Source organism: Gallinula chloropus, assembly GCF_964237585.1.
Source record: "Gallinula chloropus genome assembly, chromosome: 3".
Lineage (NCBI taxonomy): Eukaryota > Metazoa > Chordata > Aves > Gruiformes > Rallidae > Gallinula > Gallinula chloropus.
Window position 1 is genome coordinate 45828400 of NC_140087.1, and position 128958 is coordinate 45957357.

At 44.6% G+C, this 128958-nt stretch overlaps 5 protein-coding genes and 1 pseudogene across 6 annotated transcripts in view; 5 read left to right on the plus strand and 1 right to left on the minus strand.

Annotated features, from left to right (window-relative positions):
* LOC311189410 (protein ELYS-like) overlaps nucleotides 1-5223 on the plus strand; it is a gene marked incomplete at both ends in the record, with an annotated part of 18880 nt that extends 13657 nt beyond the window's left edge. Inside the window, 6 exons of the mRNA XM_084261074.1 lie at nucleotides 555-702; nucleotides 792-942; nucleotides 1433-1670; nucleotides 2564-2758; nucleotides 4021-4168; nucleotides 5039-5223. Of these exons, the coding sequence (XP_084117200.1) occupies nucleotides 555-702; nucleotides 792-942; nucleotides 1433-1670; nucleotides 2564-2758; nucleotides 4021-4168; nucleotides 5039-5223 (1065 nt within the window). The remainder of the gene's footprint in view (nucleotides 1-554; nucleotides 703-791; nucleotides 943-1432; nucleotides 1671-2563; nucleotides 2759-4020; nucleotides 4169-5038) is intronic.
* Nucleotides 5224-10597: 5374 nt separating this feature from the next.
* Nucleotides 10598-26145, plus strand: LOC311189411 (protein ELYS-like; the record flags this gene model as incomplete). Its single annotated transcript, XM_084261075.1, has 27 exons — nucleotides 10598-10718; nucleotides 11023-11276; nucleotides 11782-11962; nucleotides 12516-12723; nucleotides 12852-12968; nucleotides 13927-14011; nucleotides 14569-14719; nucleotides 15528-15660; nucleotides 15751-15932; nucleotides 16356-16417; nucleotides 16854-16982; nucleotides 17512-17602; nucleotides 17695-17784; nucleotides 17947-18087; nucleotides 18630-18734; nucleotides 19470-19563; nucleotides 20192-20315; nucleotides 20416-20472; nucleotides 20866-21012; nucleotides 21630-21817; nucleotides 21942-22086; nucleotides 22165-22296; nucleotides 22953-23100; nucleotides 23189-23339; nucleotides 23827-24064; nucleotides 24958-25152; nucleotides 25918-26145. 27 exons carry the CDS (start codon nucleotides 10598-10600, stop codon nucleotides 26143-26145), a joined length of 3897 nt encoding a protein of 1298 aa, XP_084117201.1.
* A 3469-nt stretch (nucleotides 26146-29614) lies between these two features.
* LOC311189412 (opsin-3-like) lies at nucleotides 29615-40501 on the minus strand (annotated as a pseudogene). The gene is made up of 4 exons: nucleotides 40150-40501; nucleotides 32730-33049; nucleotides 31039-31283; nucleotides 29615-29881 (listed from the first exon to the last, which is right to left on the minus strand). The product of its transcript is annotated as an opsin-3-like (transcript).
* Nucleotides 40502-43870: 3369 nt separating this feature from the next.
* Nucleotides 43871-81972, plus strand: LOC311189413 (WD repeat-containing protein 64-like; the record flags this gene model as incomplete). Its single annotated transcript, XM_084261076.1, has 13 exons — nucleotides 43871-44021; nucleotides 44719-44849; nucleotides 47850-47957; nucleotides 49207-49421; nucleotides 50745-50879; nucleotides 51871-51950; nucleotides 57565-57704; nucleotides 74690-74816; nucleotides 76999-77147; nucleotides 78998-79121; nucleotides 80434-80603; nucleotides 81444-81537; nucleotides 81791-81972. 13 exons carry the CDS (start codon nucleotides 43871-43873, stop codon nucleotides 81970-81972), a joined length of 1806 nt encoding a protein of 601 aa, XP_084117202.1.
* Nucleotides 81973-88087: 6115 nt separating this feature from the next.
* On the plus strand, nucleotides 88088-106981 carry LOC311189414 (protein ELYS-like; the record flags this gene model as incomplete). Its single annotated transcript, XM_084261077.1, has 28 exons — nucleotides 88088-88208; nucleotides 88513-88805; nucleotides 89627-89741; nucleotides 90010-90217; nucleotides 90346-90462; nucleotides 91421-91505; nucleotides 92063-92213; nucleotides 93008-93140; nucleotides 93231-93412; nucleotides 93831-93892; nucleotides 94332-94460; nucleotides 94990-95080; nucleotides 95169-95258; nucleotides 95421-95561; nucleotides 96117-96221; nucleotides 96629-96722; nucleotides 97351-97474; nucleotides 97575-97631; nucleotides 98025-98171; nucleotides 98321-98508; nucleotides 98633-98777; nucleotides 98856-98987; nucleotides 102312-102459; nucleotides 102549-102699; nucleotides 103190-103427; nucleotides 104321-104515; nucleotides 105778-105925; nucleotides 106797-106981. The coding sequence occupies 28 exons, from the start codon at nucleotides 88088-88090 to the stop codon at nucleotides 106979-106981; spliced, it is 3975 nt and encodes a 1324-aa protein (XP_084117203.1).
* A 5368-nt stretch (nucleotides 106982-112349) lies between these two features.
* On the plus strand, nucleotides 112350-127898 carry LOC311189415 (protein ELYS-like; the record flags this gene model as incomplete). Its single annotated transcript, XM_084261078.1, has 27 exons — nucleotides 112350-112470; nucleotides 112772-113025; nucleotides 113529-113709; nucleotides 114260-114467; nucleotides 114596-114712; nucleotides 115643-115727; nucleotides 116285-116435; nucleotides 117230-117362; nucleotides 117453-117634; nucleotides 118053-118114; nucleotides 118554-118682; nucleotides 119212-119302; nucleotides 119395-119484; nucleotides 119647-119787; nucleotides 120343-120447; nucleotides 121183-121276; nucleotides 121905-122028; nucleotides 122129-122185; nucleotides 122580-122726; nucleotides 123337-123524; nucleotides 123667-123811; nucleotides 123890-124021; nucleotides 124679-124826; nucleotides 124916-125066; nucleotides 125553-125790; nucleotides 126794-126876; nucleotides 127790-127898. The coding sequence occupies 27 exons, from the start codon at nucleotides 112350-112352 to the stop codon at nucleotides 127896-127898; spliced, it is 3666 nt and encodes a 1221-aa protein (XP_084117204.1).
* Nucleotides 127899-128958: the final 1060 nt, after the last annotated feature.

Here is a 128958-nt window from a genome sequence, read left to right on the forward strand (position 1 = left end):
GAAATATTCAATTTCTCAAAATAGCCAGCTTCAGATATGTGTTTTGTGAGCCTTCGCTCTGGGCCTGTGATGCACTTCTTGTTGTCCAGAGTCAAAGTTTTTGAGTGAGTCAGACTCAGCAGTGGATTTTGCAGGTTGTAGGTCCCGCATTTGAAACCTTTCAGCCAGCCGGAAGGTGTCTGCAGGTAGCTTTTCCCTTAGTCCTTGCAATATTCACATCAGTTTGTCCAAGAGAATTAGCAATTGCGCTGTGGATTCGGTCATCTCAGGCATGGGTGTTTCAGGAGGAGAAGGGCAGAGCCTGCTCTTTTGTGAGCAGATTGAAAATGGCAGGTGCTGACGAGGGTGTGAGAATTGTTTTCCCTCCGAGTGGCAGGTTCTGTAGCTGCACTAGTCTTGCTGCTCGTTGGCTACAAGAACCAGGAGGAATTGGTGGGTGCTGGTGGGTAGAACTTGCTGCTCTTCAGTCACTACTTAGAAATAGCACAGCTCGTTGTGTGCAGTGGACTTCTTGTAATGAGGTGGCTTTTGGCTGTACACCTTTCCTTCACCAGAATGATCGTGATCCTCACCTGAGAGAGCGAGCAGTCACCCGAAATTCTGTATTAGACCGATGTGGCAAGATCCTTCCCAGAGTGCAGAGGAAGCTGGCTGGAGAGAGAGCTAAGCCTTACCATGTGCCTTCATCCATCATCACAGAAGGTAACTTTAGGAGGGTGAAGGAGTTGTGACACTAACCATCACTCACTTGGATGAGACAGGGCTGATACCCATTCCCTCTTGTTTCACAGTCTCCAGACCAACACCATTATCAACAGTAACAAACAAAGCTAATGCAGGAAATGTGCATACAATGGCAACATTCATCAGTAATGTTTTGTCCAAAATTGAAGAAGTCCGTATCGGAATTGAGCAGAAAGCCCACGTCACACAACGTGATAGGTAAGCAGCCTTCTAAAAATGCTGTGTCTTGAGCTAGATTCTTGGAAAGAGAGGGAGGGGAAAAGGCATTATTGCCGGTAATGCTGGATGAGAGAGGTTTTCTTCTAGCGACGATTCTATTTCTGCAAACACATATTTTTACGTGCTTTCAGAGTTTTAGATAGCTCAAACCAAATGGACTAGATGATATTTCAAGATTCCTTCCAAACCCTAACATGATCTGATTCTGTGGAGCTAAAGCTATGATTACCATCAACCCATTGGTGTAGGGGTTTGGATGGATGTGACTATGCCATCAAGTTGTAATCTTTTACCTCTTCCTGCCCAATTCTGGCTTCATTTTTCCCAGGCTTAGTTAGAAATAGTCAGAATTCTACAGAATGGAAGAAAGGCTGGGAGTTTTCCAAAGCTATGGTGAAATAAATGTGAATTCCAGTATGTTTGGGCTTCAGAGGATTGGAAGTCATTTACACCTTCTTTGTAATTCCAGCCCTGGAACTACCAAACCACCAGTCAGAGCCCATCGTATTCCCGATTCAGAGTTGCCCAATGCGGTCGTTGGGACACCAATTGCACAACGTGGTGGTCGCTGGCACTCAGCATGCAGAGCCTCAACTTCCTTCGTGGCACCCAGGAAACTAAAACCGAAACTGCAACGTTCCACCTCAGCAGTGAATTCTGCCCGAGCAAAAGAGCTGAATTTACTGAAGACTCCACTCGTGGTTAAGGTCTGTACGGCCAAACCCAGGAACAACTGGCCACCCCAAAGGCCTGTGAACTTGGTTTAAGGCAAAACCCCCCCAGTAGGTAACACACAAACTGCTGGGTTCCAAAGGTGGAGCATTTGCAGTCCGCATGTGGTTATTGTATAGGCAATACTTTTGTAGGCAGTACGGTGGGGACGGGTCTGGAAGAGGGGAAGTTAAGTTGTAGTTAAATCCCAGCACGCCCGTTGTCACAGAGCTCCGTGAAATAAGCTTGTTTTTACTGGATAGAACAATGGAAGTCCAATTTGGAACTCTCACCATGCTTAGATATTGAAAGATGCAATTTGTCGCTTTAAATGATCCTGCTTTTAAACCCTTTCCATACTGTGAAATCACCTTCAGCTGAGGAAGGAAGACCTGAATGCTCCTCGCTGAAGCTGGGTGGGGACTTCTACAGCAGGGTCACTTATTTTCATCTGGTGCACAGATGGATCCATTGATTAGTAAAGGAATCGGCTCTGGCTGTTGCTGTGCTGGGTGGTGCTTCGCATGGCAGCGTGCTCAGTCACTGTGTCTGGGGTGCCATGTGAAGCTGTGTGCCTTTTAGAAAAGCAGCATAGATATGGCAAAACTCATTGGGTGGGGAGATACTGTTGCAGACAAGAAGATGCCCTATCTGTGTTCCGTCAGGTAATCAGTTGGAAACATTTTATGTTGGCATTAAGAAAGAGGCAAGGAGAAACGTGAAAAGCCTGGGGTTTGTCCTTCAGGATTTTCTACCTTTGGGAGAAGAGCAGCGTAGAGGCAAAGCTTTGTCCTTGCTGCTGGCACAGACTCTGTAACTTAAACTAACTTAACATGGTTTTAATGAGTCAACTGTGGTTTAAATGGAGTGGTTTTATCTCTGTTCATAGCGAGCTAAAGCCTTGGCCACATCAGCTCCTGGCTTTTCTGGGATCACCCCTCAGTCTATTCTGAGACCCAGCCTCCGCACCACACCCCTAGCGACTCCCTCTGCATCTCCAGGACGATCCATTTGTCCTGTACGGCCAAAGGAATCGAGAATATCTTTCAGGGAAGAGAACTCGAATGCCAGATGGACTGCTGAGGTAAGCAGGGCTGCACTTAGGGATTGTTACAGTTAAAGGCCTTACTGACTCTGATCTGATTGGGATGGTTTTTTTCCCAGTTTGCCAAAAGTCCTTACATTGCGAATAGGAATTGCGCTTCAGACCGGCAGACTTGAATTTGGTCAAAAAAGCCACGGCAGAGCTTCTGTAACGCCTCGTGCCTACAGCAACATACTCACAAGAAATGCCCATGACCTTGGAGGTCTTTACTTGGCGTTGTTAGGAGCTGTGATTCCAAATGAACGTACCGAAACTGGGAGCAGAACAGGGCCATGTGCTAATCTACACATGTGATCTTTCTGTATATGTACTAAGGAATTGTCATCATCTGTTTTTATTATAACGATGACTGCCTCTTATAGAGAGCTTCTGAATTATAACAGGCGGCCCCCGCGCATGTGCGCTCGCTCTCTTTCTGATACATCAGCTTCTTACTAATAGAGCAGGGTGGCCAGCTTAATTTACTTGTTCCATCCAACAAGCATAGTGAGTGCTACAGTTCTCGTGGTAGTGCGTGCCAGCATCAGCAAAAAGAGGTCTTGAGTTATGATTCTGGGTATGCAAAGCCCAGGTTAATCTTACGGTAAGCATAAAGGTTCTGGCCAGTGGGCAAGTTTCTCTTAGGGGTTACCAGCTGTTCTTCATAGTACTCCCTAAAGGTCCTGCATGGTTTTTTTAACTTTCCTGGAAATATTCAATTTCTCAAAATAGCCAGCTTCAGATATGTGTTTTGTGAGCCTTCGCTCTGGGCCTGTGATGCACTTCTTGTTGTCCAGAGTCAAAGTTTTTGAGTGAGTCAGACTCAGCAGTGGATTTTGCAGGTTGTAGGTCCCGCATTTGAAACCTTTCAGCCAGCCGGAAGGTGTCTGCAGGTAGCTTTTCCCTTAGTCCTTGCAATATTCACATCAGTTTGTCCAAGAGAATTAGCAATTGCGCTGTGGATTCGGTCATCTCAGGCATGGGTGTTTCAGGAGGAGAAGGGCAGAGCCTGCTCTTTTGTGAGCAGATTGAAAATGGCAGGTGCTGACGAGGGTGTGAGAATTGTTTTCCCTCCGAGTGGCAGGTTCTGTAGCTGCACTAGTCTTGCTGCTCGTTGGCTACAAGAACCAGGAGGAATTGGTGGGTGCTGGTGGGTAGAACTTGCTGCTCTTCAGTCACTACTTAGAAATAGCACAGCTCGTTGTGTGCAGTGGACTTCTTGTAATGAGGTGGCTTTTGGCTGTACACCTTTCCTTCACCAGAATGATCGTGATCCTCACCTGAGAGAGCGAGCAGTCACCCGAAATTCTGTATTAGACCGATGTGGCAAGATCCTTCCCAGAGTGCAGAGGAAGCTGGCTGGAGAGAGAGCTAAGCCTTACCATGTGCCTTCATCCATCATCACAGAAGGTAACTTTAGGAGGGTGAAGGAAGTGTGCAACTAACCATCACTCACTTGGATGAGACAGGGCTGATACCCATTCCCTCTTGTTTCACAGTCTCCAGACCAACACCATTATCAACAGTAACAAACAAAGCTAATGCAGGAAATGTGCATACAAGGGCAAGATTCACCAGGAACATTCTGTCCATAATTGGAGAAATCTGTATCGGAATTGAGCAGAAAGCCCACGTCACACAACGTGATAGGTAAGCCTCTCCCTAATACTGTTGTGTCTTGAGCTGGATGCTTGGAGAGAGAGGGAGGGGAAAAGGCATTATAGGTAATGTTGGATGAGAGAGGTTTTCTTCTAGCGACGATTCTATTTCTGCGAACACATATTTTTACGTGCTTTCAGAGTTTTAGATAGCTCAAACCAAATGGACTAGAGGATCTTTCAAGGTTCCTTCCAAACCCTAACATGATCTGAATCAATGAAGCTAAAGCTATGATTACCATCAACCCATTGGTGTAGGGGTTTGGATGGATGTGACTATGCCATCAAGTTGTAATCTTTTACCTCTTCCTGCCCAATTCTGGCTTCATTTTTCCCAGGCTTAGTTAGAAATAGTCAGAAATATACAGAATGGAAGAAAGGCTGAGAGTTGTCCAAAGCGTATCTAAACCAAAGGGGTTTTCTGCTATGACAACTCTGTTTCTGCAAACATGTATCTTTACCTGACACTAAATGTGTTTACAGAATTTCACATAGCAGAAACCAGACATGTATGGGAAGAAAGGCTGGGATTTATCCAAACCTATGGTGAAATAAATGTGAATTCCAGTATGTTTGGGCTTCAGAGGATTGGAAGTCATTTACACCTTCCTTGTAATTCCAGCCCTGGAACTACCAAACCACCAGTCAGAGCACATCGTCTTCCCGATTCAGAGTTGCCCAAAGCGGTTGTTGGGACACCAGTTGCACAACGTGGTGGTCGCTGGCACTCAGCATGCAGAGCCTCTACTTCCTTCGTGGCACCCAGCCCACTGCAACCCAATCTGCACCGTTCCACCTCAGCAGTGAATTCTGCCCGAGCAAAAGAGCTGAATTTGCTGAAGACTCCACTCGTGGTTAAGGTCTGTACGGCCAAACCCAGGAACAACTGGCCACCCCAAAGGCCTGTGAACTTGGTTTAAGGCAAAACCCCACAGTAGGTCACACACAAACTGCTGGGTTCCAAAGGTGGAGCATCTGCAGTCTGAGTGTGTTTATTGTATAGGCAGTATTATTGTAGGCAGCACGGTGGGGACGGGTCTGGAAGAGGGGACGTTGTAGTTTAATGACAGCTTGCCTGTAGTCACAGATGCAATTTGTCGCTTAAATGATCCTCCTTTTAAACCCTTTCCATACTGTGAAATCACCTTCAGCTGAGGAAGGAAGACCTGAACGCTCCTTGCTGAAGCTGGGTGGGGACTTCTACAGCAGGGTCACTTATTTTCATCTGGTGCACAGATGGATCCATTGATTAGTAAAGGAATCGGCTCTGGCTGTTGCTGTGCTGGGTGGTGCTTCGCATGGCAGCGTGCTCAGTCACTGTGTCTGGGGTGCCATGTGAAGCTGTGTGCCTTTTAGAAGAGCAGCATAGATATTGCAAAATCATGGGGAGGGGAGATACTATTGGAGACAAGAAGATGCTCTCGGGGTAATCAGTTGGAAACATTTTATGTTGGCATTAAGAAAGAGGCAAGGAGAAACGTGAAAAGTGTTGCCTTTCTTAGGCGTGGCGACCTGGTTCAGGAATGGCAACGGCGCCACACTCTGGCAGCACGGTCCATTCAGCTCACAGACACCAATGTGGTGGACGGCAAATGGCGTTTATTAGCAAGGGGCACAGTGTTTTAAAGCCTAGGGCTACGATGTCACTTCCCTCCTCTTACATCACCGGCTACCTACTACTGGTTACCTGAGGAGAGGGGGGGTCCTACCTTTCCATACAGACTGACATCTTCCGACCGCCAGGCCCTATCTACCAACAGAAAAGCCTGGGGTTTTCTACCCTTGGAAGAAGAGCAGCATTAGAGTCAAAACTAAGGAATTGTCATAATCTGTTTTTATTATAACGATTACTGCCTCTTATAGAGAGCTTCTGAATTATAAAAGGAGGCCCCTCGCACGCTCTCTCTCTCTGATATATCAGCTTCTTACTAATAGAGCAGGGTGGCCAGCTTAATTTACTTGTTCCATCCTACAAGCATAGTGAGTGCTACAGTTCTCTTGGTAGTGCGTGCCAGCATCAGCAAAGAGAGATCTTGAGTTATGATTCCGGGTATGCAAAGCCCAAGTTAATCTTATGGTAAGCATAAAGTTTCTTGCCAGTGGGCAAGTTTCTCTTAGGGGTTACCAGCTGTTCTTCATAGTACTCCCTAAAAGTCCTGCCTGTTTTTTTTTAACTTTCCTGGAAATATTCAATTTCTCAAAACAGCCAGCTTCAGATCTGTGTTTTGCGAGCCTTTGCTCTGGGCCTGTGATGCACTTGTTGTTGTCCAGAGCCAAAGTTTTCCAGTGAGTCAGGCTCAGCAGGTGGCTTTGCAGGTTATAGGTCCCGCATTTGAAACCTTTCGGCCAGCCGGATGGTGTCTGCAGGTGCCTTTTTCATTTTTCTTGGCTAAAAGAACCAGGTGGAATTGGTGGGTGCTGGTGAGTAGAACTTGCTGCTCTTCGGTCACTACTTAGAAATAGCACAGCTCGTTGTGTGCAGTGGACTTCTTGTAATGAGGTGGCTTTTGGCTGTACACCTTTCCTTCACCAGAATGATCGTGATCCTCGCCTGAGAGAGCGAGCAGTCGCCAGAAATTCTCTATTATACCAATGTGGCAAGATCCTTCCCAGAGTGCAGAGGAAGCTGGCTAGAGAGAACACCAAGCCTTACCATGTGCCTTCAGCCGTCATCAGAGAAGGTAATTTTAGAGGTTGAAGGAGGTGTGCAACTAACCATCACTCACTTGGATGAGACAGGGCTGATACCGATCCCTCTTTTTTCACAGTCTCTCTTTTAACTTTATGTTCTTGAAGATGGTGCAGATGAGGCACAAGCTTCAGCAGAACCACCTGAAACATCACCATATAGCGAACAACGGGCTACTCCTAGGAGAGGAAGGAAGCCTCCACCAGTGGAAATCAAATTCATATCTCCTTTTGCAAGTCCAGTGGATGGAACAAAAAGCAAACAGAAAGAAACTGCAGATGCAGCAGAGAGGACTGCGAAAGAACAGAAGACGACTCTCTACTTTCCTTAAGCCAGTTCTGTACACCACTTTTTGTAGTCATCACAATTGTGTGGATTATTTAGAGGAAAAATGTTCATCTAATTTGGAAGAGATAATTTATATAAATTATTGTACGATTTCATAAACAAATTGTTTTCAATTAGTAGATTTCCTTAGTCAATGCAGTTATCTATTTTATATTAAGAATTCATATGTTATATATTATATAAACACAGTTTATTTGAGGAATGTTAAATAAAAAATGTATCCTTCACAATTTGCTTACTGTCTGATATCTTTTTGAGGGAATAGTGGGTTCAATGACCTGTACCGCTCAGAAAATTTAATGTTTGTTTGCTGACCCTCAGAAGCTTTGTAAAGATAGGTTAGAATTCCTGTGACAAGTAACCCTTACAACTTGGTTGAAGCCAAAACCCCCACAGTAGGTAAGACACAAACTGTTGGGTCCCAAATGAGGACCATTTGCAGTCCGTGGGTGCTTATTTTATAGGCAGTATTTTTGGAAGCAACGCGATAGCAGCAAAGAACTTGGCTGCTCAGGGACAGGGTGGGTATATGTTGCTCGGTGCCACATCATCCCTAGGTGGCTCAGGTAGGAAGGGCTTGCTCTGCAGGAGGTCAGACTAACTCCCTCTGCATGGCTCCCTTGCCACCCGTCCTCCTCTCTCATGGGGTCTGCTATTTTCCATGTCTGGTTAAAGCTGTCCAGAAGAGGTGCAGTGTTTGCTGGCTCAGAACGGACAGCGGATGCAGAGCGCACGGGCACGTGCGTGACGAGTGCTCTGGGACAGAAGGGGTCTGATGGTGACTTGGTTAAGAAATCACTCAAGGAACACCTTCCCTGAAGGGCCATACGCTGCTCCCCTCCCAGTTGCCATTGATGAACCTTTTCTTTGCTTCAACGCCGGGATTTGGCTAAACAGAGGTGGTGGGAAGTGAGCTATCTGTGGAGAGCGGTGGTCGCGGGGCGAGGGCTGGGTTTAATGGGGAGACCACAGCTGTTCAGGAGTCCAGCGCCTTTTGTGGCTGGTCTCTTGACCTTTGCATGAAGCCAGCCTGGGGCAGTACAGTTGCTTGATTTCTGCTGTAATAAGTGTATGCTGTGTGCTGTCCTGATGAGGACAGCTCCTTGTTCTCCTACAGCATCAGCTTGTTTTCCTGCAGTGATTTGCCTGGCATTTGCTTTCTGAAGACAGCAGAATGCACTTTGTCAGGCTTCTATTATTTTGTGTCTTCTACCTTTGCTAGTGTGGCGTGGGTTTACTTGTGTGGTGGAGAGAACACTTCAACTGGTAGGAAAGTCTCCGCCAAAGGCTGGGCCAGGTGCCTGTCTTGCAGATGTTTTGGCAGTTCAGCTTGTCAGGTTGCGGTTTGTAAAGGCGTGTTGCAGAATCAGGTACTCTAAAGGCACCCGGATGAGGCTGTGGGCAGCCTGCTCCAGGTGACCCTGCTTGAGCAGTGGGGTGGATCACGTAACCTTGGTGACTGACTGCATTGTGATGCAGTGCGATGGGACACGGTTGCCGTGTCCTGGAACAGTCTGGGTAACTCCTGCATCTCTCCTCGGGGAGGGCTGCGTGTGTGTTGTGCACCGAGACACTTGGCAGCTACTTCTGGCTGTCCAGGTACTGTCAAAAAGAGCACAATTGGCGAACTGTCACGAGGAACTGTTGCAAACTGAGCCACGTTACACAGGTATGGCAACTCTTGAATGAAAGTACAGTTGTGTTGGAGAGTAATCACAGGAGGCAGCTGGGCAAACTGGCCCCAATGTCAACTTCTGATCTGCGTGGACTTTCTCTGTTTTCCTAATCAACGGGAAATCCAAGCTACGTTGTGCATCAGAGGCGGCGCGATCTTAGCTGTTGGGGTTGTTGGGATGGAGAGCTGAAATTCCTTCTTCTTTTTCCTCACCTTCTGCTGTGGATTTGTGCTTCTCGCAGAACTTGCGGAGCACAAGCTCTGCAAGGCAGTTGGGAAGCTGCACTGGAGCAAAATAAGCCTGATTGTAGATTTGTGATAGCGACCGTCTCTCTGTTATGCTGTTGGCTTTTTAGACTGAGACCAATGCTTTGCGTTAAATGTCGGGCTTTTGCCTGAAACATGGGGCAGGATTTCTGCCTGAGTGGGAAAGGAAGGACCCAGTGCTGTGGGCTAAATGGCCGGCTACCTGCCTTGCTAAATCCTCTGTCTGCACGGGTTAAATATGGCAAAGTGGAAATTCATGGAACTTGACTCCTAAGGTGCAGGAAGTGTCTTTCCCATCTGCTTGTCCTCCAGTGCTTGTGGGTTGCTTCCCGATTTTCTGGGGAAAACGCCCCTGAGCCAGTCAGTAGTTTTCTTCTCAGACTCTTGAGTTGTGCTCAGTGCAGGACCCTGACTGTGACGTGCTGTGAGTTCACGCGCTTGTGGCTTTCATGCTGGCAGAAGGTACTGGGATGTATTCGCAGGTAGAGAGCTTGTGGCTTGAAACTGAGTCGATTCCAGTGCCCAGGCTTTAGAGCAGAACCTTTCTTCACCAAAGTAAGGATTCCTAGAGACTGGATGTATTCACAAAAGCTTGCCTTCAGTAACTTTCTGTTGCTCCTAGAGCCTAGTCTTGGACACCAGCTGTGACCTCCTACGTTGTAAGGAAGAGAGGTTATTCGTGCAGGCCTGGGGTGCTTGTAATGTGACAAGAGCAGCAGTATATTTTGTGGAAGAATTTGAGAGTGAAGGTGCTTAAGTGTTGCTTAATGTTCTAATCAAAAGGGGAAAAAGGGAAGGAGCCATCAGCGCTGCATGAAACCTACTAGGCGGCCACTGACAATAAAGAATCAAATAGAAACCAAGGGAAGGGACAAATCATGAGGAAACTCATCCTGTTACTGAGCAGCTTTTCAAAGTAGGATTCTTTCTTTCTCAGGTTTTTTCCTGTTACTTACCTTGTCAGTACGTCTGTGGCATTTTTTGTTGGTGATCTCATAGGAATCAGAAAAGCAAAGGGTTCTCCTTTTGCTCTGCTGGGAGATCAAAGTCTGTCCCAAGTGCCATTGTTTTAGGCTGAGAGCTACAAGTGACATACAGGAGATTTCACACTGCGTGCTGATGCCACTTCTGTCAATCTCCAAGCTAGGTATGGCAGACATGAGTCTATTTTTGCCTTTTTTTGTCTTTATTTACAGTGAAGAATGCAAGAGCTACAGGCTGAGGTAACAACTAGTCTGCTGCAGTTTCCAGAGGTGACACTTCAGGCCCTTGGGCAAGATGGGAAAAGCCCGGATTCTGTGCTGTGCGGGAAGTTTTCTGGAGGTGAGCGTTTTCCTTTAAAGTTGGTCTCCTTACCAAGTTATTCTTGCCTGGAAGGGAGAGGACAACGCTGCTAAGCGCTGCGGCCACACTCCCAGAGTATTTAGTAGGATGCAGAGAGTAATCAGAGAGAGAGCTGCTGCAAGTGGCTGAGCAGGCTAGGCAGCTGACTTTCTAGGTGATCTGACAGTAGAGCTGGGTGCCTCTCTGGACCTCTAGGCTGCTCTTACGGCCAGGTAGACCCTATCTACCGGACTGTCAATGCAGTAATTGAGTTAAGATGGCTTTCTCTTCTCTTCTCTTCCAGGGAGAAATGCGCTAGCCTGGCTGGCACGTGGCCCTCATCTGGAGGTAGTGAACTCTGTCACCGGAGAGCGTCTTTCTGCTTACCGATTCAGTGGAGTAAACCAAGAGCTTCCCACTGTTCGTGTGGTAAGGGAGTTTTCCTGGCAGAAGAGAACTGGGCTGCTGGTTGGCTTGGAAGAAGCAGAAGGAAGCGTTCTCTGCCTGTACGACCTTGGGATATCGAGAGTGGTTAAAGCTGTTTTTATTCCTGGACGGGTACGTACTTTTTCTTTGGAGAAATGAAGGCTTTGTGATGTTAGGAGCTGCATAATCCTGTCAGAAAACTGTCTTCAAAATATCCCAAACCTCCATAGGCATGCTGCCAATGACTCAGACATGTTCCCAAGAGTGTCCCACTTGCAAGCAGGTGCTTTAGAGCAGAACACGATTTTGTCTTGACTCGGGGTAGTGAGTCTTGGAGCTTTAGCTGGCAGAGGAGAGCTGTGGGCTCTCACAAGCGTATAGCTAGTAGACCAATGAGGTCAATGCGGCCAGGACACAAGTCTTACTGGTTGGACTGTTTGCTAGTAAATGGAAGGCACTAACAGGGTTTTGTGCAGGGCTTTTTTGGTTTTTTCCTCTCTCTTTTCCTTGTTGTCATGGGAAGCAAGGGTTTGTTTTTAAATCTTACAGTCCTGTATTTACTTTCTGGCTTTGCTTTTGAATGATTTCTATTGAGCTTTCAAAACAGCAGAAATAGTAATTTGCAGTTTTCCTATAGGTAACTGCTATAGAAGTCATAAGTAATTACGGAGGAGCCAGTGTGAGCACTCAGCACCTACATCAGAGCCTGCGATGTCTCTTTGGAGTGGCAGCAGTGGCTACAGATGCTGGTTACGTCCTTCTGGTTGACCTTTGCTTGGATGATTTATCTGGCAGTCAGAGCGAAGTAGAAGAATCAGGTAAGCTTTCAGTTTTCAAACTGGAATTGAAAACTAAGGCAACTTGTGGCTTTTACCTCAACCCTGAGCATGCCGCTTTGAAGATGCTAGCGTGCAGACATGTGTGACTCCTGATTACAGGCAGCGATTTGACATCCTACAGTCCTGAACAAGCTTCCAAAGCTTCGCAAGCCATGGATTTGGAGGAGTGAAACCTCCAGTTTGTGTCTGTAGCGTTCATACGCTGTTTTGCCTATTGCAACAGTGGCTTCAGGAGTTGCTGTCACTTCAGATGACAGCTTTGTGGCAAGGCCCAAACTCCTGGTTTCCAGAGTCTAAGATCCTCTTTTCTGTGGAGGTTACTCTTCTACCGGTTTTGAAATGTGAATGGGAGCCCCTGTCTGATGGGAGAGTTTGTGGTTCTTTGAATACATGCACGATGGCAATGGCAAAGAGAGTGCTGCCTAAATAGGTATTTGGCCTGGAGCGGTAGAATTGGATTACAGGTGGTGTCACATCAGTGTTTAAAATGCCACCTCCATGGAATCATTTATTGCCTGGTTTGTGTGTGCAGATCTAGAAGTTTTCTTTATTATTCCTGCTGAAGTCCCGGAAAGAAGAGCAATTGCGACCAGGGAACGCAGACATATCTCTTTTCAATTGCAAGCACCTTCAGGACCATCAGTATCAACCCTGTGCTACATAAGCAGAACCAATCAGCTGGTGGTGGGCTTTTCAGATGGCTACCTGTCACTATGGAACATGAAAACTCTGAAGAGGGAGTAAGTAGGCCTTTACGCTCGGCCATGCCTGGGGTAGCACTCTTTTTGATTAAGGAAGCATGTTAATGTAAAGAGAGGTTTTCTTTTTTCATTATTGTTGCTGTTGTTTTTGTTTTTTAAACCTGTAGGCACCACGCTCAACCAGAAGGTGGCCGGATTCCTGTCTATGCTGTTACTTTTCAAGAGCCTGAGAATGATCCTCGCAATCGTTGCTACCTCTGGGCCGTTCAGTCTACACAAGAAAGGTGAATAACAAGTTACCACGAGCCACGGAATGAATTTAATTTTTTGTTCAGTATGTGTTCACCTGCAGTTGATACGTGTATGGTTGTTCTGGTTTTTGTAGCTGCTCAGGAGATTCTCTCGGGCACGAAAGGTACCTGATCTTACAATGAGCTTACAATGCAATCTCAACAGGATTTCACTGTTGGGAAGAGGGAGCTACTAATTCCTGCCTTCTGAATGAAGGCAAAGCAGCAGTGGCTAATCATTTGTGCTTGCATTCTTGAATGATTTCCGTTGTTTCTTGACGACTGCTTCTGACATGTTTGGTATTTGCAGCGTGACACGAAAATACCATTGAGCCCAGCTGAGCTGCAGGTCAGATGTGCCGGGCTGCTGCCCCTGAAGGAGGGAGGTGCCGGCATTGCCGATTCCCTTCTGCCAACTGGAGCAGCCTCTGGAGCCTTTGTGAGCCAGTTCAGCTCACCTGGCAGACAACAGCCACTGTTCAGCAGACAAGTCAATGGTTTCCTGCTGGGCTAAGGAATCAGATCAGAATGTTGCAGGGTGCAGTGGCTTGGCACTTTGGGAGGAAGGGAAGGGGAGGGATGAGATCTCTCTCTCCTTCAGCATCTGGAAACTCCCTAATCAGCTCAGCAGTTTCTATTAGGTTTGACTTGAAAACCTTGTTGACTGAGAACTCTTCCCTTTGAAGAACTACTTCCAACAACTTATAGTTTGTACAGCAACACCAGACTAAAGCTTTCCAATTGTAGGGTTAGCACTTGCCCCCGAAGCTGTCAGCGTTTCCTCCTTTATGTTTTAATGGCTGAATGTGACCAGCCTGTCGTGTTTTGGGAGGTCGTGGTGCTGGTCTTCTCAGCAAAAGTGTGCCATTAAGATGTCTTCAGTCTAGATCTAATGAAATGAGGACTATAAAGCAGCTTTGTAACCAAATTCCGTCACTGATACTTTTTTCAGCGGAGGGGACGTTGTGAGTTTACATCTGTTGCAGCTGGCTTTTTGTGGCAGAAAACGCTTGGCATCCGGACAAGTCATGTATGAGGTAAATGATGCATGTATGAGAGAGGATGAAAGGAGTCGTTTTCTCTATGGGACTATCACCTAAGTTGGCCTGTGCAGTATTTACCCTTAAAACTCAGAGCTGACTGAAAAAAAATAGTAAGTCTTTTGCTGGTGCTTCTTGGGCGTGGCGTTTGTCCACGGTTTTTGAAAGCAAGCCATGGAATTTGATCCTGCAGTGTCATGTGTGGACTGGCTCCTCTTTGCATTGGAATAAAAGTTGGAAATTCAGCAGTTAAAATTAATCTCTGACAGGCTCCTGATACTATTGGTTTTAGTGTTTGTTTATTCTATAATAGAAGTGAGAGTCTCCGCTTAGGCTTCATGTTAGTTTCTCAAAGAGATGGGTTTGATTTTTCTTAGCTGCTGCTCTTGTCTGCTATTTCCAAAGTTACTTGATGAAAGAGAAGGGAGCATGCGTGCTTCACAGACAACTTCAGCATTTTTCTTTGTAGCCAGACATACGTTCTTTCAGATTTAGGAATAATGTCGGATTGGATCTCAAATGCCCTTTCTGCTTGTCGCTTCTTTTTTCCCCAGGGTTTGAAATCCTGCGGCGAATGCTACAGTTTGGATCTCACAGGTGGAATCGTTCCCTTGAGAGGGCAGACCAGGAATACTAAACTACTCAGCTGTCAGACCATTGAAAAATTTAGCCACCCTGATGGCAGTGAGGAAAGCCTTAATGAAGGTTTGTTCATTAGACTAGCTTGCTGGGCTTACTGAAAAGGAGACACTGGATGCCTAGGTTATCTGAGATTCCTCAAGGGAACAAGTGGCTTCCATTTTCATCTCTCTAAAGGCAGTTTAGTTTCAGGAGCTAACAAAAGAGAAATGGCACAGAAGCTCACAACGAGACATCCCTGGAGGTATTTGAGAGGCATGGAGATGTGGTGCTTAGGGACATGGTCCCTAAAAAGAAGTTAATGGTGGACTTGGCAGTGCTAGGTTGATGTTCTTAAAGGTCTTTCCAACCAAAACAAGTCTATGATTCTATTCCAACTGGAGGGAAAATCCATACTGTATATAGTTTCTCACTGGAATCAACGTCCATGTTTTTCTGAAGTGTAGCAAACACAAGGCAGATGACGTTTGCTGCTGAGTCCTGCAACTAATAGTGAAGTGTATGAGGTTCCCTAAATGGTAATAATGAAATCAACAGAAATAGCACCTTGTTCCTTACTCAATTATGGAAAATGAAATGCCACCTACTTTGCTTACGTCCAGCAAATGCATTCTCCCCAGAGAAGAGAGACGACTCCACTTAGTGAGAGAACTGGAGTAGAATGTTACTGAGCGACACAATTGTATACTAGACATGTTTGCATGCTTTCTGAAAGCATCCTAGGATGCTTTGGGTTTTGCTAAACTCTTCCTCATCCCAATCAGTACGTGTTGTGCTTGGTGACAGAACTAAGGTAAAACGGAAAGCGGTGTTTTAAAAATAGCAGACAAATCGTATTTTCCACCAATGAGAATCAACGTCTTGTCTTTTACAGTCATCTCTCCTGAGACCAGTGTCTCAGTCTTCAGCTGGCAAGTGAATACCTATGGTCAGCGAACACCATCGACTTTTTTGTGTGTATTTGACATTAATCGCTGGTATCAGACTGAAATGCCGGATTCACTAAGGTAGGTTTTTCTTTCGTTGTTCTCCATATATCGCTTTGGAAGAATTCACTGAGCTGTCAGCGTTGAGCTTATGCACTGCTTTTCTTTAAGGGCGGAAGAATTCCTTCACGATTGCCCCTACTTTGCACTGTGGTCGCTGGATGCTGTAACGAGGGTGACTTCTCCAAAGCTCATTTTGGATGTTCTGGTAAAGGAGTGGAGTCTCAGTCGGGGAGTTCCTCCATCTCATCCACCACCTGAGCAGTTTTTTCATCCAGGCATCTACAACTTTGGTAGGTATTTCACTGCTTTGAATAGTGCTAAGCTGCCATGGAGGTCAGAGGCCATGGACTGGTTCTCCGATTCATTGTTTGTCACTCCAATACCCAAGGAAAAAGCTCCAGGCCCCTCCCAAGGCCAACTCTGAAACATGTCTTTGAGCTTGCTGTCTGGGTTTTAGTGTTTGTTGCTTTGGTAATGCCGACACTGAAGTGGTGATGGTTATAAAATGAAAGGGCCTTGAACTGAAGCTCACAGCACAGCACCTGGATAGCACTCGAGAGAAATTGTTTTGTATCCCAAACTGCGTCAGTGCTCTGCTGAAGACAACGGGTGCTCAGTTACATCTGTCCAGATACTGCTACGTGCGAGTGTAAAGTGCTCAGAGAGTAACCGTGAGAGTACAGGGGGCTGTCACATGCTCATTGTTTCTGCAGATGGTACGTGCTTGCTGAACTCCGGAGTGGTTCACATGACTTGCACCGGCTTCCAGAAGGAGGTGATCTTTGCTGTACCTCTGTTGCGAGTGTCGGGAGATGTAGCTTTTCCGTGTTCTCTCTTGCCCCACTTTCAGCCTCAGAGACCCTTTATGCTCACCCTGCCCATTCGCAGGCATCATTCCAGTTGCGTCCTGCCAGTTTTAGGTGCGCGGTAATGTTTTAGGGCGACTCTTGGGACTGTAACACTCCTGTTGTCACCCATTGAAGCACGATCGGGGATTGAATGCCTAGAAAGAAATGCAGCATTGCTTTAGGGGAGGGAAAGCCATTACTTCTTTGTTCCTCACCCGTGGAACTGCTGGCATGGCCTGAAGCGAGGGTTTTGATCCCTGATTAACTTGAAGGAGGGGGGCAGAAGGGAGAACAGGAGAAAGTACTGGGCTGTTGGAGAAAAGCAATGCTGTCTTAACCTGTATTTTGTGACTGATGTTTCAGACGTTGCAGTTGCTAAAGAAATCCGGTCCTTCAATAATCAAAGCCATTCCTGAGACCTACAACAGGTGTCTTGTATCTGGCTTGCTGTCTCCGAGACTGTCTGATGTCTCGCCATCCAGTTTGAGTCAGGTGCGTGCGCATCAGGGGATCACAGGGGAGATCCATCCCTCTTGTTTGCCAAGGCTGCAGAGGCTCCGAGAGGTGATGATATGGTCTTCCTCATATTTGCCCTGAAGCATGAGTGTTGCCTTCAGTTAGCAGAAGTAACAGTCGCCTGAGGTCCCAAGTGCCGCATTTGACTGGCAGCAGCCACAGTGGATCTGGGGCTAGGGAACCATCGGCTTATTCCGTGCCACAGAGAGGCCCAAGGCATCGTGCAGTTAGTGCTGGTCGGGTGCAAGAGGAGGCATTGTTCCCTCAGAGGAACCTCCATCCCCGCCGGTTTCCCAAAGCATTAGGTTTGGCATTTAGTACCTGACAAGGGGGGGAGTCTGCCTCAGAGGCAAACTACTGCATCCTCTGAAAGCAGAGCTATACCTCTGGACTAATTGACTTGCGATCTCTGAATGAGTCGGCAGTTAGAGATAAACACTTAGAGTTGAGGGTTCAGATATCAAAATATGTCAGAGTCTCATTTTATTTTGTCTGTTGTGATTAGGAGGAGCAATTTGAAGCGATACTGTCAGCTGCTGTCCGGACAGGCTCTTTAGATTTTCTGACGGGATGCATTAAACATTGGGCATCTGAAGGTAATCCTTGACTTCTGAGGCTGGTTTTATGGTAGACTTTTTAGCTTTGAGTTTGAAGGTGCTGATTCATTTCTTCTTTTGTTTTCTTACAGAGCGGCCAAGTTCTGCTGCCAATTGGCGGTTTGTTCTTGCGTGGACGTGGAACAAAGTGATCTGTACAAAAAATGAGTTGGACCAAATGTGTGAGTACTAATGTGGTCATTCTGCACCTGTAAAATCATTCCTACTGATTGAACTTGCTCAGAAGTCTGCTGGCACCTGTTATTGCACACGGTTCCCGAAGGGAACCTTGAAACTCTGCAATTGCTTTGTACGCTAATGATGGACTATTTCTTCTTGAAAAGGTGCTCCGCTCTTCGATGGTTCTTGCAACTTCATTGACCCACAGACGTTACGGTCTCTTCAGCACTGCCAGTTGCTTTTGACCAACCTTAGCAGAGTCTTAAACTGTTTTCTAACAGAGGCACGAGAGCTTACCGAACAAGGTTTGTAACAGCATCATTCAATCTCTCATACATTCTGTTAAGATTTGGAGTGATGCTTGGGTTGTAATTGTGGAAACAGGAGCTTTGGTTGGTTTTGATGATGAGAAGGCAGTCAGACGCAGCTGGGAGAAGGGGCTTAAATCTGAGAAGTTGTGACTGTCATGTAATATGCACAGAGTTCCGGGACATAGTTTGTTGAGTGGCTGGGGAGGTTACGTTCAGCAAGAAGCTACGCAGGCAGCAGCTGGGTTGAGACGACAGCAAGTGAATGTGGTAGCATTTGCTATAGTAAAAATGTCTGCTATGTGAAAAGCTCTAGTTGCATTTTAACCTCTAGTGAACCTGTTTCTTTGCAGGGGTTGCTTTTTGTTTTGGTGGTGACTGTGTGGGATTCTCTTCAGAGAAGAGAGTCATACCGAGTGAGAATACAAGGAGAAAGATTTCTGCCCTGTTATTTAAATACTTCCTATTGAGTAGGATGAAGGGAATTGTGTAGAAGTGAAGATTTGCAGAAAGAGAAATCATCTTATGCCTTGTTTCAGGTTTTGCCAACTTGAGAAAGAAGCAGTTGGTAACCAGCCTTGTTTCTTTGTATGCGCAAGTGGTTGCCTGGTTCTGTCGATCCAGTCTCCTTCCAGAGGGTTTAGGTAAGCATGAACTGTAATTCATTTGCAACAGGGAGACCATCCGCTCAGCCATGTCTATGGAGACATTCTCAGCTGTGCTTTAGTAGTCGTTTCATCAGTAACAAGTCGTGTTGGTTCCGTGGTCACAGCGTATGCTGGAGTTCTGTTTCTGAAACGGAGCTGTTCCTGTTTTAGCAAGTACGGGGTGTAGAATAATGCAGCCAGTTTCTTTCCTGGGTGCCCTTCTAGAAATACCAACAGTGTTCCTCTGATCTCCAGGAGCTGCTCTTGGCCACAGGTTGAAATCCTTGGGATTTGAAACCAGTAACTAGTAAGGAACAAATACTGGAATGCTCTTTTTTTACAGGAGAAGCATTGCCTGCATGTTTTGAAAATATTGCTTGAGGAAAAAATAAACCTTGGAAATGCTTCCTTTAACTGAGGGATTATGAATTCTATTATCAGCTCAGCTGACATGTTCAAAACCCGCTCCCTTTGAGAACGGGGGTTTTGGGTTTTTTTGATAGTGAACTTCAGGTTACACGACAAGTTCTGAAGGCTACCTCAGCTGTAAACCAAAAACGGCACTTGAGACAGGAAGGACTTGAGTCTAGTGTCAAAGGCAGAAAGAGCCCTGGCTTCGTTCAGAGTCGGAGGCTTCTCGGTGCTGAGCTCATTTCCTGCTATTTTAGTCAAAGTTTTGCTTTAAAAATGTGCTGTTCCCTCTTTAACTTGCTTGGACTTTCTTGCCTGCAGATGACGATGTGCCTTTGGCTCGACCTTTCTACAATTATCCTCTGCTGCAGAGCTACTACACCAGCCATCGACAGCAACTTGAGCGTCTGTCAAGGTAGGCCTTACAGGGAAACTCTGGAAGGCTTCCGCTGCACATCCAGGAGCGGAAGGGAATGGCTGTTGTGTCGACAGTTGTCTCTGCTGTGCTGAATTCATTTGCTGTCAATCCTCCTGGCTTCAGGGATGTGTGTGTTCCTTTGAACACAGAGGTTGCTTTCCTCTGTTAGAATGTTTGTACCTAAGGCCGCTTTGCAGCGTCTCTTGGTGACATCATTGTTTTAAAAAAAGCCCTCTCTCTCCTTGACTAGTGATCTCTGGGAACCATGGTATTGGCCTGAATCCCCTACTCACAAGTACGTCGGTGTTATTTACGCACATGAAGCGGTTGGCAGAGCCAGCACTCGCTGGCTGTTGGATAGAAGTCGGTTCCCAGTGGGAGCTTTCGTCCCTGGCCTGGCTGACTAGCATCCGGGTGATAGGCCTTGGCTGAGGGGGTCTGAGGTTCTTCTTTGGAAATTGTACTGAAAAGGAAATAAGGGCCTAACACAGATTGGGCTATGACGCTGCTGCAATGACAAACAGGCTCAGGCTGTTTCCACTTTCAAGCCCTTGATCTTGAACCATTTCCTCTGTGCAACCTGAGCCATGTACTCTGTGCAACTCCTTGCTGCCTCTTGTTCCAGAGGAAAATGGGATTCTGACTGCTTGATGATTGATGGAATGGTTTCCCAGTTAGGAGACCAGGCTGAGAAGTTGTGGCAGAGAGATGAAGGAGGAACTGGGAAATATCCCCCTGCTAGTTTACACGTGAGCGTCATTTCTCTGAAAACACATCCCTCCCCTCCATACACCAAGGATTAATGAAAGACAGTTTATAAGAAAACTCTTCATTACTTTTTCATGCCAGGCACTGCTGGATCTCTATTTGCTAGAAAGCATTGAAGAAAGCGACAAGCATGCAATTGTATCCTTTCCAGTTACCGGTATGACACCTTCAGTATGTGCACGTAAATGTTCTGTGATGCTGAGATGTTTGGATTGTCCATCTGGCAGCTCCACTGAGCAGAGGGAGGCTGAGTGAGTAACGGGAGTGCTTCAGGGTCTGAAGGTAACCTTTCTGAATGGCTGGCAGAAGCCAATGAGCATTCCTTTCTGGTAACTTATTCGGAAGGTGGTTTTGAGCTCAGGACCTGTCTGTCTGCTGTTTCTAAGAGCTTCAAAAGGCAAGACTGATACCTCAGCAGATTTGTCTTCCTCTCATTCTTGTGTTTGCCTTTCATAGTGCTTTTTCTAACTGTAATGTGACCCATCTTTGGTCCTACAAATTTATGATCCTTAATTAGATGCTCGATGCCAGACAATTTACCTGCTGCTAGACATCATGCATTCCTTTCCGAACCAAACAGATGCTTCAATCAACTCCTTCCAAACAGCCTTTGCCATCCCTTGGGGTCTGGTTAAGCTGATCCAAGGGTTTTGGCTTCTAGACCACAAGGATTATGAAGTAAGTAGATAATGGATTTCTTCAATATACATTGCAGTACAAGGCTGTAATCTCGAAAATGCTGCTAAAAGCTGCTGCTTAGCTAATAAGGGGTGAGAAAACTTTGGGACCCTTTTTGTAATAGTGCTAAAATATACTCAGCACTAAAGGATGGGTTGAAATTTTAACTGTGTTGCCAGGCAGCTGATTGAAAGAAAGACAAAGTCCTCTTTTGTACTGCTTGCTATCTGAGTTTTCAAAGCCACCCCTTTAGGTTGAGCTCAGCAGAGCAGTTGGATGCTGCCTCAGAGCATGTCCTGATGTTAGTGTAAGGCGTGTGTCTGGGAGAACAGGTACCTATTTTGTAAGGTATTTCCATAAAGGGCTCTTTGTAGCCAGAGGTTTGGTTAACCCCCAAGAGTGGGAATGACACCGTTGAAAACACACCCTCAGTTCTGTCTGGCACACTGAACTTCTTCTCTGCAAGCACTTAAGAACTGAGGTGAACCTGTCCTGTATGAAGCATTTCCTTGGTAGCTCACAGAAGTTTGTTTAACCCACATGCACCCTCAGTTAAGAAATTGGGAGCTTTTTGCTTTGTGTGCGCAGTTAATAAGCATGACCTCTATCTTCTACAGAACTCACTGGCCCTGCTCTTTCACCCAGCTACAATGAGACCTGTGTCATGGCAACACTGGAGAGTTCTTCAGTGCCTCATGTGCCAAGGAGAGCACAGGCAAGCCCTCCGATACATGCAGATGATGAAGCCACCCATGTCAAGCAGCGGGGAAGTGAAGCTTTCCCTCAGTGTGTTGCTGTCCAATAGGTAACGAAATAGATCCCACTATTTTGGCATAATATCTTGGGGCAGCTTTTGGGGCATAATGTTAATAATCTTTGTTATCCTTGTAATAGTCTCAAAAGAAAATAATACAAGAAATTAATTGCAGGTGCCTGGTGGAGGCTTGGGGCCTGTTGCATCAACACAGCACCAAGTTAAACATGGAGGAGCTGCTAAAACACACGTACGAAATCTGTCGGGAGCTGGGACTAATGGAAGATTTATTGAAACTACATTTTACAGTCACTCAACAAGTAAGTGTGGACAACAAATCTTTAAAAAGAGAAGAGGTGGAATCCTAGTACAGTTCTGACAGGTGTTATTTCTCACAGGAGCATTTGGAGAAGTTTTTACTGACCGATGCTGATGTTCAGAGTCATGAATTGCTTTTAGCCCACCAACGGCAGCGTGCCAATTCTAACCCTGCAGAACAGCTGAATCAGTCACTGCAGGTTAATCTTGTGGTAAGCATAAAGGTTCTGGCCAGTGGGCAAGTTTCTCTTAGGGGTTACCAGCTGTTCTTCATAGTACTCCCTAAAAGTCCTGCCTGGGCTTTTTTAACTTTCCTGGAAATATTCAATTCCTCAAAATAGCCAGATAAGGTTTGAGAGCTTCTGTTCTGGGCCTGTGATGCACTGCTTGTTGTCCAGAGCCAAAGTTTTCCAGTGAGTCAGACTCAGCAGGTGGTTTTGCAGGTTGTAGGTCCCATATCACATTTGAAACCTTTCAGCCAGCCGGAAGGTGTCTGCAGGTAACTTTTCCCTTAGTCGTTGCAATATTCACTTCAGTTTGACCAAGAGAATTAGCGATTGCGCTGTGGATTCGGTAATCTCAGACATGGGTGTTTCAGGAGGAGAAGGGCAGAGCCTGCTCTTTTGTGAGCAGATTGAAAATGGCAGGTGCTGACGAGGGTGTGAGAATTGTTTTCCCTCCGAGTGGCAGGTTCTGTAGCTGCACTAGTCTTGCTGCTCGTTGGCTACAAGAACCAGGTGGAATTGGTGGGTGCTGGTGGGTAGAACTTGCTGCTCTTTGGTCACTACGTAGAAATAGCACAGCTCGTTGTGTGCACTGGACTTCTTGTAATGAGGTGGCTTTTGGCTGTACACCTTTCCTTCACCAGAATGATCGTGATCCTCGCCTGAGAGAGCGAGCAGTCACCAGAAATTCTGTATTAGACCAATGTGGCAAGATCCTTCCCAGAGTGCAGAGGAAGCTGGCTAGAGAGAGCGGCAAACCTTACCATGTGCCTTCATCTGTCATCACAGAAGGTAATTTTAGGAGGGTGAAGGAAGTGTGCAACTAACCATCACTCACTTGGATGAGACAGGGCTGATACCCCTTCTCTCTTTTTCACAGTCTCCAGACCAACATGGTTATCAACAGCAGCAAAAGAAGGAAATGCAACAAATGTGCATACAAGGGCAACATTCACCAGGAACATTCTGTCCAAAATTGGAGAAGTCTGTATCGGAAATAAGCAGAAAGCCCACGTCACACAACGTGATAGGTAAGAAGCCTCCTAGTAATGTTGTGTCTTGAGCTAGATGCTTGGAAAGAGAGGGAGGGGAAAAGTCCTTATAAGTAATGTTGGAAGAGAGAGGTTTTCTTCTACGGCAATTCTATTTCTGCAAACACATATTTTTACGTGCATTCAGAGTTTTAGATAGCTGCAACCAAATGGACGAGATATTTTTTCAGGGTTCCTTAAAAACCCCTTACATGCTCTGATTCTGTGGATCTAAAGCTATGATTACCATCTACCCATTGGTGTAGGGGTTTGGATGGATGTGACTATGCCATCAAGTTGTGATCTTTTACCTCTTCCTGCCCAGTTTTGGCTTCATTTTTCCCAGGCTTAGTTAGAAATAGTCAGAATTCTACAGAATAGAAAAAAGGCTGGGAGATTTCCAAAGCTATGGTGAAATAAATGGGAATTCCTGTATGTTTGGGCTTCAGAGGACTGAAAGTCATTTACACCTTCCTTGTAATTCCAGCCCTGGAGCTACCAAACCACCAGTCAGAGCACATCGTCTTCCCGATGCAGAGTTGCCCAATGCAGTCGTTGGGACACCAGTTGCACAACGTGGTGGTCGCTGGCACTCAGCATGCAGAGCCTCTACTTCCTTCGTGGCACCCAGTCCACTGCAACCCAACATGCACCGTTCCACCTCGGCAGTGGATTCTACCCAAGCATCAGAGCTGAATTTACTGAAGACTCCACTCGTGGTTAAGGTCTGTACTGCCAAAACCCAGGAACAACTGGCCACCCCAAAGGCCTGTGAACTTGGTTTAAGGCGAAACCCCCCCAGTAGGTAACACACAAACTGCTGGGTTCCAAAGGTGGAGCATTTGCAGTCTGCGTGTCAGTACTGTATAGGCAGTACATTTGGAGACAGTACGGTGGGGACGGGTCTGGAAGAGGGGAAGTTAAGTTGTAGTTAAATCCCAGCACGCCCGTTGTCACAGAGCTCCGTGAAATAAGCTTGTTTTTACTGGATAGAACAAAGGAAGTCCAATTTGGAACTCTCAATATGCTTAGATATTGAAAGATGCAATTTGTCGCTTAAATGATCCTGCTTTTAAACCCTTTCCATACTGTGAAATCACCTTCAGCTGAGGAAGGAAGACCTGAACGCTCCTCGCTGAAGCTGGGTGGGGACTTCTACAGCAGGGTCACTTATTTTCATCTGGTGCACAGATGGATCCATTGATTAGTAAAGGAATCGGCTCTGGCTGTTGCTGTGCTGGGTGGTGCTTCGCATGGCAGCGTGCTCAGTCACTGTGTCTGGGGTGCCATGTGAAGCTGTGTGCCTTTTAGAAGAGCAGCATAGATATGGCAAATCTCATCGGGAGGGGAGATAGTGTTGCAGACAAGAAGATGCCCTATCTGTGTTCCGTCAGGTAATCAGTTGGAAACATTTTATGTTGGCATTAAGAAAGAGGCAAGGAGAAACGTGAAAAGCCTGGGGTTTGTCCTTCAGGATTTTCTACCTTTGGGAGAAGAGCAGCGTAGAGGCAAAGCTTTGTCCTTGCTGCTGGCACAGACTCTGTAACTTAAACTAACTTAACATGGTTTTAATGAGTCAACTGTTGTTTAAATGGAGTGGTTTTATCTCTGTTCATAGCGAGCTAAAGCCTTGGCCACATCAGCTCCTGGCTTTTCTGGGATCACCCCTCAGTCTATTCTGAGACCCAGCCTCCGCACCACACCCCTAGCGACTCCCTCTGCATCTCCAGGACGATCCATTTGTCCTGTACGGCCAAAGAAACCGAGAATATCTTTCAGGGAAGAGAACTCGAATGCCAGATGGACTGCTGAGGTAAGCAGGGCTGCACTTAGGGATTGTTACAGTTAAAGGCCTTACTGACTCTGATCTGATTGGGATGTTTTTTTCCCAGTTTGCCAAAAGTCCTTACATTGCGAATAGGGATTGTGCTTCAGAACGGCAGACTTGAATTTGGTCAAAAAAGCCACGGCAGAGCTTCTGTAACGCCTCGTGCCTACAGCAACATACTCACAAGAAATGCCCATGACCTTGGAGGTCTTTACTTGGAGTTGTTAGGAGCTGTGATTCCAAATGAACGTACCGAAACTGGGAGCAGAACAGGGCCATGTGCTAATCTACACATGTGATCTTTCTGTATATGTACTAAGGAATTGTCATCATCTGCTTTTATTATAACGATGACTGCCTCTTATAGAGAGCGTGCCAGCATCAGCAAAAAGAGGTTTTGAGTTATGATTCTGGGTATGCAAAGCCTCCCTCTACTTGAAGACACAGTAGTGAACCCGATGTGTAGCTTGATACAAATAGTAAAGGCAAGTACATGCAAGACCCACTTCATCTTGCAGAACAACCAGAAACGGAGCACGCGGGTTGCATACACCGAATGCTCTGTTCTCTGACCCTTACATGCATACATTTTGCTCTGTAGTAGGGAATGTGTTGCACAGCTCTAACTACCTTCAGGGGTGATCTGAAAGAGAAAAGCAGCGTTTCAGTGTCCTCTGTTTCATCCAGCTCCGTCGGAAGTTAATCAGCCTGCTAACTAGTAATGCATTAACAGTCGCTTTTTAACTTTAGGTTCTTGAAGATGGTGCAGATGAGGCGCAAGCCACAGCAGAACCACCTGAAACATCACCGTATAGGAAACTACGTGTTAGTCCTAGGAGACGAAGGAAGCGTAATGTAGGAAAAGTAAAAAGCAGCTGCTTTATTTGTTCTGATGGACAAACACTACCTGTCAGGACGCAATTTGTAGCAGTGACTCCAAGAAGAAGATTGAGAAGAGCAAAGGAAGCTGCATCTTAACTCTTGAGAGAGGCTAGTAAGGAAATGCCTGTTGCTGAAGGTAGCAATATTTTTTCCGCTCCTTCCAGAAAGACTGGATGAGGAAAAAGTGCTAGGAAGGGGACACAAAATCTCTTGCCACAAACAGAATCTCTCTCTACTCGGGAAGACACACAGTCAGGTGAGAAAGTGGAACTCCTTGATACTCCAAGGAGAAGAGCAAGAAGAATTCCACATGCTAAACCATGCAAAACGGATACTGGTGAACAAACACCTGCACAGACAAATGAAGAACCAACCACATCCAGGGCTCCAGTAAGGACAGGACGCTGGGGCAGAAAGCGACTATCAATATAGCTTTAATACTTGTCTATGAAGAACTAAAGTAAATAAATGTTATCTCTGTTAAGTGCTTGAAGTGTTAACTGATTTACTTTGATTCTGTTTTGTTGCCACCTTGTTTGTGTTGCCCGGTGTGCAAATATGGCCGCAGATAACTAATAGAATCCTCCATCAGAACTTCCTCCATGCAAGACTAATCTCAGGGTCATCACCAAAATACATTTATTTGCTGTGATGTAATCGGTTCCCTTGTAATGAATCAAAAACATCCGAGTTGTTCATTTCTGGTGTGGGGAAAAACCACAGGCAGAAGGCAAGCCACAGCTGCTTGTGAGTAGTTGCAATCTATTAGCCTACCCCATTGTCTCCCTCACCAAACTTCCACGTTTCCATTCCAGGAATGCTCTTAATTCCAAAGTAGTCAAGATAGGAAGTCTCTTTTACAGACTTGCAGGTAACTGTGCTGCTGTTCCTTCTGGATTAAAGCTGTTCCTAAAATAGAATGCCTTTGCCAGTGCACTGTGCTGCGTGGGTGAGCACTGTGTGTGAGGCAAAGGGAAAATGCCAGTTAGGGTTACCGATGCGCCCGTTGCTTTAAGCCGGTCCTTGGCTGCGTTTCACCCGACCGGGCTCAAGAGCAGGCTTGTCCCACAGCAGTCACCGACCAGTGAGGTGCACCTTGCCGCTGCATTTGGTTAGCACCCAGACAAAAGCTGAACGTAGTAGTGAATGACTGCTGGTATTTGGATGTGATGAGTGTAATTTCAATACACGGAGAGGGAAGGGGGCAGGAAGGAAGAGTGTGGTTTCTGTGGACAGCACAAGCATATTGGACCCCAGGAATCCAGGGCACAGGGAAACCGTGAGCTTTGATCTGGCCTCTTGGCCTTGCAGTGGCTTCCTAAAGTACAAGAAAGGGCACCCTCTTTGCAGCGGGATCCAGCGGCTGCACAGGCCAGGTAAAATTTTATTCAGAGAAGTAGCCACAACCAGTTTTAGCTCAAGTACACCCAGCTGGAGGCTAGCCAGTGCATTTCTCTGCCATTGTGCCCATTCGTGCAAGTGTGAGGCAAATGACTGGCTTTTGTAGCTGTACTGGTTTGAAGCATATCTAGATTTTACCTACAGTTCAGTCACCATGTGTTGCAGTTTTGTGAGGCTGTGCTGCTGAGACGAGATTTTTTAAGCAGCAGTTACAGTTTTCTGCCAGCCTAAACTATGAACAACGAGCAATTCAAGGCCAAAGTTGCGGCCTGAAAGATAGCAAGCGCCTCTGAGAATCACATATAGGAGAAAACAACCCAGAAGCAGCTGCATTTTGCCACTGGAGAAGGGAGTGAGGAGATGTAACAAGCTGTACAGACACCAAGGCTGGAACAGGGCGGGGGAGGAGGCAGCCCAGGTACTGGAGAGAAAGATGCCCCTGCAGCCCGTGGAGAAACCCATGGGAAAGGCCGAGACCCCACCTGCAGCCCGTGGAGGGGCTCCACGCTGGATGGAGCAGGTGGAGGCACAGAGAAGGCGCCGTGACCCTACGCTGGAACAAACCCCTGCCAGCACTTGCAGCCATGGAGAGAAACAGACATGAGAAGGAGATTTGCACTGGAACAGGTTTGCTCGGGGGAGGCTGGTGACCCCACAGAGGACTGGGACTGAGAGACATTGTGATTTATGACTGCCCGCCATAGCAGTGACCCACACCAGGGCAGCTGGTGAATAGATAAAGCCCGGGGGAAAGGATTCACGTTGGAGAAGTTCATGGAGGACTATCTCCTGTGGGTGAGACCCTACGGTGCAGAAGGGGGAGGGTGTGGAGTGAATGCCCCCCCACACCCTCCGGCCAAGAGGGAAACCAACTTGCAAGGGACTGACCAAAGCCCCCATCTCCCAGTCCCTGTCCCCCTGTACTGCGAGCAGGGGGAAGAAGGGAGCATAATCCTGACTAAAGTCTGCTAAGAAGGGAATGGTGGGGGGAAAGTTTTTTAAGATATGGTTACGTTTGTTTTAAGATCTGATCATGCTCTATAAATCGGTTTTTTAACTGTTCTTTGTAGTTGTAGTGTAGTGTAATAATGTAGTTTTTCTCTTCTTCACTTTGTGTTGAGTCTGTTTTGCCCACGTTGATGACAGAGTGATCTCTCCCTGTCCTTATTTGACTCCTGAGCCTCTTAATATATATTTTCTCCCCTGTCCAACTAAGAAGGGGAGTAGTAGACTGACTTCGGTGGACATCTGGCCTCCAGCCAGGGCTAAACCAGAACACCCTGGAACTCCGTATTACTTCCAAGCACGTTTGCAAATGTTGATTCCTGACTTGGAGGGTTGGTGGCGCCATTCCCACCGGACAGCGGTGAATCAGGATTAGTTCTCCAAGGTATTCAGCCAGTACTGACAGGCACCAGTGTCTGGGACAGAATCCCCTGGGCATTTTGTGCCAGTAGCGCTGACAGAGGTGAGCGACCTGTCTGGCCCATTCACTCGGCTCGAAGCAGGAGAATCACTGTGCACGCTGCAGCTTTGGCAAAAGTTACACGGCTCTTCTCTGATGCCTTCACCAAGGGGCCAGAAACGGTTGGTGGTTCACAAAGGATGATTTTCCTAGTCCCATACAGAATGACCAGATGCAAGATAAACATGCACAGAGCAGGGACCACAACAAAAAAATCCTGTTCTCCCTTTGCATGGACGTTTTTCATCGGTGCTTTGGATTTCTTGATTTTCTTCAGTATGTGACTTGGGAGTCCCCCGAGCAAGCCCTGAGAGAAGGGCTTGCTGAGCACACAAGGGAGCTTTCTGGTGGCTTCTACTGTAACCATAGCCCCAGGCATTAATGGCACCACTTCTCCTGCCCGAGCCCTGCAAACCAAGGGACTTCAGCCACCCCAGAAGACTTCTTCTCCAGACCCTTCGCCACCCCGGTTGCACTCCTCCATCCATCCATCCATCAGCAATTGGCATGGATGCAGAGATGTCAGTCCTGCAACCAAAACTGAACTGCCTGCAGAGCTTCAGATGCAGAATCCCTTTGGTATTTCACAGCTCTAGAATGTGGTTTCCTTTGACAGCCCACAGACACCACCACTGAAACCAGTGGCTAACATAAACAGGCTACTGGCTGAAGCCCATCTCATTCTCACAGCTCTTCCATTCATGCCTCCAGTGGCTTTACTTGGATGACATTTGCTGTCCCACTCTGTTTATGGTTGTCATCTACTTGTTGAGTGTCGTCACTGGCGATGACAAAAATGATAGAGGAAGAACTGAACGTCACTTTCTTCTTTGGCCTGTCCCCTGTTGTCTGAGCCATAACTATTGGACGTAGTCGTTTGCCATTCCCTGTTGCTGGTGTCTCTCTCACAGTCCTCTGGAACCTCATCAGGCGAAAGCACAGGAGCTGCAAAAGGCATCGCCGAAACTGCAAGAGATGACATACAATGAAGTGACAGCTTCCTAAGCGCTCCCCATCAGGTGTGATGTGGTGAAGAAGAGAGGAGCAGAGGAAAAGGCTCCCAATAACAAATTTCTACAGCTCTCCACCTTGTTCCAAGTTCCTCTTAGTGCTGTAAGAAACACGGTGGCTTTTTAGTGGGTGCTTTTTCCCTGCACCAGAAAGCTGCACAGGACCACCTCCCCAGCAGAGGGCACTGAAATGCAGTGTAATATATTCCCAGCAGCATGAGCTGTAGCCTATAACCTGCCAGGAAGAAGCCTATGCTCCAAAGGGGCTATTAGTACTGTTCCCATCTTTGGGTATTCATAAAAGTCACACAATTCATCTAGCAGGGGAAGAACAGTCTCAGAAACACTTCATAGGAGTCCACAGAGGGAAGGCAAAAAGGAGAGGAAGGGAATCAAAAGTGATGTTTTCCTCCTTCTACATAAGGCAATTGTTTCCCTCCCTGCTATTTTACTAATATTGAAATATTTTGCTGACATATTTGCTTACCTAAACACAGTCTAAAATCCGAAACAGGCTGTCACTGAGTTTTTTGTGATCATACTTACTTTGTGAGCACACTCTGCTGAGTTGTTTGATCCTTGTGTTGCCGTAATGGAAGAGTCAGAGGCACAGGTTTTTCTTCCTAAAACACAAACGCCAGATACACTGAATTTTGCCTGATGGAGTTCTGCTGTGGTAAAGGGATTGATTCAGATGAGGCTTTCTAGTGATCCATTTCATGGGTAAATTGCCAGAAGCAGACACTTAGATTTTGGCACTCCTTCCCCACCTTTCACGCAAGTATTCATACATGAATTCTGACATTTAAAAATCGGGTATCTGACAGGGCAGTACTTTACACATCATCATCACCCCCCTAGCAGTGTTCAAAGAACAGGCAGATGTGGTGCTTCGGGGGATGGTTTAGTGGTTACCATGGTGTAGGGCGGACTGTTGGACTTGATAATCCTGAAGGTCTTTTCCAAACTTGATGATTCTGTGATCCGATATTTTAATTCTAGTAAATATTTACCATTTATCCTAATTGTTCAAATGTTTAAAAAATAGGCCTGACAGATTAAAGTACATCAGATCTAAAATTACTGAAAGAAGAAAGTCTTTAATGTACCTACCTTTCTACTCATGAAGATATAGATAACTGGATTGTAAGCAGTGCTTGACTTGGCAAAGAAAGATGGCACCACAGATACTGTTGGAGTTACAAGGTTGCTATAGCCGTACGTTACCAGGAGGGGCAGCACTGCATAGGGCATCCAGCATATAAGGAATGTGGAGATCATTAAGAAAAACATTTTAGCCACCTTCTTTTAGAAGTTTGATGACTTGAACTGTCCTGGTAAGCTTCCACACAGCGAAGCTGTAGAAGAAAGAGAAAACATGTAAAAGCTCTGTTTCACTTGAAACTGAAGAGTTCTCAATTTAAAGTAATTTGCCAATTTAGTTTTAGGCTCAGTCACTACACAGTTTATCTTGTGAACCATAATTCCTCAGGAAGCTTACATCATGCTTCCCAGGCTTCTGCTTCTACGAAGTGTAAAAATATGATCTGAAAAGAAGTAGATTAGCAAATCTACTGGAAAGCAAACTATCCAGTGATGTTACAAACCATGCAGCACTTAATCAGTAAAAGCATTTTAGAAAACTAACTTGCCCTCGCCCACTGGTGTAAGCAAGTCCCCTTCGGATTTAGTGGTCCTTTGTCTAACTAGCTAGACAATCCCATAGATTTGTCTTGTGGCACGCAGCTTGAGAAACAAAGCCTCAAGCACTGCCAGGTTAACAGATAACAGGATGGAGCCTTTAGGCCGTGAACCTCCTGGAAACTAAACAAGGTGGCAGCATCCTTGCCGGCCCCCTGCTGGGACAGGCTCCAGGAAAAAGTGTCCTCTATTGTTAAGGTATAGCTGCTGTCTGAGGAGGTTTTAGAAGTTCTATTAGCATGATAAGATAGAGATGCTGCTGTGACAGCAAAACGTTGACCCATCAGATGTAGCCCACGAACACCCTATGTTTGAAAGAAAGCAGCCGTCTGCAGAGCATATAAAAAGGAATGATTCCTTACAATAAATGGACTCGTGCTTGCATCAAGCTGTGTCCCGTCTCTCTCCGTCGCCGCATTGTCTTATCAGCAACGTTAGAGAGAAGAAAATACCATTATTAGATTTCTCTATACTGCTCTGACACTTAGTTTGTTACCCTGCTGGCATTAGGAAACCTCTATTTAAAGCGGAGTAGTAGGCAGCAGGTTCCCAGTGTCATCTGAGCGAGTCATAAAATGCGGAAGAGACAGGACGTGTGCGTGAGCGTTCTTCGTAACCGTTATCGGTTGTGCCAATACTGCTGACCATGACCTTGAATAGACCCAGAATAATTACCCACAGGATATGAAACAAACACTTTCTGACATGAAAAATCTGAACTAAAATGGCTTGCCTTAACACAGAAAACTGGTTTAACAGGACTTCATCTCCACTTGTACAGTTATCTTCTCAAGACTTGCAAAGAGAAAAGGAGGAGTTAGCTAACCAGGAGAACTACAATGTCATCTCTTCCCCCTGTTTCAAGGGAGAATCTGATGTGGATTTGTGAACATGAACAGTTCCGCAACCTGCGTCCCAGTAAAACTACACAACAAATCCATCCTGGGAACTCTGGGTCAATTCTACCCCAGCCTTACATCTAGCGGTCCCTGGTGTGGATGACCATTAAACATTCAAAAGTCTGAAGAGGAAGCAAGACTTGCATCAGCAACTTTCCCTGACACTATTATACTCAGAGAAGTCTTGTATTTGACGTGGCTTACCATTCTTAACGCATAGAGAATATGGCCATAGCAATAGGCCATGACTCCAACAGGTGCTACGAGACTGCTAAGGAAGAAAAGGAGCACAAAGGAGGTATCATTGGGATCTTTCGACCTCCAGTCCACTGAGCAACCCAATCCATGAATTTCCAGGGTATATCTGTTCCAGCCCAGAAGAGGTGCTCCAGTCCAGGCTAATGAATAGAGCCAGATGCATGTTATAGCCCGCCAAGACCAAGAGAAGTCAATCACTTTTCCATGGACTACGCGAATGTAGCGTTCATAGGCAAGAGCAGTGAGAGTCATAATTGAAACAATTCCTGTAAGAAAAAGAAAATAAAATCAATTAAACAGTTCACAACCATTGCCAATGGAATGGAAATCCTCTCAATAACCTGCTAACAAAGGAAGCACTTAACTCAAAATTAGCTGTCTCATGTTACGAATCTAATACAATAAGCTTTTTGGTGAACACCCCACTACTCACTGCTAACTTCAAACGAACTTGAGAACGACTCAGAGCAGGGTGCTGGAATCTGACCCATGGTGTAGGATGTCCAAATAGGACAAGGAGGGGAAAAAAAAAAAAAAAAATAAGGTGGTAATAGTTTTTCCTAAGCATTACTTCATTAAGCCAGAGATTGTGTGGCAAGGGGCTTTTCTTTGTTGGCAGTTGCTGGGGAGGGGTGTGTTTGTTTTGGTGGTATTGGAGGTTGGTGGTTGAGTTGGTTGGTTGGGGTTTTTTATGGGGGGGAGGAAGTACTAGGTTTGTCTTTTTGTTTTTAAAAGAAAAAGTGATAACCAAGTGTGCTAGAAACCTCGGGAGTTCAGAGTCAAGACTGAAGTCAAAGTGAGCTTTGAACAACTGAAAGCATAGAAATGCAACTTTAACGTCAACAAAACGATGAGGAGAATTCCAACTTCTTTCAAGATTTCTTGTAAATCCTTGCATTCCAAGGAACAAGCAGGAAAGCAAAAGGTTACGCTGCTGAAGGGGCCTCACCTAGAAAACGCTGGGTTATACTTTGTGGCCCCTCCTATCTGGCTGCTATCATAAAAATATAGTTTTTACTGCAATTATTTGTCTGCTCTTTTCCTTTTCTCTCCACCTCAACCCCATGACACACTTAAGAAAGTGTTATGGCAGCAATCAGATTATTTCCCACTCCCAGCATTACCCTGCACATACACTATTATAACTTAATGAATTCAATTCTGTCTTGATTAGAATATAAGGATTTCTATTTCAGTGGTCTGACATTTGATGATCAAAAGCCAATCTGCTCTTCACGCTTCTATCAGTCACCTGATATCTGTTAAAATTCATTCAGCAAGCTCATATACACGGCCCCTTAAACAATACAAAAGAGTGTATTTCACAGCACTCTGCAGTTATATAAATACCTGTGTGCAAGTCTGTGTGTATTTTATTTTATTTTTGTAAATGTTTATTTTTTGTATTTATTTTTGTAAGGATCATCTGGCTCAGAGTTCCACAAACAGGTTCAGCAATGTCTAGTATACCAGGGGTGTTTTAAAGCTACTCAGCCTTGAGGCCCCATCTCCACAGAGACAACTCTTGGGGAGCTGTGGAGATAGCTCAAACTGGAGTTATCCTGCAAACCGAGACTAAACAGGGCAGCACTGCGTAATTCAAGGAACCCAAAACCTGTGTTGAGCCTTGAATTCCTTCAACAATATACCCTGAGTCCCAATCAAGCCGCTATTCAGCTGTCTAGCAGAAGATAAAGGCAAACCAGAGGGTCCCTATTTGGCTTCAGTGGGCGCAGACAATGCAAAGGTGTGCAGCAGATAGGGCATAAGATAAAGGGGGGAACACTGCTAATGACAAACATGTCCCCTCTGGCACAGTCCTGCCCACTCTCATGGAGATCAAAGACATAAAAACCCTGGGACTGGGTCTGAGACGGGGGAGCTGCATCAACTCTGCAAGGAGACTCTTCCCCCTTGGCCAGGATGTTGGCTAAGGTAACATACTGGGAGTCTTTCCCTGGAGAGATGGGTAAGTGAATATTTGATATGCTTTAAGCTTGTGATTGACTAATGGACATGTAGTATTTAGTGTGGTAGTGATAAGCACAGTCTTACTTCTAAACTGCACTGGTGCATCTCTCCATTGTATCCGTAAGACTCGCAATAGTGACATATTGAATCTGCATGTGGGTTTTCAATAAATTATTCTCATTTTTTAGTTTGAAACCCTACAGCTGAGTGTCTTTCCATCACAATCTGACCTAGTAAGAAGCACAGACATTTTGTCACACATATATCCAGCTTTCAATTTCTTTGAGTACATTCATATTAGTGCGTTGCATGCACTGATACAGCAGTGAGACGGGTAAAACTACACATTTCACTGCCAAACAGAAAATAAACCTTCTGTCTTCGGAGGTTTCTGCTGTATACCACAGATGTTTCATCTTGATTTGAGAAAAGGTGTCATGGTTCTGCCCCCAGCTGCCAACTGAGCACCGCCCAGCTGCTTGCTCTGGAGGGGGGCAAACCTTGAGGGTTGGGATAAGGATAGTTTACTAGGACAGCAGAGAGAGAAATAACAACAACTGGTGACACACAATGCAGTTTCTCACCAAACTGCACAACTCAGGCCATACAGCTCAGAGGCGTCCTGGAGCTGGACCATTCCCAAAAACTGTGCGTCCTGGAGCTGTGCATTCCTCTCCCCCAACCCCCCCCTTTATGCCAAGCATGATGTAACCGGTATGGAATAGCCCCTTTGGCCAGTTTGGGTCCCCTCCCAGCTTCCTGAGCACTCCCCACCTTCTGGTCTGAAGGGCAATATGAACAACTGAAAAGTCCCTGACTGGTCGGCAGCACCTAAAAACATCAGGGTGTGATCATCCTGACTCCCAAGCACCATTACATCAACTGCTAGAAAGAAAATTCACTCTATCCTGGATGAAACCAGGACAAAAGGATAAGTTTTTAAGGAAGACAAATTAACAACAGGATGCTTAAACACCAGCACCACGGATCTGGGAAGGCAACTAAGAATTACAGTATCTCGACAAACACGTAGCCTCTGTATCAAGGCATTCATCAGCAAACCCCACATTAATTCTTGTGGAGGGTTCTGGAGACACTGCTGTTTAAAAGTAGTTTCAGGTTTGCTGTTCTCCTTATTTCTCCACGACAGAGGAATTCACCTTTTTTGTGTTCACCTTGTAGAAGCTACCTGGCAAGCATGCACCACATCTAAGTAAACATGCTTTTGAAAGGGTGGGTAAGAGCCTTTTAACTTTCAGATGAGGGACTACGAATGAGCTCAGCAGCAGCAGTTCAGTAGCAGCAACCATTTGACCATGACAAGACAAGGTGCTCCTGCACGCTGGAGTTTTGTATTGCTGAACACAGTAACTTATCTCATTGAATTCAGCAATTAGGAGATACAATGTTTTGGGTGACAGCTATGTATCACACCTAATTTTTCAACAAGCTTTAGCCCCTGCAAACAAATCTAGATAGATGAAAATAATTTCTCCTGGACACAATAGGCTTCTAGTCTATTTTATATACACCTCCCCTATAAAACTACAGCGGAATTAAGCACCTCTTCCACATTCAATCCTGCAAGTGATTAATTCATTTCAAATAAATTGCTAAAGCTGAAAGCATGCTGATAGAGCCTCCAGCTGTCTGAAACGCGAGATCCTAAAACTGTCTGCTGAGTAACCACCAAACTGCTTTTAGTGAAATTAAATCAGTGCATAGAACATGTATCGGTAATGCCAGAGGATGGCACAGGGCATCATTCTTCCAGTGTGCAGAGAAGAGCCTTAGACGAAGAAGCTAACAATTATATCCTGATAAATGTTTTGGCTCTGGTTTAAAATAGGTTGTAACTAAAGCCAGGGCCACAGGAGACTCTCAGGCAATTAATCCTTACTTCAGTATTGCTATGGGGGAGGGGGAGCTTGCTTTAAAGTGCATAAATACAATCACCTGTCCTAATTGCACCCCTTCTTTCTCTGCAAACAGTTGAACACACTGCAGCTTTGCACAGGGAAGCGCAGTCTGTACAACTGCTTACAAACTTTCCCATCCTCCAGTTCACGTCACTGGAAGGGAAGATGCACCCAGATCTCAATGTTTACTTGCTATCTCATCAAAATCTAGCTGCTGTGTACCAGTGGCAAACGGTCCAGAAATGTCATAATACTGTCAATTAATGTGACATTGAAAGCTGGCAGGGTTTGGGTTTTGGTTGGTTTGTTGGGGGGCTTTTTACCCTTATAAAACCAGTTTACACTTACGAAAGCCAAAGGTCTCCAATCACACTTTAGTAAAGATAGCCCAGCAGTCACAGAGAGGTACGATTTAATTACATAAAACCTACCCCAGAGTACACCCTGACTATGCAAACTTCCACCAAGAGACTGCCTCAGCTACACAACACAATTTTGGTTCCTTTTCCTTAAGACTGTTCCTGTTATGTTCAATTTTTCCACTGCTTTCCTCCCTTGATTAATTAAACGTATCAGAAAGTGTGTAGAACAACAACTACTGGCAGATGGCTCGGGTGCCATTATTTGTAGCTGAAGCAATTTATGCTTGAGAGGTACATGTTTACACTCACAGCATCCGACCAGCTTACTTCTGAACCGAGCCTGTGTTCCACAACTAAACAAACTCTTGTTTCAGGTTACAGCACATCCATGTCTCTTGACGGAGACATTTGGCCATGTGTATTTGTCAGGTGTCTTCTCCAGCAGTTGCAGCCCAAAACCTATGCTCTCAGTGACAGGCAGTAACCCTCCCATGTAAGAGTTGTATTACTCAACTGGATAAAGGATAAATGCAGATCTCTGCTCCTGGCAGCTTGGTTGACGACCAACCGACCAAAAGAGTTAGAAGCTTTTGCATGAGGAGAGGGTGGCATGCTCAGCAGGACCAGCAGAGGGTTGACTGCACACCCCCATAAAAAGGTGAACCTCGCAGGTTAAACACAGCACTTAACTGAAGTAGCTATCCTGCCCTACTAGGACACACTGCCCGTTAGAAAAAGGAATGCTGGAACTCTGTATAACTAAATTAAATGGGGATTACCATCCAAGACAGACAACCACGGCAGCCAAGTGTTGACTGAGACTCCTCAGTTCCCTGATCTGCATTGTTTCCCCCTCACTAGTACGGCTGGCGCTGCGAGTGGCTTTGTAATGACAGAGAGCAGCTCTTCCCATCGGCTCTCTCATGAGGACATCTTTACCTAAGCACACGTGTCTTCACTTCTGAATCTGGTGAGTAAAAACATCATCTGCACTGTTACTTGTGCAGCCAGGACAGATGTACAGCAGCCGAAGGGAGCAGAGAATATGAAAACAATACTCCTTACAAAAGGAAAGGCTGTTATAGCTTCAAGCCTCAAGATCTGGCTATTATAATTGGATGCTAAGCTAATCATGCCTAGTTACTCTTACTTTCATTATGCCTAGCTAATACTAACCTAATTATGCCTAGCTTTCTATTACTTTACATTGTAGCTGAAGAGAGTAATTCAGGCATTGGACCTTCCTGAACATCAGGTTGTGCGTTGACTCTCTACTTCCATATGACAGACTACACACATACACACGCTTTTCCAATACATGATTAAAACAAATTCTTCCCATTGAAGCACACTGTGGCAGAGGAAAATAATACCACGAGGCACAGGAAGATGAAATTTTGCAAGCCAGCGATGCTAGCTGAACCACTGTAGCTAAGTCCCACGAATTTGCCTCTATTTCCTTAGGAACGCATTTATTCAATACAAGGATGTAGGAAAGCATCAACACTGGACACATTTATAGCAACAAATTATATATCACAACTGAAAAAAGTGAAAAAAATAATCACACGTGATCAAGCACTTTGCTTGCCAGTTTCTCTTTCATTCCTTCTATTTGTTCCACTTTGGAAGATGACAGAGATGATTATAGTCTGGGTTTTTTTATTATCCATACTACACCTCTAATTTTTAGACCGTTTATGCAAAATGCCTTGATCAAAAATAGCAACCATAATGTGTGAGGCATCATGACAGGAACGGACATACACCTCACTTCTCCTGTGCAAGCCTGATGTTTAGCTGCCTAGCAGAACCTAGCTGGCAGATGCTTGAGTTTCCCAAGTATTCCAGAGAGCTGTGCACCACAGAAATCATCCAATACACTAGCTAGACATTGCACAAATGTCTAGATACATCCCGCATCCACCACAGCTTCCGAGACCCGAGATATTTGCTGTACTTCACAACAGCAGTCAAATCGATCAGGGGAATCATGCACCTTCCTCCCAGCAGCCCAACAAAGGCATGCGGCTGCACGCTGTGAAATCCAGATTTCCTCAGGAAAGCTGGAAAGCTCACGGAAGACTTCAGTGCACACAGTGTGTGTGTGTGTGCATGCACAGAGATCTACCTCTGCCAGGAAGGAGGATCTTTAAAATCTGGTTCCTTATTAGCCAAGCACTTCCTTTCACAAGGAACTGTTCTAAAGGTCACATAGGAATTCTGAGGAAGAAAACGGTAACGAGCCTACAGATTTTGGAAGTGGAAGTAGCAGGGCAGCAGTCCTTCTGCGGCACTAAAAATCCCACTTCACGGGAACCGGTGGCTTCCCAAATCCCGACCAGCCTGTGACACTGCTACCGGCTGGAAGACAGCATTTGCACTCCACACAGGGACAGAGAAACCCACGGCCGTGACTGCCACACGCCGGGAGCTTTATCTGCGGGCAGTCGGGACACCGGGGGGCTGCGGCCTCCGGCAGGGCGCCCCTGCCCCGAGGGGCGCGTCCAGGCTGCCGCCTGCCCCACCCAGGCGGGACACTGCCCGCCCGACAGCCCGAGCCGTCCCGTGCTCCTCACCCACACACCGATCGCCGCCCTTCCTCACACAAAGCTCATCCGGGCTGTGCCACAGGCGGGCACCTCCGGGGCCTTTTCGACCAACGCTGCAACTCCCTGGGCAGGAGCCCGAGAAGGATTCGCGGTGAATTTACCGGGAGCTCCGGATCGCTTTTCTCAGCGCCGTCGACTTTCGTGCCAGAACTCTGACGCGCGGCGCCGCCGGGAGAGGGTCCAAGGGATTGAGGGATCCCCAGGGTCGGCTCCTCGCCGGCCCTGCCCCGGGCAACCCCGCCGTGCCCCGGCTCCCACGGCGGGGAACGCGGCTCCCCCGCGAGGGCGCCGCGCACCCCGGCAAAGAGGGAAGGAGGGAACAGGGCGAAGCCGTGAGGGACGCGGCGGTCGCTTCAGGGAGGAGGGGAGCGACGGTTGGAGCGGAGCTACGTGACGGTTGGGGACAGTGCGCGGGGCCCCGGAGAAAGCGGGCAAGGACGGAGAGGGCAGCCGAGAGAAGGGACCCAGCGCCACAGGGAGGGGACGCGGCCCCGTTACCTACCGAAGAGGCTGTTGCTGAAGCCGTCCCAGACGCAGCCGGCGGAGTCCCACACCCAGCGGCTCCTCAGACAGGACAGAAAGGTGAGACTGGCGCCGAACACGGCCATCAGCAGGTCGCTGAGGCTGATGTTGACGAGGAAGAGGTTAGTGGGCGTACGGAGCCGTTTGAACTTGCAGTAGAGCACCAGCACCAGCAAGTTGTTGCACAAGCCCAGCATACCGATGGCGGCGACGAGCAGCGCCAGCAACTCGTAGGTGCCGGCGCTGAAGAGAGGCCGCTCACCCGGCACCTCCCGTCCCGCCGCCGCGGGCTCCGGGCGGCTCGTCGTCCCCGTGCTGTTGCCCGAGGGCATGGCTCGCCGCTCGCAGCCCGCCGCAGCGGGGCTAAACCTCCCGACCAGCTCCGAGCCCCATCGGTGACAGCTAATGCGGGCGGGAGAAGGAGGAGCCCCCTTCGGCCGCCCGCCCACGAGGGGCGCGCCCTCGGGTGGCTTCGCTCTGGGCCGGTCTAAGGTGGGCCCGGCCCCTGGCCCTGCCGCCGCCCCAGTGGTCAAGGCGTTTCTCCCGGCATTATAAAGCCTGCGAGCGCGGTCTGGCCGCCACACGACGCCCGTGGGCGGCCGCACGGCTCCTTCTCAACAAACACCTCACCTCGCCCTCTCAGAAGCTGCGGTGAGCAGCCTGGTCACGGCCAGGACGTGGCTGTCCCCTCCTCTTCAAATCCTCCGCGCGTTTTGGGCTCGGTACGGCTGCCTTCTGCAGCACTTTCACCTGGGGAGCCGCTTTTCAGGCAAGACCTCTGCGCCCTGCTCCGGGAGGAGGTAGAAACCGCTGAACTTAGGCTGCTTCTCCAGATAACCTGCCAATGAAAACTCCTATTATGGCAATAGCTTCTGAGGTGCTTCCCCACAGGGCTCAGAGGTGGCTCCATCCTCACAGAGCAACCAGCAGCATCACAGGCCAGGGGAACTTGTGGTGCGAGTGAACACATTTTTGTCAGCCACGGAGCAGCGATACCAAACCTCACACCTGCTTTTATACCTTTCTTTCCACTGTGTGTTGTGTGGAAAGGGTTCAGCATTGCGCAAGCTGCCTGTGTACAGCTCTAGTTGGTTTTATTCAGGGTGTTGTACTGACCCCCAGCTGTGCTGGGTCTGTCTTCAAACCCAGCCTGTCCTGACTATAGTGCAGTGACTTTTGCTCAGTATGTTATCCACCTTGCCAGACAAAACACCATTCTTCCTTACAGAACAAATCACAGAATCACAAGGTTGCAAAAGACCTTTGAAGATCATCAAGTCCAACCATTCCCATTCAAAGCTAAACCATATCCCTAAGTACATCATCAACCCTTTTTTTGAACACATCCCTGGGCAGCCTGTTCCAGGCCCTCACAACTCTTTCAGTAAAATTTTTTTTTCTAATATCCAATCTAAAGCTGCCCTGGCACAGCTTCATGCCATTTCCCCTTGTTCTATCTTCTGTCACCTGGCTGAGGAGACCATCGCCCACCTCTCTAGAACCTCCCTTCAAGTAGTTGTAGGTGGTGATAAGGTCTCCCCTCAGCCTCCTTTTCTCCAGGCTAAACATCCCCAGCTCCCTCAGCCGTTCCTCATAGGATTTGCCCTCCAGCCCCGTCACCAGCCTGGTTGCCCTTCTCTGGACTCGCTCCAGGACCTCAATGTCCTTCTTATGGTGGGGAGCCCAGAACTGCACAGAGTACTCAAGGTGTGGCCTCACCAATGCCGAGTACAGGGGCACAATTACTTCCCTAGACCTACTGGCCACACTGTTTTTGATACAAGCCAAGATGCCATTGGCCTTCTTGGCTGCCCGGGCACACTGCTGGCTCATATTCAGCCTGCAGTCACCCAACTACCCCAGGTCCTTCTCTTCCTGACAGCTCTCCAGCCAACCTCCCCCAGGCCTGTAGAGCTGCATGGGGTTGTTATGTCCCATGTGCAGCACTCTACACTTGGCTGTGTTAAACTTCATCCCGTTGGTCTCAGCCCATCTGTCCAGTCTGTTCAGATCCCTCTGAAGAGCCTCCCTACCCTCAGGCAGATCAACACTTCCTCCTAGTTTAGTGTCATCTGCAAACTTACTGAGGGAGCATTCAATCCCTTCATCAAGGTCATTGATAAAGATGTTGAACAAGACTGGACCCAGGACTGAGCCCTGGGGGACGCCACTCGTGACCAGCCTCCAGCTGGATTTTGTTCCATTCACCACCACCCTTTGGGCCCGGCCATCCAGCCAGTTTTTAACCCAGCTGAGCGTCCACCTGTCAAGGCCAGTGGCAGCCAGTTTCTCAGTCAGAATGCTGTGAGAAACCGTGTCAAAGGCTTTACTGAAGTCCAGGTAGACCACATCCACAGCCTTACCCTGGTCCATTAAGCAGGTCACCTTGTCATAGAAGGTGATCAGGTTAGTTTGACAGGATCTAACTTTTGTAAACCCATGTTGACTAGGTCTGATCCCCTGGCCGTCATGGTTGTTTGCTTTACTAGCTGACTCACATGTGTGCTGATGTGTGACAGCCTCCTTAGGGGCCCAAGTGAAACTTTCCATTTGGATCTATTCTTGGTTTAGATGGTAGACAAAAAAAAAATAAACATGTATGAGTACCTTCACACACAACAACAACATTTTCCTGGAGAATTTCTGCAGGAACTAGCAAAAATGCATTCTCAATCTGTCCCTCCCCTTTCCAGGAATCGGAGTGGCTTTTCTCTGCCAACCTCTCCTCATTCTAATCAAGAGAATGCAAATTAATGACTTCACCACCTGGAAGATCTGTGTGCAAACGCAAATGCATGCTTGATGAAGAACAACTAATGCCACGAACAGCTTTGTTCACCTTCAGTTACAGCTCAGGTATATGTATTATGCTGAGAATATTCATGTAAAGGTGCCATGGACTTGGGAACAGGGTGATAACCTGGAAAGGTACCAGACTTTAGCGTCAGCACCGGGTAGTGATACAAACAGAACCAGAGGTATCGCAGCCATGAAATGGGGACATTAGCAGTAGTTTAAAGGAACTAATTCAGGGCTGGGGTGTTGTTCCTGTGTTAACGCGCTTTCAGCTAGAGGGAAAAGAAATTCCCTTTTCCCCTTCTCCAGTAAGACACCCAAGGGTTCCACTATTCCCTAAAGAATTGAAGATGTGGTGGAAGAGAAAGACAATGCAGATAGAAGGCAAGGACTAGTGCTCTTACAGGGCAAACGTTCTGCCCGATCTCAAGACAGTGGGGAGCATCTCAAACAATTTTGGCTAGTCAGTGAGTGCTCTGGGTGCCAATTTCAAAAGAAAGAGGTAGCTGTGATTCTCCTTTCTGAATGGCCCCACCCTGCACGCACCTAAGGCGGCACTGGGAACAAAGACCAAAAACGTCTTTGTGGTACCTTGGTACAGGAGTATTCTGACTTCAAGGTCTCAACTGAAATCTCATGTGCCAGGTTACTTGTGATCCTGAGTCGTGACCTGGAGCCTCTCGGTGAGTAGGGTTCTGTGGCAGCACGAGTTCACCGGTATGATTGCCAGCTTGAGATGCCAAGCCAGAGTCCCCTCTTTTTGCTTACGTAGCGCTTGGTGCAGCTGTCATGCAGCTGCATCGCACAGGAACTCGTGTGGGAGATAAAACCGAAGGGGCAAACCCAGGCTTGGATCAGGCTGTAAGAAGAGCTCCCCCTCTTACCTTGTTCTCTATTAATAAAGGATGTCTGAAACAGAGGGCTGCCATGAGGAAAGTGGCTCTGCTCTCCAAGTGCCCGGTTTCAAGAATGCTTTGAAGCAGTTCAAGATACTAGTGGAAAAAACTGTGACACAGCAGAGAAAGAAGAGATCAGGATTGCACATTGAAGGTGATGGTACGAGAGACTTTTTCTGATGGAATGGTGTAATGTTCATTTTGAGAGAGGTTGTCATAGAGATGAGAATATAAGAAAGACTTCAAATTAACATTCCAACCGTGGCTTCCTGATTGCGACAGGAAACAGGCAGGCTGTGCTGTGAGAGTGCTGTTCTCCTTCAAATAGGACCTTTTGTTACATTATAATGCTATGGTGATCACTCAAAAAATATAATTGGTGGAGTTGCATATGTATAGTGGCACAGTGCAATGTATCTAGTGATCTTTGAAAGCATAAACAAAATGAATTATGTAAATCCTGCTGCTTAATTGTAAATAATCAGGGCAAAGTTTTGCTTTTCTCAATGCAAGTGGCTATTGTTGCATGAATGGCTAAACTTTATCCTAGGATGCCCTTCAGACTGACAACCCAGAATTGTGGTATGAAATAAAGGAAGAAATAAGAGGTGAGATTTTTCTCACCTATTCTTATACCTGTTTCTTATCATGTATTGCAAATCAAAAAAGAATTTTGAAAAGACTGAACATTAAGACTGATTTTTTTTTCTCAAGATACTGTAGTGAATACAATGTGCCGAGCTGGAATTGGTATACTATTGCTATTGAAGGAGAAATAAAACAGGAGGTAGGGGGGTAAGGAAGGAAGCTGCACCTTGCCAGTTTTTAATTCTGTGGATAATGCTTTTCCCATACAGATGAGATAGACTATGATAAGTTCTGTAAAACCACACAGACGCTTTTTGGTCCAGAAGTCAAGGATTATAATGTTAAGGCTTTTTTCAGGAAGATTAGCAACAATCTTGACACAAGGACAGAATGGTGTGAAGTAAGGATTTCTAAAAGTCTATTAAATACAAACAACTAATTTGAATCTTTAAAGATGAGAGTATTAAGGTGTTGATAATGTGTTTTCATGAGCTCCATACCTTTCAAAATCATCTGTTTCACCAGTGACAGGCTTCCATCATATTCTATGTAAATCAGGAGTGAATGTAATTGTTTAAAATGTGACTTGGAGAGATTTGTTAACCTTGGTTGCTGTGATTGAAATCCCATGTTTTCTTACCTATCTGCAGCTATTGGATATTGATAAGGCCATAAATAGTCATTTGTAGACCATTAGGTTTTATATTTGTGGGCTAAGCATTGCTTTCTGCAGCAAATGTCGCCCTAATATATGCTTCAACCTTTATGTTGCTCTACATTATTTTTCTTTATCTACTTTAGAAAATAAGAGTTACCCTTCTCTGGATCTCAGATGTGGATGCTGCCTTGATCAGTAAAGATGACCTGTAGGAGTAGGAAGCCTTAAGGAAAATTCTCAGTGCATAGTTTAGTTAATGCTACTGTAAATCAAGACAAATCTGATAAGTGTTTGTATATTAAACTCTTGCATAACAATAGTACCCTGGGCTGCATCAGAAGAAGCATGGCCAGCACGTTGAGAGGTGATTCTTCCCCTCTACTCTGCCCTACAAAGACCCAACCTGAAGTATGGTTTCTAACTCTGGAGCCCTCAGCACAAGGATATAGATTTCTTGAAGTGGGTCTATGAGGATGATGAGAGGGCTGGAGCACCTCTCCTACACAGACAGGCTGAGAGACTTGGGCTTCTCCAGGCTGAAGAAGTGAAGGCTCTGAAGGGAGACCTCATAGCAGCCTTCCAGTACCTGAAGGGGACCTACAGGAAAGCTGGGGAAGGGGTGTTTGAAATGCTGTGTAAGGATAGATTGAGGGGCAATGGTTTTAAAACAGATCAAGGTAGGTTTAGATTGGTGATGTGGCAGTGATGTGGCAGTGATGTGGCTTTTTGCTTTTTCAGATGAGAATTCTTGCAACCACCAGTGTTGAAATAAGTTAATATTTCTCCTCTGTTAAGTGATTTGAATTAAAAATTGGCAGGTACTAAAGTGAGTAATTGGAAACCAATAGAAAGTAGAGATGGCTAGCAATACATTCTTAACATCAGTTATTTTAATAATCTGTGTTATTCCACTGCTATTTCCAACCTTTAGACTTCTGCATAATTTGGCACAGGGTGCCATATGTCACACAGATTCAACTTATTCCTTTCAGTTACAGGAAAACATTGGGTAACTTGATTTCTCTCCTGTGATAGAAAGAAGCCTCAGATAAATGCTGGTTCTTCTACTAAATTGTTCTGTACCAGGTAGGACCTGAAGGACCAGGTTTTCCTGCTCATTCCTCCTTAATTGTTATCAGACATCTGACTTCTCTCTTCCAAGATCATCCTGTTAACTGAGTTGTTTCTCCCAACTAGATGAGAAATACTGGGCTAAGTCCCCTCTCAAGGCATCTCCTGATTGACTTGGAAAGATTTAATTACCAGGACAGCATATATGGGGAATAGAACTTTTAATGAGAGGGGGTCATTACATCTGTAAACTAGCACTAGTTGTGTGCTTGGATTACTATGGATCACCATTCATATGCACTTGGATCACTATTTAGTTGTTTCAAAGTAATACCTGGGTTGCATTTCTAGGCACATAAATGAAATAAACTTTTCGACATCAGTGTTTTAAATCTTTTTATCAGGGTTTGTTTTTAAAATTCAACTAAAACACAAAAAACAAAGGGATGTCTATCCCTTTGATTTTATCTATAAGTGGTCAAGTGCAAAGATACTTTTTACTACTTGCTTTTGATTTTCCTTTTGCCTTTCTTCCACCTCATTACCTGTGATAGTCTGCAAAACTCTTGCAAGATGCAGCTCTGTTACTTTGACTGAATCATCACAAACCAGCACTACAAAATAGTTTAATTACAAATGCAAAACCAACTTTTCCATACTACTTAGTCAATACTATCTGACACTATTGTAAGGACTCCAAAAAACCACAGATAATAAGGTCTTCTGTTAGAATTCCCAAGCAATCCATAAGGCCCTTCTGGGATGGACATTTTCCACACGTTCATTGTAGAAAGCAGCACAAGAAAGCCTTGTAAATGTATTATTGCCCATGGGCCTTCAGGAAGCAGAGATGCTATCTCCTGTGATAAAGTGTTGCCATAATTCTGTCAGGATTTTGGAGCCTTTACACTGAGAGCAAAATCAATATTTTGTACAGCAATGGAAATAAAAGTAAAGTATCAGCAGCTGCTTCCAGTCTTGTGCTTTTTGTTTAACTCACTCAGTGGATGTAAACTGTATGTTTGGCAACATTGGTCTGTCTGTTAGCTGATTACAAGTACTTCCAGGGGAACTGGCCCTTAGAAGTTATAGGGAGATATAGCTTATTTGAAGAACTGCCAAAAATGTGTTGATTAAGTCTATTAAAAGTTTTTTTGCCATTTTAACTTAAGAAAAGATGCCACAGTCAGTGTTATTTTACAGTTCTTCTGAATTATTAAAATAATGCATAGTTGTGCTGTTGCAGACTTAATGATACATGAACTTAATACAGAAGGTAAATATAAAAGCCTATGCAATAAAGTGTGAAATAGTATTGCTGAAATAAGGTATTTCCATTTCAATCCCACCTCATTTGAAAGGTCCACTACAATTTTTTTTGAAGAAAAATGTTTAAATGAGAAAATAATGTTTAAAAAAACCCCAAATAATTTCTGGGCAGTGTAGTAGTGAATTTGAGCTCCCAATCTTACACTTTCAAGAGAAATTATTCTACACTGATGTGTAGAATTGCATGTATTCTTTAAAGATGGTTTTGTACTTTATACAGGCAGTTGTGTTGCAAATATTTGTAAATATTTTATCTACTTATTGGGACAATTAACTATTTAAGACAAGGTGATACATTTACAGAGAAAATCCTTCTTTAGCTACCTTTTTTATTTTCATTAGGATAGTGCTTGGATCAATGGATGCGATTTCCTACCTCATCTGAAATGTGTCGTGGCTGTAACTGAAAGCACAGTCGTTGTCTGGGACTACAAATCAACAGGGAGAGAGGTACTATATTGGATCAGGCAAATGTTAAAAAAGGAAGCCTGAGAAAATTAGTGTTTGTTTTCAATGCATGTTCACATTCCTTTTGTCTAATAGGATAGAGGTATGAACTTTTCTTTGTAGGATCTCTGTGAAACCATGGAATGCTAAAAAAAGAATACCCTTTCCACACCAAATGGGATTATTAGGCTCTCTTGAAAACTTGGAAGAAAGAGGAAAATTTTGGACACTTTTGCAAGCAAACCCCACCCCTCCAATTATTTTCTAAGTATATCTAATGCATATATGCACATATATAGCTAATGTGTGTGTGCATATGTATATCTGAGAATGTATCAAGGGACAAGTCCCTCTGGATGACATCTTGTCCCTCTGGTGTGTTGATTGCATCACTCAGCTTGGTGTCATCTGCAAACTTGCTGAGGGTGCACTTGATCCCACTGTATATGTCGTTGATAAAGATATTAAACAACACCTGTCCCAGTACGGATCCTTGAGGGACACCACTTGTCACTCCTCTCCATCTGGACACTGAGCCATCCATCAAGCCTTTGGATTTTTTTCTCAACATAAAAAGGCCTCTCCCCAAGCTCATAGAGATGAATAGAAGTCTTTCCGTCCATCCAACTGGACTTCATGGAGTCAGGCAGTGAAACCAATAAACTGTGTAATGCAGACAACCCAAAATCCCATTTCCAGGCTTTCTCAGTCTAGCAAAATACCACAATGGCTTACAGGTGCATTCCATCCCACTATCTCCATTTCTGAAAATTCAAACACCTGTCAATAGAAGTACACTTGGTGCCCCCAGGTTGTATTACTAATTAAGACTGATATAATTTCTGTCTGTGTCTTATTGTGGCATTTTGTGGTTTGAATAATTCTTTAATTTGGCCATTTTCTATTGCCTTATAGATAGAATCTTGTTTTTTAACGGGAAAACATATGTAGTCTTAGAAAATATACTGTCCCATTTAGTGTGGAGAGCTCCTCCCTAAAATTTGTAATTAATATTTCCTCACTGAAATGGAAAAAAACCTACCTATGAAATAAAGCCTCACTGAAATTCTTATGGTTTTCATTTAACTTCACCTGGTGATGGCCTTCCATGACTCTCCAGTATCAGGAAACAGCTATTGCAGGGGGAGCTTGAAAAAACAATCTCAAGAATTGAATGCTGATGCAAGTATATAAGTTTAGTAAGTGCTCAGTCAACTTATTTATCTAAAAAACGATCTACCATATTTCACAGAGTAATTACTTTATCATCAAACCAATGGAGAATAGTCTGCTCTGTGTTTGCACGGTGACTTTGTCAGAAGACCTGGCTCAGGATAATATCCTAATGGGAGATGATAAGGGTTATGTTTATCTGCTTACTGTGACCAATGATGACTTCAGACTGAAACGATGTAAAGGCAAAAAAGAGTCACAACTTCAAGTCCTGGACTCCAAAACTTTTAACATGTAAGTTGTTTATTATCAGTATGGCAAATTTGTTTGTTTTCTCTGGCCTAAATGGAGGGTTAGGTTTTGTGTGTAATTTATCCCACCTAACAAAGAGAGTTTTGTCAAAGTGCAGTAAGCATTTCACACTGCAACATGCACTTGGTTGTCACGTGAAGGAAATGTTAACATTTTCAGTAGGAGTTCTCACAGATGATTTTACAACAGAGATGCTGCAGGGTAAGATTTCAGGGAAGAATTCACAGTTGCTGTTACTCAGCTTGATGTGGGCACAGCTTTATTTGCCCAATTAGATGGAATCATAATCACTACTAGAGAAGTGCATGATTCAAGCCTAACTAACTCTGCTGGCTTTTGAGCAGGATGTTAAATGCTGGCATTCTTTTGTATAATCTCTCTGACAAGATCCCTATCCACCTATGGACATATTATCATAGTAATCTCGACAGTGGAATCAAGTGTACCCTCAGCAGGTTTGCTGATGACACCAAGCTGTGTGGTGCAGTCAACCACAGGCTGTGCAAATCTCATGAAGTTCAAGAAGGCCAAGTCCAAGGTCTTGCACATGGGTTGGGGCAGTGCCAAGCACAAATGCAGGTTGGACAGAATGGATTGAGGGTAACCCTGAGAAGGGTTTGGGGGTGTTGGTGGGTGAGAAGTTTGATATGCTCTGCAGTGTCTGCTTGTACCCCAGTAAGGATGAAACTTCCCAGCAGCTTGAGGGAGGTGATTCTTCTCCTCTGCTCTGGTGAGACCCCACATGGAGTACTGTGTCCAGCTCTGCACAACCCTCATCCCACTCCCCCACCCACCCCCCCCCCAACAAAAGAAGGACATGAAGTTATTGGAAGATGAAGTTATTATGAAGATGATCCTAGAGCTGGAGCACCTCTCCTATGAAGACAGGCTGAGAGAGTTGTGCTTGTTCAGCCTGGAGAAGAGAAGACTCTGGGGAGACCTGATTGTAGCCTTTAAGTACATTAAGGGATCTTATAAGTAAGAGTGGGACAGAGATTTTACAAGTGGATGTAGTGACAAGATGAGGTAATGGCCTTAAGCTGGAGGCAGGTAGATTTAAATTAGATAGAAGGAAGAAATTCTTCCCTGTGAGTGTGGTGAGCACTGGCACAGGCTGCCCCAAGAAGCTCTGGCTGCCCCCTGCCTGGCAGTTCTCAAGGCCAAGTTGGATGGGTCTTTGGGTAATGTGGTCAAGTGGTGGGTGTCCCTGCCCATGGCAGGGGGGATGGATCTAGGTGGTCTTTGAGGTCCCTTCAAACCCAAAGCAGTCAGTGACTCTAAGAATACCTCAATTTGTATTTCCAGTGTTAAACGCAAGCTACATGATGACTGGGTTGTGAAAGTTAAGTATATTTCTGACCTAAATTGTTTTGGATCCTGCTCTTCAGACAGCATTCACTCATTTGTTTTGGATAATGTAAAGCGACTGGAGGACAACTTGTAAGTATGTGACATCTGAAGAAGCACTCATTTTGCTGTACAACTCTGCATGAGATTGGTGCCTTGCAAGATTCTAGAAGTAATGGTAGTACAAACAAAAATACAAGTACTTAAATACTTGAACATGTTTTGATGTTTAGCTTTTGATGTAGGAGAGAACTGTCCATATATGTTCTTTCCTCACAATCCTTAAAAATAGTCTTGTCTGCTTCAACTTCTCAGCAGGCAAATTTCAGTTAGAAAATGGATTGCTTTGTTCCATGTATAGCATGTATCCATTCATTTAAAATCTATATCCACAAAATACATATTCAGCTAAGCTTCATTTACAGTTTCAGCTTCGTAAGTTCATTACATAAGCTTAAACCAAGAAAGCAATTTATTCTGAGGGCTGTGAAATGCATTGACTATGCAGAAGGAAAGGGATTGTGGCTTCCTTACATGTACTGTATCATGTGTATGGCCTGTCAGTGCTATAGCTTATTCCAAGCCTTACTAGTCCACGATTTTAGAATGGTTTATAACTGAGTTAACACATTTTACAAACACAATTTGATGTGAAAAGGATCTATAAATAACATATAGATAGATCTTTTCACAGAATCACAAGGTTGGAAGAGACCTTTGAAGATCATCAAGTCCAACCATTCCCATCCTAAGCTAAACCATATCCCTAAGTACCTCATCAACCCTTTTTTTGAAGACATCTAGGGATGGTGACTCAACCACATCCCTGGGCAGCCTGTTCCAGGCCCTGACAACTCTTTCAGTAAAAATTTTTTCTAATATCCATTTCTTGAATAAAAAGGGTACCCTGTTCACATTTTATTGATGCTAGTATCTAAGTCACTGTTATAATCAGTTTGCTTTTAGCAAGGGGCTGTAAACATTATGCAAATAGCTATTCTATATGCTACAGAAAATTGGAATGACTGTATGTGTATTCTTCTAATGTTTCTTATCTGATCAACTGTTTTATTAATGATTTCAGACCTGTAAAGGAATTTTCTGTACCTAGAGGGGTCAATGCCTTCACGTACTGTAGAAGAGCAAAAGTCATTGTCACTGGGGGTAAGTATTGGAGTTTTTTCCAAGAGATTGTTCTGTTGTGAAATTTTTTCTCAGAGATCAAATGACTGATTTAATATCTTAAGAATTTAAATAATAGCTACTGTCTTAAATTATATGAAATAGAGGCCTTACTTTTAATTGTTGAGTGTCTCACTGAAAAGATCTTGGCCCTGACAAGCATCTCTCCAGGGGTCAGTCTGGATTTGACTCAAGTATCATGTTATTTATATAATAAAATAGGACAAACAGCATGTTGAACCACTCTAAAGCACTTTTCCAAGTGACAGTGGCTACTGTCATAGCTGGATTATACAAACTACTCCTTGCAGTATCAGCAGGGCTCCCATCCTTCCCTATAACTCTTTGGTCTTCCTTTCCTGCCTTAATCACAGTGGCCCAGCTTAATACATCTTTGCTGCTCTTCCTTCTCAACATGTTTCCCCAAAGCTTTACTTTTCATCCTTTCTCCCAAAACAGCCTGCAGAAATAGCACATTGACATCTACTTCTTCCCTGTTATTCAATGATTTTATGAGTCTTTCTGTTGCAGTGGTCATATTTTGTGCTGCAGAAATGTGACTGGAGTATGACAGCAGTTGTCTGTGTGTTTTGTCTGCCAGGGTGGTGCCCTGCGGTGACATCAATGCTGCCTTATCTCCAGGTCTTAACATGAGAGTCTGGCTAAAAACTTTGTTAAAAATTGTTTTGAACAATGTATCATGTGGCAATTCTTACGTCTATGTTTAATAACATTAAGAAAATAGATATGGCCAAGGCTCTTCTGTGCAGCCTTGATAATATGCAAGAGAGTAAAATAAATTGGAGGGGGGGAAAAAGACCTAGACATGGAAAATAATGCAATTCAGGTTGAACTGTAGCAGTTTGCTAGAGGGAAAACTGTGACAGATATCAAAATAAATATCAGACAGTTCTATTGATTTTTCTAGTTACAAGATTGAAAGGGAAAGCAATAGGGCTATAGGCAAGTTATTAGTGATCATTCTGAAGTTCAGTCTTGGGTGAGATTTTATTTACATTGATTACCTTGCCACAAAAAGTCCTCTGCAGACATTTACTGACAACATGAAGTAGGGAGGCCCTATAAAATGTGGTTAGTATTTCCTGCAGGTAGAACTGGGGGATTTTACTGCAGTAATAAAACTAGGGTGAAGTACCTGAATAGGGCAAGGCGATTACATGGCAACTAGTAAAAGTTTGTTACATGTTGGAAATTCTTCTTATAGCAGGAGAAAAATCTGTATCACCTTCCTAAGGAAATAAGAATAGCTATGGTAGGCCAGACCAAAGGTTTGCCTAGCCCCCTATTCCCTCACTGACTGTGGCCAAGCAATAAACACCTATGGCAAAGAACAGGAATATGGAAATTATGCAGCAATACTTGCCCTAGGTACATGTGCTAATGAAATATCTCTTCTGTAGGTAGCAAAGCATTAATGCCTCTTAATCTGACACTAGTAAAACCTCATGTTGTACTAGAATTCGTTGTGTGGTTGATGTGAGCCATGTTTGAGAGATTAGATGAATATGGAAAAAAAGTTTGGGGAAAAGTATCCCAAGAGATGAAGAAGTGTATTCCTTGTATCATAGCAAAATAACAATTAACAAGGAATAACATTGGTATCCTTAAAAGCCATCAGGTGTACAATTCTTAAAGGGAAAAATAAGAGCAGTGATGTTCTGTAAGAGTCTTCTGAATACTGGCAGCTGCAGAAAGAAATATCCTCCTCAGTTTAAAAGGGAGTTTGACATTTTTGAAAAGGACTGATTGCATATTTGTCCGTGATGGTTGGAGAGCACACTTGGAATGCAGGACTTCCTATCCTGTCTAAACAGCTACATAATCAAAATATTTTAGGAGATGAGCTTTTATCATTTAATATCACTGCTTTTTTTAATTTGTCTTGACTGTCACTGCACAAAAATACACAAAGTATGGCAACATGATAAAAGTTTAATAATATTGTGTTCAAGGCGTCTGCAGTGATAATTGTGAAAAAAAGTACAGGAACTGTACTTCTAATAATCTTCTAATTTATGCTTGGGTCGTAACGTTTGCGTCGGGTTGATTTGGGTTGCTTGTTCCTGTCTTGCTTGTTCATTCACTGGCCTTCATCTTGATATTAAAAAGCATCCTCCTGCCACACCCTCATTCTCAGTGCTTAGTCCTGATGCTTCCCTTGAACACAAAAGGAAATTATTCCTGAGATGGATTACCAAGAGTCATAGAAGAGAGTGGGAATGCATGGCCAAAGATAATGACAGGGTGGGATCATCCTTCTCAGTTTCGCTGTGACATTTGTATCAGTCAGGGGCTACTGTGAAGCTGCACCCCAAATTAAGAATTCAGTGTTTGAGAGATCCATCTACTAAATTCTTCAAAAGTTAAGCTTTAGAGTTCAGTGCTTTATTAATAAAATACACTGCTCACATTGGCAAAGCAATCTGACTAGAGCACACTGTTTGCCTCTGTACCTTAAAAGCCATCTCTCTCCTTTGTCTGGCTGAGAAATGCACGTTGATGTTAGGGCTAATGAGAGAAACGGTTTCAAATGATCATAGGCTAGACCTGTTGATTAGAAAGCCTGCAATTTTACCTGTAATACGCCCTAAAAATCAAAGACCAGAGCAGTTAATTCAAGGATCATAACACAGACATTTCTTGGTGACATGTGCAAGCATTTGTTAAAAACCCCTATGTTTATATGTTACATTCAGCAATTAAAAGGAAAAAAAATCCCCAAAAGCTACAGCTTTTAATTGCAGGTTAGCTTCTAAAGTACTCAGGGATAAATCTGCTAAGCATTTTACTAAGCCCCAGTGTATTGTTACTTAGCCAGGCCTATAGCACAAATGGTGCGTAAAATACCACTAAGAACTTAGTGTTAAAAATAATATTTCAACGCCCCCGCTCTTCCATATTTTACTTGTATGTGAATATGGTTGTGAGTTTGCCAGTCCTGGGACACAACCTAATTTTGTTTTCCATATATTTGACATTTGTAATAATGAGTAAGAAAGATACAAGCAAACCTGGTACAGAGTTGACTTTTCATGCTGAAAGCTAGACAACTTAAATAAAAGCTTGATGGCAGCCTAAAATATGACGCCTATAGTAATTTAGAAAAACTTTCCTGTGTAGAATTTTGCACTGATATTATATTGAATGGTAAAGTGATAGGATTTTCCTCTTATTCTCTATCCATTTCAATTCTAACTATGTTTTAATCATCACCTCAGGGAACAGCGACAGTTAAAATCAAATTGTGTATGTATATAAAAGCTGGAGACAATGAGTTTTAAATCATATGATACATCAACTTCTAACTCTATTTATTTCTTCAAATCCAGCTATTGTTCTCCTGTGAGCAATAAAGTAGAAGAAAAAAGAAAAGCTATTATTGATTTCTAAATCCAGCAGTAGCATCTTAACACTGATAAAAGGAAGCCCTCTGTGCTTGCTCAGTATCCTTTGTGTATTCCTGGAACAAGTGAAGTAACTGGTGGGTTTTGTCTGATTTTTCTATTTACTGGCACTATACATAGGTATTGACACTTTCAGGACTCCCAGGAATCCTTGTTATAGAAACCGTATTCCAGGTCTACACTAATACTAGCTCTCACAAGCATAAGCATAAGACTCTTCTATGATGCAGTCTATATTTATGAATATATGAAGACAGATAAGGCAGCACACACACACACAAAAAAAGAGATATTGGTCAATATGATGAACCTGTGAATTCATGTTGATTAAACAGATGTCTAGCAGTTCTGAAGAGGTTTTGCAGACGTTGTTAGCCCAAGATTGTTTCAAAGGCAGGCTTGAAGGAATGACAAGTTATTTTAAAGAATAAGGGGTCCTGTGTGTGAACAGTAACGTAGAGAGAAACCAGGAGTTATATTTTCTAGTTTATCATTGGATGCCAAGATATGCTTAGCTTTCATTTTCCATTCAAATATACTATTGTTCTCAAGGGGGTTTCAACACCACTGGAAAGGAGACATCCCAGCAGACCTGTAATACCACACAAATTGCAAAGCTGTGAGAGTGAGTGAGACAGTCTGACAAAGGACCACATGTTCAAAGAATGCTTTGGAATCCATAACATCTAGCTAGAATAGAGCTGTTGTCATAAAAAAAAACCCTTTAAAAAAACCCCAAATGTTATCACATGCTTTCATAATTATTTGTCTTTGAATGGAGAACACTGAGCTGAGCCTGTTACGATTCAAATCACATCTATAGTCTCTTTAAGCTACTTCCTGCCGTGCTTAAATAGTTTTGCTTGAAAGAGCTGCTGAGAATAAACTGGTTCCCATTGAAGTTCCTGCTGGTCAGCTACTTAGCCACGTCTCCCCTTTCCTGTGCAGGCTCTGTCTGTACACTGTGCACGTACCGCTCTTCGCAGGGTTGCCTTCTCAGTTACACTTGTGAAATGATCCGGCATAAACCAAAATGACTTTCTGTTGTAGCTACTTTAAGAGAAGATCATTTCTCCACTGAGCCTCCCTCATTTAGAGAGGGGCTACATAAACAGTGAAATCAATTTAACTGGGAGAACAGTAATACTTAACGGAGGAAAGGTAGGTGGGGTGCTCCAAGATGAATCACATCTTGCTGTATCAAGAAGCAAAAGAGTAGACCTCTCTAGAGAGAGACTGACCAATGACAGTGGGCTGAGCAAGCTTATGGACCATCCCTGGAGAGCAGACTGCAAGTGCTGACCTTGGACTCTTCTCTTTGTCAACAAAAATCAGTTGAGCTTCACCATCTTGGAGTTCTGTGGCTATTCTTTCAGAGCATGTACTTCCTAGCCTGTGTGTTGGTTTTGCTTTCTGCACTTCACTTTAAGCTGAGAGAAAATCAAAACTCAAAGTGAAGTCTGGAGAAAATAGGGCTGTTTCTTTTATTGTGTGTCAAAATAGAGTGTTCAGCTAATTGCATAAAATTCATACAGTGGCAATATTTGGCAGGAATTGAAAGTTAAAATACAAATAAATTAATGTAAAATTTAAACTGGACTCATGTTTTCTTGAAACTCATATTAAAAATATGAAATATTGCAGAGCATTAGGTACAGTTGTGTTTGTAAACCCGGGAGTATACTGATACATTTTTAATATCTCTGTGTTTTGTTTCATTTGTTCAAGTCACAAATTCAGTCATCAGCAGTTACTGTTTCCTATCTGCCCTCAACTTTCATGTCTGTTCCCCTTCTTCTGCATGCCCATCCTCTTCCATAGAGTTGGTTAGTCCTTCATTTCCTGGCTAATTAGACACATATATAATTTTGATGTTTTTGTCAATTAGATCTTTGAAGGAAAAAATGTCTGAGACCCCAGTCTATTTCTGCTCCTATGGGACTAGCACATGTAGTCACATCCACTGCCCCAAACCTTCTGCTAGCAAAGTAAAAAGGCTTTGAAAAGCAAATCAATTATGTGGTTTTAATACAAGTTTGGGGATAAGTTGGAATCCAACTGTCAGAATGAAAAACTGGGGTACTAATTATTTGTAGTAATGATTTGTAATACCAGTGACTGTGCAGTCTGTGTGTGTGTGTGTGAATATAAAGAAATATTTTTAATTCCAGGTCACGACAAACTGCTTCGTCTGTGGCATCCTGCTATTAATAGTAGGCCAACAGGGCAGCTATCAGGACACCAACATAGCATTGTGGAAATTGTGACAAATGAAAAGGATCAACATGTCATCAGCCTTTCCTCTGCAAAGGTAAAAGGCTTTTCTTAACTTTATGGAAATCAGTGCTTTAAAAGTGCAAGTAGGAAGCTGGTTTTGAGCCAGTACATCTGATAATACCTAGTCCTAATCTTATTCCTTATCAGTTCATTTATTTTCATAAAAATGTGGAGGGTATTGAATTACCAAATTGTTTTATGCTGAGAAGCAAGACTAGAATGGGACTATTGGACGTATTTTGACAAAAGCATACTTCCAATGCTAGATATTAACGTTCTAGTAATTTCCATATTACTGGGATAACTGCTAGAATTATAACATAACCAGGCAGCGTCCCTGTAGTTTTCCCAGGAGACCCGATCCTTCTTGAACTTCCTGTTCAGTTCCTTCTTGCCTTAAAGTTTCACCAGCAGGTCCCAACTCAGCCATGCTGGTCTCTTCTCTTCTTTTGCTGATTTCTAACACCTGGAAGTTTGCTTTCCTAAATTTCATGGTCCTGATTGTGCTTTTTGCCTGACACATACCCCTTAGGACTCTGAACTCCACCAGTGTGTGTGTCCCTGGAGCTGAGGCTGCCTCCAGTCTTGACATCCCTGATGAGCTCACTTGCAGTAGTGACTAGGGAATTTCCTAGGGAACTTTTAAGGTTACATTAAATACATACTTTTTTTTTTCCACCCAAAAAAGCAAAGACCAATTTTCTTTCTGATCTGCTTAGCATAGGGAAATCAAAATAGCTTCTCTATTTTGTTTTCATCTTTCAGTGACTGTTATATAGGAGGCTGCTGAAGCAAAGTAAGGAGATCTTCTATATCTTTAGTGAAAATAACAGAGAGAGATCAATGATCTCGTGGAAGGACTGTAACCAAGGGAAACAAAATCTCTCCATATTCAGCAGATTTTGCATTAGTTTGACAGAATACCAGAACTAGGGAAAATCTGAGGAAAATTGAAATTAATACATTTTCTGGACATTCCCAACATTACATTTAACCTAAAACATGCCAGAAATACACATTAAAATAAAAGCTTTCTCATTGTGCCATTTTTCAGCTAAAAATCCATTTTTCAGTCTGAAGAGTAATGGATGAGTTAAGTGTTTCAAAGATACTGTAAACATTACATCTCTTTTACAAGAGTGCTAGGGGATTTTACAAGAGTACTACTAGTTGATGATACTAGCTTTAGTTCCATACTGTAGAGCATTCATGTATGCCAGAGCTAAGACAGAAATGTAAAAATGAACCAGTCCTACCCCATGATTTCACAGCACTAGTGCAAAAAAAAAAAAGCAAAAACCAAGAGAATCCCCAAAACAAACTAAACAAACAAAAAACCCCACAAAAACCAACCAAAGCCAAAAACTTAGGGAATTCGTATTACAGTGGAGGAACTAGTTTACAAGATTATTAGCTCTAACAGTCTCAACATCCCACAGCATGGAAAGCCCAGGAGAAGGGGAGGGAGGCATCAGTGTGTTAAGTGTCAAAAGAAGTATCTTATGCAACACAACGGTCTCAATAAAAACCAAATGTCTCTGTGAAGAGAACAGTAAGATCGTGCGGGCCTGAAACCAAAACCTAAAACTCCATAAAGGAAACAGGTTGTCTTTGTTTCCTCAAGTACAAGTCTTCTTCAGAACCAGTAAGTCCCTTGTGGCTGCATGCCAGATTAAAAGCCATATTGAAGTTATCCAAGGAGTTTAGGAAAGCAGACATAAACTATTTTGTGTGATGCTTATTTTTAAAACCTTCTCTTTAACCATATGTCAAAAATTTCAAATAGAAATGAGTGAAACAATTTTACTACACACAAGGTTTAGTATTATGGACTAGACCAGTGACATAAATGCAAGAGTACGTTGTTGCCTTTCTGTTGTAAGGCTTCTTAAGCATATGTTTTATCTGCACTGTCTACAAGCAATTGGTTTGATCCCTGCAAGCATTTCAGGTGTTTTCTGAGGCTGCAATTTTTGCTTCTGAGGTCTGTGTTTTGTTTTAGTCCCATGAGATAGTCCTTTTATTATGAAATATGAGTACATAACAGTTTAACATTTTTGATCTGTGAAAACGTGCAAGATTTAAAAAGACAAACAAACAAAAAAATACCTCAAGAAAACCCGGTCTGATTACCTGGAAGTCAAGTTGTTGAATATGCCAAGGATCAATTAGAGCTACATGTTGCTTGTTTTATTCAAGTTACTTTTAAGATGTTTGTGCTTTATTTCATAGGACTGTTCTGCTGCCTTTTTATCTGTTTCTGGAAGGTCTGACTGGATTTCAGTCGACCTCTTTTGACACTGCTCAAGTCTGTTCACATACCTTTGTGAGCTAGGCAGATGATTCCCAAAGTACAGATTACTCAGCAGGTCACTTGTGTCTATAGCAAAGTGCCACGTGTGTGTGGTAGGAGAAGGAGGAAAAGGGTAGAGCAGAGCTCTGAAAGGGTTGGGGGCTATAACAGCAGTTTATACAGCCCTTAGTAAATGCAGATCTCCCATATAAAGAGGCTTACTGTCTCAGAGAGCCTACTTAAAAAAATAGAAAAACCACCTGTGTAAATAGAAGAATAATCTCTGTTTGCAATAGAGATTGCAACTAAATCAATTCAACTAAAGGGTATGAATGCTGGAAGTCTCTAATTCTGTAAATTAGTAATAGTGATCTCTTAAGGTTTAAAACTACTGCAGAATCTGCATGAGTTTCCTTCAGCAGAGTGTAGTTTAGCCGTGATTCATTATGACAAATGTGCAATCCACCTCCTGAACGAACTTGAAAATTTGACTGGCAGTTGTTCTAACACAGGCCTTGGTACGCTGCGTGTTCTTAGTACTTTGCTGAAAAGTAAAATGCAAGTACTATGTGGATTATTTTCTTTAAATCAGATTCTTATGCACGACAGTCTTTGTTGTGACAGTTTCAGGCTGTGTCCTAACTGAATTGCAAGAAGTCCAAGCAGCGCTCTCACCCTGGTGCAAAACTTGGCTGTACCCCCACCTAGCATGAACATAAGGGCCAATATGCTGACCATTCTCTTGCACCCTACATCCCAGCACACTCATCTCCACAGAAGGGAACCTAGGCATGAAAAAAGCAGAGATTCTCAGCACTTTTTGTCCATGTTCTCCTTCAGATTAGCAGGGAGTGAGGACCCTGGGACGAACTGCAGCACAGTAAGTGTACTGTACAGTTGAAAGACAATGGTAACATTTACATGTACCATTGTGGCACTTGACCTGAGTACTCTGGTGAAGGTTATAGAATTTGTGCTCTCAGCACCGCCTGTGATAAAACAAATAAAACCCCCTATCTGTGGCTTGTGCATTTGAAATCAGTCTTGTTTCTGTCAGTCCACCTGTATATAGGGTCATCTTAAAGAAAATAGCAATTATTTAGCTAGTACTGCAAACTACTAAGTAGAAGAATCATAAATACAGCTCTACTATAATAGAATTAATCTGGATGATCTTGATAGAGGTGTCTTCAATAAACAACAAAGAAGATCACTTTGGCCCTCCTTCATTCTTAATCAAAGTGGTGTTATGCAATCGAGTGGATAGACAGCTGGAGGTAAGTCCAGATCTTTCTACAATCTCTTCTAAAAGGAGAGGTGGTACCAGAATCTGAACTTTATATGTTTTTGTTCACAAGGAGAAATTTTATCACTGCCACTGCTTAATTAAGCAAGAGTTCTCACATCTTTCTAGAATCATGCGATGACACAAACCAGGCATCACTCACATACATCCAGTGAAAGAAAAATAACAGTTTTTCCTTATTCTCCACCAGATCAGTTCTGCTTGTCAGCATGGGAGACATGTTTTTTCTGAGCAGAGCTTTCATCTTGCAGCATGTTGGGTGGGGTTTTTTTTGTGGTGGATCTCAATAGATCTGAAGAAAAAACACACTCACTGGGGTGTCAAAAATAAATACCATATTTGGTGACAGACAACCTCCAAACACTGCACTGAAATCTGGGATTCAAGTGAATTGTTTTGAGGAGACTTCTTTATTTACACTCGAGTATTTTGGCCAGCATGCAATACAGATTGCTGGAAAGCACTGAAGAAACTCTCTGTGATATCCAATTTAACTAAAACCAAATTACCCTGAGCCAGTAATAACAAAACAAACTTCTTATCTTGACAGCAGTCAAGAAAGAATTTGAAATTTGAACTCAAATGATGGTTCCATTTAAGAAAAAAAGAAAGATTCCTTAAACTAGTCCAGTACATGAGCATTTCTTGAGATTATTAGTAAACTGCTGTAAGGCAGCTATTAAAAATTATTTGTACATCAATTTATTTTATCACAAAATGTTGGGGAATGGCTCGCAGAACGGGGCCATTCGGATTATATGCAGCTGGTGGGCCAACAGAATGACACTCGCCTGGAGGGAACTACTGCGAATGGCCTTGACATGCCTAGGCCAAACTAGGCCTCCGGCACAGCTGGTGGGGGGGGGGAGGCTCGGCAAGGTCGCCGCGTCCTTGAAGGGGGAAAACAACCGAGGCATAGCCGGCTGGAACCAGTAGAAGGGGAATTCCACCTCGAACAAGAAACAACAAGTGGGCGTGTTATGCAAATGCGACCTTTTCGGGCTTAACCTATAGGCAGGCTGTATTTGAGATGTATCCCGTGCTGGAACATATATAAAGCTACGAGCTGCGCAATAAAGTTGGCACCCTGTTATGATTCATATTGGATTGCTGGTGTCGGTTTTATTTTCCTTCTCGTCAAGTGGCGCCCGAACAGGGACCCCGATTTTTTTCTAGCAGGGGTCAACCTTGGAAAGACCAGAAGGCAGTTACCGGTGCGACGGGAGCCGGTGTCGGCGACTCCTCCGGGAAGAGGCACTACGAGCCTGGGAGGACGGCATGGAGCCGGGACCTGCGGGTTAGGAGCGCTCCGTCGTAGGAGTAGGGGACGCGCGGAAAATACGGCTGGCCAGCATGGATAAAGAGGTAGCGTTTTCCCTACTTCAAAGCTTTTTAGAAAAGCGAAAAGTTAATTTTATTCTTAAACATCTGTCCGGTTTGTGTGCCTATGGTTGTACAAAGGGATTTTTCAAGTCAGGGGATGATTATTTTGATTGGAACCGGTGGAGGGAATTTGGCAATGAACTTCGGAACGATGTTATAGATGGAAAAAAGGAAGCCAAAGCTCTCCAGGTCCCCTGGCGAGAGACTATTAATGCGATCGCCAAATATAAAGAGGAGAGAGCCCTGGCTCTTTCGGTGTCAGCGAAACTTGATGTAACACGAGGGGTGGCTTCTCAGGTGGAAAATCACCAAGCGCAGGCTTTTAATTTGTTAGCTTCAGGACCGCCTGCTGTCGGCCTGCCAGTGAAAGTCGCTAAGACCCCGGCAGAAGCGGAACAGCGAACGCAGGAGGCTGTTGCCGCGCTATCACCCTCTAAACAAGAGTCCGACGTTGCCTGCGTAGCGGAGTTTCTTCTCCCTTACCCTCCGCGCCACCTTTGTCAGTGGCTTTGAACCCTTTTCTACAAGATATTGCGGTCCAGACTTATGCGCTGCCCTCTCGGAGGGGCTCTGTTTCAACACTGAATCCTTTTGTAGAAGGTTACGGTCGGGCGGGGACTCCCCTCAATTGTTCCAATAGTAGCTCTAGTGATTTAGATAGCGATGTAGATTCTGTGAAAGAGTTGTCTGATTTGTTTGAAAAGTTGTTGAAGATTTGTCAAAAGAGAGGGGGGAAACCAGAGCCGGTTTTTGCGAAGCAGCCTAAGAGAAAAAGCAAATTGCGGATTAAGGGCAAAGCTGCAGATCGGGAAATACGGGAGGAGAGAGAGCTGAAACTCCCTCGTCCTCGCTGCCAACCATGGCCAAAAATAGCAAAGCAAGCCATGGAAGCGGGTGACGTTGCAACAGCAAATGAACTTTTAAAAGCCATGCCTGTAATATATAAGCAGCAAGGGGAGGGGGATGATGTATATACCGCGGGTGAGCACGACCCGTTTGATTGGAAGTTGTTAGTACAACTGAGGGACACCGTGCGTCAGACGGGTTTACATAGTGAGCCTAGTAAACAGATGCTTCAGTATATTTTTTCTGCGAGTGGTGGTATTTTACAGGAAGATATTAAACAGGTGATAAGAGTGATACTTACCCCGTCGCAAGCCATGCAGTATGAAAGCCACCTTCAGCGGCTCTGTAACACTGCCGCTACTTTGCCCAGGGCAGAGGGAGATCCGTTAGCGGGGGTGACGGCAGCACAGTTGATAGGGACTGGTACTTATTTTGGGGTGCAGGCTCAGCTAGGGCTTCCTCCAGCCGTTTTACAGGAGGCTATGCGATTGGCACAGATAGCCCTAAGCGAAGTTAAAGCTGGTAGCGTAACTCCATCGTATTTGTCGGTAAAGCAAAAGCCGAACGAATCATATGCCAGCTTTTTGGACAGATTGCACCAAGCTTTAGACCAGTCAGATCACCCTGAGCATGTAAAGACTACTCTTGGTGAGAAATTGGCTTTTGAGAATGCGAACGCACGGACTAGGGATGTTTTGGTCACCCTCCCTCCTCATGCCTCTGTACAGGACATGCTAGAAAGGGCTTTGCGTTTAGAAAGTGCGGGCGCGTTAATGGCAGAAAGGCGTTCCCCTTGATAGCCCCAGAGCCGCCGCTTGAGCAGGCAGCCGCCAAGGTGTTAAAGGAGATATCTGAAAAACAAAGCCGCATTGTGGAACAACAAGCTAAAGTACTAGATAACGTGATGGCAGCCTTGACGCCACTAGTCCAACGCAAAGAAATAAGAGGGCGACAAAAAAAGATAAGGTGTTTTCGATGCGGACAACAGGGGCACTTTCGAGATCACTGCAGGGCAGCGGCTGTATTTTGTGACCACTGTAATTCTCGCTCCCACGCCACTGTAACTTGTCGGCGTCAGGGAAACTGGAAGCAGAGCGCGTCTGGTCCCCGCGCGCAGACACAAGTAGCGGCACCAGTCAAACGCAGCCCGCCACCCGAGGCAGCCTCGGCTTGGACTTGGCAACAGCAGTAAACTGTGTTTTGATAGATTCGCGACCTGTTGCCATTGAATCTACTACCCGGGGGCCCATACTAATTAATGGCAAAGCTGTTGGCGGTGTACTTGTTGGTCGCTCGTCATCTGCTGTAAAGGGACTAATAGTTATCCCGGGAGTGATTGACTATGTGGGAATCATTAAAATTATGGTACAGACTCAGTTCCCACCAATACAAATTCCTGCAGGGAGTCGTATAGCACAGATTGTTCCCCTTCCACAACTCGCCGAAGGAATGACACCACGCCTTACGAACGAAAGGGGGGCTGGTGGCTTTGGTTCCACAGGACCTGCCGCAATGCTTACTCTATCTATGGGCGTACGGCCAGAGGCTACCGTGACGTTATCGAATGGAGCTGATAGTTTTCAGCTCATTATGCTCTTAGATACGGGAGCTGATATTACAATTGTGTCCACCCTGTGCTGGCCTAGAGACTGGCAGACGCTTCCCAGCGTGAGAGGGGTAGAAGGAGTTGGTGGAGCAGCTGCAGTGCGACAATCACCGGCGCCTATTCATATTCAACTAGACAATCGACATGCTAACATCCCCATTACGGTAATGCCTCTGCCCCAAGGCGTGAGGGGACTGCTCGGTCGCGACGCTTTGAGACAATTTGATGTGCGACTTAAAAATGGCCTCGGATTTTTGCTGATGGCCACTGTTCGGTACAATTTCCCGCTGCAGCTCCAGTGGGTCAGTGACACCCCCATCTGGATAGAGCAGCGGCCGTTAACAAAGGAGAAGCTGCAGCAAGCACATAACCTTGTACGGGGAGCAGTTGGCTGCAGGACATTTAAAGCCATCAACTAGTCCCTGGATTGTTTGGAACCAAGACGGTCAATGGCAACAACACATACTTAAGGGAGAGCCTACTGACTCTTTACAAACGTTAGAGTTGCTTGCAGTGGTGTGGGCTACCTTTAGATGGTTCACAATGCCTCTCAATATAGTAACTGATTCTCTCTATGTAGCAGGGATTGTGCGCCGCATAGAGACTGCCTTTATTCGTGACATCAAAAACCTACGGCTTTTTGAACTCTTGAGAAAGTCTGATAATGGTCCAGCTTATGCTGGGGAAAAAATAAGACGTTTTATGCAAAGATGGGGTATTCACCATGTCAGAGGCATCCCCAATTCTCCAACGGGTCAGGGCATTGTAGAAAGGGCACACCAAACTTTCAAACAGTATTTGTTCAAGTATTCTCAAATAGCAGATGTTCAGGAGAAACTTGCTATGACATTATTCACCCTAAATCATTTGTGTATTTTTGGCGAGAGTGATTCCCCACCAATAGTTCTACATGCCCCAAAGGGGCGGCAGGACAAAAGAGTTCCAATGTTTGTACACTATTGGGACCTAAAGACTGGACAATGGCAGGGCCTGGCTGAGGTTCAATATCTTGGACGGGGTCATATGTGTGTGCTTGCACCTACAGGATCACTATGGGTACCAGCGAGATGGACCCGCCCTGTGGCCAGCCAGCAAGTTCGTCCTGACCGTGACATTGTTAGAGATCTGTCTCCTAACGACGCAGACGCGGGCCATCCACAGGGTGGACGACAGAACCAATATGTGGGTGACTTGGGCTAATCAGACTGGCAACTTAGATTTTTGTCTGAGTATGCAGTCAACTACTAGCCCTTTTAAAACGTGCCTCGTGGGTATACCCGGTTTTGAAGAGGCTGCCTTTGCTGCCTACGCCACTAATAACTGTCACTCTTCTTCCACCGTAGCTAGTTGTACTGCCACATTAATCCGCTCCCTTAACACCACCTTACCCTGGGATCCACAAGAACTAGAATTGCTGGGTGCTAAAGCGGTGGGGTCAACGTCCAAAGGTCACACTCAGACGTGTGTCACATTTGGTGATAGGTTTAGTGGCAGGAACGGTTTTGAAACCTTTATTGGTGACACTCAGCCTCATGCGCGGGTCAACAAAGGGTGGAACGAATCAGGCTGGACGGAAGTGTTGCCAGGGCCCAACTTCAGACCATGGAATTACACATTTTTGTGGCACCAATGAGACCACTCTTGACGGTTATAATGTCTCTCGCCCCTTAGGTGCTTATGGGGCAGCTGATCTATATAGCCCACTGTCATCAACAATTGGACCATTATTGTGGAACAATAACACCCCAAAAGCTCTTCCCCCAAATGTGTTTTTAATCTGTGGGGATAGAGCCTGGCAGGGCATCCCAAAAAACGCATATGGTGGGCCGTGTTACCTAGGAAAACTTATCCTTTTTGCCCCTCATCAAAGGGACTGGCTAAACCTGACTAAGATAGCACGTCCTGTTAAACGAGGCGTGCCTTTAGATAACTCCTGTCGTGATGATGTTCAATTGTGGTCTATGATGGCCAACACTTTTGCTACAGCCTTTTTTCCGGGTTTGGCTGCAGCTCAAGCCCTCAAACAGTTGGAGTGGTTGGCATGCTGGTCGATTAAGCAAGCCAATGTTACCACGGATGTTTTGTCACAATTGCTGCACGATCAAGACAGCTTGTGTCATGCTTTATTGCAGGATTGTGCTGCCATTGATTTCTTGTTATTAGCACATGGTCATGGGTGTGAGGACATTGAAGGGATGTGTTGTTTTAATCTTTCTGACCATAGTGCATCTCTTCACAAGAAATTGGCTTGGCTGGAGTCTCACACTCAAAAAGTTGTTAAAAATGTGAATCCCTTTGATGATTGGCTACAGTCAGCTTTTGGTGGACTCTCTCCTTGGTTATTTAACTTGCTGAGAGAAGGTTTACGCTTTATAGGTATAGTATTGTTGGTGTTAATTCTTTTGCGCGTTGCTTATGCCTGCATTATGAAAAGTGTTAAGCGAATGGCACAAACTAACATTCTGTTAGCCCAAAAACAAAAAGGGGAAATTGTTGGGGAATGGCTCGCAGAACGGGGCCATTCGGATTATATGCAGCTGGTGGGCCAACTCGCCTGGAGGGAACTACTGCGAATGGCCTTGACATGCCTAGGCCAAACTAGGCCTCCGGCACAGCTGGGGGGGGTGGAGGCTCGGCAAGGTCGCCGCGTCCTTGAAGGGGGAAAACAACCGAGGCATAGCCGGCTGGAACCAGTAGAAGGGGAATTCCACCTCGAACAAGAAACAACAAGTGGGCGTGTTATGCAAATGCGACCTTTTCGGGCTTAACCTATAGGCAGGCTGTATTTGAGATGTATCCAGTGCTGGAACATATATAAAGTTGGCACCCTGTTATGATTCATATTGGATTGCTGGTGTCCGTTTTATTTTCCTTCTCGTCAACAAAAGTTAAATTTACTTTCTTGGTTTATAAAATAAGAATACCTACAATTTAAGCAGAGACATAGATTTGTAAAAAATTTCTATATGACCTTTAGTCATATGAATTAGTATTTCCATAGTAGTGACACTGAGGAAGAAAGGAAGGCATAGGCAGGGATTGTCATAATTCGGTGCTGCTGGATTTGCTTCAGAATGTAACATTCCTGGAAATAAATCTGTTTCTGATCTTCCAGGTTGTGAAGACCTTAAAAGTAACAGTGTGAATTGGTGCAATTAGTGTGGCAGTCCACAGCCATGTCTTTTCCTTCAGCTCCTCAGTTAAGTGAATTTACTAAGAGATCTGAAATATTGATGTGAATTCCTTGTTCCTAATCATAGGAACATGTTCCAAACCTTGTGTTGAGATGTCCTGCAAACACAAGTTATGCTGTGTGCTGAATTACATACCACAGACCAACAGGAACCACGTTCCTCACAACTACACTATCGTTTGTTTGCCCATTCTTATTCTTGTACCTGAAGCCTGAAGTATTTATTACTACCTTTTTTTCACGTTACAGAACTCTGTGAAGGCATTCAGGAAGCACTGAGGAAAATACAAGCAGGCACAGGGGCAGGGGCAATTAAACCTGTAGCTGTGGCAGGAAGTGGGTCATTACCTAAAAGATGATGCTGCACTCATAACTCTCTGTAGAAACAAGATTAAGGCCAATGGCAGAGACCAGACTGCACAGCCCTTGTACTGAAAGGCTGGAAGGTACTGCAGCCCTTGTACTGAAAGACATGAAGCAGTGACAACCACACTCTCTCACTTAGTGCCTAGTGGGGATTCACAGCTAGAACAGTGGAGGCTACAGCTTCACATCTTGCCTACTTGAGTTGTCAGTGAAGTTGGTGAGAGAAAATTTGCTGCACCAGTTGTTCTGTTGATTTTACTAGAATGCCTCTAGCGGTGGCTTTGGTCAAAAGTACCAACACCTAAGTGAGTCAGGTGAACAAAGTTTGAGCCTACAGGCATAAAACCAAGCTGTTTTGTTTGATGACCTGTAGTGCTAGGGTAGCAAGTATATTCCCAGCCTTTATACAGCTCTATGGTATCACTTGAAAACAGAAACCTTTTTTTTTAATCGGTGAAAGGAAGTTTTTTGGTCTTTTTACTTTTAAAAGTAATATTATTTTTGGCAGCTAATACCAAAAGAGCAATGCACACGTTTAGGCATGGCAGGAGAGTAGTGCAATAAAGAAGATGATTTCTTCTTGCATCTCCCCTCTGGGGCATGGCAGAATTTCATTGCATATGTAATTTCTTCAAAATCTGATGCAGCTAATTTCATGCAAGCACATGAATCACAAGGTTGGAAAAGACCTTTGAAGGTCATCAAGTCCAGCCAATGCCATCCTAAGCTAAACTGTATCCCTAAGTACCTCATCTACCCTTTTTTTAAACACATCCCTAGGCAGCCTGTTCCAGGCACTGACAACTCTTTCAGTAAAAAATTTTTTTCTAATGTCCAATACATACAGTTCTGAGCTGAAATTTCCCAATACTAAATTAAATCTGTTATATAGGTTAGTTTCATTCTCATAGAACCCAAAGGCAGATTTTTAGCATTTCAGGGGGAATCAAAGGGAAGTAAGATATGGGGAGAGAAGGGGGGGAGTGTTGTTTTGTTTTGTTGTTTTTTTTTTTAACTTTTGCTAATTTACTCAAACCTTAATCTTATCAGTCTCCAGTCCTCTCTCTCCAGACATGCTTTATGGCAAACAAGCTGTGTGATATCCCAGTGGGAAGTCCTAAATGTCTTTTGCCTGTCTGGAACTGAGCAGGTGATGGTATCAGTGCCTGTTTAGGTTAGTGTGGATGTTTTCCTAATTGATTTTGAAAGAACATGACATTTTTTTAAGGGTATATTTATAATACAGTCATTAGTTTTCCCAGAAAAGTAGAGCAGCTGAGCTGGAAGCACAATGTTTAATTTATGTCAAACCATTGCTAATCACAGCTGTTACTGAAATGTACTGTATATCAACAATATTGAATTTAATTGAGATAATTTGAAAAAGAGGCATTTGGGAAATCTTCTCCAGTCATCCTTCACTGAAATTATGTGGTCACATCTATAGCAGATACATTTTTTCTATGCTGCTTTGAAATTCAAACTTAATCCTCCCTTGCTGCTATGTTTTGATTCTCTTTGGTTTATTTGCTTCTCCCAGATACTAAGATTTTTCTTCTCGTATACTGTATAATCCTTCAAGAGCATTGAATAATCTTCTTCGAACTTTTCATGTAACTTACCCAATTTTCTGTGATTTCCTGTCCCATTTTCCAATATTCAAATTACTTTATTGCTTAGGTAGTCTGTGGAAAAACCCTATAAAATTAGCCTACAGAAGAGAAGACTCAAGAGGGAGCTCATCTCTGTATGTAACTACTAGAAGGGAGGGTATAAGAAGATGGAGCCAGGCTGTTCTCAATGCTGCCCTTTACAGGACAAGATAAAAAACTGAAACACAAGATATTTTGTCTGAACATCAGGAAACACTTGAGGGAATAGCAAGTCTAAGCACTGGCACAGGGTGCCCCATAGGGGTTGTGAAGTCTCCCTCCGTGGAGATAGTCAAAAGCCATCTGGACATGGTCCTGGGCTCTAGGTGGCCCCGCTCGAACAGAGGGGTGACACAAGATGACCTCCAGAGACCCCTTCTCACCTCAACCGTTCTATGATTCTGTGAAAAAAGCAAAAGGGATTTTAATTAATTTAAAATGTAATTTTTTGACTCATACCTACATTTTCCTCCTCTAGTTTTTACACTTAAGACAGTGTATAGCATACATGCTTGCTTGCAATCAGCATGCAGCTGAACTGTTTCAGGAACATAGAGTCCTATCTGCAGTTGCATCTTTTCAAAAGGATGGGTTTCTCAGTATATCTGAGAATGCGCAATTTTCCTTCAGGAATGGATTGTCCTCGTGTATTCTCAGCATATGTGAAGGAAATGATCCATTAGATGTTCTGTTTCTGGGCAAGTATTTGCTGGCTAAAGTATGAAATAATCTGTATTTGCTGCACTTGGAAATAGAACAAGATCTATGTTCAGCCTGTGCTGATTTCTATAGTTCTACTGGAAAACTGAGATCTAGGGTTTAAGCGATATTAAAAATAAATTTCCAGACCTGTAGTTTTCTGGTTGTTTATTTTCCTATGGGGAAAATAAATAAATAAAAAAAGATATTCAAAAGGTTAATGAGTTGTTGTATATCTGAAAATTACTTTAAACTCTATCTCTGAGGTGAGAACATCATTCTAAGACTGGCTGGGTTTTGAGCTCTTTGGTTCAGGCTTCCATGGGTAGTCACCTCTGTCCTACACCTGTTTCTGACTCACACACCATCTAAATGTCCACTGAACCTGTTCTCCAGAAGTGTTGAGGGTTATTTCGTTTTTGCAGTAGGTGTCAGTTAGGTCTAGTGCCAGCACACTGAGCACACAGCACACAGACAGACATACAGAACCTTTAAACACACTCAGTCGTTGCATAGCACCCAGTAAATATCCCACAGGTACGTTACTATACGATTAGACCCGCTATTGACTATAACTCAGTTTGATTTCTTTCCAGCATTCCTCCATGTTTGGGAAAAGGACATTAACCTTATATGTTACCAGGTTAATGATACTATTTGAGGAAGTGATTTGAAACATTCATCATTTTGAACTTCACTGAATTAGCTGGCATCAGTTATAGCACCATCTGCTGCACCACGTTGCATTAATGTGCTTAGAACTAAATCCTCCTTGCCTTAGCCTTACGAGTAATCCCAATGACATCAATTTGTTCCTAAGTCTTCTAATAACTACAGGGAGTTGTGGGACTTTGCAGGATCAACTTCAGGGATCATAGGACAGAAGATGGCATTCTCTGCAGATCACTTACTGTGAAGAACTGCACTTTGATCTCTGCTACGTGCCTGGGAACTTTTGTCTTTGAGGACTCAGATGTTCTTTATGAATTTGTATTTTTTTTTACTTAGACCACGAATGCTTCAGTGACCCCCTGAAACAGAAAATAGGGGAGAGAGAAAATCAGCTTTAATTGTTGCTTACTCTTCCCGTCTATGCCCACAGCAAATGCTGTGGTTAGTGCAACTTCTCTCTGCTGCAAGAGGGATTTTCCTGTAAAAGTTGTTTTTTATAAGTTCTTTCGAAGATACCCAGCATGACCATTCTCTAGAACTGAGGAAAGCAGTCTTTTTCAAAACCCAAATTTGAAGGGATTATCTTTTGATGGGAGGAGTGGGATAAGGGGGTTGTCAGCAAGTCCTGGACTTTAGTTCTTTTCTATCTCAGTTAATTACAGCCAGAAAGGGGCAGAAGAGGACGCACTTCTTCCACAGTCAATAACAATCCATCAGGAGATAAGTGTTCCCAAGACTGAACTTTACTGTACCAAGAGCATGTAAAATATTTATTTACCGATTCTGTCTTGCCTTATTTCCTATCTTCTTTCTGTCTCCCTCTGTTGTTCCCATTTTAGTTGCTAAGATGAATCTTTTGCTCTTTGTGTGTGTATTAAGAAAAACAGAAGAGAGGGGTGTTGCTGGTTTTACGTGCTTGTAAAACACAGCTTTTAGACGAGATGGAAAATGCAATTTAGGCTGTTTTCTAGTTGTTTCCAAAAAGAATTGAAGCTCCTTCTCTCCACACTCCTTCCTAAAGTGGATTTTTTTGCTTGAATATAGTCTGTATTCTGTGGTTTCAGAAGACACAGTCTAGAAAAGTTTTACCATAAAGAATATGTTTTCAAAGGGCTTCAGGGGGTTTCCTGGCATTTGTCAGGCTGCTGTGGGAAGTTCTTCAATAAATAAGCAGAATGGTAAAATTACTATTAACAAAATGTTCCTAAGGCAACTGTCCCTAGTCACCTCCTAATGTCCAAATAAACATGCCCTTCATTGCCCCTCTTTGTGCATGAGTTCATGCCCAGCCATGTGTGTTGATGCAGATGAACAGCAGTGACACCACATCTTGCGGCCACGCTGGTAATGCCTTGTGTGGGAGTTACTCGTGTGGAAGAGTGCTTTATGTAATCTCCCTGCCCTTGGGCTGGGAAAGGAGGAAGAGATTTATGAATGCTGTGATGTGTCTGCGTTTTTGATGTCACTTTAAGTGACTGCATTTTTTTAATGTGGTACTGGCATTAGTAGCTGGACAAGCAGCAAGAAATAGTACAAGAGGCTCTTACGCATATTCACTTGGGCTGTAAAATCATCTCTCTTTATTGCTATGATGAAATAAGCTGTCAAATTTATGTTTCAGGTGTTGAACAATTTAACTTGAATAGTCCATGAGATTATTGGAATTGCCTCTCTTTGGTTGTGTTTTGTATAATTTTACTAACTTTGTAGCAGATCTGAATGGTGTTTCTGGAAAAGTAATTATATCTGTTTAATGACTTATTCCTTTTACCTGACTAGAGTAGCTCCATACATACCTACTTCTGATTAATCTTCAGTTCTTAAGGCTGTTTTTGCATGCTGTAATTGTGACTGTGTCAGAATTGAGCTTGGAGATCTACCTGCAGCACTGCCCTAACTTTCTTGAATTCATCACCAATTCTTCTATTTTTGTTGGTCTACTGTCAGCTGGATGAACAGGTTCATCATTTTCTATTCAACTGGATTTCCTTTCTCAAGCCTTCTCACTCTCTGTTTCTCCCTATATGCTTAGAAATTGCATATCTGAATAAACTCCTGAAATGTAATCAGAATCAACATATGTTTTTGTGTTAAAATCCCAATTAAAAATGCAGCCCCACCTTTAATAACAGAATTGAATGAATACAATAACTTCCACAAGTACCTATATAAAATTCACCATATTTTTGGCAGCTGGATAATTGAAGGCAGATCTTATGACAGAATAACTTTTGAGGGCATAGCAAGATTATCTCTCTCAGAAATTCACCACAATAAAAGCCATGGGATCTGAAAAATGAAATCATTATTTCTAGCAGAATTAAGAGTATTTTTCATGGATAACAGTAAGTTAAACCCAGTTTTTAATCAGCTAGGATCAATAAGTTCTGCTAACATATAATTATTGATTTAATAAGTCTAGACTTCAAGGAAGTGCCTTGTTTTCAGTTGAAACTGAAAGTGAGAACAAACATATCTAATATATTTAGTGTTCCTTATAGGATAGTACCCTGACTGTGATCAGGAGCATTCAGTTATGGGGAGCACAAGGACTGTACATGCATAAAACTGCATCTGCTGTCAGTCAAAGATTTCCAAGATTCCTTTATCCAGAACACACTAAAATTTTCCTTTGTACTGTGGCATGCCATTTGATTTCCAGGTTCAAATAGAAGCTTTTATACTATTGGTGTTTACCTGTACATGACTGAAAGTATGACACAATGGAGTCAACTTGTCATAAAGTAGAACCAGTTCTCAGGAGACTGGGTTCTACTGTGGATTTGTCAGCTCAAGATCACAAAACATCTTTTCTGTGCCTTTTATCCTCAGAAAAACGTGTATAAAGATACCTTTGATATTCGTCTTGCTTATTTTGAGATGTACCACATTAAACAATGTGTTTGCTATTGAAGGCTGTAATATTACTGTTATAGAAACAAAAAGGACTTGCAAACCTAGTCGTAATAGAGGAATAAATATTTTTCCCCCTCTCTCTCCTAGATTTTTAGAGTGTGGGATATACAGACCCTTTCATTGCTGCAGGTCTTCCATGACAGTCAAGGGAGTCCTCAAGAGCTGGGGACTTTTGCCATGGTATTTGACAACAATCACGGCACACTTATCACTGGTATGTTACAGCAGTTGATGCATGAGAGCATCCCCCTTCGACTAGGATGTGATTTCGTTTATGATTGTATAGAACTGAAATTGAATACAAGAACAAGGTATATGAGATATACCAGTACTGGGAGATAAGAATATTTGCACGTTAAGACAATTTTGAAGTCTTTTTTCTAAACATGCTGCTAATCTCACTATAGAAATGTGTATGAAAGCATGCAGCATGGGAATTAACATCAGGAAGCAGAGAAAATGAGAAAAGCTCCCCTGAAAGCGAGGTGAACCTTATTAGGAAACAATAAACTACATATATTGTTCTGTAGCTTTCTCATTTCTTGAAAGCTACTAAGCCACTAATCTTCCCCCAAGTAATTGCTCTAGCACCTTACTCCCATTTGGAGATCAAAGCAGCAAAATAGAGGCTCTGCAGAACCCTCACAAGTGTATTCAAACTCCTTATTTAACTCAGTAGCTACAAAAAGGCCCACAGTCTGTGATGTCAACAGATGCACTGTCCAATTGACAAGGAATGAAATACTGTGCGAACTCATCCCAAGGTTTCTGGGCTCTGTTTCCTGACTCTGTAGCAGGGAATCTCCAAGGGACTAGAGCTTCACAGGTGTCAGTAAGGATGCCAGCTTTCTGTATCTCAGGCAGAGACTCCAGAAGCTGGTAGAGTTTGTCTGCCCCAGAGACACAGTCACTGAAAAACAAAACAAAACAAGAGAAAAGAGCTTTGAACCTGTCCTGGGACTATAGAGGCCTGAGACATACCAGGCAAATAAGGTCGTTGTCTTTGGAGACAACTTTTTCAGTTTCCAAAGGCTCAAAGATTCCAAAGCTTGTCAAACCTGTGAAGATGAATGTGAAACATTTTGTTTTCAGTGACCTGGTATTTTCTGTTGAGTCTGTGTGCCAATAGACCTGTTTAGAAGCTTAAATATATACATCAGACCAGAGTCCAGTGCTTACCAAGCATTTGGTAAGCACTGCAAGCTTAAGAAACTTCAGCTTCTAGGTGTTATTTTAAAAATGCCCAGAATATTAATCAGTCTAGTTTTTAAAAAAATATAATCACTACAGGATATAGATGCTATCTTGAGTTCAAATTTAACTTGGTGAGATTTTCAAGGCGGAGTAATGTAAGCATTTTACATGGTTAAATCTTCGACAAAATGAGGTGTCTTTGCCCTTAAAAACAATGAATGGGGCAGTGACTAAATATCTGTAAAAGTGGTCTCAAACTCTGTTAGTGATTCCATTAAAAGGCTAAGTTAAGGTCTTCTTGCCCACAAAGAGGACAAGAGACCAATATTATCTGTGGATGAATTGATTCTCATTGCTATGCACCTGACTTTGCAGAGGACATTTTCAGTTATTAGCTCATTAACATCCATAAATCGTGGCTCACCTTCATGCTTCATTTGTATGTTGCCACAGCTTTCCTTCTGTACCTTTTTCCAAGCTGTTGGCCTCTATGCCTGGATTTACGCCAGGTGTTAGGCAGTTCTGTCCCTTGCTGAATGCTCACTGCTGACTTGTGGTCCTCTGCTGGTAGAACTATAGTAATACTGGAACAGAAATAAGGCTGCACGTGTAGTTTGCCTTCTGATCCTGTGTTATAAAAACTTTGTGCTTTCCTTAGTCTTGTCTGCCCCATCTGCTTCTCTGTCTTTGCAATCCTTCTGATCCAAGAGCACTGGAAAGTGTCTGAAAAACACTGTTCAGGCATTCAGACCTGAGTGCTCCATAAAGGAAGGTGCTGGAAAGACCTCATCATTGCCTGCAGATAGGATTGCTTTTCTCTAAGAAAGCAGAGACCAGAATTTATTTTAGTGATATATCTGCCAATTAGAGTTCTATTCATTTGTGTTCATTTCATTCTGTGCCAGTCCAATCAGGGACTAGAAGATTTATGGCTTCTAATGATCTGGAATCAGGGTATCAATCCCATCAAAGGTGGACGAGTGGTTCTTTAAGGCAAGGAAATATGTAGCCACTGTTTAACTGCTTCTTTGTGGGGAGCATGTGTGAATGCTCTCTGGCTTAGAGAACAGACTTCTTCAAGAAACAGGCAGCATTCCTTATCCTCTTCAGAAGAACTCAAAGGAACCCTATGGTTTACATAGGTGAAGTGACTGGTACTATACACAAAACAGATATATTCTCACTCCTGTCACCCAATGCAGGTTCATCTGTTATTGATATTTATCCCCTGACTCAAGTAATACAAGATGCGAGGCAGGTGCCACAGACACATGAGAAAAGCATCAATGTTCTGCTTTACAACAGGGCTCTTCACCAAATTCTCAATATCTGCTCTGAGTCAATACTAAAGGTGAGTGTAAGTTGTCACCATTTAAACAGTAGAAGTCTCAGGTCTTCTGATTGCAAAAAAGTCACAGGGTAATCAGAGAAGTGATTAGTGTTTATTACTCAAAGTGGTGTTTTTGAGGATATGTTTGTGCTCAGATTTTAGCTGTGATGAATAAGCTACTTGGGTTCAGCAGAATTACTTTGATTAGAAGACTACTTCCCTGACCTGCACTAACATAATTGCAATGCAAGCAGCAGGCAGAATTGACAAGGCTCTGACTGTATTGGGTTTAGTTGAAATGTTATTTCCTTTACCTGTTCCTGCAGTACATTCTTGCAATTACAGCAATAGTTGTGAAACTTCATTGGCTAGTTAGTAGCTGCAAAGGAAAATTTTAACTGTAACCAATCAAAAATTCATACAAGCACAAGTACACATATCTCATGAGCAGCTCTTTAAAGTTTAGGAACTGCACGAGTCCCCGTCACTTTAGTAGAATGTAAACTTGTACTTTAGACATTCTGTGGATCAGTATAAAACATGAAAAAAGTCACTTTGTAAAAACAGGACTGTGTAAAGGATGCTGCTTTCAAATAAAAAAAAAAATCCTTCACTAGAAGTGAAAACTTTCACTGGCACATGCAGTGTGCCTCAACTGTAAGACCTGTCTTTTTATCCTGCTGGTTTGCTGCTTATTCGTTTGTCTGATCTGCTTCTCTTTGGCTAGTGGTTCTGGATCCAATTTACTGACTTGCCAAAGATCAATTTTTCATCATTTCCTAGAACACATTGTTCTGAGTCTTAGGAATTTCAAGTCATACAGTGAGGGGCAATTGCTGAATATAATAGCCAGTTAGCAAAAAACCTAAAGTGATGGAGATCACTTTGATTCCTTTTAATCACAGCTCCTTTTGTGTTGAAACATTAATGAAAAGATTACACCTGCCTATTAACTTTGCATAGGCTTGCAATTGAACTATTAGAAATAGTTCAGAAAATAGTGTCATAAACCCCTTAGATGAATAAAATAAATCATTACTGGTGTAATTAACAGTGTGACAATGATCATCAGAGGTACCAAAGACCTGCAGTTTTAATTATCTGTTGTTGGGGTTAGATGACAAGATGTACAGGGATAGGGAGCCTCTCTTACTGGGCCAGCTGGTGATGCGTCCCATTCTTGTGGGGAAAGGCTTGTTTGGGCAAACATTTGTTAACTTTATACACTCAGTAAAGATGTTATTTCTCACTTCCTTAGAGCATGGTGGCTACAACACCATTAGAAGTACAAGATAGTTTCAGGCATGTGGTACTGCAGCAAATCAGATCTAGACAGTGCATATGACATGAGTGGCTACTTCATAAATCCAGTTAATTCTGAGCTATTCTGCTACAGCCACCAAACATGGGTCTGGTACTTCATTGCAAGACATTGCTTAAATGCTCAAAAGAATTAGATAATGATCTAATATAGCTGTTCCTACATTTTTGGACCAAATGTTTATGAAAAGCCTCATTTTTATATCCAGCATAGAAATTATAGCTCTAACCATTCTTTCTAGCTAGATTTCCTTGCTTTTGCACTGTAAAAACTCATTATATTTAACAACATTCTCCCTGACTTAACAAGGGCCTTTGTCATAGCATACTAAATAGAGCTTCCCATTGCCAGAATGGCGTCTCTGAGCAGAGGGACATTTTCAGGGATATTACACTAGTATTTCAGAAGAAGAATGTGGTAGCGTGAGAATCTACTTCATGCGATGTGAAAATCTGCTCCTGGAAGTATTTGTCTTTCTCCAATTACACTAGAACACATTGTGATGAGTTTTAGAGGATGCAGTACAAATAATTACCATCTTTTTTTTCAGGTCTGGGACCTGGAAACAGGATATCAAATATATCAGATTGAAGATGCACATGGGCTGAATACTGAAGTGGTCTGTGCAGCCATTGAAATAAATGGGGTTTATCTTGCTACTGGGGCATGTGATGGTAAAACAATTAAATAATTACTACATTTTACTATATTTATTTAAAATAGCATGTGAAATGAGGAAACAGAATTCTTTGCCTTGACTGTCTCAGTGACATGAATTTTGACTTTCTTTGATGATGGGAGAACATAAAGAAAGGGATGCACAGCTGTCAGTCTGGGGAAAAAAAAGTGGCAGGAGGAGGGTTGTCTTGGTTGGGTTTTATTTGATAGCTGATTCATAAAAATGTGATTTTTGGTTGGTTGGGCTCTTGTATTTTGCTACCCTGCTTCTCTCTAGAAGATTATCGTCAAAGATCTTGGTCTAAAAATATGTTTCCTCATAGGACTTGAGACCGAGGTCTGTATATCACACTGTAACTAAATGCCTGCAGATGGAGAATGATTTTTCAATTTTACTGTATCTAAGCTAAATTATAGTGTTTTCAGGCACTGAACACTAGAAAAGATTGTACACACATACACATACATATACATGTTTCCTGAATTTTTCATAGGTGCTATTTTAGGGTGCAACAGTTTTAGGTAATGATGAGAGATCTCTCCAATACACAAGTGATGCACTGAATTCTGCAGCAAACTTTAGTGATTCTCTAACCTGCTTACATGGCTGAATAATTCTTCTCACATTCAAATGTTCAAGACTACACACCTGAAGTGTTAAAATATGTGAAATACATAAAAGCTGTCTCACATGAAGAGGAGGTGGCCTTTTGGAGACATCATGCTGGCTAATGTTTCTTGTTTATACCTGGGAGCAGAGACTGTACCCTTTATAAATCTTAAGAGCATGACAGAAGGTGAATGCTATCAAGTCGTACGAAAGAGAAGTCATACACAGTAACTGCTTCACTTAAGATAATGCTCTAGGTCCTTCTTCCCTCTAGATCTGTGGGACAAGCCCAGCAACCAGGCCACTCTGCTCCTTGCTGTAGCTCACAACCTGAAGTCTTCTACCATCAGAGCTCATCACTCTGCTTGCTCTCCAATGGCGTTAGTCCAGAAACAGAAGTAAGATAGGAAGGTGTCTTTTATCCTGGGCTGCAGCATAAAATAGACATGGAAAAAAGATGTAAAAATGGTGGGGCTAATGGTGAAGGTGTTTTCTGTTAAGTTTTGTGTCCCTAAGGTTGCTTTCCTAAGACACACATATGCTATGACAGCATTTGAAAGACCAGTGATTTAGATCTCAATATTCATTTTGATTTTCTATTTTCTTCTCCTTTCCCTGTTTGATCCAGTTCAAGTTTCTGACTTTGGTTATTGCTAGAAATTAATTCCCTTTTTTATATCATTCTTATTTATGTGTAGGAACAGTGAAAATTTGGGAGTTTGAAAGTGGGCAGGAAGTTAAAGCCTTGCCTTTGGCCCAGCACAGAAAAGATGAGTGTCGTCTGCTGGAAATGGTTTATCTGAAGGCTACTGAAGGTCAACATGAACTTCTTGTTTTGGAGCAGAGTGGGAAGATGAAAATCATTCAGGTTTTCAAAATATATTTCTTTTTTTTTCTCATTTCCTTTGCTAGCTCCTACTTTTAGAGGTAAAATAGGACTTTTTCATGAATGAGTAGATAAACTTTTAGAAACTGTCAAAGAAAAGTCCTTTTCCTGCATGTCATCAAATCGGCTTTCTGCCTTTTTGTCTAAGCATTAATTAGCCTACTGCTGGTTTTCACCATTCTGATCATTGCATTCCTTGCATTTGCTTTCCTCAAGGAATCAGTAGTTATAGATCCTTTATGGTGAAAGCTTTAAGATATTGCTGTTGTGATTATAAACAATATTTACCAGTTTCTACTTCACCAGCACCTGAGAGTGATTGGACTATGATCTCCAGGAGCTGCTCTTGGCCACAGGTTGAAATCCTTGGGATTTGAAACCAGTAACTAGTAAGGAACAAATACTGGAATGCTCTTTTTTTACAGGAGAAGCATTGCCTGCATGTTTTGAACATAGTATATATTGCTTGAGGAAAAAATAAACCTTGGAAATGCTTCCTTTAACTGAGGGATTATGAATTCTATTATCAGCTCAGCTGACATGTTCAAAACCCGCTCCCTTTGAGAATGCGGGTTTGGGTTTTTTTTTGATAGTGAACATCAGGTTACATGACAAGTTCTGAAGGCTACCTCAGCTGTAAACCAAAAATGGCACTTCAGACAGGAAGGTCTTGAGTCTTGTGTCAAAGGCAGAAAGAGCCCTGGCTTCGTTCAGAGTCGGAGGCTTCTCGGTGCTGAGCTCATTTGCTGCTATTTTAGTCAACGTTTTGCTTTAAAAATGTGCTGTTCCCTCTTTAACTTGCTTGGACTTTCTTGCCTGCAGATGACGATGTGCCTTTGGCTCGACCTTTCTACAATTATCCTCTGCTGCAGAGCTACTACACCGGCCATCGACAGCAACTTGAGCGTCTGTCAAGGTAGGCCTTACAGGGAAACTCTGGAAGGCTTCCGCTGCACATCCAGGAGCGGAAGGGAATGGCTGTTGTGTCGACAGTTGTCTCTGCTGTGCTGAATTCATTTGCTGTCAATCCTCCTGGCTTCAGGGATGTGTGTGTTCCTTTGAACACAGAGGTTGCTTTCCTCTGTTAGAATGTTTGTACCTAAGGCCGCTTTGCAGCGTCTCTTGGTGACATCATTGTTTTAAAAAAAGCCCTCTCTCTCCTTGACTAGTGATCTCTGGGAACCATGGTATTGGCCTGAATCCCCTACTCACAAGTACGTCGGTGTTATTTACGCACATGAAGCGGTTGGCAGAGCCAGCACTCGCTGGCTGTTGGATAGAAGTCGGTTCCCAGTGGGAGCTTTCGTCCCTGGCCTGGCTGACTAGCATCCGGGTGATAGGCCTTGGATGAGGGGGTCTGAGGTTCTTCTTTGGAAATTGTACTGAAAAGGAAATAAGGGCCTAACACAGATTGGGCTATGACGCTGCTGCAATGACAAACAGGCTCAGGCTGTTTCCACTTTCAAGCCCTTGATCTTGAACCATTTCCTCTGTGCAACCTGAGCCATGTACTCTGTGCAACTCCTTGCTGCCTCTTGTTCCAGAGGAAAATGGGATTCTGACTGCTTGATGATTGATGGAATGGTTTCCCAGTTAGGAGACCAGGCTGAGAAGTTGTGGCAGAGAGATGAAGGAGGAACTGGGAAATATCCCCCTGCTAGTTTACACGTGAGCGTCATTTCTCTGAAAACACACCCCTCCCCTCTATACACCAAGGATTAATGAAAGACAGTTTATAAGAAAACTCTTCATTACTTTTTCATGCCAGGCACTGCTGGATCTCTATTTGCTAGAAAGCATTGAAGAAAGCGACAAGCATGCAATTGTATCCTTTCCAGTTACTGGTATGACACCTTCAGTATGTGCACGTAAATGTTCTGTGATGCTGAGATGTTTGGATTGTCCATCTGGCAGCTCCACTGAGCAGAGGGAGGCTGAGTGAGTAACGGGAGTGCTTCAGGGTCTGAAGGTAACCTTTCTGAATGGCTGGCAGAAGCCAATGAGCATTCCTTTCTGGTAACTTATTCGGACCACAGTTTTGAGCTCAGGACCTGTCTGTCTGCTGTTTCTAAGAGCTTCAAAAGGCAAGACTGATACCTCAGCAGATTTGTCTTCCTCCCATTCTTGTGTTTGCCTTTCATAGTGCTTTTTCTAACTGTAATGTGACCCATCTTTGGTCCTACAAATTTATGATCCTTAATTAGATGCTCGATGCCAGACAATTTACCTGCTGCTAGACATCATGCATTCCTTTCCGAACCAAACAGATGCTTCAATCAACTTCTTCCAAACAGCCTTTGCCATCCCTTGGGGTCTGGTTAAGCCGATCCAAGGGTTTTGGCTTCTAGACCACAAGGATTATGAAGTAAGTAGATAATGGATTTCTTCAATATACATTGCAGTACAAGGCTGTAATCTCGAAAATGCTGCTAAAAGCTGCTGCTTAGCTAATAAGGGGTGAGAAAATTTTGGGACTTTTTTTGTAATAGTGCTAAAATATACTCAGCACTAAAGGATGGGATGAAATTTTAACTGCGTTGAGAGACAGCTGATTGAAAGAAAGACAAAATCAACTTTAGTACTGCTTGATATCTGAGTTTTCAAAGCCAGCCCTTTAGGTTGTGCTCAGCAGAGCAGTGGTTTGGGTATTTCCAGTATTAAAACCGTGATCGCAGTGGTGAGGTTTGAGACACAAGACTGCATGAGACACTTTTCAACCAAATTCCTGTGGTTCCAATGCAGAAGCTCGTTCTTTGCCTGTCCTGATGTTAGTGTAAGGCGTGTGTCTGGGAGAACAGGTACCTATTTTGTAAGGTATTTCCATAAAGGGCTGTTTGTAGCCAGAGGTTTGGTTAACCCCCAAGAGAGGGAATGACACCGTCGAAAACACACCCTCAGTTCCGTCTGGCACACTGAAGTGCTTCTTTGCAAGCACTTAAGAACTGAGGTGAACCTGTCCTGTATGAAGCATTTCCTTGGTAGCTCACAGAAGTTTGTTTAACCCACATTCGCCCTTAGTTAAGAAATTAGGAGCTTTTTGCTCTCTGTGTGCCAATGTGTGAGCATCTTGAAAACTTTCATCCAGCCGTGCCAATTATATCCCCGCACTCCATCTGAATCAGTCACTGCGGTTAATCTTGTGGTAAGCATAAAGGTTCTGGCCAGTGGGCAAGTTTCTGTCTAGGGGTTACAACTCATTCTTCCTAGTACTCACTAAAAGTCCTGCCTGGGTTTTTTAACTTTCCTGGAAATACTAGGAATATTTGATTTCTCAAAATACCCAGATTAGTGTTTTGTGAGCTTCTGTTCTGGGCCTGTGATGCACTTCTTGTTGTTCAGAGCCAAAGTTTTCCAGTGAGTCAGACTCAGCAGGTGGTTTTGATGGTTGTAGGTACCACATTTGAAACCTTTCAGCCAGCCGGAAGGTGTCTGCAGGTAGCTTTTCCCTTAGTCGTTGCAATATTCTCATCAGTTTGTCCAAGAGAATTAGCAATTGCGCTGTGGATTCGGTCATCTCAGGCATGGGTGTTACAGGAGGAGAAGGGCAGAGCCTGCTCTTTTGCGAGCAGATTGAAAAAAGAAGAAAGGCTTGTACTTGTCCAAAGCTATGGTGAAATAAATGTGAATTCCAGTATGTTTGGGCTTCAGGGGAATGAAAGTCATTTACACCTACCTTGTAATTCCAGCCCTGGAGCTACCGAACCACCAGTCAGAGCCCATCATCTTCCCGATGCAGAGCTGCCCAATGTGGTTGTTGGGACACCATTCTCAAAACGTGGACTAAAATCTTCCACATACAGTAGATGTCCAGTCTGAGTATTTCAAAACGTTGCTGCTTCTGCTATGTGTGTTGCAGTGTAAGCATGGCTGTGCATGTGTATATACATGTGTATGGACTTTCTTTGTTTGCTGAGTGTTCTGTTTGCACTTAGTGTTCTCTCTAATGTTGACATGTTACTGAACATGTCAACTTTGGGACACCAACACAGTGAAGAATTCAAAGCGGTCCCAGCATTGAAATGTAGATGAATTTTCTTCTGACATGAGAATTCCCTCACCTGTGCAACTTAAAACTGGATCCCTCTGGCCTCAGAGGAAGGACTTTCGAAATTCAGTCAGAAATGTGAGGAAATAATTGAAAAGAAAATGCGTGTAAATTGTCCATGGGCCTGATACATCACCCCTGCAGTGAGGGGTCACCCGTATTTTTGTTTGTTGAATGTTTTTGTTACATCTCACCCCAGATTTCTGAAACACAGCATCACTGTTTTTATCAATCGATGGATTTTGAATTCTGTGTCTCAACAGATTTGGTGGTTTGCCATGTTCCTTCATGTCCTGTAGCACGGGGTGGTCACTGGCAGTCAGCATGCAGAGCCTCAACTTCCTTCGTGGCACCCAGCCCACTGCAACCCAATCTGCACCGTTCCACCTCAGCAGTGAATTTTCCTCAAGCATCAGAGCTGAATTTACTGAAGACTCCACTCCTGGTTAAGGTCTGTAGTGCCAAAACCCAGGAACAACTGGCCACCCCAAAGGCCTGTGAACTTGGTTTAAGGCAAAAACCCCCCAGTAGGTAACACGCAAGCTGCTGGGTTCCAAAGGTGGAGCATTTGCAGTCTGCGTGTGGTTATTGTATAGGCAGTCCTTTTGGAGGCAGCACAGTGGGGACAAGTCTGGAAGAGGGGAAATTAAGTTGTACTTTAATCACAGCACGCCCGTTGTCATGGAACTTCAGTTCATTTGTAAAAATAATCCTCTCTCCAAATTAGGAGACAATTGCTTGATACAATCAATAGCTTTTTTAATAGGCCCTTAAGAAGTATCTTCTAGTTAGAAGAAGCCAAGGAAGACTGAAGCTTTCCCTTCCAATTCAGTACGCTGCAAGTAGCAGCAAAGAACATGGCTGATCAGAGACACAGTGGGTTTATGTCGCTCGGTGCCATATCATCCTTTGGAGGCTCAGGTAGGAAAGGCTTGCTCTGCAGAAGGTCAGACTAACTCCCTCTGCATGGCTCCCTTGCCACCCGTCCTCCTCTCTCATGGGGTCTGCTATTTTCCAAGTCTGGTTAAAGCTGTCCAGAGGAGGTGCAGTGTTTGCTGGCTCAGAACGGACAGCGGATGCAGAGCGCATGGGAATGTGCGTGACGAGTGCTCTGGGACAGAAGGGGTCTGATGGTGACTTGGTTAATAAATCACTCAAGGAACACCTTCCCTGAAGGGCCATATGCTGCTCCCCTCCCAGTTGCCATTGATGAACCTTTTCTTTGCTTCAACGCGGGGATTTGGCTAAACAGAGGTGGTGGGAAGTGAGCTATCTGTGGAGAGCGGTGGTCGCGGGGCGAGGGCTGGGTTTAATGGGGAGACCACGGCTGTTCAGGAGTCCAGCGCCTTTTGTGGCTGGTCTCTTGACCTTTGCATGAAGCCAGCCTGGGGCGGTACAGTTGCTTGATTTCTGCTGTAATAAGTGTATGCTGTGTGCTGTCCTGATGAGGACAGCTCCTTGTTCTCCTACAGCATCAGCTTGTTTTCCTGCAGTGATTTGCCTGGCATTTGCTTTCTGAAGACAGCAGAATGCACTTTGTCAGGCTTCTATTATTTTGTGTCTTCTACCTTTGCTAGTGTGGCGTGGGTTTACTTGTGTGGTGGAGAGAACACTTCAACTGGTAGGAAAGTCTCCGCCAAAGGCTGGGCCAGGTGCCTGTCTTGCAGATGTTTTGGCAGTTCAGCTTGTCAGGTTGCGGTTTGTAAAGGCATGTTTCAGAATCAGGTACTCTAAAGGCACCCGTATGTGGCTGTGGGCAGCCTGCTCCAGGTGACCCTGCTTGAGCAGTGGGGTGGATCAGGTAACCTTGGTGACTGACTGCATTGTGATGCAGTGCGATGGGACACGGTTGCCGTGTCCTGGAACAGTCTGGGTAACTCCTGCATCTCTCCTCGGGGAGGGCTGCGTGTGTGTTGTGCACCGAGACACTTGGCAGCTACTTCTGGCTGTCCAGGTACTGTCAAAAAGAGCACAATTGGCGAACTGTCACGAGGAACTGTTGCAAGCTGAGCCACGTTACACAGGTATGGCAACTCTTGAATGAAAGTACAGTTGTGTTGGAGAGTAATCACAGGAGGCAGCTGGGCAAACTGGCCCCAATGTCAACTTCTGATCTGCGTGGGCTTTCTCTGTTTTCCTAATCAACGGGAAATCCAAGCTACGTTGTGCATCAGAGGCGGCGCGATCTTAGCTGTTGGGGTTGTTGGGATGGAGAGCTGAAATTCCTTCTTCTTTTTCCTCACCTTCTGCTGTGGATTTGTGCTTCTCGCAGAACTTGCGGAGCACAAGCTCTGCAAGGCAGTTGGGAAGCTGCACTGGAGCATTGTAGATTTGTGATAGCAACCGTCTCTCTGTTATGCTGTTGGCTTTTTAGACTGAGACCGAGGCTTTGCATTCAATGTCGGGCTTTTGCCTGAAACATGGGGCAGGATTTCTGCCTGAGTGGGAAAGGAAGGACCCAGTGCTGTGGGCTAAATGGCTGGCTACCTGACTTGCTAAATCCTCTGTCTGCACGGGTTAAATATGGCAAAGTGGAAATTCATGGAACTTGACTCCTAAGGTGCAGGAAGTGTCTTTCCCATCTGCTTGTCCTCCAGTGCTTGTGGGTTGCTTCCCGATTTTCTGGGGAAAACGCCCCTGAGCCAGTCAGTAGTTTTCTTCTCAGACTCTTGAGTTGTGCTCAGTGCAGGACCCTGACTGTGACGTGCTGTGAGTTCACGCGCTTGTGGCTTTTGTGCTGGCAGAAGGTACTGGGATGCATTCGCAGGTAGAGAGCTTGTGGCTTGAAACTGAGTCGATTCCAGTGCCCAGGCTTTAGAGCATAACCTTTCTTCACCACAAGAGCCTAGTCTTGGACACCAGCTGTGACCTCCTACGTTGTAAGGAAGAGAGGTTATTCGTGCAGGCCTGGGGTGCTTGTAATGTTGCAAGAGCAGCAGTACGTTTTGTGGAAGAATTTGAGAGTGAAGGAGCTTAAGTGTTGCTTAATGTTCTAAACAAACGGGCAAAAAGGGAAGGAGCCATCAGCGCTGCATGAAACCTACTAGGCGGCCACTGACAATGAAGAATCAAATGGAAACCAAGGGAAGGGACAAATCATGAGGAAACTCATCCTGTTACTGAGCAGCTTTTCAAATTAGGATTCCTTCTTTCTCAGGTTTTTTCCTGTTACTTACCTTGTCAGTACGTCTGTGGCATTTTTTGTTGGTGATCTCATAGGAATCAGAAAAGCAAAGGATTCTCCTTTTGCTCTGCTGGGAGATCAAAGTCTGTCCCAAGTGCCATTGTTTTAGGCTGAGAGCTACAAGTGACATACAGGAGATTTCACACTGCGTGCTGATGCCACTTCTGTCAATCTCCAAGCTAGGTATGGCAGACATGAGTCTATTTTTGCCTTTTTTGTCTTTATTTACAGTGCAGAATGCAAGAGCTACAGGCTGAGGTAACAACCAGTCTGCTGCAGTTTCCAGAGGTGACACTTCAGGCCCTTGGGCAAGATGGGAAAAGCCCGGATTCTGTGCTGTGCGGGAAGTTTTCTGGAGGTGAGCGTTTTCCTTTAAAGTTGGTCTCCTTACCAAGTTATTCTTGCCTGGAAGGGAGAGGACAACGCTGCTAAGCGCTGCGGCCACACTCCCAGAGTATTTAGTAGGATGCAGAGAGTGATCAGAGAGAGAGCTGCTGCAAGTGGCTGAGCAGGCTAGGCAGCTGACTTTCTAGGTGATCTGACAGTAGAGCTGGGTGCCTCTCTGGATCTCTAGGCTTCTTTTACTGCCAGGTAGTCCCTATCTACCGGACTGTCAATGCAGTAATTGAGTTAAGATGGCTTTCTCTTCTCTTCTCTTCCAGGGAGAAACGTGCTAGCCTGGCTGGCACGTGGCCCTCATCTGGAGGTAGTGAACTCTGTCACCGGAGAGCGTCTTTCTGCTTACCGATTCAGTGGAGTAAACCAAGAGCTTCCCACTGTTCGTGTGGTAAGGGAGTTTTCCTGGCAGAAGAGAACTGGGCTGCTGGTTGGCTTGGAAGAAGCAGAAGGAAGCGTTCTCTGCCTGTACGACCTTGGGATATCGAGAGTGGTTAAAGCTGTTGTTATTCCTGGACGGGTACGTACTTTTTCTTTGGAGACACGAAGGCTTTGTGATGTTAGGAGCTGCGTAATCCTGTCAGAAAACTGTCTTCAAAATATCCCAAACCTCCATAGGCATGCTGCCAATGACTCAGACATGTTCCCAAGAGTGTCCCACTTGCAAGCAGGTGCTTTAGAGCAGAACACGATTTTGTCTTGACTCGGGGTAGTGAGTCTTGGAGCTTTAGCTGGCAGAGGAGAGCTGTGGGCTGTCACAAGTGTATAGCCAATAAGGAAATTCCATTTTTGAAAAATAGCAAAGATTTGTTAAGTTTAATAGATTTGTTAAGTCTAATTAAGCTGGAAATTGGAAAAGGGAAATATAAGATGGGTTATGTTGCATATCGAATCTGTACCTAGAGCAGTGAGTTGAAATCAAATGGAGTGTTAGCTATGGGGTTTCTTCAGAAGATTCCTTTACCACCACAAAGTGGTTCAGGAGAAAATATGAAGACACCTTTGGGGGAAGCTTGGCTGTTGTGTGACGGAGGTTATGAATTCTGGAAGAAAGCCAAAGCTGATGTGAATTTTTGCCCTGCATGCTCTCGATTGAAAACGCATTTGGACTGTTGCTTTCATTTTGCTTCCTGTCTTTTTGGTGAGTAGATCAGTGAGGTCAGTGTGGACAGGACACAAGTCTTACTGGTTGGACTGTTTGCTAGTAAATGGAAGGCACTATCAGGGTTTTGTACAGGGCTTTTGTGTTTTTTTCCTCTCTCTTTTCCTTGTTGTCATGCGAAGCAAGGCATTGTTTTTAAATCTTACAGTCTTGTATTTGCTTTCTTGATTCCTATATGCTAATTCTGGCTTCCTTTTCAAATGATTTCTATTCGTCAGAGCCTGCGATGTCTCTTTGGAGTGGCAGCAGTGGCTACAGATGTTGGTTACATCCTTCCGGCTGACCTTTGTTTGGATGATTTATCTGGCAGTAAGAGTGAAGTAGAAGCATCAGGTAAGCTTTCAGTTTTCAAACTGGAATTGAAAAATAAGGCAACTTGTGGCTTTTACCTCAACCCTGAGCATGCTATGTGAATGGGAGCCCCTGTCTGATGGGAGAGTTTGTGGTTCTTTGAATACATGCACGATGGCAATGGCAAAGAGAGTGCTGCCTAAATAGGTATTTGGCCTGGAGCGGTAGAATTGGATTACAGGTGGTGTCACATCAGTGTTTAAAATGCCACCTCCATGGAATCATTTATTGCCTGGTTTTGTGTGTGCAGATCTAGAAGTTTTCTTTACTATTCCTGCTGAAGTCCCACAAAGAAGAGCAATTGCGACCAGGGAACGCAGACATCTCTCTTTTCAATTGCAAGCACCTTCTGGACCATCAGTATCAACCCTGTGCTACATAAGCAGAACCAATCAGCTGGTGGTGGGCTTTTCAGATGGCTACCTGTCACTATGGAACATGAAAACTCTGAAGAGGGAGTAAGTAGGCCTTTATGCTCGGCCATGCCTGGGGTGGCACTCTTTTTGCTTAAGGAAGCATATTAATGTATAGAGAGCTTTTCTTATTTCATTGTTGTTGCTGTTGTTTTTGTTTTTTAAACCTGTAGGCACCACACTCAACCAGAAGGTGGCCGGATTCCTGTCTATGCTGTTACTTTTCAAGAGCCTGAGAATGATCCTCGCAATCGTTGCTACCTCTGGGCCGTTCAGTCTACACAAGAAAGGTGAATAAGAACTTACCATGAGCCACTGAATGAATTTAATTTTTTGTTCAGTATGTGTTCACCTGCAGTTGATACGTGTCTGGTTGTTCTGGTTTTTGTAGCTGCGCAGGAGATTCTCTCAGGTACGGAAGGTACCTGATCTTACAATGAGCTTACAATGCAATCTCAACAGGATTTCACTGTTGGGAAGAGGGAGCTACTAATTCCTGCCTTCTGAATGAAGGCAAAGCAGCAGTGGCTAATCATTTGTGCTTGCATTCTTGAATGATTTCCGTTGTTTCTTGACGACTGCTTCTGACATGTTTGGTATTTGCAGCGTGACACGAAAATACCATTGAGCCCAGCTGAGCTGCAGGTCAGATGTGCCGGGCTGCTGCCCCTGAAGGAGGGAGGTGCCGGCATTGCCCATTCCCTTCTGCCAACTGGAGCAGCCTCTGGAGCCTTTGTGAGCCAGTTCAGCTCACCTGGCAGACAACAGCCACTGTTCAGCAGACAAGTCAATGGTTTCCTGCTGGGCTAAGGAATCAGATCAGAATGTTGCAGGGTGCAGTGGCTTGGCACTTTGGGAGGAAGGGAAAGGAAGGGATGAGATCTCTCTCTCCTTCAGCATCTGGAAACTCCCTAATCAGCTCAGCAGTTTCTATTAGGTTTGACTTGAAAACCTTGTTGACTGAGAACTCTTCCCTTTGAAGAACTACTTCCAACAACTTATAGTTTGTACAGCAACACCAGACTAAAGCTTTCCAATTGTAGGGTGAGCACTTGCCCCCGAAGCTGTCAGAGTTTCCTCCTTTATGTTTTAATGGCTGAATGTGACCAGCCTGTCGTGTTTTTGGAGGTCGTGGTGCTGGTCTTCTCAGCAAAAGTGTGCCATTAAGATGTCTTCAGTCTAGATCTAATGAAATGAGGACTATAAAGCAGCTTTGTAACCAAATTCCATCACTGATTCTTTTTTCAGTGGAGGGGACGTTGTGAGTTTACATCTGTTGCAGCTGGCTTTTGATGGCAGAAAACGCTTGGCATCCGGACAAGTCATGTATGAGGTAAATGATGCATGTATGAGAGAGGATGAAAGGAGTCGTTTTCTCTATGGGACTATCACCTAAGTTGGCCTGTGCAGTATTTACCCTTAAAATTCAGAGCTGACTGAAAAAAAATAGTAAGTCTTTTGCTGGTGCTTCTTGGGCGTGGCGTTTGTCCACGGTTTTTGAAAGCAAGCCATGGAATTTGATCCTGCAGTGTCATGTGTGGACTGGCTCCTCTTCGCATTGGAATAAAAGTTGGAAATTCAGCAGTTAAAATTAATCTCTGACAGGCTCCTGATACTATTGGTTTTAGTGTTTGTTTATTCTATAATAGAAGTGAGAGTCTCCGCTTAGGCTTCATGTTAGTTTCTCAAAGAGATGGGTTTGATTTTTCTTAGCTGCTGCTCTTGTCTGTTATTTCCAAAGTTACTTGATGAAAGAGAAGGGAGCATGCGTGCTTCACAGACAACTTCAGCATTTTTCTTTGTAGCCAGACATACGTTCTTTCAGATTTAGGAATAATGTCTGGTTGGATCTCAAATGCCCTTTCTGCTTGTCGCTTCTTTTTTCCCCAGGGTTTGAAATCCTGCGGCGAATGCTACAGTTTGGATCTCACAGGTGGAATCGTTCCCTTGAGAGGGCAGACCAGGAATACTAAACTACTCAGCTGTCAGACCATTGAAAAATTTAGCCACCCTGATGGCAGTGAGGAAAGCCTTAATGAAGGTTTGTTCATTAGACTAGCTTGCTGGGCTTACTGAAAAGGAGACACTGGATGCCTAGGTTATCTGAGATTCCTCAAGGGAACAAGTGGCTTCCATTTTAATCTCTCTAAAGGCAGTTTAGTTTCAGGAGCTAACAAAAGAGAAATGGCACAGAAGCTCACAATGAGACATCCCTGGAGGTATTTGAGAGGCATGGAGATGTGGTGCTTAGGGACATGGTCCCTAAAAAGAAGTTAATGGTGGACTTGATGATCTTAAAGGTCTTTCCAACCAAAACAAGTCTATGATTCTATTCCAACTGGAGGGAAAATCCATACTGTATATAGTTTCTCACTGGAATCAACATCCATGTTTTTCTGAAGTGTAGCAAACACAAGGCAGATGATGTTTGCTGCTGAGTCCTGCAACTAATAGTGAAGTGTATGAGGTTCCCTAAATGGTAATAATGAAATCAACAGAAATAGCACCTTGTTCCTTACTCAGTTATGGAAAATGAAATGCCACCTACTTTGCTTACGTCCAGCAAATGCATTCTCCCCAGAGAAGAGAGACGGCTCCACTTAGTGAGAGAACTGGAGTAGAATGTTACTGAGCGACACAAGTGTATACTAGACATGTTTGCATGCTTTCTGAAAGCATCCTAGGATGCTTTGGGTTTTGCTAAACTCTTCCTCATCCCAATCAGTACGTGTTGTGCTTGGTGACAGAACTAAGGTAAAACGGAAAGCGGTGTTTTAAAAATAGCAGACAAATCGTATTTTCCACCAATGAGAATCAATGTCTTGTCTTTTACAGTCATCTCTCCTGAGACCAGTGTCTCAGTCTTCAGCTGGCAAGTGAATACCTATGGTCAGGGAACACCATCGACTTTTTTGTGTGTATTTCACATTAATCGCTGGTATCAGACTGAAATGCCGGATTCACTAAGGTAGGTTTTTCTTTCGTTGTTCTCCATATATCGCTTTGGAAGAATTCACTGAGCTGTCAGCGTTGAGCTTATGCACTGCTTTTCTTTAAGGGCGGAAGAATTCCTTCACGATTGCCCCTACTTTGCACTGTGGTCGCTGGATGCTGTAACGAGGGTGACTTCTCCAAAGCTCATTTTGGATGTTCTGGTACAGGAGCGGAGTCTCAGTCGGGGAGTTCCTCCATCTCATCCACCACCTGAGCAGTTTTTTCATCCAGGCATCTACAACTTTGGTAGGTATTTCACTGCTTTGAATAGTGCTAAGCTGCCATGGAGGTCAGAGGCCATGGACTGGTTCTCGGATTCATTGTTTGTCACTCCAATACCCAAGGAAGAAGCTCCAGGCCCCTCCCAAGGCCACCTCTGAAACATATCTGAGAGCCTGCTGTCTGGGTTTTGGTGTTTGTTGCTTTGGTAATGCCGACACTGAAGTGGTGATGGTTATAAAATGAAAGGGCCTTGAACTGAAGCTCACAGCACCTGGATAGCACTCGAGAGAAATTGTTTTGTATCCCAAACTGCGTCAGTGCTCTGCTGAAGACAACGGGTGCTCAGTTACATCTGTCCAGATACTGCTACGTGCGAGTGTAAAGTGCTCAGAGAGTAACCGTGAGAGTACAGGGGCCTGTCACATGCTCATTGTTTCTGCAGATGGTACGTGCTTGCTGAACTCCGGAGTGGTTCACATGACTTGCACCGGCTTCCAGAAGGAGGTGATCTTTGCTGTACCTTTATTGCGAGTGTCGGGAGATGTAGCTTTTCCATGTTCTCTCTTGCCCCACTTTCAGCCTCAGAGACCCTTTATGCTCACCCTGCCCATTTGCAGGCATCATTCCGGTTGCGTCCTGCCAGTTTTAGGTGCGCGGTAATGTTTTAGGGCGACTCTTGGGACTGTAACACTCCTGTTGTCACCCGTTGAAGCACGATCGGGGATTGAATGCCTAGAAAGAAATGCAGCATTGCTTTAGGGGAGGGAAAGCCATTACTTCTTTGTTCCTCACCCGTGGAACTGCTGGCATGGCCTGAAGCGAGGGTTTTGATCCCTGATTAACTTGAAGGAGGGGGGCAGAAGGGAGAACAGGAGAAAGTACTGGGCATTTGGGGAAGAAAAGCAATGCTGTCTTAACCCGTATTTTGTGACTGATGTTTCAGGCGTTGCAGTTGCTAAAGAAATCCGGTCCTTCAATAATCAAAGCCATTCCTGAGACCTACAACAGGTGTCTTGTATCTGGCTTGCTCTCTCCGAGACTGTCTGATGTCCCGCCATCCAGTTTGAGTCAGGTGCGTGCGTATCAGGGGATCACAGGGGAGATCCATCCCTCTTGTTTGCCAGGGCTGCAGAGGCTTCGAGAGATGATGATATGGTCTTCCTCATATTTGCCCTGAAGCACGAGTGTTGCCTTCAGTTAGCAGAAGTAACAGTCGCCTGAGGTCCCAAGTGCCGCATTTGACTGGCAGCAGCCCCAGCGGATCTGGGGCTAGGGAGCCATCGGCTAATTCTGTGCCACAGAGAGGCCCAAGGCATTGTGCAGTTAGTGCTGGTCGGGTGCAAGAGGAGGCATCAGTCCCTCAGAGCAACCTCCATCCCCGCCTGTTTCCCAAAGCATTAGGTTTGGCATTTAGTACCTGACAAGGGGGGGAGTCTGCCTCAGAGGCAAACTACTGCATCCTCTGAAAGCAGAGCTATACTTCTGGACTAATTGACTTGTGATCTCTGAATGAATCGGCAGTTAGAGATAAACACTTAGAGTTGAGGGTTCAGATATCAAAATATATCGGAGTCTCATTTTATTTTGTCTGTTGTGATTAGGAGGAGCAATTTGAAGCGATACTGTCAGCTGCTGTCCGGACAGGCTCTTTAGATTTTCTGACGGGATGCATTAAACATTGGGCATCTGAAGGTAATCCTTGACTTCTGAGGCTGGTTTTATGGTAGACTTTTTAGCTTTGAGTTTGAAGGTGCTGATTCATTTCTTCGTTTTCTTACAGAGCGGCCAAGTTCTGCTGCCAATTGGCGGTTTGTTCTTGCGTGGACGTGGAACAAAGTGATCTGTACAAAAAATGAGTTGGACCAAATGTGTGAGTACTAATGTGGTCATTCTGCACCTGTAAAATCATTCCTACTGATTGAACTTGCTCAGAAGTCTGCTGGCACCTGTTATTGCACACGGTTCCCGAAGGGAACCTTGAAACTCTGCAATTGCTTTGTACGCTAATGATGGACTATTTCTTCTTGAAAAGGTGCTCCGCTCTTCGATGGTTCTTGCAACTTCATTGACCCACAGACGTTACGGTCTCTTCAGCACTGCCAGTTGCTTTTGACCAACCTTAGCAGAGTCTTAAACTGTTTTCTAACAGAGGCACGAGAGCTTACCGAACAAGGTTTGTAACAGCATCATTCAATCTCTCATACATTCTGTTAAGATTTGGAGTGATGCTTGGGTTGTAATTGTGGAAACAGGAGCTTTGGTTGGTTTTGATGATGGGAAGGCAGTCAGACGCAGCTGGGAGAAGGGGCTTAAATCTGAGAAGTTGTGACTGTCACGTAATATGCACGGAGTTCTGGGACATAGTTTGTTGTGGGGATCGTGCAAGTGGCTGGGGAGGTTACGTTCAGCAAGAAGCTACACAGGCAGCAGCTGGGTTGAGATGACAGCAAGTGAATGTGGTAGCATTTGCTATAGTAAAAATGTCTGCTATGTGAAAAGCTCTAGTTGCATTTTAACCTCTAGTGAACCTGTTTCTTTGCAGGGGTTGCTTTTTGTTTTGGTGGTGACTGTGTGGGATTCTCTTCAGAGAAGAGAGTCATACCGAGTGAGAATACAAGGAGAAAGATTTCTGCCCTGTTATTTAAATACTTCCTATTGAGTAGGATGAAGGGAATTGTGTAGAAGTGAAGATTTGCAGAAAGAGAAATCATCTTATGCCTTGTTTCAGGTTTTGCCAACTTGAGAAAGAAGCAGTTGGTAACCAGCCTTGTTTCTTTGTATGCGCAAGTGGTTGCCTGGTTCTGTCGATCCAGTCTCCTTCCAGAGGGTTTAGGTAAGCATGAACTGTAATTCATTTGCAACAGGGAGACCATCCGCTCAGCCATGTCTATGGAGACATTCTCAGCTGTGCTTTAGTAGTCGTTTCATCAGTAACAAGTCGTGTTTGTTTCGTGGCCGCAGCGTATGCTGGAGTTCTGTTTCTGAAACGGAGCTGTTCCTGTTTTATCAAGTATGGGGGGTAGAATAATGCAGCTACCTCAGCTCTAAACCAAAAATGGCACTTGAGACAGGAAGGTCTTGAGTCTTGTGTCATACTGGCACAAAGGCAGAAAGAGCCTTGGCTTCGTTCAGAGTCGGAGGCTTCTCGGTGCTGAGCTCATTTCCTGCTATTTTAGTCAACGTGTTGCTTTAAAAATGTGCTGTTCCTTCTTTAATTTGCTTGGACTTTCTTGCCTGCAGATGACGATGTGCCTTTGGCTCGACCTTTCTACAATTATCCTCTGCTGCAGAGCTACTACACCGGCCATCGACAGCAACTTGAGCGTCTGTCAAGGTAGGCCTTACAGGGAAACTCTGGAAGGCTTCCGCTGCACATCCAGGAGCGGAAGGGAATGGCTGTTGTGTCGACAGTTGTCTCTGCTGTGCTGAATTCATTTGCTGTCAATCCTCCTGGCTTCAGGGATGTGTGTGTTCCTTTGAACACAGAGGTTGCTTTCCTCTGTTAGAATGTTTGTACCTAAGGCCGCTTTGCAGCGTCTCTTGGTGACATCATTGTTTTAAAAAAAGCCCTCTCTCTCCTTGACTAGTGATCTCTGGGAACCATGGTATTGGCCTGAATCCCCTACTCACAAGTACGTTGGTGTTATTTACGCACATGAAGCGGTTGGCAGAGCCAGCACTCGCTGGCTGTTGGATAGAAGTCGGTTCCCAGTGGGAGCTTTCGTCCCTGGCCTGGCTGACTAGCATCCGGGTGATAGGCCTTGGCTGAGGGGGTCTGAGGTTCTTCTTTGGAAATTGTACTGAAAAGGAAATAAGGGCCTAACACAGATTGGGCTATGACGCTGCTGCAATGACAAACAGGCTCAGGCTGTTTCCACTTTCAAGCCCTTGATCTTGAACCATTTCCTCTGTGCAACCTGAGCCATGTACTCTGTGCAACTCCTTGCTGCCTCTTGTTCCAGAGGAAAATGGGATTCTGACTGCTTGATGATTGATGGAATGGTTTCCCAGTTAGGAGACCAGGCTGAGAAGTTGTGGCAGAGAGATGAAGGAGGAACTGGGAAATATCCCCCTGCTAGTTTACACGTGAGCGTCATTTCTCTGAAAACACACCCCTCCCCTCCATACACCAAGGATTAATGAAAGACAGTTTATAAGAAAACTCTTCATTACTTTTTCATGCCAGGCACTGCTGGATCTCTATTTGCTAGAAAGCATTGAAGAAAGCGACAAGCATGCAATTGTATCCTTTCCAGTTACCGGTATGACACCTTCAGTATGTGCACGTAAATGTTCTGTGATGCTGAGATGTTTGGATTGTCCATCTGGCAGCTCCACTGAGCAGAGGGAGGCTGAGTGAGTAACGGGAGTGCTTCAGGGTCTGAAGGTAACCTTTCTGAATGGCTGGCAGAAGCCAATGAGCATTCCTTTCTGGTAACTTATTCGGACCACAGTTTTGAGCTCAGGACCTGTCTGTCTGCTGTTTCTAAGAGCTTCAAAAGGCAAGACTGATACCTCAGCAGATTTGTCTTCCTCTCATTCTTGTGTTTGCCTTTCATAGTGCTTTTTCTAACTGTAATGTGACCCATCTTTGGTCCTACAAACTTATGATCCTTAATTAGATGCTCGATGCCAGACAATTTACCTGCTGCTAGACATCATGCATTCCTTTCCGAACCAAACAGATGCTTCAATCAGTTCTTTCCGAACAGCCTTTGCCATCCCTTGGGGTCTGGTTAAGATGATCCAAGGGTTTTGGCTTCTGGACCACAAGGATTATGAAGTAAGTATCTCACAGTTTTCTTTGGTGTTCATTGCAAATTCTATTACTCACAGAAGTTTGTTTAACCCACATGCGCCCTCAGTTAAGAAACTGGGAGATTTTTTGGTTTTTGTGTGCAGCTTAATAACCATGACCTCTATCTTCTACAGAACTCACTGGCCCTGCTCTTTCACCCAGCTACAATGAGACCTGTGTCATGGCAACACTGGAGAGTTCTTCAGTGCCTCATGTGCCAAGGAGAGCACAGGCAAGCCCTCCGATACATGCAGATGATGAAGCCACCCATGTCAAGCAGCGGTGAAGTGAAGCTTTCCCTCAGTGTGTTGCTGTCCAATAGGTAACGAAATAGATCCCACTATTTTGGCATAATATCTTGGGGCAGCTTTTGGGGCATAATGTTAATAATCTTTGTTATCCTTGTAATAGTCTTAAAAGAAAATAATACAAGAAATTAATTGCAGGTGCCTGGTGGAGGCTTGGGGCCTGTTGCATCAACACAGCACCAAGTTAAACATGGAGGAGCTGCTAAAACACACGTACAAAATCTGTCGGGAGCTGGGACTAATGGAAGATTTATTGAAACTACATTTTACAGTCACGGAACAAGTAAGTGTGGACAACAGGTCTTTAAAAAGAGAAGAGGTGGAATCCTAGTACAGTTCTGACAGGTGTTATTTCTCACAGGAGCATTTGGAGAAGTTTTTACTGACCAATGCTGATGTTCAGAGTCATGAATTGCTTTTAGCCCACCAACGGCAGCGTGCCAATTCTAACCCCGCAGAACAGCTGAATCAGTCACTGCAGGATCCTTCATCTGTCATCACAGAAGGTAATTTTAGGAGGGTGAAGGAGTTGTGACACTAACCATCACTCTCTTGGATGAGACAGGGCTGATACCCATTCCCTCTTGTTTCACAGTCTCCAGACCAACGCCATTATCAACAGTAACAAACAAAGCTAATGCAGGAAATGTGCATACAATGGCAACATACATCAGTAATGTTTTGTCCAAAATTGAAGAAGTCCGTATTGGAATTGAGCAGAAAGCCCACGTCACACAACGTGATAGGTAAGAAGCCTTCTAAAAATGTTGTGTCTTGAGCTAGATTCTTGGAAAGAGAGGGAGGGGAAAAGGCATTATAAGTAATGTTGGATGAGAGAGGTTTTCTTCTAGGACACTTCTATTTCTGCAAACACATATTTTTACGTGCTTTCAGAGTTTTAGATAGCTGAAACCAAATGGACTAGAGGATCTTTCAAGGTTCCTTCCAAACCCTAACATTCTCTGATTCTGTGGAGCTAAAGCTATGATTACCATCAACCCATTGGTGTAGGGGTTTGGATGGATGTGACTATGCCATCAAGTTGTAATCTTTTACCTCTTCCTGCCCAATTCTGGCTTCATTTTTCCCAGGCTTAGTTAGAAATAGTCAGAATTCTACAGAATGGAAGAAAGGCTGGGAGTTTTCCAAAGCTATGGTGAAATAAATGTGAATTCCAGTATGTTTGGGCTTCAGAGGATTGGAAGTCATTTACACCTTCTTTGTAATTCCAGCCCTGGAACTACCAAACCACCAGTCAGAGCCCATCGTATTCCCGATTCAGAGTTGCCCAATGCGGTTGTTGGGACACCAATTGCACAACGTGGTGGTCGCTGGCACTCAGCATGCAGAGCCTCAACTTCCTTCGTGGCACCCAGGAAACTAAAACCGAAACTGCAACGTTCCACCTCAGCAGTGAATTCTGCCCGAGCAAAAGAGCTGAATTTACTGAAGACTCCACTCGTGGTTAAGGTCTGTACGGCCAAACCCAGGAACAACTGGCCACCCCAAAGGCCTGTGAACTTGGTTTAAGGCAAAACCCCCCCAGTAGGTAACACACAAACTGCTGGGTTCCAAAGGTGGAGCATTTGCAGTCTGCGTGTGGTTATTGTATAGGCAGTATTTTTATAGGCAGTATGGTGGGGACGGGTCTGGAAGAGGGGAAGTTAAGTTGTAGTTAAATCCCAGCACGGCTGTTGTCACAGAGCTCCGTGAAATAAGCTTGTTTTTACTGGATAGAACAAAGGAAGTCCAATTTGGAACTCTCAATATGCTTAGATATTGAAAGATGCAATTTGTCGCTTAAATGATCCTCCTTTTAAACCCTTTCCATACTGTGAAATCACCTTCAGCTGAGGAAGGAAGACCTGAACGCTCCTCGCTGAAGCTGGGTGGGGACTTCTACAGCAGGGTCACTTATTTTCATCTGGTGCACAGATGGATCCATTGATTAGTAAAGGAATCGGCTCTGGCTGTTGCTGTGCTGGGTGGTGCTTCGCAGGGCAGCGTGCTCAGTCACTGTGTCTGGGGTGCCATGTGAAGCTGTGTGCCTTTTAGAAGAGCAGCATAGATATGGCAAAACTCATCGGGAGGGGAGATAGTGTTGCAGACAAGAAGATGCCCTATCTGTGTTCCGTCAGGTAATCAGTTGGAAACATTTTATGTTGGCATTAAGAAAGAGGCAAGGAGAAACGTGAAAAGCCTGGGGTTTGTCCTTCAGGATTTTCTACCTTTGGGAGAAGAGCAGCGTAGAGGCAAAGCTTTGTCCTTGCTGCTGGCACAGACTCTGTAACTTAAACTAACTTAACATGGTTTTAATGAGTCAACTGTGGTTTAAATGGAGTGGTTTTATCTCTGTTCATAGCGAGCTAAAGCCTTGGCCACATCAGCTCCTGGCTTTTCTGGGATCACCCCTCAGTCTATTCTGAGACCCAGCCTCCGCACCAAACCCCTAGCGTCTCCCTCTGCATCTCCAGGACGATCCATTTGTCCTGTACGGCCAAAGGAATCGAGAATATCTTTCAGGGAAGAGAACTCGAATGCCAGATGGACTGCTGAGGTAAGCAGGGCTGCACTTAGGGATTGTTACAGTTAAAGGCCTTACTGACTCTGATCTGATTGGGATGGTTTTTTTCCCAGTTTGCCAAAAGTCCTTACATTGCGAATAGGAATTGCGCTTCAGACCGGCAGACTTGAATTTGGTCAAAAAAGCCACGGCAGAGCTTCTGTAACGCCTCGTGCCTACAGCACCATACTCACAAGAAATGCCCATGACCTTGGAGGTCTTTACTTGGCGTTGTTAGGAGCTGTGATTCCAAATGAACGTACCGAAACTGGGAGCAGAACAGGGCCATGTGCTAATCTACACATGTGATCTTTCTGTATATGTACTAAGGAATTGTCATCATCTGTTTTTATTATAACGATGACTGCCTCTTATAGAGAGCTTCTGAATTATAACAGGCGGCCCCCGCGAATGTGCGCTCGCTCTTTCTGATACATCAGCTTCTTACTAATAGAGCAGGGTGGCCAGCTTAATTTACTTGTTCCATCCAACAAGCATAGTGAGTGCTACAGTTCTCGTGGTAGTGCGTGCCAGCATCAGCAAAAAGAGGTCTTGAGTTATGATTCTGGGTATGCAAAGCCCAGGTTAATCTTACGGTAAGCATAAAGGTTCTGGCCAGTGGGCAAGTTTCTCTTAGGGGTTACCAGCTGTTCTTCATAGTACTCCCTAAAGGTCCTGCATGGTTTTTTTAACTTTCCTGGAAATATTCAATTTCTCAAAATAGCCAGCTTCAGATCTCTGTTTTGTGAGCCTTCGCTCTGGGCCTGTGATGCACTGCTTGTTGTCCAGAGTCAAAGTTTTTGAGTGAGTCAGACTCAGCAGTGGATTTTGCAGGTTGTAGGTCCCGCATTTGAAACCTTTCAGCCAGCCGGAAGGTGTCTGCAGGTAGCTTTTCCCTTAGTCCTTGCAATATTCACATCAGTTTGTCCAAGAGAATTAGCAATTGCGCTGTGGATTCGGTCATCTCAGGCATGGGTGTTTCAGGAGGAGAAGGGCAGAGCCTGCTCTTTTGTGAGCAGATTGAAAATGGCAGGTGCTGACGAGGGTGTGAGAATTGTTTTCCCTCCGAGTGGCAGGTTCTGTAGCTGCACTAGTCTTGCTGCTCGTTGGCTACAAGAACCAGGTGGAATTGGTGGGTGCTGGTGGGTAGAACTTGCTGCTCTTCAGTCACTACTTAGAAATAGCACAGCTCGTTGTGTGCAGTGGACTTCTTGTAATGAGGTGGCTTTTGGCTGTACACCTTTCCTTCACCAGAATGATCGTGATCCTCACCTGAGAGAGCGAGCAGTCACCCGAAATTCTGTATTAGACCGATGTGGCAAGATCCTTCCCAGAGTGCAGAGGAAGCTGGCTGGAGAGAGAGCTAAGCCTTACCATGTGCCTTCATCCATCATCACAGAAGGTAACTTTAGGAGGGTGAAGGAAGTGTGCAACTAACCATCACTCACTTGGATGAGACAGGGCTGATACCCATTCCCTCTTGTTTCACAGTCTCCAGACCAACACCATTATCAACAGTAACAAACAAAGCTAATGCAGGAAATGTGCATACAATGGCAACATTCATCAGTAATGTTTTGTCCAAAATTGAAGAAGTCCGTATCGGAATTGAGCAGAAAGCCCACGTCACACAACGTGATAGGTAAGCAGCCTTCTAAAAATGCTGTGTCTTGAGCTAGATTCTTGGAAAGAGAGGGAGGGGAAAAGGCATTATTGCCAGTAATGTTGGATGAGAGAGGTTTTCTTCTAGCGACGATTCTATTTCTGCGAACACATATTTTTACGTGCTTTCAGAGTTTTAGATAGCTCAAACCAAATGGACTAGATGATATTTCAAGATTCCTTCCAAACCCTAACATGATCTGATTCTGTGGAGCTAAAGCTATGATTACCATCAACCCATTGGTGTAGGGGTTTGGATGGATGTGACTATGCCATCAAGTTGTAATCTTTTACCTCTTCCTGCCCAATTCTGGCTTCATTTTTCCCAGGCTTAGTTAGAAATAGTCAGAATTCTACAGAATGGAAGAAAGGCTGGGAGTTTTCCAAAGCTATGGTGAAATAAATGTGAATTCCAGTATGTTTGGGCTTCAGAGGATTGGAAGTCATTTACACCTTCCTTGTAATTCCAGCCCTGGAACTACCAAACCACCAGTCAGAGCCCATCGTATTCCCGATTCAGAGTTGCCCAATGCGGTTGTTGGGACACCAATTGCACAACGTGGTGGTCGCTGGCACTCAGCATGCAGAGCCTCAACTTCCTTCGTGGCACCCAGGAAACTAAAACCGAAACTGCAACGTTCCACCTCAGCAGTGAATTCTGCCCGAGCAAAAGAGCTGAATTTACTGAAGACTCCACTCGTGGTTAAGGTCTGTACGGCCAAACCCAGGAACAACTGGCCACCCCAAAGGCCTGTGAACTTGGTTTAAGGCAAAACCCCCCCAGTAGGTAACACACAATCTGCTGTGTTCCAAAGGTGGAGCATTTGCAGTCCGCATGTGGTTATTGTATAGGCAATACTTTTGTAGGCAGTACGGTGGGGACGGGTCTGGAAGAGGGGAAGTTAAGTTGTAGTTAAATCCCAGCACGCCCGTTGTCACAGAGCTCCGTGAAATAAGCTTGTTTTTACTGGATAGAACAATGGAAGTCCAATTTGGAACTCTCACCATGCTTAGATATTGAAAGATGCAATTTGTCGCTTTAAATGATCCTCCTTTTAAACCCTTTCCATACTGTGAAATCACCTTCAGCTGAGGAAGGAAGACCTGAACGCTCCTCGCTGAAGCTGGGTGGGGACTTCTACAGCAGGGTCACTTATTTTCATCTGGTGCACAGATGGATCCATTGATTAGTAAAGGAATCGGCTCTGGCTGTTGCTGTGCTGGGTGGTGCTTCGCATGGCAGCGTGCTCAGTCACTGTGTCTGGGGTGCCATGTGAAGCTGTGTGACTTTTAGAAAAGCAGCATAGATATGGCAAAACTCATTGGGTGGGAAGATACTGTTGCAGACAAGAAGATGCCCTATCTGTGTTCCGTCAGGTAATCAGTTGGAAACATTTTATGTTGGCATTAAGAAAGAGGCAAGGAGAAACGTGAAAAGCCTGGGGTTTGTCCTTCAGGATTTTCTACCTTTGGGAGAAGAGCAGCGTAGAGGCAAAGCTTTGTCCTTGCTGCTGGCACAGACTCTGTAACTTAAACTAACTTAACATGGTTTTAATGAGTCAACTGTGGTTTAAATGGAGTGGTTTTATCTCTGTTCATAGCGAGCTAAAGCCTTGGCCACATCAGCTCCTGGCTTTTCTGGGATCACCCCTCAGTCTATTCTGAGACCCAGCCTCCGCACCACACCCCTAGCGACTCCCTATGCATCTCCAGGACGATCCATTTGTCCTGTACGGCCAAAGGAATCGAGAATATCTTTCAGGGAAGAGAACTCGAATGCCAGATGGACTGCTGAGGTAAGCAGGGCTGCACTTAGGGATTGTTACAGTTAAAGGCCTTACTGACTCTGATCTGATTGGGATGGTTTTTTTCCCAGTTTGCCAAAAGTCCTTACATTGCGAATAGGAATTGCGCTTCAGACCGGCAGACTTGAATTTGGTCAAAAAAGCCACGGCAGAGCTTCTGTAACGCCTCGTGCCTACAGCAACATACTCACAAGAAATGCCCATGACCTTGGAGGTCTTTACTTGGCGTTGTTAGGAGCTGTGATTCCAAATGAACGTACCGAAACTGGGAGCAGAACAGGGCCATGTGCTAATCTACACATGCGATCTTTCTGTATATGTACTAAGGAATTGTCATCATCTGCTTTTATTATAACGATGACTGCCTCTTATAGAGAGCTTCTGAATTATAACAGGCGGCCCCCGCGCATGTGCGCTCGCTCTCTTTCTGATACATCAGCTTCTTACTAATAGAGCAGGGTGGGCAGCTTAATTTACTTGTTCCATCCAACAAGCATAGTGAGTGCTACAGTTCTCGTGGTAGTGCGTGCCAGCATCAGCAAAAAGAGGTCTTGAGTTATGATTCTGGGTATGCAAAGCCCAGGTTAATCTTACGGTAAGCATAAAGGTTCTGGCCAGTGGGCAAGTTTCTCTTAGGGGTTACCAGCTGTTCTTCATAGTACTCCCTAAAGGTCCTGCATGGTTTTTTTAACTTTCCTGGAAATATTCAATTTCTCAAAATAGCCAGCTTCAGATCTCTGTTTTGTGAGCCTTCGCTCTGGGCCTGTGATGCACTGCTTGTTGTCCAGAGTCAAAGTTTTTGAGTGAGTCAGACTCAGCAGTGGATTTTGCAGGTTGTAGGTCCCGCATTTGAAACCTTTCAGCCAGCCGGAAGGTGTCTGCAGGTAGCTTTTCCCTTAGTCCTTGCAATATTCACATCAGTTTGTCCAAGAGAATTAGCAATTGCGCTGTGGATTCGGTCATCTCAGGCATGGGTGTTTCAGGAGGAGAAGGGCAGAGCCTGCTCTTTTGTGAGCAGATTGAAAATGGCAGGTGCTGACGAGGGTGTGAGAATTGTTTTCCCTCCGAGTGGCAGGTTCTGTAGCTGCACTAGTCTTGCTGCTCGTTGGCTACAAGAACCAGGTGGAATTGGTGGGTGCTGGTGGGTAGAACTTGCTGCTCTTCAGTCACTACTTAGAAATAGCACAGCTCGTTGTGTGCAGTGGACTTCTTGTAATGAGGTGGCTTTTGGCTGTACACCTTTCCTTCACCAGAATGATCGTGATCCTCACCTGAGAGAGCGAGCAGTCACCCGAAATTCTGTATTAGACCGATGTGGCAAGATCCTTCCCAGAGTGCAGAGGAAGCTGGCTGGAGAGAGAGCTAAGCCTTACCATGTGCCTTCATCCATCATCACAGAAGGTAACTTTAGGAGGGTGAAGGAAGTGTGCAACTAACCATCACTCACTTGGATGAGACAGGGCTGATACCCATTCCCTCTTGTTTCACAGTCTCCAGACCAACACCATTATCAACAGTAACAAACAAAGCTAATGCAGGAAATGTGCATACAAGGGCAAGATTCACCAGGAACATTCTGTCCATAATTGGAGAAATCTGTATCGGAATTGAGCAGAAAGCCCACGTCACACAACGTGATAGGTAAGCCTCTCCCTAATACTGTTGTGTCTTGAGCTGGATGCTTGGAGAGAGAGGGAGGGGAAAAGGCATTATAGGTATATGTTGGATGAGAGAGGTTTTCTTCTAGCGACGATTCTATTTCTGCGAACACATATTTTTACGTGCTTTCAGAGTTTTAGATAGCTCAAACCAAATGGACTAGAGGATCTTTCAAGGTTCCTTCCAAACCCTAACATGATCTGAATCAATGAAGCTAAAGCTATGATTACCATCAACCCATTGGTGTAGGGGTTTGGATGGATGTGACTATGCCATCAAGTTGTAATCTTTTACCTCTTCCTGCCCAATTCTGGCTTCATTTTTCCCAGGCTTAGTTAGAAATAGTCAGAAATATACAGAATGGAAGAAAGGCTGAGAGTTGTCCAAAGCGTATCTAAACCAAAGGGGTTTTCTGCTATGACAACTCTGTTTCTGCAAACATGTATCTTTACCTGACACTAAATGTGTTTACAGAATTTCACATAGCAGAAACCAGACATGTATGGGAAGAAAGGCTGGGATTTATCCAAACCTATGGTGAAATAAATGTGAATTCCAGTATGTTTGGGCTTCAGAGGATTGGAAGTCATTTACACCTTCCTTGTAATTCCAGCCCTGGAACTACCAAACCACCAGTCAGAGCACATCGTCTTCCCGATTCAGAGTTGCCCAATGCGGTTGTTGGGACACCAATTGCACAACGTGGTGGTCGCTGGCACTCAGCATGCAGAGCCTCTACTTCCTTCGTGGCACCCAGCCCCCTGCAACCCAATCTGCACCGTTCCACCTCAGCAGTGAATTCTGCCCGAGCATCAGAGCTGAATTTGCTGAAGACTCCACTCGTGGTTAAGGTCTGTACGGCCAAACCCAGGAACAACTGGCCACCCCAAAGGCCTGTGAACTTGGTTTAAGGCAAAACCCCACAGTAGGTCACACACAAACTGCTGGGTTCCAAAGGTGGAGCATCTGCAGTCTGAGTGTGTTTATTGTATAGGCAGTATTATTGTAGGCAGCACGGTGGGGATGGGTCTGGAAGAGGGGACGTTGTAGTTTAATGACAGCTTGCCTGTAGTCACAGATGCAATTTGTCACTTAAATGATCCTCCTTTTAAACCCTTTCCATACTGTGAAATCACCTTCAGCTGAGGAAGGAAGACCTGAACGCTCCTTGCTGAAGCTGGGTGGGGACTTCTACAGCAGGGTCACTTATTTTCATCTGGTGCACAGATGGATCCATTGATTAGTAAAGGAATCGGCTCTGGCTGTTGCTGTGCTGGGTGGTGCTTCGCAGGGCAGCGTGCTCAGTCACTGTGTCTGGGGTGCCATGTGAAGCTGTGTGCCTTTTAGAAGAGCAGCATAGATATTGCAAAATCATGGGGAGGGGAGATACTATTGGAGACAAGAAGATGCTCTCGGGGTAATCAGTTGGAAACATTTTATGTTGGCATTAAGAAAGAGGCAAGGAGAAACGTGAAAAGTGTTGCCTTTCTTAGGCGTGGCGACCTGGTTCAGGAACGGCAACGGCGCCACATTCTGGCAGCACGGTCCATTCAGCTCACAGACACCAATGTGGTGGACGGCAAATGGCGTTTATTAGCAAGGGGCACAGTGTTTTAAAGCCTAGGGCTACGATGTCACTTCCCTCCTCTTACATCACCGGCTACCTACTACTGGTTACCTGAGGAGAGGGGGGGTCCTACCTTTCCATACAGACTGACATCTTCCGACCGCCAGGCCCTATCTACCAACAGAAAAGCCTGGGGTTTTCTACCCTTGGAAGAAGAGCAGCATTAGAGTCAAAACTAAGGAATTGTCATCATCTGTTTTTATTATAACGATTACTGCCTCTTATAGAGAGCTTCTGAATTATAAATGAGGCCCCTCGCACGCTCTCTCTCTCTCTGATATATCAGCTTCTTACTAATAGAGCAGGGTGGCCAGCTTAATTTACTTGTTCCATCCTACAAGCATAGTGAGTGCTACAGTTCTCTTGGTAGTGCGTGCCAACATCAGCAAAGAGAGATCTTGAGTTATGATTCCGGGTATGCAAAGCCCAAGTTAATCTTATGGTAAGCATAAAGTTTCTTGCCAGTGGGCAAGTTTCTCTTAGGGGTTACCAGCTGTTCTTCATAGTACTCCCTAAAAGTCCTGCCTGTTTTTTTTTAACTTTCCTGGAAATATTCAATTTCTCAAAACAGCCAGCTTCAGATCTGTGTTTTGCGAGATTTTGCTCTGGGCCTGTGATGCACTTGTTGTTGTCCAGAGCCAAAGTTTTCCAGTGAGTCAGGCTCAGCAGGTGGCTTTGCAGGTTATAGGTCCCGCATTTGAAACCTTTCGGCCAGCCGGATGGTGTCTGCAGGTGCCTTTTTCATTTTTCTTGGCTAAAAGAACCAGGTGGAATTGGTGGGTGCTGGTGGGTAGAACTTGCTGCTCTTCGGTCACTACTTAGAAATAGCACAGCTCATTGTGTGCAGTGGACTTCTTGTAATGAGGTGGCTTTTGGCTGTACACCTTTCCTTCACCAGAATGATCGTGATCCTCGCCTGAGAGAGCGAGCAGTCGCCAGAAATTCTCTATTATACCAATGTGGCAAGATCCTTCCCAGAGTGCAGAGGAAGCTGGCTAGAGAGAACACCAAGCCTTACCATGTGCCTTCAGCCGTCATCAGAGAAGGTAATTTTAGAGGTTGAAGGAGTTGTGACACTAACCATCACTCACTTGGATGAGACAGGGCTGATACCGATCCCTCTTTTTTCACAGTCTCTCTTTTAACTTTATGTTCTTGAAGATGGTGCAGATGAGGCACAAGCTTCAGCAGAACCACCTGAAACATCACCATATAGCGAACAACGGGCTACTCCTAGGAGAGGAAGGAAGCCTCCACCAGTGGAAATCAAATTCATATCTCCTTTTGCAAGTCCAGTGGATGGAACAAAAAGCAAACAGAAAGAAACTGCAGATGCAGCAGCGAGGACTGCGAAAGAAGAGAAGACGACTCTCTACTTTCCTTAAGCCAGTTCTGTACACCACTTTTTGTAGTCATCACAATTGTGTGGATTATTTAGAGGAAAAATGTTCATCTAATTTGGAAGAGATAATTTATATAAATTATTGTACGATTTCATAAACAAATTGTTTTCAATTAGTAGATTTCCTTAGTCAATGCAGTTATCTATTTTATATTAAGAATTCATATGTTATATATTATATAAACACAGTTTATTTGAGGAATGTTAAATAAAAAATGTATCCTTCACAATTTGCTTACTGTCTGATATTTTTTTGAGAGAATAATGGGTTCAATGACCTGTACCGCTCAGAAAATTTAATGTTTGTTTGCTGACCCTCAGAAGCTTTGTAAAGATAGGTTAGAATTCCTGTGACAAGTAACCCTTACAACTTGGTTGAAGCCAAAACCCCCACAGTAGGTAAGACACAAACTGTTGGGTCCCAAATGAGGACCATTTGCAGTCCGTGGGTGCTTATTGTATAGGCAGTCCTTTTGGAAGCAACGCGATAGCAGCAAAGAACTTGGCTACTCAGGGACAGGGTGGGTATATGTTGCTCGGTGCCATATCATCCCTTGGAGGCTCAGGTAGGAAGGGCTTGCTCTGCAGGAGGTCAGACTAACTCCCTCTGCATGGCTCCCTTGCCACCCGTCCTCCTCTCTCATGGGGTCTGCTATTTTCCATGTCTGGTTAACGCTGTCCAGAAGAGGTGCAGTGTTTGCTGGCTCAGAACGGACAGCGGATGCAGAGCGCACGGGCACATGCGTGATGAGTGCTCTGGGACAGAAGGGGTCTGATGGTGACTTGGTTAAGAAATCGCTCAAGGAACACCTTCCCTGAAGGGCCATACGCTGCTTTCCTCCCAGTTGCCATTGATGAACCTTTGCTTCAACGCGGGGATTTGGCTAAACAGAGGTGGTGGGAAGTGAGCTATCTGTGGAGAGCGGTGATCGCGGGGCGAGGGCTGGGTTTAATGGGGAGACCACGGCTGTTCAGGAGTCCAGCGCCTTTTGTGGCTGGTCTCTTGACCTTTGCATGAAGCCAGCCTGGGGCGGTACAGTTGCTTGATTTCTGCTGTAATAAGTGTATGCTGTGTGCTGTCCTGATGAGGACAGCTCCTTGTTCTCCTACAGCATCAGCTTGTTTTCCTGCAGTGATTTGCCTGGCATTTGCTTTCTGAAGACAGCAGAATGCACTTTGTCAGGCTTCTATTATTTTGTGTCTTCTACCTTTGCTAGTGTGGCGTGGGTTTACTTGTGTGGTGGAGAGAACACTTCAACTGGTAGGAAAGTCTCCGCCAAAGGCTGGGCCAGGTGCCTGTCTTGCAGATGTTTTGGCAGTTCAGCTTGTCAGGTTGCGGTTTGTAAAGGCGTGTTGCAGAATCAGGTACTCTAAAGGCACCCAGACGTGGCTGTGGGCAGCCTGCTCCAGGTGACCCTGCTTGAGCAGTGGGGTGGATCAGGTAACCTTGGTGACTGACTGCATTGTGATGCAGTGCGATGGGACACGGTTGCCGTGTCCTGGAACAGTCTGGGTAACTCCTGCATCTCTCCTCGGGGAGGGCTGCGTGTGTGTTGTGCACCGAGACACTTGGCAGCTACTTCTGGCTGTCCAGGTACTGTCAAAAAGAGCACAATTGGCGAACTGTCACGAGGAACTGTTGCAAACTGAGCCACGTTACACAGGTATGGCAACTCTTGAATGGAAGTACAGTTGTGTTGGAGAGTAATCAGAGGAGGCAGCTGGGCAAACTGGCCCCAATGTCACTTCTGTTCTGCGTGGGTTTCCTCTGTTTTCCTAATCAACGGGAAATCAAAGCTACGTTGTGCATCAGAGGCGGCGCGATCTTAGCTGTTGGGGTTGTTGGGATGGAGAGCTGAAATTCCTTCTTCTTTTTCCTCACCTTCTGCTGTGGATTTGTGCTTCTCGCAGAACTTGCGGAGCACAAGCTCTGCAAGGCAGTTGGGAAGCTGCACTGGAGCAAAATAAGCCTGATTGTAGATTTGTGATAGCGACCGTCTCTCTGTTATGCTGTTGGCTTTTTAGACTGAGACCGAGGCTTTGCATTCAATGTCGGGCTTTTGCCTGAAACATGGGGCAGGATTTCTGCCTGAGTGGGAAAGGAAGGACCCAGTGCTGTGGGCTAAATGGCCGGCTACCTGCCTTGCTAAATCCTCTGTCTGCACGGGTTAAATATGGCAAAGTGGAAATTCATGGAACTTGACTCCTAAGGTGCAGGAAGTGTCTTTCCCATCTGCTTGTCCTCCAGTGCTTGTGGGTTGCTTCCCGATTTTCTGGGGAAAACGCCCCTGAGCCAGTCAGCAGTTTTCTTCTCAGACTCTTGAGTTGTGCTCAGTGCAGGACGCTGACTGTGACGTGCTGTGAGTTCACGCGCTTGTGGCTTTCGTGCTGGCAGAAGGTACTGGGATGTATTCGCAGGTAGAGAGCTTGTGGCTTGAAACTGAGTCGATTCCAGTGCCCAGGCTTTAGAGCAGAACCGTTCTTCACCAAAGTAAGGATTCCTAGAAACTGGATGTATTCACAAAAGCTTGCCTTCAGTAACTTTCTGTTGCTCCTAGAGCCTAGTCTTGGACACCAGCTGTGACCTCCTACGTTGTAAGGAAGAGAGGTTATTCGTGCAGGCCTGGGGTGCTTGTAATGTGACAAGAGCAGCAGTACGTTTTGTGGAAGAATTTGAGAGTGAAGGAGCTTAAGTGTTGCTTAATGTTCTAAACAAACGGGCAAAAAGGGAAGGAGCCATCAGCGCTGCATGAAACCTACTAGGCGGCCACTGACAATAAAGAATCAAATAGAAACCAAGGGAAGGGACAAATCATAAGGAAACTCATCCTGTTACTGAGCAGCTTTTCAAAGTAGGATTCTTTCTTTCTGAGGTTTTTTCCTGTTACTTACCTTGTCAGTACCTCTGTGGCATTTTTTGTTGGTGATCTCATAGGAATCAGAAAAGCAAAGGATTCTCCTTTTGCTCTGCTGGGAGATCAAAGTCTGTGCCAAGTGCCATTGTTTTAGGCCGAGAGCTACAAGTGACATACAGGAGATTTCACACTGCGTGCTGATGGCACTTCTGTCAATCTCCAAGCTAGGTATGGCAGCCATGAGTCTATTTTTGCCTTTTTTGTCTTTATTAACAGTCAAGAATGCAAGAGCTACAGGCTGAGGTAACAACCAGTCTGCTGCAGTTTCCAGAGGTGACACTTCAGGCCCTTGGGCAAGATGGGAAAAGCCCGGATTCTGTGCTGTGCGGGAAGTTTTCTGGAGGTGAGCGTTTTCCTTTAAAGTTGGTCTCCTTACCAAGTTATTCTTGCCTGGAAGGGAGAGGACAACGCTGCTAAGCGCTGCAGCCACACTCCCAGAGTAGTAGTAGGATGCAGAGTAATCAGAGAGAGAGCTGCTGCAAGTGACTGAGCAGGCTAGGCAGCTGACTTTCTAGGTGATCTGACATTAGAGCTGGGTGCCTCTCTTGAAATCTAGGCTTCTTTTACTGCCAGGTAGACCCTATCTACCGGACTGTCAATGCAGTAATTGAGTTAAGATGGCTTTCTCTTCTCTTCTCTTCCAGGGAGAAACGTGCTAGCCTGGCTGGCACGTGGCCCTCATCTGGAGGTAGTGAACTCTGTCACCGGAGAGCGTCTTTCTGCTTACCGATTCAGTGGAGTAAACCAAGAGCTTCCCACTGTTCGTGTGGTAAGGGAGTTTTCCTGGCAGAAGAGAACTGGGCTGCTGGTTGGCTTGGAAGAAGCAGAAGGAAGCGTTCTCTGCCTGTACGACCTTGGGATATCGAGAGTGGTTAAAGCTGTTGTTATTCCTGGACGGGTACGTACTTTTTCTTTGGAGACACGAAGGCTTTGTGATGTTAGGAGCTGCGTAATCCTGTCAGAAAACTGTCTTCAAAATATCCCAAACCTCCATAGGCATGCTGCCAATGACTCAGACATGTTCCCAAGAGTGTCCCACTTGCAAGCAGGTGCTTTAGAGCAGAACACGATTTTGTCTTGACTCGGGGTAGTGAGTCTTGGAGCTTTAGCTGGCAGAGGAGAGCTGTGGGCTGTCACAAGCGTATAGCTAGTAGATCAGTGAGGTCAATGTGGACAGGGCACAAGTCTTACTGGTTGGACTGTTTGCTAGTAAATGGAAGGCACTAACAGGGTTTTGTGCAGGGCTTTTTTGATTTTTTCCTCTCTTTTCCTTGTTGTCATGGGAAGCATGGGTTTGTTTTTAAATCTTACAGTCTTGTATTTACTTTCTGGCTTCGCTTTCAAATGATTTCTATTGAGCTTTCCAAACAGCAGAAATAGTAATTTGCAGTTTTCCTATAGGTAACTGCTATAGAAGTCATAAGTAATTACGGAGGAGCCAGTGTGAGCACTCAGCACCTACATCAGAGCCTGCGATGTCTCTTTGGAGTGGCAGCAGTGGCTACAGATGCTGGTTACGTCCTTCTGGTTGACCTTTGCTTGGATGATTTATCTGGCAGTCAGAGCGAAGTAGAAGCATCAGGTAAGCTTTCAGTTTTCAAACTGGAATTGAAAAATAAGGCAACTTGTGGCTTTTACCTCAACCCTGAGCATGCCGCTTTGAAGATGCTAGCGTGCAGACATGTGTGACTCCTGATTACAGGCAGCGATTTGACATCCTACAGTCCTGAACAGGCTTCCAAAGCCTTTTCACAAGCTGTGGATTTGGAGGAGTGAAACCTCCAGTTTGTGTCTGTAGCGTTTATATGGTGTTTTGCCTGTTGCAACAGTGGCTTCAGGAGTTGCTGTCACTTCAGATGACAGCTTTGTGGCAGGGCCCAAACTCCTGGTTTCCAGAGTCCTCTTTTCTGTGGAGGTTATACTTCTACCGGTTTTGAAATGTGAATGGGAGCCCCTGTCCGATGGGAGAGTTTGTGGTTCTTTGAATACATGCACGATGGCAATGGCAAAGAGAGTGCTGCCTAAATAGGTATTTGGCCTGGAGCGGTAGAATTGGATTCCAGGTGCTTTCACATCAGTGTTTAAAATGCCACCTCCATGGAATCATTTATTGCCTGGTTTTGTGTGTGCAGATCTAGAAGTTTTCTTTATTATTCCTGCTGAAGTCCCGGAAAGAAGAGCAATTGCGACCAGGGAACGCAGACATATCTCTTTTCAATTGCAAGCACCTTCAGGACCATCAGTATCAACCCTGTGCTACATAAGCAGAACCAATCAGCTGGTGGTGGGCTTTTCAGATGGCTACCTGTCACTATGGAACATGAAAACTCTGAAGAGGGAGTAAGTAGGCCTTTACGCTCGGCCATGCCTGGGGTAGCACTCTTTTTGATTAAGGAAGCATGTTAATGTAAAGAGAGGTTTTCTTTTTTCATTGTTGTTGCTGTTCTTTTTGTTTTTTAAACATGTAGGCACCACACTCAACCAGAAGGTGGCCGGATTCCTGTCTATGCTGTTACTTTTCAAGAGCCTGAGAATGATCCTCGCAATCGTTGCTACCTCTGGGCCGTTCAGTCTACACAAGAAAGGTGAATAACAACTTACCACAAGCCACTGAATGAATTTAATTTTTTGTTCAGTATGTGTTCACCTGCAGTTGATACATGTCTGGTTGTTCTGGTTTTTGTAGCTGCGCAGGAGATTCTCTCGGGTACGGAAGGTACCTGATCTTACAATGAGCTTACAATGCAATTTCAACAGGATTTCACTGTTGGGAAGAGGGAGCTACTAATTCCTGCCTTCTGAATGAAGGCAAAGCAGCAGTGGCTAATCATTTGTGCTTGCATTCTTGAATGATTTCCGTTGTTTCTTGACGACTGCTTCTGACATGTTTGGTATTTGCAGCGTGACACGAAAATACCATTGAGCCCAGCTGAGCTGCAGGTCAGATGTGCCGGGCTGCTGCCCCTGAAGGAGGGAGGTGCCGGCATTGCCGATTCCCTTCTGCCAACTGGAGCAGCCTCTGGAGCCTTTGTGAGCCACTGTTCAGCAGACAAGTCAGTGGTTTCCTGCTGGGCTAAGGAATCAGATCAGAATGTTGCAGGGTGCAGTGGCTTGGCACTTTGGGAGGAAGGGAAGGGAAGGGATGAGATCTCTCTCTCCTTCAGCATCTGGAAACTCCCTAATCAGCTCAGCAGTTCCTATTAAGTTTGACTTGAAAACCTTGTTGACTGAGAACTCTTCCCTTTGAAGAACTACTTCCAACAACTTTTAGTTTGTACAGCAACACCAGACTAAAGCTTTCCAATTGTAGGGTTAGCACTTGCCCCCGAAGCTGTCAGCGTTTCCTCCTTTATGTTTTAATGGCTGAATGTGACCAGCCTGTCGTGTTTTTGGAGGTCGTGGTGCTGGTCTTCTCAGCAAAAGTGTGCCATTAAGATGTCTTCAGTCTAGATCTAATGAAATGAGGACTATAAAGCAGCTTTGTAACCATATTCCATCACTGATACTTTTTTCAGCGGAGGGGACGTTGTGAGTTTACATCTGTTGCAGCTGGCTTTTGGTGGCAGAAAACGCTTGGCATCCGGACAAGTCATGTATGAGGTAAATGATGCATGTATGAGAGAGGATGAAAGGAGTCGTTTTCTCTATGGGACTATCACCTAAGTTGGCCTGTGCAGTATTTACCCTTAAAATTCAGAGCTGACTGAAAAAAAATAGTAAGTCTTTTGCTGGTGCTTCTTGGGCGTGGCGTTTGTCCACGGTTTTTGAAAGCAAGCCATGGAATTTGATCCTGCAGTGTCATGTGTGGACTGGCTCCTCTTTGCATTGGAATAAAAGTTGGAAATTCAGCAGTTAAAATTAATCTCTGACAGGCTCCTGATACTATTGGTTTTAGTGTTTGTTTATTCTATAATAAAAGTGAGAGTCTCCGCTTAGGCTTCATGTTAGTTTCTCAAAGAGATGGGTTTGATTTTTCTTAGCTGCTGCTCTTGTCTGTTATTTCCAAAGTTACTTGATGAAAGAGAAGGGAGCATGCGTGCTTCACAGACAACTTCAGCATTTTTCTTTGTAGCCAGACATACGTTCTTTCAGATTTAGGAATAATGTCTGATTGGATCTCAAATGCCCTTTCTGCTTGTCGCTTCTTTTTTCCCCAGGGTTTGAAATCCTGCGGCGAATGCTACAGTTTGGATCTCACAGGTGGAATCGTTCCCTTGAGAGGGCAGACCAGGAATACTAAACTACTCAGCTGTCAGACCATTGAAAAATTTAGCCACTCTGATGGCAGTGAGGAAAGCCTTAATGAAGGTTTGTTCATTAGACTAGCTTGCTGGGCTTACTGAAAAGGAAACACTGGATGCCGAGGTTATCTGAGATTCCTCAAGGGAACAAGTGGCTTCCATTTTAATCTCTCTAAAGGCAGTTTAGTTTCAGGAGCTAACAAAAGAGAAATGGCACAGAAGCTCACAACGAGACATCCCTGGAGGTATTTGAGAGGCATGGAGATGTGGTGCTTAGGGACATGGTCCCTAAAAAGAAGTTAATGGTGGACTTGATGATCTTAAAGGTCTTTCCAACTAAAACAAGTCTATGATTCTATTCCAACTGGAGGGAAAATCCATACTGTATATAGTTTCTCACTGGAATCAACGTCCATGTTTTTCTGAAGTGTAGCAAACACAAGGCAGATGACGTTTGCTGCTGAGTCCTGCAACTAATAGTGAAGTGTATGAGGTTCCCTAAATGGTAATAATGAAATCAACAGAAATAGCACCTTGTTCCTTACTCAGTTATGGAAAATGAAATGCCACCTACTTTGCTTACGTCCAGCAAATGCATTCTCCCCAGAGAAGAGAGACGGCTCCACTTAGTGAGAGAACTGGAGTAGAATGTTACTGAGCAACACAAGTGTATACTAGACATGTTTGCATGCTTTCTGAAAGCATCCTAGGATGCTTTGGGTTTTGCTAAACTCTTCCTCATCCCAATCAGTACGTGTTGTGCTTGGTGACAGAACTAAGGTAAAACGGAAAGCGGTGTTTTAAAAATAGCAGACAAATCGTATTTTCCACCAATGAGAATCAACGTCTTGTCTTTTACAGTCATCTCTCCTGAGACCAGTGTCTCAGTCTTCAGCTGGCAAGTGAATACCTATGGTCAGCGAACACCATCGACTTTTTTGTGTGTATTTGACATTAATCGCTGGTATCAGACTGAAATGCCGGATTCACTAAGGTAGGTTTTTCTTTCGTTGTTCTCCATATATCGCTTTGGAAGAATTCACTGAGCTGTCAGCGTTGAGCTTATGCACTGCTTTTCTTTAAGGGTGGAAGAATTCCTTCACGATTGCCCCTACTTTGCACTGTGGTCGCTGGATGCTGTAACGAGGGTGACTTCTCCAAAGCTCATTTTGGATGTTCTGGTACAGGAGCGGAGTCTCAGTCGGGGAGTTCCTCCATCTCATCCACCACCTGAGCAGTTTTTTCATCCAGGCATCTACAACTTTGGTAGGTATTTCACTGCTTTGAATAGTGCTAAGCTGCCATGGAGGTCAGAGGCCATGGACTGGTTCTCCGATTCATTGTTTGTCACTCCAATACCCAAGGAAGAAGCTCCAGGCCCCTCCCAAGGCCACCTCTGAAACATATCTGAGAGCCTGCTGTCTGGGTTTTGGTGTTTGTTGCTTTGGTAATGCCGACACTGAAGTGGTGATGGTTATAAAATGAAAGGGCCTTGAACTGAAGCTCACAGCACCTGGATAGCACTCGAGAGAAATTGTTTTGTATCCCAAACTGCGTCAGTGCTCTGCTGAAGACAACGGGTGCTCAGTTACATCTGTCCAGATACTGCTACGTGCGAGTGTAAAGTGCTCAGAGAGTAACCGTGAGAGTACAGGGGCCTGTCACATGCTCATTGTTTCTGCAGATGGTACGTGCTTGCTGAACTCCGGAGTGGTTCACATGACTTGCACCGGCTTCCAGAAGGAGGTGATCTTTGCTGTACCTTTATTGCGAGTGTCGGGAGATGTAGCTTTTCCATGTTCTCTCTTGCCCCACTTTCAGCCTCAGAGACCCTTTATGCTCACCCTGCCCATTTGCGGGCATCATTCCGGTTGCGTCCTGCCAGTTTTAGGTGTGCGGTAATGTTTTAGGGCGACTCTTGGGACTGTAACACTCCTGTTGTCACCTGCTGAAGCACGATCGGGGATTGAATGCCTAGAAAGAAATGCAGCATTGCTTTAGGGGAGGGAAAGCCATTACTTCTTTATTCGTCACCCGTGGAACTGCTGGCATGGCCTGGAGTGAGGGTTTTGATCCCTGATTAACTTGAAGGAGGGGGGCAGAAGGGAGAACAGGAGAAAGTACTGGGCATTTGGGGAAGAAAAGCAATGCTGTCTTAACCCGTATTTTGTGACTGATGTTTCAGACGTTGCAGTTGCTAAAGAAATCCGGTCCTTCAATAATCAAAGCCATTCCTGAGACCTACAACAGGTGTCTTGTATCTGGCTTGCTCTCTCCGAGACTGTCTGATGTCCCGCCATCCAGTTTGAGTCAGGTGCGTGCGCATCAGGGGATCACAGGGGAGATCCATCCCTCTTGTTTGCCAGGGCTGCAGAGGCTCCGAGAGGTGATGATATGGTCTTCCTCATATTTGCCCTGAAGCACGAGTGTTGCCTTCAGTTAGCAGAAGTAACAGTCGCCTGAGGTCCCAAGTGCCGCATTTGACTGGCAGCAGCCCCAGCGGATCTGGGGCTAGGGAGCCATCGGCTAATTCTGTGCCACAGAGAGGCCCAAGGCATCGTGCAGTTAGTGCTGGTCGGGTGCAAGAGGAGGCATTGTTCCCTCAGAGGAACCTCCATCCCCGCCTGTTTCCCAAAGCATTAGGTTTGGCATTTAGTACCTGACAAGGGGGGGAGTCTGCCTCAGAGGCAAACTACTGCATCCTCTGAAAGCAGAGCTATACCTCTGGACTAATTGACTTGCGATCTCTGAATGAGTCGGCAGTTAGAGATAAACACTTAGAGTTGAGGGTTCAGATATCAAAATATGTCGGAGTCTCATTTTATTTTGTCTGTTGTGATTAGGAGGAGCAATTTGAAGCGATACTGTCAGCTGCTGTCCGGACAGGCTCTTTAGATTTTCTGACGGGATGCATTAAACATTGGGCATCTGAAGGTAATCCTTGACTTCTGAGGCTGGTTTTATGGTAGACTTTTTAGCTTTGAGTTTGAAGGTGCTGATTCATTTCTTCTTTTGTTTTCTTACAGAGCGGCCAAGTTCTGCTGCCAATTGGCGGTTTGTTCTTGCGTGGACGTGGAACAAAGTGATCTGTACAAAAAATGAGTTGGACCAAATGTGTGAGTACTAATGTGGTCATTCTGCACCTGTAAAATCATTCCTACTGATTGAACTTGCTCAGAAGTCTGCTGGCACCTGTTATTGCACACGGTTCCCGAAGGGAACCTTGAAACTCTGCAATTGCTTTGTACGCTAATGATGGACTATTTCTTCTTGAAAAGGTGCTCCGCTCTTCGATGGTTCTTGCAACTTCATTGACCCACAGACGTTACGGTCTCTTCAGCACTGCCAGTTGCTTTTGACCAACCTTAGCAGAGTCTTAAACTGTTTTCTAACAGAGGCACGAGAGCTTACCGAACAAGGTTTGTAACAGCATCATTCAATCTCTCATACATTCTGTTAAGATTTGGAGTGATGCTTGGGTTGTAATTGTGGAAACAGGAGCTTTGGTTGGTTTTGATGATGGAAAGGCAGTCAGACGCAGCTGGGAGAAGGGGCTTAAATCTGAGAAGTTGTGACTGTCACGTAATATGCACAGAGTTCCGGGACATAGTTTGTTGTGGGGATCGTGCAAGTCGCTGGGGAGGTTACGTTCAGCAAGAAGCTACGCAGGCAGCAGCTGGGTGGAGACGACAGCAAGTGAATGTGGTAGCATTTGCTATAGTAAAAATGTCTGCTATGTGAAAAGCTCTAGTTGCATTTTAACCTCTAGTGAACCTGTTTCTTTGCAGGGGTTGCTTTTTGTTTTGGTGGTGACTGTGTGGGATTCTCTTCAGAGAAGAGAGTCATACCGAGTGAGAATACAAGGAGAAAGATTTCTGCCCTGTTATTTAGATACTTCCTATTGAGTAGGATGAAGGGAATTGTGTAGAAGTGAAGATTTGCAGAAAGAGAAATCATCTTATGCCTTGTTTCAGGTTTTGCCAACTTGAGAAAGAAGCAGTTGGTAACCAGCCTTGTTTCTTTGTATGCGCAAGTGGTTGCCTGGTTCTGTCGATCCAGTCTCCTTCCAGAGGGTTTAGGTAAGCATGAACTGTAATTCATTTGCAACAGGGAGACCATCCGCTCAGCCATGTCTATGGAGACATTCTCAGCTGTGCTTTAGTAGTCGTTTCATCAGTAACAAGTCGTGTTGGTTCCGTGGTCACAGCGTATGCTGGAGTTCTGTTTCTGAAACGGAGCTGTTCCTGTTTTAGCAAGTACGGGGTGTAGAATAATGCAGCCAGTTTCTTTCCTGGGTGCCCTTCTAGAAATACCAACAGTGTTCCTCTGATCTCCAGGAGCTGCTCTTGGCCACAGGTTGAAATCCTTGGGATTTGAAACCAGTAACTAGTAAGGAACAAATACTGGAATGCTCTTTTTTTACAGGAGAAGCATTGCCTGCATGTTTTGAAAATATTGCTTGAGGAAAAAATAAACCTTGGAAATGCTTCCTTTAACTGAGGGATTATGAATTCTATTATCAGCTCAGCTGACATGTTCAAAACCCGCTCCCTTTGAGAACGGGGGTTTTGGGTTTTTTTGATAGTGAACTTCAGGTTACATGACAAGTTCTGAAGGCTACCTCAGCTGTAAACCAAAAACGGCACTTGAGACAGGAAGGACTTGAGTCTAGTGTCAAAGGCAGAAAGAGCCCTGGCTTCGTTCAGAGTCGGAGGCTTCTCGGTGCTGAGCTCATTTCCTGCTATTTTAGTCAAAGTTTTGCTTTAAAAATGTGCTGTTCCCTCTTTAACTTGCTTGGACTTTCTTGCCTGCAGATGACGATGTGCCTTTGGCTCGACCTTTCTACAATTATCCTCTGCTGCAGAGCTACTACACCGGCCATCGACAGCAACTTGAGCGTCTGTCAAGGTAGGCCTTACAGGGAAACTCTGGAAGGCTTCCGCTGCACATCCAGGAGCGGAAGGGAATGGCTGTTGTGTCGACAGTTGTCTCTGCTGTGCTGAATTCATTTGCTGTCAATCCTCCTGGCTTCAGGGATGTGTGTGTTCCTTTGAACACAGAGGTTGCTTTCCTCTGTTAGAATGTTTGTACCTAAGGCCGCTTTGCAGCGTCTCTTGGTGACATCATTGTTTTAAAAAAAGCCCTCTCTCTCCTTGACTAGTGATCTCTGGGAACCATGGTATTGGCCTGAATCCCCTACTCACAAGTACGTCGGTGTTATTTACGCACATGAAGCGGTTGGCAGAGCCAGCACTCGCTGGCTGTTGGATAGAAGTCGGTTCCCAGTGGGAGCTTTCGTCCCTGGCCTGGCTGACTAGCATCCGGGTGATAGGCCTTGGCTGAGGGGGTCTGAGGTTCTTCTTTGGAAATTGTACTGAAAAGGAAATAAGGGCCTAACACAGATTGGGCTATGACGCTGCTGCAATGACAAACAGGCTCAGGCTGTTTCCACTTTCAAGCCCTTGATCTTGAACCATTTCCTCTGTGCAACCTGAGCCATGTACTCTATGCAACTCCTTGCTGCCTCTTGTTCCAGAGGAAAATGGGATTCTGACTGCTTGATGATTGATGGAATGGTTTCCCAGTTAGGAGACCAGGCTGAGAAGTTGTGGCAGAGAGATGAAGGAGGAACTGGGAAATATCCCCCTGCTAGTTTACACGTGAGCGTCATTTCTCTGAAAACACATCCCTCCCCTCCATACACCAAGGATTAATGAAAGACAGTTTATAAGAAAACTCTTCATTACTTTTTCATGCCAGGCACTGCTGGATCTCTATTTGCTAGAAAGCATTGAAGAAAGCGACAAGCATGCAATTGTATCCTTTCCAGTTACCGGTATGACACCTTCAGTATGTGCACGTAAATGTTCTGTGATGCTGAGATGTTTGGATTGTCCATCTGGCAGCTCCACTGAGCAGAGGGAGGCTGAGTGAGTAACGGGAGTGCTTCAGGGTCTGAAGGTAACCTTTCTGAATGGCTGGCAGAAGCCAATGAGCATTCCTTTCTGGTAACTTATTCGGAAGGTGGTTTTGAGCTCAGGACCTGTCTGTCTGCTGTTTCTAAGAGCTTCAAAAGGCAAGACTGATACCTCAGCAGATTTGTCTTCCTCCCATTCTTGTGTTTGCCGTTCACGATGTTTTTTCTAACTGTAATGTGACCCATCTTTGGTCCTACAAAACTTATGATCCTTAATTAGATGCTCGATGCCAGACAATTTACCTGCTGCTAGACATCATGCATTCCTTTCCGAACCAAACAGATGCTTCAATCAGTTCTTTCCGAACAGCCTTTGCCATCCCTTGGGGTCTGGTTAAGATGATCCAAGGGTTTTGGCTTCTAGACCACAAGGATTATGAAGTAAGTAGATAATGGATTTCTTCAATATACATTGCTGTAATCTCGAAAATGCTGCTAAAAGCTGCTGCTTAGCTAATAAGGGGTGAGAAAACTTTGGGACCCTTTTTGTAATAGTGCTAAAATATGCTCAGCACTAAAGGATGTGTTGAAATTTTAACTGTGTTGCCAGGCAGACGATTGAAAGAAAGACAAAGTCCTCTTTTGTACTGCTTGATATCTGAGTTTTCAAAGCCACCCCTTTAGGTTGAGCTCAGCAGAGCAGTTGGATGTTGCCTCAGAGCAGCCTGTCCTGATGTTAGTGTAAGGCGTGTGTCTGGGAGAACAGGTACCTATTTTGTAAGGTATTTCCATAAAGGGCTGTTTGTAGCCAGAGGTTTGGTTAACCCCCAAGAGTGGGAATGACACTGTTGAAAACACACCCTCAGTTCTGTCTGGCACACTGAACTTCTTCTCTGCAAGCACTTAAGAACTGAGGTGAACCTGTCCTGTATGAAGCATTTCCTTGGTAGCTCACAGAAGTTTGTTTAACCCACATTCACCCTCAGTTAAGAAATTGGGAGCTTTTTGCTTTGTGTGCGCAGTTAATAACCATGACCTCTATCTTCTACAGAACTCACTGGCCCTGCTCTTTCACCCAGCTACAATGAGACCTGTGTCATGGCAACACTGGAGAGTTCTTCAGTGCCTCATGTGCCAAGGAGAGCACAGGCAAGCCCTCCGATACATGCAGATGATGAAGCCACCCATGTCAAGCAGCGGGGAAGTGAAGCTTTCCCTCAGTGTGTTGCTGTCCAATAGGTAACGAAATAGATCCCACCATTTTGGCCTTCAACTAGTGTTGGGCATAATATCTTGTGGCAGCTTTGGGGGCATAATGTTAATAATCTTTGTTATCCTTGTAATAGTCTCAAAAGAAAATAATACAAGAAATTAATTGCAGGTGCCTGGTGGAGGCTTGGGGCCTGTTGCATCAACACAGCACCAAGTTAAACATGGAGGAGCTGCTAAAACACACGTACGAAATCTGTCGGGAGCTGGGACTAATGGAAGATTTATTGAAACTACATTTTACAGTCACGGAACAAGTAAGTGTGGACAACAGGTCTTTAAAAAGAGAAGAGGTGGAATCCTAGTACAGTTCTGACAGGTGTTATTTCTCACAGGAGCATTTCGAGAAGTTTTTACTGACCGATGCTGATGTTCAGAGTCATGAATTGCTTTTAGCCCACCAACGGCAGCGTGCCAATTCTAACCCCGCAGAACAGCTGAATCAGTCACTGCAGGTTAATCTTGTGGTAAGCATAAAGGTTCTGGCCAGTGGGCAACTTTCTGTTAGGGGTTACAACTCATTCTTCCTAGTACTCACTAAAAGTCCTGCCTGGGCTTTTTTAACTTTCCTGGAAATATTCAATTCCTCAAAATAGCCAGTTTAAGATTTGAGAGCTTCTGTTCTGGGCCTGTGATGCACTGCTTGTTGTCCAGAGCCAAAGTTTTCCAGTGAGTCAGACTCAGCAGGTGGTTTTGCAGGTTGTAGGTCCCATATCACATTTGAAACCTTTCAGCCAGCCGGAAGATGTCTGCAGGTAGCTTTTCCCTTAGTCGTTGCAATATTCACTTCAGTTTGACCAAGAGAATTAGCAATTGCGCTGTGGATTCGGTCATCTCAGACATGGGTGTTACAGGAGGAGAAGGGCAGAGCCTGCTCTTTTGTGAGCAGATTGAAAATGGCAGGTGCTGACGAGGGTGTGAGAATTGTTTTCCCTCCGAGTGGCAGGTTCTGTAGCTGCACTAGTCTTGCTGCTCATTGGCTACAAGAACCAGGTGGAATTGGTGGGTGCTGGTGGGTAGAACTTGCTGCTCTTTGGTCACTACTTAGAAATAGCACAGCTCGTTGTGTGCAGTGGACTTCTTGTAATGAGGTGGCTTTTGGCTGTACACCTTTCCTTCACCAGAATGATCGTGATCCTCGCCTGAGAGAGCGAGCAGTCACCAGAAATTCTGTATTAGACCGATGTGGCAAGATCTTTCCCAGAGTGCAGAGGAAGCTGGCTAGAGAGAGCGGCAAACCTTACCATGTCCCTTCATCTGTCATCACAGCAGGTAATTTTAGGAGGGTGAAGGAGTTGTGACACTAACCATCACTCACTTGGATGAGACAGGGCTGATACCCATTCCCTCTTGTTTCACAGTCTCCAGACCAACACCATTATCAACAGTAACAAACAAAGCTAATGCAGGAAATGTGCATACAAGGGCAACATTCATCAGTAATGTTTTGTCCAAAATTGAAGAAGTCCGTATCGGAATTGAGCAGAAAGCCCACGTCACACAACGTGATAGGTAAGCAGCCTTCTAAAAATGTTGTGTCTTGAACTAGAGGCTTGGAAAGAGAGGGAGGGGAAAAGTCATTATAAGTAATGTTGGAAGAGAGAGGTTTTCTTCTACGGCAATTCTATTTCTGCAAACACATATTTTTACGTGCATTCAGAGTTTTAGATAGCTGAAACCAAATGGACTAGATGATATTTCAAGGTTCCTTCCAAACCCTAACATTCTCTGATTCTGTGGAGCTAAAGCTATTATTACCATCAACCCTTTAGTGTAGGGGTTTGGATGGATGTGACTATGCCATCAAGTTGTAATCTTTTACCTGTTCCTGCCCAATTCTGGCTTCATTTTTCCCAGGCTTAGTTAGAAATAGTCAGAATTCTACAGAATGGAAGAAAGGCTGGGAGTTTTTCAAAGCTATGGTGAAATAAATGTGAATTCCAGTATGTTTGGGCTTCAGAGGATTGGAAGTCATTTACACCTTCCTTGTAATTCCAGCCCTGGAGCTACCAAACCACCAGTCAGAGCACATCGTCTTCCCAATGCAGAGTTGCCCAATGCAGTCGTTGGGACACCAGTTGCACAACATGGTGGTCACTGGCACTCAGCATGCAGAGCCTCAACTTCTTTCGTGGCACCCAGCCCACTGCAACCCAACATGCACCGTTCCACCTCAGCAGTGAATTCTGCCCGAGCAAAAGAGCTGAATTTACTGAAGACTCCACTCGTGGTTAAGGTCTGTACTGCCAAACCCAGGAACAACTGGCCACCCCAAAGGTCTGTGAACTTGGTTTCAGGCAAACCCCCCCCAGTAGGTAACACACAAACTGCTGGGTTCCAAAGGTGGAGCATTTCAGTCCGCATGTGGTTATTGTATAGGCAATACTTTTGTAGGCAGTACGGTGGGGACGGGTCTGGAAGAGGGGAAGTTAAGTTGTAGTTAAATCACAGCACGCCCGTTGTCACAGAGCTCCGTGAAATAAGCTTGTTTTTACTGGATAGAACAAAGGAAGTCCAATTTGGAACTCTCACCATGCTTAGATATTGAAAGATGCAATTTGTCACTTAAATGATCCTGCTTGTAAACCCTTTCCATACTGTGAAATCACCTTCAGCTGAGGAAGGAAGACCTGAACGCTCCTCGCTGAAGCTGGGTGGGGACTTCTACAGCAGGGTCACTTATTTTCGTCTGGCGCACAGATGGATCCATTGATTAGTAAAGGAATCGGCTCTGGCTGTTGCTGTGCTGGGTGGTGCTTCACATGGCAGCGTGCTCAGTCACTGTGTCTGGGGTGCCATGTGAAGCTGTGTGCCTTTTAGAAGAGCAGCATAGATATGGCAAAACTCATCGGGAGGGGAGATAGTGTTGCAGACAAGAAGATGCCCTATCTGTGTTCCGTCAGGTAATCAGTTGGAAACATTTTATGTTGGCATTAAGAAAGAGGCAAGGAGAAACGTGAAAAGCCTGGGGTTTGTCCTTCAGGATTTTCTACCTTTGGGAGAAGAGCAGCGTAGAGGCAAAGCTTTGTCCTTGCTGCTGGCACAGACTCTGTAACTTAAACTAACTTAACATGGTTTTAATGAGTCAACTGTGGTTTAAATGGAGTGGTTTTATCTCTGTTCATAGCGAGCTAAAGCCTTGGCCACATCAGCTCCTGGCTTTTCTGGGATCACCCCTCAGTCTATTCTGAGACCCAGCCTCTGCACCAAACCCCTAGCGACTCCCTCTGCATCTCCAGGACGATCCATTTGTCCTGCACGGCCAAAGAAACCGAGAATATCTTTCAGGCAAGAGAACTCGAATGCCAGATGGACTGCTGAGGTAAGCAGGGCTGCACTTAGGGATTGTTACAGTTAAAGGCCTTACTGACTCTGATCTGATTGGGATGGTTTTTTTCCCAGTTTGCCAAAAGTCCTTACATTGCGAATAGGGATTGTGCTTCAGAACAGCAGACTTGAATTTGGTCAAAAAAGCCACGGCAGAGCTTCTGTAACGCCTCGTGCCTACAGCACCATACTCACAAGAAATGCCCATGACCTTGGAGGTCTTTACTTGGCGTTGTTAGGAGCTGTGATTCCAAATGAACGTACCGAAACTGGGAGCAGAACAGGGCCATGTGCTAATCTACACATGTGATCTTTCTGTTTATGTACTAAGGAATTGTCATCATCTGTTTTTATTATAACGATGACTGCCTCTTATAGAGAGCTTCTGAATTATAACAGGCGGCCCCCGCGCATGTGCGCTCGCTCTCTCTCTGATATATCAGCTTCTTACTAATAGAGCAGGGTGGCCAGCTTAATTTACTTGTTCCATCCTATAGGCATAGTGAGTGCTACAGTTCTCGTGGTAGTGTGTGCCAGCATCAGCAAAGAGAGATATTGAGTTATGATTCTGGGTATGCAAAGCCTCCCTTTCCTTGAAGACACAGTAGTGAACCCGATGTGTAGCTTGATACAAATAGTACAGGCAAGTACATGCAAGACCCACTTCATCTTGCAGAACAACCAGAAACGGAGCACGCGGGTTGCATACACCGAATGCTCTGTTCCCTGACCCTTACATGCATACATTTTGCTCTGTAGTAGGGAATGTGTTGCATGGCTCTACCTACCTTCAGAGGTGATCTGAAAGAGAAAAGCAGCGTTTCAGTGTCCTCTGTTTCATCCAGCTCCGTCGGAAGTCAATCAGCCTGGTAACTAATAATGCATTAACAGTCGCTTTTTAACTTTAGGTTCTTGAAGATGGTGCAGATGAGGCGCAAGCCACAGCAGAACCACCTGAAACATCACCGTATAGGAAACTACGTGTTAGTCCTAGGAGACGAAGGAAGCCTAATGTAGGAAAAGTAAAAAGCAGCTGCTTTATTTGTTCTGATGGACAAACACTACCTGTCAGGACGCAATTTGTAGCCGTGACACCAAGAAGAAGATTCAGAAGAGCAAAGGAAGATGCGTCTGAACACTTGAGAGAGGCTAGTAAGGAAATGTCTGTTGCTGAAGGTAGCAATATTTCTTCCACTCCTTCCAGAAGGACTGGAGGAGGAAAAAGTGCTAGGAAGGGGACACAAAATCTCTTGGGACACTCAGAATCGCTCTGTACTCGGGAAGACGCACAGTCAGGTGTGAAAGTGGAACTCCTTGATACTCCAAGGAGAAGAGCAAGAAGAATTCCACATGCTAAACCACGCAAAACACAAACTGGTGAACACACACCTGCACAGCCAAATGAAGACCCAACCACATCCATGGCTCCAGTAAGGACAGGGCGTCGGGGCAGAAAGAGACAATCAGTACAGCTTTATACTTAATTATGAAGAACTAAAGCAAATAAATGTTACATCTGTTAAGTGCTTGAAGTGTTAACTGATTTACTTTGATTCTGTTTTGTTGCCACCTTGTTTGTGTTGCCCGGTGTGCAAATATGGCAGAGATTCACAGCACTTTTTGTCCAGGTTCTTGTTCAGATTACCAGGGAGTAAGGATCTTGGGATGAACTGCAGCACAGTAAGTGTAGTGTACAGTTGAGAGACAATGTGATATCCAATTTAACTAAAACCTGATTGCCCTTAGCCAGTAATAACAATACAAACTTCTTATTATGACAACAGTCAAGAAAGAATTTGAAATTTGAACTCAAATTATGGTTCCATTTAAGAAAAAAAGAAAGATTCCTTAAACTAGTCCAGTACATGAGCATTTCTTGAGATTATTAGTAAACTGCTGTAAGGCAGCCAATAAAAATTATTTGGTTTATAAAAATTTATTGGTTTATAAAATAAGAATACCTACAATTTAAGCAGAGACATATATTTGTAAAAAATTTCTGTATGACCTTTAGTCATACGAATTAGTATTTCCATAGTAGTGACACTGAGGAAGAAAGGAAGGCATAGGCAGGGAT